This window comes from Cervus elaphus, chromosome 26 (genome assembly GCF_910594005.1).
Source record: "Cervus elaphus chromosome 26, mCerEla1.1, whole genome shotgun sequence".
Lineage (NCBI taxonomy): Eukaryota > Metazoa > Chordata > Mammalia > Artiodactyla > Cervidae > Cervus > Cervus elaphus.
The window spans coordinates 41,757,621-41,901,799 of NC_057840.1; the positions used below are offsets into that span (position 1 = coordinate 41,757,621).

At 45.6% G+C, this 144,179-nt stretch overlaps 1 protein-coding gene and 1 long non-coding RNA gene across 2 annotated transcripts; both read left to right on the forward strand.

The window, feature by feature from the left end:
- Window positions 1-1,520: 1,520 nt before the first annotated feature.
- On the forward strand, window positions 1,521-113,553 carry FNDC1 (fibronectin type III domain containing 1). Its single transcript, XM_043888618.1, has 23 exons — window positions 1,521-1,821; window positions 30,106-30,300; window positions 32,615-32,701; window positions 33,128-33,196; window positions 51,797-52,003; window positions 57,730-57,828; window positions 59,428-59,548; window positions 63,127-63,314; window positions 64,050-64,157; window positions 67,352-67,540; window positions 69,058-71,682; window positions 74,168-74,268; window positions 76,213-76,324; window positions 77,222-77,638; window positions 85,810-85,878; window positions 87,828-87,977; window positions 90,168-90,398; window positions 96,655-96,763; window positions 102,709-102,788; window positions 105,622-105,651; window positions 106,645-106,806; window positions 110,572-110,694; window positions 112,758-113,553. The coding sequence occupies exons 1-23, from the start codon at window positions 1,710-1,712 to the stop codon at window positions 112,871-112,873; spliced, it is 5,700 nt and encodes a 1,899-aa protein (XP_043744553.1). The 5' UTR covers window positions 1,521-1,709; the 3' UTR covers window positions 112,874-113,553.
- LOC122684504 lies at window positions 77,645-82,459 on the forward strand. Its single transcript, XR_006338068.1, has 2 exons — window positions 77,645-78,976; window positions 82,055-82,459. It is a non-coding gene; the product is annotated as an uncharacterized LOC122684504 (long non-coding RNA).
- Window positions 113,554-144,179: the final 30,626 nt, after the last annotated feature.

Sequence of the window (144,179 nt, forward strand, 5' to 3'; positions counted from 1 at the left end):
AAATAAAAATCTTTATTCTCATACTCCTGCAGATGGGGGCAGGTACTGGTCAGGACTCATAGGTTATGTGGGATAGAAACCCCACTCCAACTTAGCCAAAGGAAAATTTGTCTCCCGGAAGCAACCTTCAGGAAGTGCAGGGCAGAGGTTGGAGCCCAGGACTTGCCCACCTGTGCAATTCTTTCTCCCTAATTGGTTCTCCTCCATCTGGGCATCTTTGAGGAAGGGCATATTTCAGCCTACCTCAGACTTTTTCACCAGGTCCAATGAGAAAAGTCCTGACTTTGACTGACCTGGCTTGGGCCACCCGCGATCCTTGGACCAACTGCGGTGGGAAAGAAGGAGGTTAAGAGGGGATCCCCACTGGAGCCCCTTGGAGTACAGCAAGGGGTTATGTTCCCGAAATAAAAGCAGAGAGGAGGGACTTGCTGGGGAGACAAATACCAAGGCTCCATGAAACAGTGGGGAAACATTTCAAAACAAGGGAGTAATTAAACATCAAAATGATTGCAAATTACAAGAGCTCTGGGAGCTCACAGACCTTGCAGAATAAAGGAAGAACGAATCCTCACTGGGACCCAGGGGAAAGTTTTCCGGAAAGGCAAACCCTAGGATTCTGCCTTTGCTGGGTGCTCACCAGGGCAAGAGGTACCTGCCAGGGCTTAACGGCGTGGATGCGCTTCCTTTCAGAAAAGAGACGCTGCGTTTCACTTTTTCATCAGTCTAGCATTCGTCTGACAACCTTTCCCTCCCTGCAGAAGGACACAGGTCTGGGGACCATCACAGTGGAGAGCTACCTCGACCTCAGGTTGTGAGCTGCAGCCCCACCGGGACGGCCAGGAGGCTGCTGGCGACCCTGGCACCTGCGCGCAGGGCGCGGAGCGGCCGGTTGCAGGCGTCCGGGTCACCTCCAGGGGCGCTGCCAGTCCGCTTCCAGGCGGGGAGCTGACCACAGACAGACAGGTGGAAATCGGGATGGGGAACCCTAAGCCGTGTTATCATCACAGAGATCCCAGCAAGCGAGAATAGGCCAGCGCTCCGCCTCTCCGCGCGTTTACAGAACGCTTCCTTTGAACCCAGTTCACCGGTCCGCACAAGACAGCCGGGGGCATTGGTGTCCAAGGACACGAACACCCCCTCTCTGATGCGGGGTGTGGGGAAAGCGGGGGTGAGCCGCAGGGGCGACCGCCGCGTGCTGATCGAGGTGAAGGAGCCTGGCCAGGGTCCCCAGCGGGGACGCCAGAGGTCTTTATTTAAGGTGACAGAGGCACACCCGGGCTTGGCGACGACTGGACGTGATGGGCCCTTTCCTGAACCAGTAAACCAGAGGAGGTTAGACACCCGGGGCGCCCCGCAATCCCTGCGTTTTCAGACCCACCCAGCGGTTTTCCGCCGCTCTCGAGCACCCGGAGCCCCGGCCCCGCGCCCCGCCCGCCTCGGGCCGCCACCCCCGCCGCCCTCGCGCCGGCAGGGGGAGCCCGCGCGCGGCTAAAAGGCGCGGCCGGCGGCCGGCGGCCTCAGTGCGGAGCGCGGCGGCCGGGGCGCGGGGTCGGGAGCTCTCGGCGCGGGGCCAGGGGCGCGCGGGCGCGGCGCAGAGCGCTCAGACGCACACCGACGGCGGGGACCCGACGGCAGCCCCTCGGCGCTCCCGGACTCTAGCCCAGTGCCCGCCCGCCCGGCCCAGTTGGCCGCGCACCCCGGGGCTCGCGATGGCCCCCGAGGTCGGGGCGTCCCCGCGCGCGCGGCGCCCGCTGCCCTGGGCGGCGCTGCTGCTCCTGGCCGCGCTGTTGCCCGTCATCTCCCCGGCGGGGGCTGCTCCAGGTACGCGCAGTCCCGGGCTCGGCCGCCGGGCTCTTGGCGCCCCTCTGTCCACTTTCCGTGCGTCCCTTGACCGCCTGTCGTTCCGGGCACCGCCGCCCTCCGTGCTCTGTACTGGCTGCATGTCGGGTCCCTAACCTGCGCGTCCTCATCGCGGAGGGGCGACTGGGGACGAGGGGTCCGGGTATTCGGTGCCTCGCGCGCGGGAGGCGAGCGCAGGGATAAGGTTAGCCGCAGGGGACCTCAGCTTCCTCGTTTCAACTTTGCCGTCGAATGCCCGGAATCGGACATCCCAGGAGCATTCAAGCAAAGAATAGCTGGGGGGCGCGGGAGGAAAAGAAAAGCGACCTGTCGGCGCTGAGGTGGGAGTGGGGGCGATGCTTTCCTTCGCCCAGAATTTTCCCTCCGGGGCATCCTTCTTTTCCTCCTGTTCACCTGCCCCCGAGGCAAGGATGCCTGGTGTGTGGTGGACGGTTCCCCGGAAACCAGAGGGAGGCGGACAGGCAGGATACGTCCACGAACGCGGGGACAGCCGTGAGCCGCCGCGGGGCGGCCGGGTACCTCGGGGCCCAAGGGTAAGCCGCGCTCTTAGGGTGCATCTCAGTGGGAACTTTAGACCTGGGAGAGGACTTCTGTCTTGAGAGGAGAGAGAGGGAAATCGGGAGTCGGTTCGGTAGGACCTCACCCTTCCCCTAAGGCCGAGGCTGGGCACGGGGTGGATGCATTCTTCGGAGGCTGAAATGTGAGCAACTGCTTTTCCGAAAATGCCAGCGCGCCGTGTTCACATTTCTCGTAGGTTTCCCGCAGAGAGAGACAAGGTTTTTCGTCCCCAAGCCGTTGGTGGCCTTCGTTTCCACCTCCTGTGCAGGCATTTCCACACGACACCGCGTGGCTTTTATTTATGTCATCGGTTTGTAGGAATCCAAGAAATGGACATTTTTGTTGATACTGTTCACTCCCAGCTGGGTTATAAAAAATTCAGATGCGATTCCAAGGAGGGCTACTTGCTTTGTGAGACTATTTCGTGTCTTGATTGCCCTCTTAACTACAAGTGAAAGGGGGAAAGGGCCACTCTGTCTGGTGACTCTTTTTGGTGGGTGCCTCATATGTAACGCTTGCTTCAGGATTATGCCAAGTGCTGAGATGCCAGAATGCCACTTGTTCATAAAAGGCAGTTCCAGCTGTGGGTTTTTTCCTCTCTGTTAGTTACTTCTAGGAAAGCATTGTCTGAATATTTTTTTTTTTATAGTATTTTATCAACAATAAGGCTATTTTAAAGCCTTTCGACTCCCCCACCTACAACCCATGGCTTTTGTTTCCCCCTCTAAATTAAAATTCTCTGAATGTTGAAAGAGTTTTTGTATCAGAAAACCGACTGAAACTGGAGCCGGTGCCATGCTGGCATTTTACAGCCTTGGACCTGCTGGACTGCACTGACACCTGCTTGATGGGTTACGTTTGAGTGGGTCTGAAGTCGGGGTGGCTTGTGATTGCTCCCGGGACCCAGCTGTGTTCTCTGCGGCTTCTCCCCTCGCCTTCTGCTCCGTAAATCACTGAGCTGTGGAATGTTGGAGCTGGAACGCTTGTTGGCACTTCCCTTTACTGTGTTGACGTGGGATTTGCAGGAAAATGATGACCAGACTAGAGCAGACAAAGGAGGACAAGCGTATTTTGAAATGCATATCCACTGATTTAAATGATAGAAGGAAAGGAACAGATGTAACCTGCCCAGAGCTCCCCGTGCTGGGGAAGAAATCGGGGTCACAAAATGTATTTCATCTGCTTCTCCGGAAGGCTTCCTCTCTGTCTTGCTGTAATAGCTACAGTCACTGCCCCAGACTTGTACTCTGGGTGTTATAGCAGGGCTGTGAGCACACTGCTTCCTCTCTGGCTCAACTGATGTACGGGCTTAGCAAGCTTCTTGAGTCAGAGCCTCTCCTAGTCCCCAGACCTGTGGGACCAGAATCCCTGCAACGAAATCCCCCAGAGACAGATTCCTAGTGGTGGACCCACCACAGCTCAGAGGAACTTTCTTTAAAGCAGAGATGATTTGCAAGGCATGCTGAAGACCTAAATAAACCCTTCATCTTGATGGCCAAATAAAATGTAAAACGAGATAAGCATGTGATGCCTTTCACCCCCTCCGCCCTCTCTACAATAAAATACAACCCAACCATTAAAATTATGATTACACTTGTCAGTCTGATAAGATAGTTTTCTAGAAACCATATGAGAGGACACACACACTGTCATATATTTATAATGGTTATCTTAGGGTGGTTAGGGGTGATTTATTTTTCTTTAAAGCTTGAAAACTCTTTCAGGGAATCCTCAAGGTCAAAGCGATTTTCAAAGTAATACTAAGATACTATTTGCCTTTTTCACAGTGTTGGTATCTGTGGAGACAGTACAAAAGTTTAGTGGGAAAACTGGTGGTGCTTTAGGGTGAATCTTGGCATTGGTGCCCTCATGAACTCAGGGTCATTGCATCTTTCAGACTTAGAAAGAAAGGGTATGCTAGTTTCAGTGAAGAATGTCCTTGGTGCAAGAGTAAAAATGATAGATTTTACCAAATCTCTACCCTTGTATGCATGTCTTCTTTTTTTTTTTTTTTTTTTTGCATGTCTTTTTAATATGCTGTGTGAAGAAATGGGAAAGGCATGATTAGTACTTCTGACAGCCCACATTCATCAGTGAAGTGGAAGTGTTAATTGCTCAGTTATGTCTGACTCTTTCTGACCCCATGGACTGTAGCCCTCCAGGCTCCTCTGCCCACAGGGTTTTCCAGGCAAGAATACTGGAGTGAGTTGCCATTCTCTTCTCCAGGGGATCTTCCTGACCAGGGATCAAACCCGGATCTCCTGCACTGCAGGCAGATTCTTTACCATCTGAGCTACCAGGGAATTTCATTGGTAATTGTGCAGGAAAGCAGTTGCGTGATAGTGTGAGGTGTGAGCTGAACTAGCTGCTTTTTTTCCCACGTAACACCACCTTAACTAGAAAGAATGGCTGCGAACAAGCCAGTTAGTTTGACTTGGGTATTTGGCAGACATCTCAAAAAAATGAACAAAGGTGGGCTGCTGTTTCTGGTAAAATAACTGCTCGTATATCTTGCCAGTGAGAAAATTTGAGCTGTCAAGTGAAAATTAGAATTTTGCCAAGTCACCACCAACATCCTAAGCTTGACAGTGTCCCACTATTTAGGCAATTTTCTAACAAGATAGGTGGTGATGTAAATGATTTTGGAATACTGTGTTATAAAGTGTATCAATGTTTAGATGCTCTGCACAGCCAAGTGAACTGGTAAATCCAGGTGACTGATGCACAGAGTTACGAAAACTTGCCTGGCTAAAAGATCCATCGAAGTTCAAAATAGCCCAGTGGATTTTTAATGTTAACAAAATGTGAGAAATTCTTTATATGGTTTCAGATTGTACACTGCAACTAACCTTTAAGGAACTACTACTTGATGAGTTTTGGTGTAGTATCAAAGACTTTCCAAAATTATCTGTAAGGCTATTGAAATACTTTTCCAATATCTGTATGAGGCCTGATGTTTTTGGGGGACTCCAGCGAAAACAATATACTGCAATAGGTTGCAATTGGATAGGAGATCCCACTGTCTTCCATGAAAGAGATCTGCCAACATGCCAAAAATGCCATTCTTCTCATTATTTCTTTTTGTTTTGGAAAACAGTTTATTATAAAATCCAGTTTGTTATGATAGCTTGTAATGGTTTACATTGCTATTTCAACATGAATTAGTAGGTATGTAGATTAACCTCTTCCAAGATTTAATTTCTAGTAAGTAGACATAAACATAACCTCGGTGAGATCCTCATTAATTTAAGCATAGAAAGGAATCTGAGAACAGGAAGTTTGATGACAACTGGTGTATAGAAAGGAAGTAGGTTCAAATCAAGGTCTGTGGATTTGTCTTCACGCTGTTGCTGTTCACCTCTCTGTGACCTCAGGCCAGTTAGTCAATCCCCATTAGACCAAGTAAATGGAAAGATTCCTTCTGCCCCTAGAAGCCCTCAAAGTCTCTCCTGTGACCCAGGCTCCATGTAGCTCATAGAGTTTCCCTCCTCCTTCTGTCCTCTGAAAGGATGGGGTGAGCTCCCCCTTTCTTTTTATCTTGTGCATTGGACCCCCTCCCCTCAGATGAAAAAACTGTTTGTTTTTTGTCAACTGAGCACAGAATTCATTAGTAGTGTTTAGAGGCTGTGATAGAATTGCAGAGCAATAACTTGTGTCCCTGGAAAGTTATCACTGGTCAGTTCCAGGGTACCATCTTACCAAGACCGTTCCTGGCTCTGTTTAAGACCTAAGGGCCCGTTCCCTGAAAAGTGGCCTGGTTGGGGATGAGGAGTGGAGGGGTGTATTAGTTTCCTTTTGCTGTTGTAACAAGTTACCACAAACTTAGTGGCTTTAAATAACACACATTTGTTATAATTCTGGAGGTTAGAAGTCTGAAATGGGCCTCACTGGGCTAAAATCAAGGGTCGTGTTCCTTCTCGGTGCTTGTGGGAAAATGCATTTCTCATCCTTTCCAGCTTCTAGAAGTGCTGAGATCCTCAGCGGTGGCCTCTCCAGCAATGACCTCACTCTACTTCGATCCATGCATCACTTTCTCTAAACTTCAATCTCCCTCTTTCGCTTATAGGGACCCATGTGATTACATTGGATGGTCCTTAACTTAATCACATGTGCAAAGTTGATTTTCTGTGTGAGGTCACCCATTCACAGGTTCTGGGGATTAGAACATGCACATTTTTGAGGGGGGCATTATTCTGCTACTGCATGGGGTGACAGTGGGGGGAGGTTATTAGATGCACCAATTTCAGGAAAGTCTACAGGACTTTGCTGATAAGAAGCAGATCCTTTTCATTGGTCCCTTTGGAATTTAGGAGTTTCTTGAGTTACAATAAAACTTCTTATCAGAAGCTTTCATTTCAGTTAGAAAATATGGGGGTGAGTATTTAAATATATAAAGATAAAGGAGAGAAAAGAATCTATATATATATGTAATCAGATGTTTAGCCATAGAATATTTATGTTAGGATACACCTGAAATTGAAAACTTGGCTGCCTTTGGGGAGGACTGGGTAACTGGGGGGTGGGGATGGATATTTCATTATTTTAGTAGACAACGTCAGAGCATTTAGAATCAGGGAGATGCTGGTTAAACAGATGGCAAACATCCTTTTTTCCTTCTAAGACATTATACTTGTCTTTTCCTTTTTAAAAATCTTTTATTTCTTATATATATATTTTATTATATATATATATTTACCCTTGTCTTAGTTACAAAGAAGATGGATTTAATTTGGGGGAATTGTGTTACTATTATCATCTTATTAAGGAAAGTTCTCCAGTATGGATCAAATGGTTAAAATTTAGAAATTTTTAATAAGGAATTTTTGTGGCCCTGAGTATTAGGTGACGTCATATGGAAGACATTTTTTTCTCTCAGTTTCTTCCCTCTTCGGCTCCCGGCCTGGCGCGCGGCAGTGTTTGCGGCCCACGGCCCTTAGAGGGCGTTCCGGACCTCCAGCCGCGCGACGCTGCCCGCGGGCCCCTCGCGTTGCGTCCCCAGTGGTTGGGGGGCTTTATAGAAAACACGTTCAGTTACCTGCCTTGGTTTTCCCTTAGTGTTTTGCCTTTTTCTTTTTCTTTTTTCCATTTCTGCTACTCACTGGAGCTTCCCTCAGATATTAAGCTAGGAAGGACACATCACTCATTGTGATGCCTGCAAGTTAGCAATTTTCACCCGACCGCTGGTGAGAAAGAACTTGAAGCCTACACCTAAAGCTGAGGTCAGCAGCCCTTTTTAGCTGCTGGGGTACCCCTGGAATCTGCAGGTTCCAGCCAGAGCTGCAGCAGCTGGAGGATGGGTGAGGACCGGGGACCCCAAGGGGTGGTGCCTGCCTTCTGGGTGCTGGAAGTCAGTTTTGGGTGAGTTTTAGTGAAACGGTCTCTCTCAATATCCAGCCCCCGCCACGCTCTGTGGATTCTTTTTGTATCCAGGGAGACAGATGCAAATCCTAAGATGGGTTTAATAAGTGCACCGAAATAACTCAGTTCAGTTCAGTTCAGTCGCTCAGTCATATCCAACTCTTTGCGATCCCATGGACTGCTGCACGCCAGGCCTCCCTGTCCGTCACCAATTCCTGGAGCTTGCTCATACTCATGTCCATGGAGTCAGTGATGCCATCCAACCATCTCATCCTCTGTCATCCCCTTCTCCTGCCCTCAATCTTTCCTAGTATCAGGATCTTTTCAAATGACTCAGCTCTTTGCATCAGGTGGCCAAAGCATTGGAGCTTCAGCTTCAGCATCAGTCCTTCCAATGAATATTCAGGACTGATCTCCTTTAGGATGGACTGGTTGGATCTCCTTGCTGTCCAAGGGACTCTGAAGAGTCTTCTCCAACACCACAGTTCAAAATCATCAATTCTTCGGCCCTCAGCTTTCTTTATCATCCAACTCTCACATCCATACATGACTACTGGAAAAACTGTAACTTTCACTAGATGGACCTTTGCTGCAGGCAAAGTAATGCCTCTGCTTTTTAAGATGCATTTCAGGGTTAGAAGGCTGTTTTACGCGGCCAGATGGTTGGTCCAAGCCAGCAGACGTGGGTCGCAGATGCACCTGTGTGGCTTGTGGGAAAGGGGTGGACAGTGGGTCCCTGCGCCCCCAGGCAGTGGCTGGAACCAGTTAGCATCATGTTAAGCAATCTGAGCAGCTGTGTAACCATGGCTCCTAATTTGAGATGACTCCATGTTTGTCCACCCATGCAGTCCCACCAACAGTCACTGCAGCTGGGCAGGGCCAAAGAGGCCGGAGAGCTGAGGGGGCACGTGTGGTTTCGTGGGAGCTCAGAGGAACAACCCCAGCCCAGGCCAGGTCAGGCGAGGGCGGCCGGGGTGCGTGGGCCCCGCGAGCTGCCATCTGAACCAGGCCAGGGTGCCTCTTAACACCAAGGAGTCCTCTGGGGCAACAGAGGGGAAAGTGGCCAGCACCATCTCCTGAGGCCAGTACCACCTTATCCTCGTAGAGTTTTATGAAAATAAAATCCTCTGCCGAGAAGGCTCAGCCTGTCCGCACTGGTGATGGCCTGGCTGTGTGACTGTCGCCGGAGGCTTCCACCTAGCACGTGGAGAGTGGAGGCCAGCCTGTCCCACTGAAGCTGGGACGGGGGTGGGTGGGTGCAGGGTGGGAGTGTGGAGGTGAAGAGGGTGGGGGGGCTTATTGTGCTAGCTGTGGGTCAGTTTAAAGAGAGCTTTAAGGGATTGTTGCCCTAGACAGGAATGTCAGGGCTGAATGGACTGTACCCGGTGGGTGGTCGATTTAGGGGGTGACTGTCAGTTCAGAGATTGCATGTTCACACCTAATGACTTTCCATCGTTATCTATCTGTAAGTGCTACTCTTGTTCCATCATATGTTCCATCTGCAGCATGTTTTAAAGGGAAATAACTTATTATTCTTAATAAATCTTATGAAGTCCATGTTTTTCTCACAATCTGCTTCTTGTTCACTCATGGTGTATAATTAAAACAAGCTGTGAGTTTCATCTATATTTCATAAACTCATATCTTACATGCAATCCATGCTTCATGCTTCATCCATTCTGTTTGTTTTTCTTGTGCTTTATGGCAGATTACAATAGGGCTTTGGACGACGTTATAGGTGTAAAAGATTCTTTTTTTTTTTAATGGTTTTTAGAAGTTTTTGTTTTCAGGGAGTTGTAGATTCCCTTTGCAATTGTAAGAAGTAATGCAGAGAGCCAGTGTCCGTCTCCCGGTTTCTCCCCCAGGTAACATCTTGCAGGGCCGCAGCGCACTGCCCTGGGTGGGCAGCTGACGTTGGTGCCACGCGTCAACTTTATCCAGGTTCACCAGCGTCATGTGCTTGTGTGTGTGTGTGTGTGTGTGTAATTTCATCGCACGTGTAGCCTGTGCGACCATCACAGTGGAGAGACTGAACGTTCCATCAGAAAGACCCCTCCCACTCCCCTTCGGCAGCCACGCCCATCTCCCTTCTTCCCCTCCTTCTTGGCAACCACCAATCCATTCTCCATCTTTGTAATTCTGTCGTTTCAAGAATGTCATATCAGGGACTTTCCTGGCCGTCCAGTGATGAAGGCTCCACGCTTCCACTGCAGGGAGTTCCGGAGGGGGTCTAATCCCTTGTTGGGGAACTAAGATCTCTAACTGTGTGCATACTGTGTGGCATGACCAAAAAAAAAAGTCACATCATATCAATGGACTCGTATATGTAATCTTTTGAGATTGGCAAAAGTCTCTTTTTAAAAAGTGTATGTGTTAGCCCATTCTGCTTGAGATCACAGCAGTTAGTTTGCCCGTATTTTCCGTGTGTGTTAGATATTCTGGTGAGGAATCTGGCAGGGAAGTACCACGCCCACCCTGGTCCAGCCATCGTATGGGGATTACTGCAGTAACCGTCTCAATGGTCCCCCTGCTCCTGCCCTCTCCCCCTACACTTTGTTTTCAAACCCCCAGCACAGTGGTTCTCATGATGCATGAAGTCACATAACATTCTGTCTCTCTCAGATAAAAAACCAATTCCGAGCAAGTTTTCGAGGCGCTACACATAATCATCTTCCACACCAGGCCCTCCCTCCCCTTCAGCGTCCATCCCCGGGCCTCCTTGCTGGTTCCTTGTGTCGTAGGCACCTCCCGGCCCCAGGGCCTTTGCACTTGCAGTTCCATTGTTCTGAACAACTGTCCATAAACACATATGGGATAGCCCTCATCGTGTTCGGGTTCTTTATTGGATGTCATCTTCTCATGAGAGTTCACTCCCCACCATTTAACAGTGTAATCTTACCCCTACCCTGCACTGCTTCTTCTCCCAGCTTTATTTTTCTCCACAACCTCCGTCTCTACCTGAGAGTGTGTCTGTTTCACGTGTGTGGTGGTAATTGCCTGTCTTCCTCCTCTGGAACCAGAGCTCCGTGATCATATGATGTTAGGTCAGTTTTGTTCACCAAAGTCTCCCCATTGCCTGGAATGCTGTCTGGAAATAGGGGGTGCTTAGTGAATATTCACTGAATGATCGATGTGCTTTCTCTGGTGTTAATTACATATGACATTTGTTGTTTGTTTTTCAGTCGCTAAGTCATGTCCGACTCTTTGAGACCCCATGGGCTGCAGCACATTAGGCTTCCCTGTCCTTCACCATCTCCCAGAGCTTGCTGAAACTCATATCCATTAAGTTGGTGATGCCATCAAACCATCTCATCCTCTGTCATCCCCTTCTCCTCTTGCCTTCAATCTTTCCCAGCATCATGGTCTTTTACATGGTAGGTATACTCATTTCCTAGTCCTTCCAGTGAATATTCAGGATTGATTTCCTTTAGGATTGACTGGTTTGATCTCCTTGCCATCTAAGGGACTCTCAAGAGTCTTCTCCAGCACCACAGTTCAAAAGCATCAGTTCTTCGGTGCTCAGCCTTCTTTATAGCCCAACTCTCACATCCGTACATGACTACTGGGAAAACCATAGCTTTGACTCTATGGCCCTTTGTCAGCAAAGTGATATCTCTGCTTTTTAGTATGCTGTCTAGATTGGTCATAGCTTTTCTTCCAAGGAGCAAGCGTCTTTGAATTCCATGGCTGCAGTCACCATCCACAGTGATTTTGGAGTCCAAGTAAATCAAGTCTGTCCTGCTTCTACTTGTTGTGTGTGTTGACCTGGCGCCAGCTGGGTGTGTGGGGTTGGTGGGTGTGGGGCAGGTGCCTGTGCCCCTCTTGCCCGAACCGGTGGAGTCAGAGGTGGGTTTGGAGGCGTGTTGGAAGTCCCACCCGTGGTGAGAGTGAAGAACTTTATTTACATGGTTATTGTTGTTTAGTCACTAAGTGGTGCCCAGTTCTTTTCGACCTCATGGACTGCAGCACGCCAGGCTTCCCTGTCCTTCACCATTTCCCAGAGCTTGCTCAAACTCATGTCCATTGAGTTGGTGATGCCATCCAACCATCTCAGCCTCTGTCGTCCCCTTTCCCTCCTGCCTTCAATCTTTCCCAGCATCAGGGTCTTTTACATGGTAGGATACACTCATTTCCTAGGGCTGCCAAGACAGAAGGCCACAATCTGAGTGGCCCTTTAAACAAGAGAAATTTATTCTTCCATAGCTCTGGAGACTGGAAATCTGAAATCTGCAGGACAAGGCTATATTCTCCCTGAAGACTCTAGGGAAGAATGCTTCCTTTTCTTAGCTTCAGGAGGTTTCCAGAATCCTTGGTGTTTCTTGGTTTGTGGACACATCAGTCCATCTGTCTCTCTTGTCACATGGCATTCTCCCTGTGTGTCGTCTTACGAGGATATCGGTTGTATGGAATCAAGGCCAACCGTAGTCAAGCATGATTTCATCTTAATGTGATTACATTTGCAAAAACCTGTTTCTAAATCCCATCCACAGGTCCTGGGTGTTAGGACCCAACATATCTTTCTGGAGAACACAGTTCAACCCACGGCATGTGGTATGCCTACATACCAACACGATTCCTTTTCAGTAGGTGAAAGAATTCACGCAGCCTCCAGCACTGGCCTGGAGTTGAGATGTGGGCAGACGTGAGTGACTGTGTTGGATTGTGTGCTGAACTGTCAACCCAGAGCTTCAAACACCTACACACACTCAGTGAGCTGCATTCATAGATCCAGCCTGGCTACAGCCTTCATTCATAAAGTAAGTGATTAAATAGTTAACTCAGGGAAGTCCCCTGAGAAGGAAATGGCAACCCACTCCAGTATTTTTACCTGGAGAATTCCATGGACAGAGGAGCCTGGTGGGCTACAGTCCATGGGGTCTCAAAGAATTGGACATAACTGAGCGACTTTCACTCCCTCACTCAGGTCTTCCATGGGCAAGGAACTCTGCTAGGCTCAAAGACACAGGCTATAAACACTTATTTTTTTTTTTTTGATACATCAACATACACTTTTATTAAATATATATTTGTTATACATAGAATATATTTTTATAATTAATATATAACATATATAATAATATATAGTATTTTCATTTGTGTGTGCTCAGTCGTGTCCAACTCTTTGTCACCCTATGGGCTGTAGCCCACCAGGCTCCTCTGCCCACAGGATTCTCCAGCAAGCATAACGGAGTGGGTTGCCATTTCCTTCTCCATATAAACACTTATTAAAGGAGCTGGAATTGATGTAATAATAAACAATGGCATCAAATGTGATCAGAAGCAACATAAGATCATCTAGTACTTTCTAACAACTTTCACCTCCCAGAGAGTGTTAAGTTCTGAATGTTTTTACACTGATGTACCTAGAATTGTAAGATTGACAAGTGAGTGAAGTCACTCAGTTGTGTCTGACTCTTTGAGACCCCATGTACTATAGCCTACCAGGCTCCTCTGTCCATGGGATTTCCCAGGCAAGGGTACTGGAGTGGGTTGCCATTTCCTTTTCCAGGGGATCTTCCCAACCCAGGGATCGAACCCAGGTCTCCCGCATTGCTGGCAGACGCTTTACCATCTGAGCCAGCAGGGAAGGTTGACAAGGAGAACCACCAAATTTGTCCAAGGACTTGGCCTGGTGGGTGCACTTCGAAGCTGATGCAGTCTGCGTTATGTTCCTGTTTAGTAAAAGTTGGGATGTGTGACTGTCTTTCTTTTATCTAGGTTGTGTTCCCTAGTGGAGATGTCTAGGTGGCAGCCTGGCTTTCCCAGAGTGTCTGACTCGCTGACACTCTTTGTGTCATGGAAAGCTGCCACGTTTTCTTTCTGCTGTAACCACCCCCTGGCCCTGCTGCTTTTAATACCATTTTCTGTTCACTTCCCTGGTGGCTCAGCTGGTAAAGAATCCGCCTGCAATGCAGGAGACCTGGGTTCGATCCCTGGGTTGGGAAGATCCCTTAAGAAGGGAAAGGCTACCCACTGCAGTGTTCTAGCCTGGAGAATTCCATGGATTGTATAGTCCATGGGATCGCAAAGAGTTGGACATGACTGAGCGACTTTCACATCACTACCCTACCCAACAATTTCTTTCGACTATTTTCTAATAGACTGGGAAGGTTGAAGCATTTGCTTATGTTGAATAACTCTCAGAATCCACAAACATACCTACAGATATTGATGCAAACCACAGTGAAAGGGAAGAGAAAAGAGGGATGGAGAATGTGATGCTCCCTGCCTGAGACCTGGGCTGATCCTGTTTTACAGTTGTCATGACGACACTTTGATTCTAACACCCAGGAAGGAAGACCTCTGGGAGATGAGACACGGCTATTGTCTGAGCATGTTGTGTGTGTCTCTTGTGTCTTTGAGATCCCGTGAGAGGTCTCTGGGATGAGTTCCACAGGGTCCACTGATGCTTTGAAGTAGTAATGAGTTTTTGTTGCAGGGAACAACTCAGTAACATTCTGAGGGATAAAGGGCAGACTGGATTAGAGTTTTAAGAGATTCAGTTCAGTTCAGTTGCTTAGTCGAGTCCGACTCTTTGTGACCCCATGGACTGCAGCACGCCAGGCCTCCCTGTCCATCACCAGCTCCCGGAGTTTACTCAAACTCAATGTCCATTGAGTCGGTGATGCCATCCAACCATCTCATCCTCTGTCATCTCCTTCTCCTCCCACCTTCAACCTTTCCCAGCATCAGGGTCTTTTCAAATGAGTCAGTTCTTTGCATCAGGTGGCCAAACACTTTAAGAGATTAAGTCCAAACATTTAAGAGATTAATGTTCTTTTAGAATTCAAGTTGTGGAAAGCAGTGGCCAGTTCTCCACTCATGGGAGCACTGAGGCCATACTTTGTTCTCCGGTCATCCCTAACCTTCTGACTCTTGATAATGTATGTTGTTAGTTGCACTCAATATATCCGATGTTTCACGTCAGACGCCCTTGTTCCTCTTCTCAGATGCCAACAGGGTGTTGCCTTCAGAAGAATGAACACCTCTGCATTTTGTGTATATCTTTGATTGCTTATCTTGTATCCCAGGGCAGGGCCTTGCTTAGTAATCCCATCACCCAATTGACACATTCATAGATGCCCACCCTGAAGGTTGGCTCAGTGGTAAAGAATCTACCTGCCAGTGCAGGAGACGTGGGTTTGATCCCTGGGTCAGGACGTTCCCCTGGAGGAAGAAACGGCAACCCGCTCCAGTATTCTTGCCTGGAGAATCCCATGGTCCATAAGGTCACAAAGAGTCAGACATGGCTGAGCGACTGAGCATGCACGCATGTTTGAAGGTGGAGGAACCTGTTGGGGTTTGACTGGGGAGAACCATCTAGTCATGGGAAGGACTGAAGGCTATTTTAGACACATCGCTGATAGGCAGACTGAATAGGGGAAATGGGATTAGATGACCCAACTTTCCTCTCAACTCTCAAAATTTAAAAATTTCAAATAAGTACATTCTGTGAATTAATTCCCAAGAATGAGGAAGGTGAAAATCCAAAGCCCATTCATGCTTTGTGAGGAGGGAGCACTGGCCCAGAGTCCAGGTACTGGGAATCCGGCCGGGTCATTTTCTTTTGGGTTGAAATTGGTGACATCAATTCTGTGGCTCTTCTTCCTGTATCTCATATTTGTTGAGTGCTTTATGATTTTCCTTCAGATTTTATTCTCACATCAATCCTTTGAGGGTAGCTGTAACAAAGGAAGAAATTAAGTTTAATATTTGCAGAGTGAAACTTCAGTGGCGTATTTGCTTGGTTTGGGGCTTTGAATAGGGAATATATATGTTGTGCTCAATCATGTCTGACTCTTTGCAACCCCATGGCCTGTAGCCTACCAGGCTCCTCTGTCTATGAACTTTTCCAGGCAAGAATACTAGAGTAGGTTGCCATTTCCTACTGCAGGGGATCTTCTCAACCCAGGGATTGAACCCACATCTCTTGCATCTCCTGCATTGGCAGGTGGATTCTTTACCACTGGCACCACCTGGAAAGCACTTGAATAGGGTGGACATGTCCTAATTACAGGTGGAGAAAAACGGGCTCTTCTCTGTCTTTACTTGACACTGATGGATATTCTCTTCTTCTTGAAAATCTCTCTACCCTTGTCTGCCACGATGCAACCTGAATCCTAGTTCTCCATTTCATCACTAATATTTCAGATTTAAAACAACTTTGAGTCGTCCTTTAGACACCAGTGTTCTTCGGGTTCCATCAGAGATGCTAAGTAGACGGTTGAATAACCCTGTGCTCAGAGGAAAAGCCATTCGGGAACTATCATCACATGAGTGGGGTTTTCATTCCTGGGACTGGATGTGCTAACTTGGAGAAGGCCCCGGAAGTGCACGCGAGAAGAGAGTGGTTCAGAGTGGGGCTTGGAAGCACTTGAATGTTTGAGTCCTGGCGAAGGGGGAGGAGCTGAGAAAGGAGACCAGCAATGGGGAAGAGAAATCAGAAAGCAGGGTGCCCCGGAAGGCGGAAGATTGTGGGGTTGGAGGACAGGAGAGGGGCTTTCAGGAGGAGCATCATTCATGTGGCTGGAAGTAGGGTAAGTCCAGGACCAGGAACGAGGATTCGGCAGCGTGAGGTCCTCCTGACACTGACAAGATGCTCATTCAGTGCAATGAGCTCCCGTGTCCCCGTGAATTCAGCTTCCACTGATGACTCTCAGTCTCATACCTTTGGCTCTGATTTCTCTCCAGGCCTCCACTTATTCCTTGCAGCTATAGTCAGGGCTGAGAGGCAACCTGCCGTAGCAGGAAGAGCATGGTCTGTGGTTTCAGATACGCCTGGCTGTGACCACTGTCACCTCGTAGCTGTGTGCCCTCGGCAAGTCACTCAGCTCTCTCAGACTCAGTTCTTTCGTTTTTGTTTTTGGTGGTGCTGGGTCTTTGTTGTGGCGTGGTGGGCTTTCTCTAGCTGCATCATGTGGGCTTTCCAGTTGGCTCAGTGGGGAAGAATCCACCTGCCAAGCAGGAGACATGGGCGTGACCCCTGAGTCAGGAAGATCCCCTGGGGGAGGAAATGACAGTCCACTCCAGGGTTCTTGCCTGGGAGATGCCATGGACAGAGGATCCTGGTGGGTTCCAGTCCACAGGGTTGCAAAGACTCTGACATGACTTAAGCGACGTAGCCTGCGTGTACGAACTCTTTTTAACCACCTGTGGGTCCCTAGTGCATAGCTCAGAATCTGACACGTCGTAGGTACACAATAAATATCTGTTGCAGAAGTAAATGAAATGACTGGACTTAGTTGGCATGTAACACGTGTTCATTTCCTTTCTTCTCCTTTACTGCTCACTCTCGTTTTCCCTTTTCACAAGTGGTCCCATTGCAGTACTTGAATTTTTTGCTTATCAGGTGTGTTGTGAATGTTTTCATGTCCACTGCTAGTTTATTTGCCTCTAAACCCATTCATAACCAGTAAGCTATTATCTGAAATATTAAAAGATTTTAAGTATGAAAATATATTTTAAAAAGTGATTATCCCCAGCCATCTGGGTTGTCACTAGATCCGTGTGGCTGGCTTCTGGTTCTGTCTGTCTCAGTCACCCTGTTTTATACCTTCCTCTCCATAGTATTTTCTTGGCCTCTCTTCCAAGGATATTTTTTAGGGAGCTCTGAGTAAGATGAGTGGTGATTTTAGCGACAGTAATGCCCAAGTATTTAACATAGTTAGACAATGACTTTCACATTTTGGGACAAGGAATGAATTTTCAAGGAGTTTTTTTTGGCTGGTGTGTCAAGCAGTTTGTAGTAGGCTGAATTTAAGCTGGACCAGCAAACAATGATTATTCTTTAAGAAACTATTTCTCAGCCGCGAACTGAATTTGAAGAATGTGCAAAATATCCCACAAAAACTTGAAAAGTACTGGTTTCTGGGTTTCTGCTGCTGGTCAAAAGCAGGCAGGAGTCCTGTATTCCCTTCTCTTAGGCATTTTCTTTTCAGGGTCCTTTGCTTTCTTCTGGTTGTCATAAATAAGCGTATCTATGGAATTCCTCCAATTTCATTTCCCTAAACCATTCTGGGGGCTTCCCTGGTGGCTCAGCGGTAAAGAATCCACCAGCAATGCAGAGGACACTGGTTCCAGATGCCAGTTCGATCCCTGGGTCAGGAAGATCCCCTAGAGAAGGAAATGACAACCCACTCCAGTATTCTTGCCTGGGAAATCCCATGGTCAGAAGAGCCTAGTGGGCTATGGTCCACAGGGTCACAAAGAGTTGGATACAACTGAGCAACTAAACTTTTACTTTCATTACACATACGGTGTCGTCCCTGTAAGGGGACATGACTAAGCAACTAAACCACCACCATCAAACCATTCTGGAAAGCTGGTGGTTTCGATGGGGAAAAGTTCTTGTTTTTGTCTTGAAACAGTAGCTTTTGCTTACATTGCTTCCTGAATAAAATGGCCAAGGGCTGTAAAACCTTAACTACTAATGATCAAGTTCTGCCAGCTCTGCTGGTTCAGTTCACTCTAACTTCTGGCTGCCTCAGTGTCCTTACTCAAGTCCATGGCATACTGACAAATAAAGCATTGACATTGTCAAAATCAAATTCCTGGAGTGGATCCCTTAAAAACAACAAACAGGAAGAAATAAAAGTTAAAACAAAGCAACTTTCATTTAGAAATTAAGAGAAGAAAATGACTTGTTTTTATGGACCCAGATAGGATGTTATCAAGCAGCAATGAATCAGGCTGCTAATAACACGATATCTGGTGAGCAGTGGCTGAACAGGTTAAGGAATCGTTTATTTACTCATCAATAAACTCAGGGGCAGAGAGGCTCACAGGGACCCAATATTTTCACTCTGCCACTGCAGGCCAGGTCGTCATTCTCAGACTTGTCACTTGATTGATGCTACAAGATGACTGCTGCATCTCCAGGTATCGTATTGACATCCCAAGGCGGGATTAATGGAGGAAGAAATAGAAGGCAAAAGCACAAGACAGCAGATCTTGACCCCCCCCCCCCTTTTTTAATGCTTTTCTGGAAGTGGCAACAGTAACTTCCTCTTAAATGTCATTGGCTTGTATTGACCACGTGGCCATCCCTCACTCAAGGGAAGCTGAAGGGTCATGAATATTTTGTATCCTCGCCTCTGCTGTAGAAGAGGGTAAGAGAGGAAGAAGCAGCTGGGCATGGCTCTTTGGTACCCAACCCACAATGTCTGTGCAGCAGTTTCTGATTTCAGTGCAGACTGCTAAACTGTTCTTAATTAGCTGGGAAACTTGGCTTGCCTGGGACTAGTGAAAAATTCAACTTAAAACATCTCAGAAAACATCTTGCGGGCAAAGGCAAATTCATCTTAAGAGTGCCCTTTGGGCTTGAGAATTGGACTTTAGCTTTGCCACTTGCTGTTTGTCATGAAGCAGAATTCTTTGCTGCTTCACTTTTTTGTGTTTTTCTGCTCTGTTGATATTCCCCAAGATGGTAGTGGGGCGGGGGTGGGGGGGAGAAAGAAAGAAGATAATGGAGGGGAATAAAATTAGGTTAAACTAGATTAGCAAAATATTCTGGCTTTCTCTCTTTACCCCAGTTTTCCTCCAAATACAAACAACCGAGAATCCAGAACATTCTAAGCAAACTTTGTCCACTTGGAGCTGTTAACCGTTGAGGTGATGAGAGAGTGCTTGAATGACAGCCCTTGTTTACCAGCATCAGAGGACTGTGGCTGCATCGAGGGTGCAAGTGGCCTTGGGTGGGAGGTTGGGGGACCAAGGAGAAAGCCCTGCCCATGTGACATCGGACTCTTCTCCTGAGAAGTCCTCAAGTGCCCGCAGGAGTGCCTGGCAGCCTCGAGCACAACCAGCTTGCATTCAGCCCCCAAGGGGAATAGTTTCCCAAAGCCGAGTATGAGGATCAGCTCTGTCCATGACACGAGGCCTCCTGAAGCTGGTCCAGCGTGGAGGACGTTTGCATAGGGACGGATGCCCTGTGGCGCTCACAGTCCAGAGGGGATGGAAAAGGACACAGACAAACTCGTGCTTAAGGATCAGCCAGTGACTGGAGTTTTGAGATTTGGAGGCTTCACTGTTTAGCTTCTTTGAGCTGATGGAGAAAAAATGTGATTCACAATTGTATGCAGTGACCATCTTGTGCCCGTATAAGCACAGTGGGATGTATGCATGCGAGTTTAGCCTTTTCATCTGAGTAAAATGATGCATTGTTGTTATCAAAATACTAGAAAATGCCCAAAGGGGCCGGGGTCTCAGATTTAGCAGAGGCCACGGGTGAGATGAGTAACAGGACGCGGCTAGCCCCTCTGGTCATTGGGAAACCCGGCCAGGGGCTTCACACACACACGAGAGTTGTCTGGGTCATTTGGAATCTCCTAGCTTCTCTGTCTACACCCTCACCAGGTAACTATGACGGGACATAGTTGCCATATTTGAGGGCATGGGGTGGAATCCAGTAAGTCACCGTGACTGGGAGAAGTCGACTGGCTTTTGAAGACCCGTGAACCGAGGTTAAAGTCCGGAGATCCTCGGACACCCTTGATTTTCCCAAGGGACTCGGGACATCTGCTTGCCTCGGTGTTTCTCTCTGCAGGAGGCCGGCATTGTGTGGTTCCCGAGGTGGGGTCAGAGGTTCTGTTGGCAGAGCTCTTTTAGCTCGCTGGAGTGTTTTTAAGTTTAAAGACTCCAATGATCTAGAGTTTGGTTTCACTTTTTATTGCAGCTCTCCCTCAAGAGCCATGCCAACTGTGGGGGACACTTTAATGGAACCCCATGCCTAGCGTGAAATGTCAGAAGAGGAGCCAGGCCATTATTTTAATACCCAGACTCTGTCTACCCAGCCCCAGCTTTCCAGGTGGAAAGCTCAATCAACCATCTGTCAATTTTGCTAGCATTGGTTTTACTTCCTACAGTTGCAAAACACCATGTACACCCCTATTCCTTTCTTTTTTTGAAGGGAAGGTTCATAACTATTTGGCAAATAGAATTCCAACATTCATTTGAAAAATTATTTAAAACTCAGTCATTTCGGTGTTTTGCCCACCCATTGCCAACCATCTGGATATTTCTGCATTTCTGGATGGATATTCCTGTGCTATTTGGGATCTTATGGATAATTGTTGGATTTTTCCAATCTTCCTCAGAATCATAGTCAGACTTGTAGATCATGTTGCTTCTTCCCCCAAACTACACTGCACTTCAGTACATCATAACCTTTCTTGGCATATCGATGGGATTTTTGGTCAAACATTCGTGGTTACACTGAGATTTGTGTTTTCTTCATTTCAGAGTCTGGGAACTATTTGGCGGTTTCCAGTGGAAAGTCAGAATTGAATTTCAAACAAAGAAGCAGTAGGGAGACTTACATAAACATGAAGGTTTTTGTGCATTAAAGAGCAATCCTTGGTATACTTAAGAAATAATTTTACCATTTTGGGGTTTTTAGGGACCGGTTTATTTCACAAGCTCTTAACATTCCTTTGGGGGTTTTCTCCGTAAAAAGGGTTGTCCCCTCCTACTCCGCGGCCTCCCCTGCCGGACTGGGTGGGCTGCAGGGAGCTCTTAGCTGAGAATGGCAGCCATTCCTGGCTGGTGTTTGCCTTCATGTCTTTGGGCGTGTCTCCACTGGCAGCCTTTTGTGACTAAATGTACTGGCTGCCGGGGTAGCTTCAGAAAGTTATTTTTGACTTCCATAGAAGATTTTGATTAATAGGCTCTTAATCCGTTAGGTTCTGACTGCAAGTGGCGAAAGCCCAACTTGAACTAATTTAAATCCCAGAATCCACTGGCTCATGAAACTGCACATTGGGAAGGGCAGTGGCTGAGCTGGTCTGACGGAGCCCTAGACTCTTTCTCCATCCCTGGTCTCTTCTCCGCGGGACAATAAAACTGGTCACCCACAATTCCAACCAGAGGCTAAGGCAGTGGCCAGGGTCCGGCTCCAATGAGAACGATTCCTGTGAAGACTTCAGGGCTGGCTGGGGTCACAGGGACAGAGGTCTGTTACCAGAAGAATTGGGGAAGGCTTCACTGGGTAGAAAAAATAATGTGTCCATCACACAGTGCATTTTGGGTTCCCTGCTGTGCAGAGATTTTTTTTTTTTTTTTTTTTTAGGGTTTTGGGACTCTATAGAAATATAGTCTCTCTAGGGAGGTTTTGGATTCAATTATTTTTACTCCAAGGAATCCTGAATCGCTGTCTGTATGTGCTTAGTCACTAAGCTGTGTCCGACTCTTTGCGACCCCATGGTGTGGCCCACCAGGCTCCTCTGTCCATGGGATTTCCCAGGCCAGAACACTGGAGTGGGTAGCCATTTCCTTCTCCAGGGGATCTTCCGGACCGAGGGATCGAACCTGCATCTTCTGTGTCTCCTGCACTGTAGGCAGATTCTTTACCCACTGAGCTACCTAAATGCCACCAACTCCAGTGAAAGATGGCAGAGATGGCAGCTGAGAGAACCCTGACCCCCTCTGGGCATTTGAATGAATCTCTTCGGGCTGAGGCTAAACAGGATGAGAAGCAAGGGAGGAGAGCAGTGTGGACTTCAACTCTTTCCATCTCATTTAAGCCATGAGGCTGAGAAGCCTTCACTCTTGGACTTTACACTTTCCCCAGGCCTTTTATGATAGAAGGTACTTACATTGAGACTTGGTATTATATCTTCAGAGTATCTCCGTGCTGTTCTTTCATCTCATTGCTTAAATCCTGTGGGCTGTTTTGGATCCCATGAGCTTGGACAAAATTTGAGATTGAAATAGAAAAGGCCAGAAGTGGATTCCCAGGCTAGAGGTCAACTTGGCTTTGGAGTTGATTGAAGAATGAGGCTTCCTCTTTTCAGAGCTTTTGGCGGGGGGCCTGGGGGGGGCTCCCCACCTACGACCCCAGGAGGGTACATGGTGGGACAGTGATTAGTACTGGGGGAGGCTCTGAATGAGGGGGAAGTGGCCTGGACCCTAACTCTGAAAAGGCAGCCACAGTTGACCTCACACTGATGGTCGTGACCAGGAGGGTGAGGGGACAAGCCCCTGGGGATGCTCGGGAACTTCCACTGTCCTCTCCCCACGCTCCTCATCCTGTGCTCGCTCTCCTGCTGAACAGGAGCTGATTGGAGGCGTGAGTGGTGACAGCCCAGCCTCAACGCCTCTGCTTTCTCCACGCGGAGGCATTGATGGATTAGCAGAGACAGGCACATTGGTCTCCTCTTGGAGTTCATCTTGCAGAAAGGATGCTTCCACTTTCCACTCCTGCTTGCCCGTGGTGGGGTTGTGGGGGTGCTCTGGGTGGAGGCCAGGCTTGCTGCTCTCACCACCCCCACTGTGAGGCAGTGATCGTGAGCTGATCTACTCTGCAGGCTCAGCTGTGTCCACCTGAGGGTTTAGAGCTAGAGAGGGAAGGGGTACAGAAAGCTCCACAGTGGTCACGCTCTAGATCCACCTTCTCCAGGGCAACGTCATCAGTAATAAACCCGAGAATTTGATTTTCTGACTCCTGGCTTCCCTGGTGGCTCAGTGGTAAAGAATCCACCTGCCAATGTGGGAGACATGGATTTGTACCCAGGGGTTGGGAAGATCCCCTGGAGAAGGAAATGGCAACCCACTCCAGTATTCTTGCCTGGGAAATCTCATGAACAGAAGAGCCTGGTGGGCTATGGTCCATGGGGTTACAAAGAGTCAGATGCTACTTAATAACTAAACAACAACACCTACTTTCTTAAACTGATTGAGCTTAGATGTTCATAAGGACTGCTTTTGTCCCTCAGGCTTCAAATCCAGGGAAAACTCCTGCATACATTTAATCAGATGAGATAAAAATTATGTGTGACTTGTTATTTATCAGCTCAGGAGTAACATATAGGTCCTTTTTCATTACTGTCCAATCATTGCTATTTTCATCATTGTCCATTGTGGCTATTTAACATAATCTATAACTTGTGTAGTACATATTGTGAGTTTTGAGAACCAAATAGATTTTTCAGATTTGGTTTTCAAGTCAAATCAAACTGCTATTGTCTGAGTCATTTTTCTCAGTAAGTATTACTGCCTCAGAACATACTGGGTTCTACCTATTCAACATTTTACCAGTTGGATTTTCCACCTCGGCTGTGGGGTATAGCCTCATTGTTGATGATGATTCTGTGAGTGGCAGCTCCATCCAGTGCTGTCACATAAATGAAAGAATTTGAACATGTTTGTCAGCTACTGTTTTGTTGATAGATGGCGGGTTGGCTGTAAATCCAGCTTAAAGTGTTCATTTTTTCCTCTGATGTTTGTTGAACTCTGTGCATCAACACTTTGGTGTAGCAGATTTGGCTAAAGTCCATCCAGTTGGGAGGCTATGATGCAGCTGATACAGAGGAAGCATGCAGGTGGGTCAGTGGGGGCTTCACAACTTCTCCCTCGCATCTGCCATCTGTCTACCCCTTCCTTTCTCCTTTTCCTTGTCTGAAGAATGCAAACAAGTTACCTGTATGATATTTTTTTTAAGGCAAAACAAACAAACAAAAACAACACTTTGGATCCACAAAGATTCACTTACTATTCTGAATCATAGTCTTAAGCATTTCTCCATGAATGGTGCCTTTTTGGGATCATTCTTACCCTTGATTCATTGTATTAATGGATTCTGAGCTTTTCTTCTCTTAATCTGAGAAATTGCCCTTGGTAGAGAGCTCTCTTTCTAGAAGCATATTTATTTCCAGCCCTTGTGGATAGGCCTGTACCCTGAAGGATGGGTGGTGTGTCTGCACCAAGAATCTTGAATGTGTTCAGTTTGGAATTCACACACACCTCTCAAATTGGCAGTGGGGACTTGGTCTGGGATGGTTATGAGCAGAGGAAGCCTAGGGAACACCTTACACTCCCCTCCCCAGATCCACTTGGGTCTTCTCTACTTCCTTGGAGCCCAGGCCAGTTTTTTCACAACCACTGGTTCCCTTGGGGGAGAGAGGGACTTTTGGAGGTGGGAGATGAGCCCTTGAACAGATCTGTACCGTAAGCCTTTAGGGGCTGGGTTAGTCCTGGTTCTTCTCCAGATTTTAGCCTTCATCTTGACCTAGAGCTCTTTCAGATGGACCCAGACTCCCATGGGAGTCTCAGAATTGAAATAGGACATTGGGAAGTTGTCAGGGTCAGCAAATAAATGGTTGCTCCCGGAGTTAAGGTAGAGGTCATCAACTGGCGGCCAATGGACTGAGTCTGGCCAGCTGGTGTGTGTGTGTATGTGTTTGTGTGGTTGTGTGGGTGTATATGACTTCTTCATATAGTTTTTTTTTTAACACTTAAATGGAGTATAAAATGGAGAAAAATGGAGAAATATATAAAATGGAGAAATTTCACACAAAATCTAGGATTTCTAGCTTCTTAGAAAAACCTCCAGAATATTGGACAATCTGGGTCCTGAATTCCTTTTTGTCAGCAGGTGCCAGAAACTAAATTGTGCCTTCGTATAGCGTGTACATTCCTTCATATGTCTCCATTTATTTGCTCCATCTTCCTGGTCCTCGGGGGGACTCTTGGCTGACCTCATCAGTCCAACCTTAGCGTCTTTTCATCAATCCATCAGTCATTTACGTGAGTACTGAGTGTGTGGTCAGTATCTGATGCCCAGATATGTGCCAGAGTGGGGAGGTGGGGATGGCGCCCTGTCCACTGTGATAAATGAGCCCTGTACATGGGCGGGCCAAGCTGGCCACGGGTACCTAGCTCTGCACTCAGCCTTCTTGAGGGCTTTTGTCAGCCCTGGAGGATCCCTTGAAGCTGTTCTGTGGACTCTCCAAGGATTGACATGGAGGAGCTCTTGGAATCTTGGAACCATCCTTGAACAGATGTGGATCCATACTGTGGCCCTTCAACTGAATTGGCCTCCAGGGCCCTCTTGAATGAGAGCAGGAGTTTGGAGCCGAGACCAAAGTGAAAACTCCGGGTGCCAACTGTCCCTTATTTTTCATTCTCAAACAGATCAACAGGGGCCTCAGGAGAGCCATAGCACTGAAATGTCTAGCTTGGCAATGACCAGGTATCTGAAATGTCATCAAAATACCATTTTGCCACTCAGTACCTGGTAAAATATTCTTGACTCTGGATGGGGTTTACTGGTATGAACTGTGGAATGAGTCTGCGGTGGTATGCGATTGTTTGAGTCATAGCAGACACTGCTGGCTGCTGCTTCTGTCTTGAGCACCTTACCATCTGTCTCCCTTCAAAGACAGCCTTGACGGGGGGGAGATGGGGAAGGACAGGGACAGGAAATTCTTTGTACTTAATCTAAAATCCTGGCGGCTACAGCTTGAACTCACTTCCACATTTTGCCTTCTACGGAGATGAGAAAACAGCTTGTCACGGCCCTCATGTGTTGAGTACGCTTTGTGAGGTCACCTCCCAACGTCCCCTGTATCAAGCCATGTAATTCCTATCATGTTGACTTTGGGCTTGTCCTTTTTCTCTTTGGAGAAGCAGTTCATGGGATGTGTAAGCTTTAAAGAGTATACCCTCATTACCTTAATCAGATGAGGATTCTGAAAACTGTTCCAAGAGGGTTCTGTGCTTCATTTATCTAGCAGTGAGGATGGTCTATGAGCACTTACAAATAAGTAAGAAATCACTGTCATGTCTCAACTTTATGCTGCTAGAATGGTACTCCTGAAACACAGAACCCAGAATGCAGTCTGCAGACCCTGAAACCCGCTTTACACTTCCTACGTTTCATTTAAGGAATGAAGTCATGAGACCTACCAAATGATGATCAGGGATAGAAAACATCGCCATGTTTCTAGTCCCAAGAATAAGTCTTCTGTCGAGTACCCAGGTTCATGCACGTTGATCTGCACCTGCCTAGAGCCGTTCTTCCTTAATTAGAGGCTGGTTTGATGGATTCCTGCAGAGCTAAGGCACGTAGTGAGGAGTGGACCTGGAGCGACCACAGATTTCCTTTCACCCGTCCTTCCTGTTCTTTTCCTCCAAACTTTTCTGAGTGAGGCAGGGTGCTGTTGACTAGGTAGTGTCAGCAATGACATCAATTTTAAAGGTCAAAGTTGATGAGAATCCAGGGAATGATAATGCCCCTTAATTAAGTCACTGTTGTATTGTGTGTAATTGGCCTGATTCGTGTGTGTTGGGGGTGGTGTCGGGGAGGGGTTTTGGCCCAAGGTGTTTGGAGAACCTTAAATTCAGGACTGATTTTATAAGGCCGTTGACCCTAAGGGGTGATTTCAGGATCCCCTAAAGGCCTTTGTGTTTTAGAAACGACCTTCATTAGGTAACTCTCTAAGACCTAAAATGTCACTACTAGAAAGCTGTTACTTTGGCCCAAGGGCTTCCCTGGTGGTTCAGATGGTAAAGAATCTGCCTGCAATGCGGGAGACCAGGGTTCAACCCCTGGGTCAGGAAGATCCCTTAGAGAAGGAAATGGCAACCCTCTCCAGTCTTCTTGCCTGGAGAATTCCATGGACAGAGGAGCCTGGTGGGCTACAGTGCCTGGGGTCGCAAAGCGTCAGACACGACTGAGTGACTAACACTTCTACTTCCTTACTTTGGCCCAAGATTTTGTTATGCAAATGTCAGTATCATTCACTTACTCCGTTCCTTCCAGGGGGAGGCGCCAACTAGGACAGACAGCAGGAGGTGAACTGACTGTGGGTGAGGGCAGAGTGCCCCTCTGAGGGGGAAATGGTATGAGAAGGTGGGGTCGGTGGTGGAGGAAAGGGTAAACCCAGCTGGAGCTCTCGCGATTGGTTTTAGGATACTAGTGGCTTCCTAAATCAATTTTTCATGGGTGTGGTCATGGATTGTTTATGAGCAGGGACAGAGTCCAGGGATCTGTGAGCTGTGGGAAGAGCCGGGCATTGCAGTTGGACACAGCAGGGTTTGCATTTGGTCCTACCCCTGTCCAGCCGTGTGACCCTGGACAGTTCTCCTAACCTCTCTGTTCCAGGCCTTGCTTGCTGTCTTCATCTGCCGTGTGGAGGGAGCAAAGAGCACCTCCTGGGTTGTGTGTGTTAACAGCATCTTACGCAGTGTGAGTTTCAGGCAGAGGGTGGTGGGTGGTAGGCACTCAATAAGCCTCCTTTTCTTGTCCATTTCCCACTCCCATTTTTATACTTTAGAGTTGGTTTACACCAGGTGGCTTTTTTTTTTTTTTTTGGTGTAAAAATGCTGACAGTTACTGTGTTGAGATACATTGATGGTGCTTGATCACTGGCAGGAGGAGAACAAGCAAAGTCTTGCGAGGACATTGGAAACTGATGGGGTAAGCGGAACGCAGTGATGTGCATTCAGTTTTGATGACCCAGGGGGATTTGCCTCTTGTTCTTTACTTTCTTCATCTTACTGGAGCTCCTTGAGGTTCTCAATGTCCCCTTTACCCTTGGCGGATGCACCATTTGACTGCAATTCTCATGTGACTTAGAAATGATTCCATGCTGTGTCCAAGGACAGAGATGAGGCAGAGCAGGAAAGAACAGTGAGTGTATTTATGGATTGTTCCTTTTGGATGTCAGTAATGAACTGGAATCATCTTCAGACCGAGGTCATTGTGTATGGATTGAATCACTCGGGTACAGTGGAAAACATGATCATATTAGGGCCTCACAAATCTCACATTAGAGACTATCTGTCCAGGATCAAACTTTCCTAAAGGAAGGTTTGGAACTGAACTGTAAAGAAAAGCATTGTTCATGTATTCATTCATTTGTTTTCTTCCTTAGGAGAGTCACCCAACCATTTCGAGGTGTTGGAGTCCTTACTTTGTTTCCACGGTGTTTTGGTCAGGGTGAAGAACAGGATTCTTGGGAGTGATTTCTGCTATGGCAGGAAATGGGGACTGCCGCTAGAGAAGGTCAAACCCATGGCAGAGAACGGGGGGAGGTTTTCAAAGTGAAGCCTTGGAAGAAATAAAGGAAACTGAGGAAAGGGAACTCCTGTCCTCCAGCCAAGAAAATCCTGCAGATTTCCTTGTAGGCGAGGAAGGGTTCATGAGAATTAAGGCAGAGTCGCCATGATTGCTAATTTTAAATATCCAGACGCTACCAAGTGGGCTGTTTTTACTGTCTCCTCAATTCAGAATTTCCCTGATGGCACTAGGCTTTTTGTCCTTGATTTCTCCCGTCTCACGTTTACAGGCCCCTCACCTCTGATGTTGGGGAAGAAATGCTTCCTGGGCTTTGCTCTATGCCTGTCCTCTGACATTGTGTTTTTGTCTCCAACGTGGACACTCTTTCTCTGGTGCCTCAAAAATTATGATATTCATACTCTATTTTTTCATTCCTTGACTTTCTTTAGTGGGATCCCAGGAGTTCTCTCCTTTTCTTATCATTTTCCTCCTAACGCAGCAGGGTAATTTTGGGAAGAATAAGGGATGTATGTTAGAATCAGCTATACTTATTTTGTTCAGAATCTTCATTAGTGTTAAAAATCACATACTAACCAATCTATGTGTTGTCATGAAACATTCCCCTTTCCCTCATTTCTATGAGAGTCTAAATTCATTTTTCTAAGTGTTCTGAAGTTTAAATGTTTCTGGGTTTTTTGGGTTACCTTTTTTTGCCAGCTGAGAATGCCTTGCATTGGTGAATAATCAGTTTCAGATCCAGGTTTGCCCCTACGTTGACTGTTGTGTGACTATTTAGCATCTATTTATATCACGTTGCATTGTGATGTCAGTTATATTATGAGCTGAGAGATTGTGTTTGACAAAACATTATGTTTCATTTTGGTTAGTTTGGAAAACCAAGAACACTATTTTGGAACTTCATCAATGAAGATAAAAATGTTGTGCTTCTTGATAATTTTTCTGTCTTCTTCTGGGACAAAATATGGAAACATTTAAATTAGTGACCTGCAGCTAAAACCAGAGGTTTGCCTCTTTCAAGATGTCGATCTTGATTTGTTTTCTTTGTGGAAATGACCGATTCTCTTACCACCCCCTTTAGATACAGTGGATATTCTTCCTGATCATGAGAGTTTTATGTTGTTCTTCTTAGGGTGGTTTTAAAGATTGCCCAGCTGTACCATGCCAAATCCTGAGAATTTATTAAATATATGAATGCTTCTGGAGAATATGTCAGATTACTATTTTGTTAATCTTGTCTTAGCAAGGCAATACAATCAAGCTGGGGAATGCCTAGAGTTTATTTTGATTTGTTTCACTTTTGGTTTAAATTTACCACTCACAGTTCTCTGAAATGCATAAGAGGTTGTGGGTTTGGTATGTTTGTTTTTCTGTCACACTATAATGATGTCCAAACATGATGGTACTTGAAGTCTTTAGGATCAGACAGATGGAAAGTCATTTGCTCTTTCACTAACCATGTCAGAGAACATTGGAAAAAATTCGTTTTCCCAGTTTGCCCTTCCTGTAAGTTGATAGTTGCGCTGTTTGCATAGCTGACCACCCACTGAAGCCAAGGCACGTGAAACTGCTGTCCACTAAAATGGGCCTGAAAGTCACGTGGGACCCACCCAAAGATGCTACCAGTAGATCCGTGGAGCATTACAACATTGCCTATGGGAAGTCACTGAAAAGTCTTAAGTACATCAAGGTGAATGCGGAGACGCACTCCTTCCTTATTGAGGATGTGGGTAAGTGACACTCTGTCTTGTTCCCGGTCGGAACTAACTGTCCACCTCCATTCTCCTTCCATTCTCAGGCTGACTATTTGGGAGACAAAAATGGCACCCACTGGTTCTTTGGTTCTTGGGTAGCCAAGGTGAAGAGCCTGTTAAACAACAGCCTTCATCTTGCTCATGAGCTTCCCATCCTGCATTTGAATTCCTGGATCTTTCTCCAAATTGATGTAGGAAACAATTCTTAGTTTCTGGATGTGCTTTTGGAATATATTGATTCTTTTTTAGCTCATAGAAACTTGACTATTGGATAACTTTGTAGTCTGACCTTGAGATTTCTAATTTATAAACCAGTTTATAATTAGGGATTAGTTAAACAATGTGTCCCTGTAGGGGTGTACTGTGTGTCTTCCTTTGCCACATCTGACTCAGATGTGGCATTAACATTTCTCCCCGTTAAATTTGCTTCTGGAAGTTTGGAGTATTTAACATTTTGCCAAATATATTGTATCAGTGCAGGTGTAGGTAGTTTTGAACTTAAGCTTTAAGCTACCTCCAGTGGATCCTCTGTATTCCCCTTTCTCAGTCCCTCTGGCCTGAGACCCCATATATTTTACAGTCATCCCGTGGTCCAACCTTAAGACGGATCCTACAGAAGTCACAGAAGTCAGCACCTGTGATAACCAGGTGCCCCTGGCCACGTTAGCCTTCTGCTGCCCTCCCTCGGTGGATCAAAACCAGCTCGTGGCTCCTTAGTTTCCTCGTCCAGAACACTTAGTCCTTCTCCACCTCCTGCCTTGTGCTATTAGGCTTTCTGGGAGCAGAGCAGAAGGTACACAGAAGGGAGACACAGGGGGACAGATTCCTGTCTTCATGGCTCCAGCTAAACGTACATTTCTCTGAATCTCCTCCATATCACCAGGGCCCCAGAGTCTGACCATGATGTTAAGTGGAGATCTTATCCCACAAAGGCATGAGCAGGGTCCCAGTTTCTTGCCCAACCCTTGGGTTGCTAGGTTGACTGCAGAGAAGAAGAACATGCAAAAAGAAAGCCCTAGAACTCCAAGAGTATCCCCACCCCTCCCCTGCACCCCGCCCCCGGCAACTACCTGATGAAAATCAGAAGTTTTCTGAAGCAAAACAGAGACACTTGGATGAAATTTATTTGAAATACGAATAAGCTCAGAATGAAGAAAGTGTGGGCGATGCCTGGTTTTGCTTTTTGTCCAAACCTACAGCATTTCCCAGTTGGTCCAGCAGGTCGTGCCAAACCTTAAATGCCATCAAGTCCCACCGTGGTCAGACAGAAGGCAGACCAGTCCTGAGCCCAGTAGGGGTCCCAGATGTGTCACTGGTCCTGGACCGCTGGCTTGAGAACTGAAGTTTTGTGAAAGGAATGTTCCTCACTGGGAGAAATGCAATGATCATTATTGCCTTTGACAGAACTCTTACCTCTCCAGCCCTTTATCCCCTCAAATGCCCACAAACTTTCATCTCTTAAAGGAATTGGCACCTTTGCTTATCTTTCACATGATAATAATTCATTTTGAGGAAAACCAGCACTACCAGAGTTCTGCTTTTCAAAACTGTAGGTTCAGGGTACCCTTGCTTTGTAATATGGTGTCTGGGTTTTCTTTTGTGTCCCAGCAATTTCAGGATATCAGCTAGAGACCTTCATTATGTAACCTTGATCCCTAGATGCATATCAAAAAGTGTAGTCCAGTTATTTCAGGCGTAGCATTTCCAAGGTCTCAGGAAATGTTTTTTCTAAATCTTTTGACTGTTTTGTTGAAATAGTCAAAGAAAACCTGCACACATAGTAAGGGAAATATTTTATTGTGAAAAGAAGAAAATTTCATGAGGTTCTACTTATTGCAGTGTAGATTTCCCATGTGCTAAATTTCATGAGTTACACTGAAATGTTCTTACAATTTTTTTGGAGGTTGCCATTGGGAAATAGTCTTTGTCGTTACTAACACTATAGGTTAAAACATTATTTAGTGGACAGTGTGTGTCTGTTTCCTACATTGATTTCATGTTAAAAAAAACTCAAAAGCTATTTTTCTTGACTGCTCATGAATCCAGGTTTATTACACATGTCATATGCTTTGTACTAAATAAATTTTGTGTTCTTTTGGTCAAGTGTGCTTCAATTGCCTGAGACCAATGTTAGTGATTTTGATTAAAGAAAAGAGAGAAGGCTATAGTTGGATTGACCTCTTAATTTGGTTTTTTATATTTGGTTATAACTGGTATGAGGAAGACAGTGACTTAAACTGTCATTCTTGGAGATTTGAAACGGTGGCTTGACATGAACCGTGTGTTTCAGAACCGGGGGTAGTGTACTTTGTCCTGGTTACTGCAGAAAACAGCAATGGAGTGAGCCGTCCCGTTTACAGAGCGGAGAGCCTGCCTGGTAAGTCTTACCTTAGAATTGGAGGCCGTATTTTTGTGACTTAGATTGGGAAAGTCTTTGCTTCTTCAGGTCAATGCAAATTTAGAAATCATTAAGGAGTTCCCGAACAAGAACTTTTAAGACTTGTATAGCAAGCCGAAAGACTGCAAATTAGGAGAGATTTATCCCTTCTTCTAAAGTACTTTTGATATAGGTTACTAGCGTTTTGTCTTAAGTTTGGGGGTACTCACTACAGTTAACCATGTATAAAAGACTGAAAATATGTGTTGTCCGTACAGTTTAGGGGTCAGGTCACTTGTATGGCCTGAGCGGATCTTTTGGCAGACTGTTGAGAAGATCATTGAAATGTACATTGAGGGATGAGTGAAGTGTGGAAAATCCAGCAGTCCTCCTTTCTAACGATCAAGTTGCATTTTCCTAATTTAGGAGGTGAATGGATCAAGATTGATGGTTTTCCCATTAAGGGTCCAGGACCATTTAATGAAACCGTCACAGGTACTACTTGCTCATTCGGTTCATGTCCTCACTGAAGCACCATCTCGAAAGAGGGCTGTGCTTCTGTCACACACATGTGCTCACAAATCTTCATTCAGTTCCCATCGCTAAACTAACACACACGCCGCACAGTTTTGGTCGATCTGCACTGCACTGGGTGGACCAGACTGCAGCCAGTATTGCTCATTCCTCACCGCTGTTTCATGTTCTGGTGTGGGGGTATGTCCTTGTCTACATCCAGGGGTACTGTTGCTCTGTTAACAGGCAAATATGGTGGTTGAGATGGCAGTCCTGGCCCGATGAGGATATTTACAGCTCTTCTATGTGTGGATGCAGAAACGAATGGAGCCCACCAAACAGTGGCTTTATTGGCTAATATGCTGCATCCAGGCTTTCTCTCTTTTCTGATGCACGGGGTACTTTGTGATACGTTCGATAACCTGCCTCCCATCTCTGCTCCATATTTGTATTCATGTGTGTTTTATCATTTGGATGCGGATGTTGTCTGACCATATCGTTTGACTTGTTGAGAGAAGTGTTGACATTTCTTGTTGTGTCGCTTGAATATGTTTAATTAATGGTTAAACAGTAATGCAAAATGAAAGCAGTTATTTCAGAGTGTGGTTGAGTAAATATCCTAAAGGCAATGTGGCAAGGTGTGGTGTTTTTAAATACACCAATCTGGTATTATTATTGAGAGGAAGGTGAGTATGTCGAAACCAGTGACCATAATCTGCCTCTCAGGTCAGATTTGATGGGTGTAGGCAGTTTTCAAAGACCGTTTTATAAAAATAGGGAATGGAAGAACAAAACAGCCTGAAAAGGAAACTGGATTTTGGGAAGGGTGATGTGTTCTTGTTCAAAATGTGGGACTTGATGTAATGGACCTGTCTTATAGGTGATTGGTGATGAGGGCAAGAGGTAGGCATGGGTTAGGAGCCATGCTGAAGAGTCAGAGTTGAAGTAGGAAGAGTGATGAGAGGCTGAGAATTAGGAGAGACAACAGTAAGGCCAAGGGTCAAGCTTTGGAAGACATGAACAGTGAGAGAGTCCAGAAGGTAGTACACCTAGAAAATGTGCAACATAGGAAAGGTGTTTATTTTGGAGGTTGTCTACTCCTACAGACCCACATGTAAACATTCACAGGCACATATACACCTTTTACTGACAGATATACTGTGCCTTTGAACCTTAAACTTTGTCTTTTAAATAACCATTTTATTTTTAATCATCTTCCTGATAAAGCTTTTGAATGGCAGTTTTAGAATGGGTAATATTTATTCTTAAGTAGTTCGTTTCTTATGCCATCTTTAATAGAAACAGGCTTGTGTGTGTGTGTCCTTCCTGAGTAAGCATGTGGTATAGAAACCCTGGGAATTGAGAATAATTATAATATATAACACTGTATTTGTCATACATGGTGTTAAGAAAGATCCTGGAAGAAATTTTTTAGTGTATGATGTAAAGCAGAGCTTTAATAAAATGCATATCCAGAATGAATAAACTTAGCTCCAGAAAAAAAAAGACATTTCATTGTTAATGAAAATAATAAAAATAATTTATGAGAAATTATCAATAAGTGACCAACATTGCATCTGTACCTTTTGAAATAAGGCCTGGTAAATGGCTATGCTATTGAGGAATGGTTAATATATGATAATCCCATTAAACAAAAGAAGCACTATTTTTGATTTGCATGTCAAACATGGTAGAATGAACAATGTCTTGCACTTATATGTAATACTTTTTTCCCCCAAACGCATGTACTAGTCTATTTTGATGTAATAAAATACACAGTCTTTAAATGCAAAAAAAACCCCAAAAACAAGCAAACAAAAAAAACTGCCCCCAAAACCCAACAACAATAAAGGAAGGGATTTGTCCTAGAAACACAGATACTAGCATCTGCACCTGGTGTGACGTCCCAAGGGTTAGCTCTCATTCTTTGATCCATAATACCTCACTTTCTTCCAGTGTTTATTTGAAACCAGAGGAAAATCCATTCTTTTATTCTGCTGGAAACCATGGCTTCTGTTCAGATTTCAGAAGGCCTCTTTGCTGGTTGGAAATCTATCTTGACCTCATTGTCTTTACTTAAAAATAGAACTTTAATTATGTAATTAATTCATTCAGTGCCTGTGGTTTTCCAGGCACAATTCTGGGTGCTAAAGATACAACAGTGAATAAGATTGACAAGGGTTTGCCTTAAGACTATATTCTAGTGGGAAAGAAAGACAGTAATTGTTGTTGTTCCGTTGCTAAGTCGTGTTTGACTCTTCGCCACCCCATGGACTGCAGCACGCTAGGCTCCTCTGTCCTTCACTATCTCCCAGAGTTTGCTCAGATTCATGTCCATTGAGTTAGTGATGTTATCTAGCCATCTCATCCTCTGCTGCCCCCTTCTCCTTTTACCTTCAGTCTTTCTCAACATCAGAGTCTTTTCCAAGTATTTGGCTCTTTGCGTCAGGTGGCCAGAGTATTGGAGCTTCAGCTTTAGCTTCGGTCCTTCTGATGAATATTAAGGGTTAATTTCCTTTAGGATGGACTGGTTTGATCTCCTTGCTGTCCAGGGGACTCTCAAAAGTCTCCAGCACCACAACTCAAAAGCATCAGTTCTTCAGTGCTTAAGTTTTCTTTATGGTCCAACTCTCACATCTGTACATGACTACTGGAAAAATCACAGCTTTCACTATATGAATCTTTTTTTGGCAAAGTGATGTCGATGGCTCGGCTTTTTAACATGCTGTCATAGCTTTCCTTCCAAGGAGCAAGCGTCTTTTAATAAATGAATGGCTGCCTTCATTGTCCAGAGTGATTCTGGAGCCCAAGAAAAGAAAATCTGTCACTGCTTCTATTTTTCCCCCATCTATTTTCCATGAAGTGATGGGACTGGATGCCATGATCTTAGTTTTTTGAATGTTGAGTTTCAAGCCAGCTTTTTGACTCTCTTCTTTCACCCTCATCAAGAGGCTCTTTTTTTCCTTTTACTTTCTGCCATTAGAGTAGGAAAGAAAGACAATAAGCAATGTAAGCAGAGAGTCAGGCGTATAATCCGTATGAGTTTGATAGAGATGCCGTAACAAAATATCAGAGACTGGTTATCTTAAACAATAGATATTTATTTCCTCACAGTTCTAGCAGCTCGAAGTCCAAGATGACGGTGTCAGCAGGTTTGATTTCTCCCCAGGTCTTTTTCTTCGGCTTGTCTTTCCTCTGTGGCCGTGAATCCTTGGCTTCTCTGTGTCCAGATTTCTGCTTCTTCTAAGGACACCAGTCAGATGGGATTAGGGCCACCTTTGAAGCTTCATTTTAACTTAGTCACCTCGTAAGGCCCAGGCTCCAAACGCAGTCCCATTCTGAGGTAATTTGGCTTAGATCCTAAACGTAAAAATCTGAGAGGGGAGGGATACAAAGTTTAGCCTGTAACATGATCATAAATTCCTTGAAACATGAGCAGCACTGTATACAGAACGAGATGGCGGCACCAGGCTGAGACCCTATGGGACTGTCTGGGACGCCACACGAGGGGGATGAAGATGTGTGGTGAGTCCTGGAGGCGGGCAGGACCTGAGTGATTTTCAGATGGTCACTCATACAAATGTGGATGCTCTTATAGGACTAAGCAAAAATGCAACTCTAGGGCAGAAGTTTTGGCTTCCTCTTTGGTCGCTCATCACATATCTTTTTGTTAGAAAGTGGTCTTGGCATTTAAATGTAAAATCTCTCCTGTTGAGCTGTAAACCCATATCCCTTTATTTTGTCCTTGGGGAAAAGATGTCACAAGTCCCTTCACGTATTGGAATCCTACTATTCAGCTTTTCTGAAGACTTTTCTGAAGTCGTTTTAGCTTTTCTTCTGTGACTGGATCTGGGGGATCTGCTCTGTGCAGAGCCAGGCACTGGGGGTCAGGATGAGAACCCTGGTCCATCTCTGCTTCCAACCAGACCATGGGCTCAGAGGGCAGTTCATGGGCTTTCACCAAGCTGTTCATCTGGGAAATTTTAGCTCTCAATAGGCTCATAAGTATTTTTAGTAATGTTGTGGGTTTCTAAAAATCGAATCCTTTGTGCTTTCCTTAAGCGATGGAGCCCAAACGAGACACAGAACTGAAATAAAAGTTTGATTTATAGTTCATATTTTCTTTCCATTCTATTTTAGTTCATGAAACTTACTAATTTTTTTTTGACAGTTAAATTACAGCTCAGACTCATGTTTAGCGAAGAGTTCACAATTGGCCATTAAAAAAATTATTTATTTCTGGGTGTCCTGGGTCTTCTGCTGTGTGGGCTATTCCCTAGTTGTGGTGTGCGCCTGAATCCAAACAGCTTGAAGGCACGTGGTTCATTATGTGCATCTCCACACTTGCGTCCTGGACTGCACAACTTCGGTGCTGACAATCCATTTGACAGTCTCCACTCCTGTCCCCTAGGATGGAGCTGCTCCCCTCCAAAACTTAGAATCATGAAATTTCCCATCATCTCACTTCTTCAATGCCCTCAAGTCATTAGATTGTCCAGGCTTCGGGTCTGTAGACACTTCCCGTTGCCAGATTCCAGAAACTGTCTCCTGGCTCATTTCTGGCTTATTTTATCTTGGTTCCAGCATTTCACCACACTCATGTCAGCATGACCATGCCAGCCGCCCCCTATCCCCGGCTCTCTGGTTTTCCCTCCTGTGTGCTAATTGCTGAGCCTGCGGGAGAAATCAGAACTAAGCTCATCCACATTGTGACAGCTTCCTATAGCTGGTTTTCTAAGTTCTTCTGCACCCTAGGTTCTGCTTGGAGATTATTCTGTTTGTCCTTTCTCAGTTTCCTTTCTTTCTCTCCAAGACTTGGCCACTTTATTCAAGTTCCTTCCTCCACCTGCCTTCCTCTTACTTCCAGCACCTGCTGGAAAGACCGTGCTTCCTGTCTCCCTGGGAAATAAAGGTCTTCGGGGGTGACATCTCTTGTCTCCCTTCCCTTGACTTCTAAGCCTTCATGGCTTCCTTCCCTTCTCCTGGCTCTGAGGAAAGGTTGCTGTTACCGCTTCTCCCTCAGGCTGACTTCATATACAGAAAGCTTCTTTGCGAGCACGGTTAGGACCCAAGGGCTATTCTGGATTCATCTTTGGAGCCCTCCCCTCCGCTATCCGTCTAGTCAAGGCTATGGTTTTTCCAGTAGTCATGTATGGGTGTGAGAGTTAGACTATAAAGAAAGCTGGGTGCTGAAGAATTGATGCTTTTGAACTGTGGTGTTGGAGAAGACTCTTGAGAGTCCCTTGGACTGCAAGGAGATCCAACCAGTCCATCCTAAAGGAAATCAGTCCTGGGTGTTCATTGGAAGGACTGATGTTGAAGCTGAAACTCCAATACTTTGGCCACCTGATGTGAAGAGCTGACTCATTTGAAAAGACCCTGATACTGGGAAAGATTAAGGGCAGGAGGAGAAGGGGACAACAGAGGATGAGATGGTTGGATGGCATCGCTGACTCAATGGGCATGAGTTTGGGTGGACTCCGGGAGTTGGTGATGGACAGGGAGGCCTGGCGTGCTGTGGTTCACGGGGTTGCAAAGAGTTGGACACGACTGAGCGACTGAACTGAACTGAACTGAACTGAACCTCTGCTGTAGGACCTGGCTCAAAAGCTAATTTGGGCAGGTGTCAAATTATTTGACAGTGAAACTATGAGACCTGAAAACTGAAGCTTGGCATCTTTCACTTCTTCCTTGGCACTCCTTTCATAGAACATATCTGTGGATGTACCAGGAAGGCTGTCCAAGCATGTGTTTTGGTCTTTTCTATCAGTAGTTCATAAAAATGAGCACCCATCTTCAGGTGCCTTTTCCCTAGTTTGTTTATGTAGATGTGACTGTTGTAGAATTTAAAAACTCTAATCCCACTGTCTTGAGATTGCCTCCTCCCCTAAACTCTTGGCTTAAGAGCATAATGAATCCATCCAACTATAACCATCTCCACCACTCACTGTTATGCCCCAGAGTCAAGCTCAATCAACAGTGAGACCCTTCAGACGTCTCAGCCATACAATGATGGGGCTCCCCAAGAAGGCTCCAGGCTCCTTTCTAAGAACCCTCTCAGGTTCTAAACTTCCTTCTAAGGTTCTAGGGTTCCTTTCAGGATTGACATTTCATGAATTGATGACACTAAGGCCCTCTGAATGAGTGATCCTAAGCTTGGCAAGCCATTGGGAACCATTGCTGAGACATGGCTGTTTGCCTTGGTCTCCACCCTACTTAGAATGTTTTAGGCCAGCAAATCCCAAACTCATCTTGGCCAAGGAAGAAACACTGAATTAGATTCTGCCTGTTGACGTTGTGAGTGAATACATAGAGGTGCACAGGATAAAGAATCGTCTCCAGTGATATACTGGATGTGCTGCTTTCCTTCTCTGGGTGCAAATGGCAGGCTTTCTGCCAAATGAGCCAAGGAGACACCATGTTAACTCACTTAAACCGACCCGTGTCGGTGTGACTGGGTAAGAGGAGCCACTGCAAACCCCATCCTGCATCGCTTCTGCCCTGGGGACACTGCCCTGTAATCTGGAGCAGGATCCCGGCTGCCGAGGGCTGGACTTGAGCTTTAAGTGTTTCCCGCTCCAAAGTTTTAAAATTAATTGTGAATCAAAGACCGTCCTCTTTTCATATACTAGTTTCAATTTAAAAAGTCTCTGGCCCACAGGGGATTAATAATGTCTGTGACATTATTTTTCTCAGTAGCTCTCTCAATGCAATTATTAGATTTTTTACAGTATGCAGTTTGGAGGGCAGACCTGGTTTCTGGCTCCTGACCTGGGTGGGGGTGAGCTCCTCGAGGGCAGGGCAACAATGGTTTACTCATCTTTGTATCTCCAGAGCCTGGGCCAAGCACAAAGTAGGCGCTCAAGGAATGTTTACTGGGTGAAATGCACTTAGAGGCTGCTTCTGCCCCATACCCGTGCCCAGGAAGTTGAACTGTGTGTCAGGAGCTCAGGCACCTCCATCTCGTTCAGCCACCGACTGTGGGGGTGGCCCCAGCAGGCTGCTTGGCCACCCCAGAGTGGTGTTGTCACTGGTCAGTGGCCCTGGCTCTTGCCCACTGTTTCTTTGGAGGGGCCTGGGTGAAGGATGGCATTGAATGCATTTGGAGACCGGAGTTCCTCAGGGCTGGTTGCTCTGTGGAGTCACAGTCAGGCCTACCTGCCATGAGGTCACCTCCCTCCACGTTGAGATCTTTATCCCTCCGTGGCTCAGATCTCTTTATCTGGGTGCTGGTTTCCAAGCCGCTTCTCACATTAGAATGTGGTTCAGTTTAGTTCAGTTCAGTCGCTCAGTCGTGTCTGACTCTTTGTGACCCCATGAACCGCAGCCCGCCAGGCCTCCCTGTCCATCACCAACTCCCGGAGTCCACCCAAACTCGTGTCCATTGAGTCGGTGATGCCATCCAACCATCTCATCCTGTCGTCCCCTTCTCCTCCTGCCCTCAATCTTTCCCAGTATCAGGGTCTTTTCAAATGAGTCAGCTCTTCGCATCAGGTGGCCAAAGTATTGGAGTTTCAGCTTCAACATCAGTCCTTCCAATGAACACCCAGGACTGATCTCCTTTAGGATGGACTGGTTGGATCTCCTTGCAGTCCAAGGGACTCTCAAGAGTCTTCTCCAACACCACAGTTCAAAAGCATCAGTTCTTCGTGTGGTTAGAATGTGGTTAGACTTCACCAACCTCAGAGTCCATTCTTTCATCCTAAAAAGAAGGCAAGAGAGGCTTGCATGCAGATGTTCTTGGGCGGGACTCCTGAGTTCCAGCCCAGACAAGAATGCCATGGGAAGGACTTAGCATGGGCCAGCTGCCTGGAGGAGGCAGAAGTGGTGGGCAGCCTTCTCGGACACCAAGGCTGAAACCCACATTTTGCGGTGTTTCATCTCCCTGTCTACACTGATGAATGAGAATATATGCGCATAGCTTTTCTTTTCAGTGAATCCTTAAGATGCAGATGGTGGGGAATGAGGCCCTTCCCTCCAATGGATGGGCGCTTGTTTCAGAGGTTGAGAAGTGGCTGCTTTGACGGGGTGGGCAGGGGCTGTGGATGGCTGGGAAGATGAACTTGTGTGTGGGCCTTGAGTGCCATGTCGGCCACCCTTGCCCCTGCCTCCTGGGGGAACCTGCAATAGTTAACAAACCCAGCGTCCCCGGTGGGGCCAACATCTTGGGGGCTTGGTGCCATTTTCTGAGTATCTGTCACTGGCTTTTCTTTTGGTGTCTGAGTGCAGAGGAGGGCAAGGTGGAGCAGCGGGTGATGCCCCTGAAGAGAGATGCAGCTTCTTATAAAGGATCCTTGGGCGTGTAGATGTCATTCTCGAAAGAAACCACTTTCTTTGCTCAGTTGTCAACCTATTCATATATTGTAACTGGACCTTTCATTTGCAGGTGACATGTTGGATAGCACTAAAAACTGAGCTAACCAATAGCGGTTTACTTTCATTTCTAGAAGACAACTGTGTTGCTGACTCTTTGGCTCCCAAATGAAACAAATGCAGAAGAGCTGTAGACAAAACAAACCAAACTGCAAAAACCTGGGAAAAGTTTTCCTTAGGAATCTAACACCCCCTTTCTCTTAGCTTACCTTGACCAGGAGGCTGTCTCTGTGTCCACAGTGAGGTGAGGAAACGCCAGAGGTCCCCATTTCAGTCGTTGAGGAGCTCAGAAAAGGAGACTCGCTTCCTTTGCTTTCTGGGTTCCTCTGAGGCCCTCAGGAAGTGCAGCTGAAAACTGAAGCACCAGCAGATGGCTCCAGATCAGATGCTCCAATGATGTGCGTTTTCATCCTTCACGGAGCAACCTTTACAGCCGGTCCCCTGCAGGATTCCCCCCTCTTGCCTTCCACGCTGACTCAATGTGGGTTGGGCCGGGGGTGGGGAGCGAGGGAGCTGGGCCCAGGCCAGGGCTCACCCGTGGTGCAGGTGGCTGAGGGCCTCGGCAACTGATATCACTGTTCCAGGCTTATTGGTGAGCCACTGCCCTGAGTAGGACGCAGGGACCTTCGCCAGCTCTGCCTGTGCGGCAGCGGAGAGGCTGCTGACCTAACACACAGAGAGTCCCCTCAAAGGTCTTATGATCTGTGAGACTGAGGGATGTGTCCATGCAGACGGTTGTAGGACTGCTGAATTCCTGTGTAGACTTTGCCCGCATTGTTCATGTCCTGCTGGCCACCGTCTTGGGGTGACTCGGCCTCTGCCGCCTCGGTCCTGTGCAGAGACATTGGTGGTGTAGTCTTCACTGATGTTCATAGCACTGCTGGGATCATAGCACCTTTGGGTTTGCCTGGTGGCTCAGATGGTAAAGAATCCGCCTGTAACACAGGAGACCCGGGTTCAATCCCTGGGTCAGGAAGATCCCCTGGAGATGGGCATGGCAACCCACTCCAGTATCCTTGCCTAGAGAATCCCCATGGACAAAGGAACCTGGCGGACTACAGTCCATGGGGTCGCAAAGAGTCAGACGTGACTGAGCGACTTTCACTCACCGGGATCAAGGTCAGTAACTGATTGACCTTTTTGGATGACATCCTGGAGCTGCTGGTAGACTGGTCATTCTTTGAGGCTTCTCAAACTGGGTCCTCAGAACTTGCGAGAACATAGCACTGCCAGGAGAGCATGATGGGAAGTATTTTCTTGGCAGAGACACCAGGCAGGTCCAACGGGAAGTGTTTTCTTGGTGGCCGGTCATTTAAAATGTTATTTTTGACTTTGAAAACAAACCAAAATATTATAGAGTAGTCTATAAAATTCAAATGCAATTTTGAGATGAAACCGAAATTGTGGATCAGTTACCAATGCTCCAGGCTTGTGGGGGCCGCGTTTGTTTTCTTTGCTGTTACATGAACCTTGGTGAAGAGCGTGAGGGGCTCTGTTCAGCGTAAAGTGATCCAGCGCTTTTGTGAAAACAGACAGCCAAGTCAAACAAGATGGTTGGAGTGGAGTGGTCCCAGGGTGGCTGGAGCATCTGCTTTGTTTCTGAGATGGTCCTGCCGGAGTTTTGAGGACCACGTTTGCGGCTCAGATGCTGGCAGCCCTCTGCCAGCCTGTGGGGTTGGCCTCTGACTACACTGTCCCTGGGTTCCCTGTGGCTTCCTCATCTGGTGACAGCCAGGATGTCCCCACGTGATCCTAGGAAGCAGGGAAGAGGAATCCGTGAAGAACTGGGCAGGGGGCGGCAGAAACCTTAAACTGATGGCAGTGAGGTTTGTTTGCTTTAAAAGTTAGCTTTACATGCTTCATAAAGGGCTTCCACAGTCCTAACATTACTAACATCATTAGTAATTGGCATTGATTCACTTGGGGGCAATCAAGGTTCTTTGTTTTTCTTTCAAGATCTTCTCTTTTCTCCCAGTCCCTGAAACAGCAGCAAGAATGGACTGACTCCGGTTGATGGCTTAGGGGCACTGTGCTAGTGTCTCTGAAGGACGCTGAGATATGTGCCTATGACTCTAATTCTCCCCTTGGTGTCCACACTGCTTCCCCGGCAGGCAGCCAGGCCCTTGGAGACTGAAACATGGGTAAATGTAAGGGGAACGGTGTGATAAATGGCTTCTGATGGGATGAATGGACCCACATTACCTGGAGGGCAGCGAGGCCCTTGGGAACATCTTCTGAATGTAGGGATGCTTGTGACATGACAGTCCTAGGTAGACGGCGATGCCTGGCTCTGCAGACCAGTCCTTCCCCAGAGGGGCCCCCAGAGGGATGCTCTCCCAGAGGGCCCTGTGTGTATGCCACAGTGTGGCTATGGGTGACACCAACTATGCAACCACTGTGAGCTTCTAAATAGGGGTGGAGAGAACCAGGGATGCAGCCCCTGGTTCCAATGCCAGCTGAGTGCCTGATGCTATCTGGCTGGGAGATTCTCCCTTACTCTCTCGGAGCCTCACTTCTGTTGTCTGTAAATGGGGTGTTTATTGGGTTATCGTGAGGATGCTTGTCCAGTGCCTTACCTGGCAGGGATCCAGTAGATGGTGAAGGTTGGTGATGCTCTGACAGACACTGTTCTGAAGTGAAGGCATAAGATTTCCTGTGGCCTTCTCGGGCTTCCCTGGTGGCTCAGATGGTAGAGAATCTGCCTGCCATGTGAGAGACCCAGGTTCGATCCCTGGGTCGGGAAGATCCCCTGGAGAAGGAAATGGCAACTCGCTCCAGTATTCTTCCCTGGAGAATCCTGTGGCCAGAGGAGGCTGGTGGGCTACACAGTCCATAGGGTTGCAAAGAGTCAGACATGACTGAGTGTTTAACACTCTCTTGTTAAATAGCTGGGTTTGTTCAAATAAACCACAGTTGAGTGCATCGTTAAACGTACCGAGGGCCTTGATTGGAGAGGAGAGTGGGGCATTAAAGGGAGACTTTAGAGTAAGTGTTGCACATGTGGTTTTGGGGGAGAGGAGCTCTGGGAGCCTTTCAGAGGTGTTGCAGGGGGACTGAGTGTCAGAATTCACCCAGGAAGAAGGAGCCAGTGGCAGACCAAGGCTGTCAGGCGTCGCCAACCTGCCCGCACTCTGGCCTCGGCTGGCATGGGGGGGGGGAGGGCACCCAGACTCAGCATGGGGGCAGCAGGGCATGTGTCTGGTTCCTCTGGTTGAGACAGCTGCGGTCACCCCCCTGCACCCCAGTGCATCTTCCCTCCCCGCTCCTGCCCCCTCACCTCTTCCTAATCAGGCTCTTTCATTGCAAGCCCACACAAGCTCCGGAATCTCACTGTCCCGGATACAGGTGGGAGGGGCTGTGTTTCCACAAGCTCCACCCCTCCCCCCAAAGGTGTTCTGAAGTACAGTGCATTGTGAGGACCGTGGTCCAGCCTCGTGGGCTGGATTCCCGCCTGCCCTCAGACCAGCGTCCCTGGTGGCCTTGAGGTCTGATGCCTGGGAAGGGTGGGGAGGCTGCCTGGGGCCGAGGCTGGGCGAGGGGAAGGGCGATTCTTACTGCCCCCGGGCTGAGGATGAGGGCTGTCTGCGTGAAGCTTGGAGGCCAGCGCAGTGGGTGTCAGGTGGGTCAGTGGGACAAACCACTTGCTCTCCAAAGCTCTAGACTGAGGGATCCCTCACGTCCTCCTGGAAACAAGAATGTCCTGCTAGTTGAAACCGGGCCAGGGAAAGCGGTCACCAGACAGCTGGGGCCACGGACTTTCATGCCAATGAAGAGGAGGGGCCGGCTCAGAGTGGTGTGTGGTTGTGAGATGCTGATGAGGACGAGGAATACTGCTTTCTGCTTATGGTGCAAAAAAACCCACCTGGGTGTCGACAGCCTCGTATGTGAGCAGGCTTTCAGGGCACAGTCTCTGGCAATATGCCCACTTCTTTTCCACCTGTCTGGTTCTTTGAAAGTGAAAGTCACTCAGTTGTGTTCACCTCTTTGCAACCCCGTGGACTATATAGTCCACGGGATTCTCCAGGCCAGAATACTGGAGTGGGTAGCCTTTCTCTTCTCCAGGGGATCTTCCCAACCCAGGGACCGAACCCAGGTCTCCCACATTGCAGGTGGATTTTTTACCAGGTTCTTTGACACACATTTTTTTTTTCCTTAGTGCCCACAGAAAACTCTGTGATGCAACCACAGCTCACCTTCTGAAAGGAGCCACCCGCCCACCATGAATCTGATAAAAGAGGGTTTTTATCATGACCAATCACAAACACAACGAGCACTTAATGTGTCCTTGATAGATGCCAGGACAGTGTCAATTACAAAACCCAGTAAGCTAGACACTACCTGGCCGAGGAGGAAGCTGAAGTTCGAAAGGCAGTGAGACGTAGACTCAGATTCAGACCCTGGCTTTCGAGCCCGTGGAAGCCCAACTCAGAAGCTACACGTTTACCTGGCGCTGAATTGTAAATGGGCAAAGAAAGCATCACGTTGAATTTTGGATTTTTTTTGTGTGTGGAAAGAACAGATTTTTTGGACTCTCTACAATTTCACAATACTTGCCAATTTGCATAGCTGGTGACACACCTCAGGGGTGATGTTCTAATCCTGCCTGGCTTTCAGATGTTTGTTGTAGTTTACCTGGGAATCATTTCACCTCACTGACCTGCTTAGTAGACGGTGTGTGATTAATCGCTGTAGGTCTTCTGAGATCAGTTCATTCTGAGCAACATCAACCTGGTTGAATGGTCTTCAGAGCAACGGAGGGACTGTGTCCTGCCAGGTTCAAAATATACTTAGCACTGGTGGATGTGAACATCATTCCTCTTGGCAATGGTGACTTCCTGTTTTCAGGAGAAAAGGTTTACAGGGATTTGTTAGAAAATTTTCAGAAGGCTTCTGTGAGGCTGTCACACACAGCTTAGAGAAAACACTTAGAAAATCTCATTGCAAGTGAACTTGAACCATGTGAACAAATTTTCTTCATGTGCACATAGATTAAAAGAAGGCTCCCAGATGATCTAGAAAAGATCTATAAAAGCTAATTGACAGGGTATTTCATTCAGAACATTAAAGAAAGGAACTTTTCAAAGTACTTGAAAAAATTGGGGTTGGCTTTAGGGCTGTGTACAGCAGAAGGACATTGTCACCTCACTCTGGTTTCTAGAGTCGGTGGCCTTCTCTGGTTGCTAAGGGCAACCTGCTGAGTAGCTTCTCTGGTTCCTTAGCTATGCTGTCTGATCCACTGAAGAAAACGTATACGTGCTGGCCGGGTCCCTTTCTGTTCACCTGGAGCTATCCCAACATTGTTCATCGCCTATACCCCAACACAAAATTGTTGTTGTTCAGCTGCTAAGTTGGGTCCAACTCTTTATGACCCCATGGACTGCAGCATGCTAGGCTCCCCTACCCTTCATCTCCCAGAGCTTGCTCAAAATCATGTCCGTTGAGTCTGTGATGCCATCCAGCCATCTCATCCTCTGTCGTCCCCTTCTCCTCCCGCCTTCAGTCTTTCCCAGCATCGGGGTCTTCTCCAATGACTCAGTTCTTCGCATCAGGTGGCCAAAGTATTAGAGTTTCAGCCTCAGCATCAGTCCCTCCAATGAATATTTAGGGTTGATTTCCTTTAGGATGGACTGGTTTGATCTCCTTGCTATCCACGGAGTTAAACAAACAAAACATACCTGCGAATGTGAGGCCTACTGTGCAAGGCATTATGCTCACACTTGGAAGGGGGCCTGTCCAGCTTAGAACCCATGTTTCACGTTTATTAGCAGAAGAGATTGGGTGGCTGGTGAGATGGCTTGAGTGGACGGGGTCTCGGTGGACGAGCGGGGAGACTGGCATCAGGGCGGCTGCATTCAGCTCGCTGCTTGCTGGTTAGCCATGTGGCCTTGGGTCAGGTGCTTCACCTCTTGATCCTCAGTTTTCTTGTGGGGATTATGACTTCTGGCCTCCTCGCCTGGGAGATGTTGGAAGGACAGTTAAAATGAACCACGAGAGAGTGTGTAACCAAGTGTGAGGTTCTGTGTAGAAGAGGCAGTGTGGTTGGTCCAAAGGGCTGGTCTCAGCCCTGTTGCCAAAGCTTGCCAGCAGGCCTGGCTTTGTTCTGGAACTCTGGTGTGGAGGGTTGGACGGCAGCCCGGAGCCTGTGGGGGGAGCCCATGCGGTCCGAGGGGGCCACGGCTGTCCCTGCCACTGGGCAGTGTGGCTGAGATTTAGTGGGCCTGGCCTGGGTCAGGATCTCAGGCCAAACCCTGTGCCGACTGGGACGGAGCCCCTTGTTCTTGGAACCTCCCCCTTCCTCTTCCTCAGGGACCCCGGCACTTCAGGACATCCCAGTGGTCTTTTTCCTTCTTTCTGCTTGTTCAAAATTTTGCTCTTGAGTGTCAGGAGTTATTTGTTCTAGAGCATAGGCCCCCCGCATTCCCCAAATGAAGAAGACGTGTTAGTCACTCTTTGTGACCCCATGGACTGTAGCCCGCCAGGCTCCTTTGTCCATGGAATTCCCCAGGTAAGAATCCTGGAGTGGGTAGCCATTCCCTTTTCCAGTGGATCTTCTCGACCCAGGGATTGAACCTGGGTCTCCTTCACTGTCGGTGGATACTTCACCGTCTGAGCCACCAGGAAAGCCCCAAGGCCCCGGGGCGAGGCCTGCTCTCCACCAATGCTAGTTCCGCTGTAAAGTAGATGGCTGGGCGGGCCTCAGGGCGGGGGCCGGGCCACAGAGCTCGGAACACCACCTCTGCCCAGTGATTTACTTCTTAGCTGAATCTTGTTAGACCCGTGCATGTGTTTTCGGTCAACTTACCCGTGTTGCTGGAGATCATCCCAGAAGTCCCAGGCTGATGGGCGGGCCTCTGCAGTGGCAGGGAGAGTGGCTGTGTCACCCGGGGCTTTAGGACAAGAGAGCTGAGGGCAGCCCATCACCGATGGACACATCGGTGACTGCACCATGGACACCCACCGCATTTCCTGCTGCCCCGGGGAGGTAGACTGTGGCCACCGTGGGGGTTGAGGGGAGCCTGCCAGTCCCGCTGGGAAGAAGAGCAGTGCAGACGGCCTGTGGCAGCTTGAGCAGGCGTCATTTCTCACGTCCGCATCACTGAGGGTCCCTTGAGGAGGTATGAGCTTTTCTTAAGAGTAAAATGAATACCGTGTATTACCGGCAGACCAACCTAGATAGCATATTAAAAAGCAGAGACATTACTTTGCCAACAAAGGTCCGTCTGGTCAAGGCTATGGTTTTTCCAGTGGTCATGTATGGATGTGAGAATTGGACTGTGAAGAAAGCTGAGTGCCGAAAAATTGATGCTTTTGAACTGTGGTGTTGGAGAAGACTCTTGAGAGCCCCTTGGACTGCAAGGAGATCCAACCAGTCCATCCTAAAGGAGATCAGTCCTGGGTGTTCATTGGAAGGACTGAGGCTGAAGCTGAAACTCCAATACTTTGGCCACCTCATGCGAAGAGTTGACTCGTTGGAAAAGACCCTGATGCTGGGAGGGATTGGGGGCAGGAGGAGAAGGGGACGACAGAGGATGAGATGGCTGGATGGCATCACCGACTCGATGGGCATGAGTTTGAGTAAACTCCGGGAGTTTGTGATGGACAGGGAGGCCTGGCGTGCTGCGATTCATGGGGTCGCAAAGAGTCGGACACGACTGAGCGACTGAACTGAACTGATTGGCAGACATAATTTTTAAATAATTTATTTTCAATTGAAGGATAATTGCTTTACAGTATTGGTTTGATTTGTGCCATACATCAACATGAATTAGCCCTAGGTTTATATATGTCCCTCCCTCTAGAACCTCCCTCCCACCTGCCGCCCATTCCCACCCCCTAGGTTGTCTCAGAGCCCCAGTTTGAGTTTGCTGAGTCATAGCAAATTCCCATTGGCTGTCTATTTTACATATGGTAGTGTATATGCATCCATGCTACTCTCTCTATACGTCTTACCTTCTCCTTCCTCCCTGCCACCCTCTTCATAAGTCAGTTCTCTAGGCAGACATCATTTTCACATTATAGACTTCTAAAAAAAAAAAGCCCTGTTGCCTGCCCAAAGCTGGACACTCTGGAACCAAACACCAGCCTCAGGGGCTTCACCTGGGAGAGGCTGTGGGCTCACTCCTCAGAGGGGCTTCTGCTAAAACAGTGTGTTGTAGGTGGTGATAGTTCATATTGGAGGCACACAGAGTAAAACGTGACTCAGAAGATGTAAAGAGAAAGAAGCCAAGTTTTGTGCTTCCTTTAAAATTTCCTCTCTCGACTTCTGTTCCCCTGCCTATGGCTCATGTCAAGTTTCTTTCATAACTTTGCATAAAGCTGAAAATGACGCAAACACTATTCCTGAAAAGTTAAACTTGGTTGTGTATTTTGTTCTGATGCATGTCATCCAAAAACGTGCTGACTTCAAAAACCAAACCAAAGTTTCATCAAGACTAAGCATGCCACCCCTTGTCCAGATTTTCCGTCTCGTAAGTCGTTTTTGCCAGATATTTTCACTACCGGCTTTTGAAAAATGATTCCTACCCTAGTCCCACGAGGACAAGGTCTGTTCAGCAGTGACACAGGCTTATGAAGAAAATCCACAGTCACCCACAGATAATGCAGGTGCTTAACGAGACTCGGCAGTCTGGATCTTTCTAGAAACATTGAGCGTCCTATTCTTAGGAGTATGAAGGAAGAGGTCCCCACTGGGACTCATAAGAAAAATCAACTCATAGGATTAATGTAAGAACTCATTCAATGAATCAGTACTGTGCTGTTAATGAATTGGACTATTCGTACTAAACATTTAGACAATTTTTTTCTTTTCAATTATAGAGATGAGCATATTTGTCATTTCCATATTGCTTGGTGGTCCCTAATTTTTATAGAGGCTAGATTCTTGAAGTAGAGAGCCCCACCTCTGAACTTGGAATAACACTGAGTTCAGTTTAGTAGAACCCCTGCGAAAGTGGTTACACTTGCGTCACCAGGGTGCAAGACAAAATTTTATATAGTTAGTTGACTGTGCTATTGGATTAAAAACAAAAAAATCTCAATAATCACTATTTTGTGTATTGGGGAAAATATTTGTTGAACCGTAATATGATGTTCTCTTAGCAGCCTTTAGGAATGAGGGTGCCCAGTGACTGATTAGGTAGCTCCAGCTAATATACAAAAGGATATTCCTTTTGGTTCGAAGACACAGTCAGGTCTTGGCATAGTCATCTCCAATGGCTAGTATTGTGCTGTTGAAACTGACACTAACTCATGACATTTTGTTTTGTTTTAGTTAGTGTTAAAATATTCACTTAGGTGGGAATTTTCCAGTCTGATAAAATTAGAATTGGTGATGGGGGTGATGTACATAGTGGAGGAAGGATGCCTGGGAAACATACCTGGCTGACATAGCCAGAGAGACACTCACTGGGTCACTGGGTCCCCTGAAAGGGCTAGAAAGTGGCCCGCTGTCAGAAACAGGCAGTGTAGTCATCACGTAGTCTGTAGCCCTTGTTCCCAAACATATCGTCAGCTCTTAATCCACGTAAAAGCAAAACTTCGAACACTAAGTATTGGCCTTGCTTTGAGATTGTTAACAATGAGAGTGACTCCTGAGACTTATCAGCTTAGTAAGAGTCCTGGAAATGGACTGACTTATCAGGAAGGCAACAGTAGATGTGGGGCGTAGCAGCAGGGTTTGCCTGAAGGGCCACGACTTGGACACGCTGGAGAAATTAAGATCAAAACCAGAACGCAGGATCGAGCTCTTAGCGAGTCACCATAAAGACAAGGAAAGCCCAGTCCTTTTTTCAAACTTATAGTGGAAAAGCTTCCAGGGGGACAGTTAAAAATAGCATGAAAGTGTGTTTGCTATATTTTACGCTGACCCTTTGCTTTCACCAGGGGATAGAGAGTTTTTGGCTTTAAGGGGGCGAGAGGAAATAAATGAAAAGGAACATTGTAAAGCATCCAGGATTGCTGGCTGGCAGTCTCACACATGGTATGTTTTCACTTTAAATCCTTGAGACCTCTCAGCCTCCTGTGAGGGGTGGACACTGAGTGTCGATACCCTTGGGGGAAGAATGTTCTTACTAGAACTGGTTACCCAAAGTGGGTGTTTTAAGCCCAGCTGCTAATTGTTGTGGCTCCACCTTTGGGCACGCTTTTCCCTCCTCTGTTGGGAGCTCCGGGGTTTGCTGTTTAATGGTCTTGTGTCGTGTCCTCTTTAAGAAAAGGACGTGCCCAACAAGCCCTTGCGGGTCCGAGTCCGCTCATCTGACGACCGGCTGTCCGTGGCGTGGAAGGCACCGCGCCTGTCTGGAGCCAAGAGTCCACGCCGATCCCGGGGCTTCCTTCTGGGCTACGGAGAAAGTGGCCGGAAGATGAATTACGTGCCACTGACGAGAGATGAGCGAACGCATGAAATCAAAAAGCTAGGTGAGTTTCATGTTCATTGTCGTTCGATGTCTTAATGATCTTGGCGATCATTTTTAGATTTTGAAGCTCCGTTGAACAGAACGTGGTCTTTCGGCTAGGATGTTCATTTTCCAGGTGTTACAGTTTTTCAGAAATTCACTGTTTGTTCTGTCCTCCCTCCATGCCTCCATCCTTTTTACCTTCCATTAGTGGTGGGACAAGGCCGCCCAACAAGTGCCCATCAGCGGCTTCCCAACTGGGGTTGTGCTGATGCCATAATGTGGGTCAGTTTTCTGGATGTGCGGGGGGTCGGGGGCGGTTGGTGGTGGTGAGCCTAATGCTTTTCCCATCTTGGCTCTGATTTCATCGTTTAGCTTTTTTAAAATATAATTTCATTTGTTTATTTTTGACTGTGCTGGGTCATCATCGCTGTGTGGGCTTTTCTCTAGTTGTGGCGAGCGGGGGCTCCTCTCTCGTTGCAGTGCACGGGCTTCTCCTTGCAGCGTCTTCTCTTGTTGCGGAGCATGGGCTCTAGGGTGTGTGGGCTTCAGTAGTTGTGGCGTGTGGACTCTAGAGCTCAGACTTAATAGTTGTGGCCTACGGGCTTAGTTGCTCTGAGGCCTGTGGGATCTTCCTAGAGATCAGGGATCAAACCCATGTCTCCTGCATTGGCAGGCAGATTCTTTACCACCCAGTCGCCAGGGAAGTCCCATCGTTTAGCTTTTTAAGCTTCATTGTAGATCCTGGGGCACTGGACCTTGGGTCCCATCGAGATGAAGTGTGGTGGCAGCTGATGGAGTCTGTGGACCACACCTGCTCCTCTTCCTCTTTGCAAACTCTCACTGGGTGAAGGAGGCATCGAAGCATCGGCCGTGGAGGCTGAAGGAACATTTGCCGGGAGAGGTTATGAGCTTGGTTGCTTGGTTCGAGGCCTGCTTGCCTTGCTCATCAACAGGCCTGGAGAGTGGACACGGGCCATGCTCCGAGGTGGGGCAGCGATGATCCCTTGGTCCTGGCATCCCTTGGGGGTGGACACCCTGCAGCACTCCTAGAACACTGGTGCTTTCCTGCCTTCCTTTACGCCCCCCTATCTACATGACGAATTTGGCAGGAGGCACTGGGTAAGCGTGGCTGGGTCCTTCCTTCCGCGTCCTGTAGGGGAAGCCGAGTTGCAGAGCACACAGTCTGTTCCTCTTCTCTGTGCCCGAGTCATGGGGGGCCCAGGGTTGCTGGAGACATGAGGTCCGTCTGCCTCTGGGGTTTGGTATCAGAAAGTGCACCTGCCCCAAGCTCTCCAGCTTGGAGTGTCCCAGCAAGAGGTACTGTGGCCCCCCCCTGCTTAGTCTTGTTCCCTTCCTAACTGAATCAGTGCTCAGGCGAGGAAGAGGATGTGATTTTACTGGGTCCTGCTGAGACTCCAGGGGAGTACTGGGGTCTCATCATGACGCAGTTGTGGCCCAGCTCCCAGCACACGCAATGAGGGGCCGGAGACTGACCAAGGCAGGTTTGAGCTGCTGGAGGCGCTGAGCGGGAGGCCGGGCTGGATTTCCTCCCCGAAAGATCCTCGGAAGTTACCTTACTGCTCCGCTCAGACACCTGCTATTGGAAAAGTCAGTTGGGCATTCCTAGGGCAGGATCGGCCTGGCATCCTACGGGCTTTACTGGGTCTCCACGTGATGGCACAGGCAGCCATGAGCCGGGCATGGCATCGAAGCCTCAAACTAGATGCCAGGCTTTTTCCAGCATCTGTCTGCTCCAAAGCCACATGAAACCACTAGGGATTACGGGAGAGACTGGAGAAATCTGAGTGGTCCATGTTTTGTGAAGGCTGGCTTCAGTATTAGCAGCAAGACCCAGAGCTAGAGGCTTGACACCTCATTCATTCATCCATCCATTCCGGGGCCTACCCCCAGCCCTGAGTGGTTGTGCTGTGCTGGTTACGTGGCGGTTTCGGGGAGTCAGGCCAAATTCTTCCCAGAACATCAGCATAAGAGCCGAGTCCCCATCTTTGCGTTTCTGACACTGCAGGGGAGCACTGTGCCAGTGGAGAGTTTTCACTGCCCGGAGTTCTTTCCTAGACACCACACATTCAAGTGTCCTCTGGTGTCCACGAGTTTTTCATCTGACTGGTTCTGTTCACTTTTTGTATCCTTAGTAGTGAAGCCCTGGCTCGCCTGAGCATAGCAGAAGGATGTTTTTTTTTTTTTTTGCTTCCTGAACTTGAGCAAATGTTGGCACTGAGGTGAGGGGTAGGCCCCAATCCCAGCCTGAACAGACAGCTCAGGACTCCACCCGCTAGTTTTGGAATGTTCACCAAATAAAAAGTGTTGGATTTGCCATCGTGAAGATCTACATGACCACATAGGAGGAGGTCTCACTGGACACTAGCTCACCCTGTCCGGGAGGATGGGGCAATGTGAATTCCCGGGGACGTTGGAGTGGCCTGCTGTGTTCGAGGACGCCGGTCTCCTTATTTTATCCTGTGCAGGATTTTAATTCCACTGGTAACGGAGATACCACGGAAAGCGTGGTACTGCAGGGAATGGCCAAACCTTAAGGAAACTTGGAGAAAAATGGGCCTGTGGTCCCGTCAGCAGAAACCCTGCCCTTGGAGTCATTCATCAAACACATCTTCTTGGGCATCTTCTAAGTCAGGCAGCATCCTGGCATGGCCTCCCCGCAGTCCTCTACGGGGCAGATGGTACCCAGAGTGCGTAGAGATCACTGTTGTGAAAGCGGCTGCAGGGGACAGAGAAGTGTCGGGGGCAGGCGGCTCTCTGGCCTCCGGGAGGCGCCACCGATGTTGAATCTTGTCGTCAGAGGAGCCCCCTGGGGGTGGTGGGAATACGGAGCGGGAGGAGGTAGGCAGCCCAGAGGAGGTGGGAGCCGGACAGTAAAGAGGAACGAGCCTTTGGAGTCCTTCAGGATGTCTCCACTGACCTTCAGGAGTCAGTTTCTGCCACGTCACACTGAGGTCAGGAAGTGAGGGGAGTCGGTGGGACCTGGGGTCCCAGGGGTCCCTTGGATGGTGATGCTGCGCTCATTTTGGAAATTTTGTTGCTACTCTATTCAATGATAAAGGAGCATGGGAAGAAGTGTGCTTGTATACCACTGGGTCTTTATGATATTTCTATTAAAAAGGGTGAACTGCGGCATGACCAGCTGTCAGGTGCTTTCTCAGCCCAGGGTCAGTGTCCCGTGGGCTCTGGGCTCTCTGCCCCTTCTCAACTATGTTAGTAAGAGCCCAGGGCTTGTCTGAGACCAGCCTAGCATTTGGGCCATGTCCTTGGGGTCATCTCACCCCACTGAGCTGGCTCCTCATCCATGAAAAGGAGACGATGAGAGTAGCTTCCTCCTGGGGCTTTGTCGGGACTAAGTGAGGAACTGAGATAAAATGCTTAACCCACACAGAGACTAGACCCAGCACACACGAGCCAGTGTTAGAGTTTACTGCAGTGCCGCCTGTTTCCTGGAGATCATCTCAGGCCACACTGACCTGGAGAGCACAGCAAATCAAGAATCTGGGCATTCAGCAAATCAAGAACTTTAACAATTATATTGCAGACATGCAGAAGAGTCCGTCGTGGGAAACTGGTCTTTTCTTGGTGGTTCCTGATAAATGATGAGCCACCACTTTCCACATTTAGTTCTTTATACACATTCCTGGATTGTGAAATTGAGCAGTAAAATTTTTCTTTTTTGACGTTTGGTGTGCTTGTCAGTAGTGCCAAGAGATTAACAGATCTGAAGGGACTCCAATGTTGAGACATTTAACGTTCTGGGAATCCAAGTGTTACAAACTTGATCCTTCCTTTTTGTAAAACATAACATTTCAGAATTTTCTGAGAGAATAAGATGTGAGAGCCTCAGCCTCATAATGTACTCTGGTTGCAGTGTGAGTCTCATCTGCCCTATGTATGCACGACTCAATGGACATGAGTTTGAGTAAAGTCTGGGAGTTGGTGATGGACAGGGAGGCCAGGTGTGCTGCAGTCCATGGGGTCGCAAAGAGTCGGACACGACTGAGCGGCTGAACTGAACTGAATTGATGTACGTATAGATACATAGAGACCGCGCAGCTTGTCACCTGTTACTCCTTCGCTGAAATGCGATTAGTCTACAGAAGTTTACATAAACAGGGCTCTCTGTGTGAGTCTTTTTTTGAACATGGGTCTCCTTTTATGTTTACTGTTTGTAAAAACAAGAGGTTTATTCTGCCATTGCCACACGGACGTTTGCCATTCCGGCAGGCAGGCCACCAGTGTTATGCATTTTCTTTAGGATCTTAGGGAAACCTTTCTGGGCTTCCCAGGTGGCTCAGATGGTAAAGAATCAGCCTGCAATGAAGGAGACACCAGTTTGTTCCCTGGGTTGGGAAGATCCCCTGGAGAAGGGAACGGCAACCCACTCCAGTGTTCTTGCCTGGAGAATCCCGTGGACAGAGGAGCCTGGTGGGCTGCAGTCCATGGGGTCACAAAGAGTCAGACACGACTGGGTGACGGAGCACACACGCATGCCGTCTTATTAACGTGCGGACATATTACCTGATGGTATAATTATCCACATTAGTAATATGCCAGAATTGAAGTGAAAGTGAAGGCGCTCAGTTATGTCCGACTCTTTGCGACCCCATGGACTGTAGCCCACCAGCTCCTCCGTCCATGGAATTTTCCAGGCAAGAGTACTGCAGTGGGTTGCCATTTCCTTCTCCAGGTGTAGTATGTCAAGTGGCCTCATTTTTATTCTTGAACTGATCAAGGCTGCTATAGGAAACAAGGATGATAGAACCTGGAGTTGGGTATTAGCAACTTTGGATTTAGGGAAGATTACGAGTCCTTCTTACCCACTCCAGTGTTCTTGCCTGGAGAATCCCATGGACGGAGGAGCCTGGTGGGCTGCCATCTATGGGGTCGCACAGAGTCAGACTGAAGCGACTTAGCAGCAGCAGCAGCATGAGTCCTTCTTAGGGGTGTGACTTCGGGCAAGTCAGTCCATTTTTGTGGTTTTATGTCCTCATTTGTAAAGTAAGAAAGTTCAAACTGGAAGATAGCCAGAGTTTTACCTGGGTCTCAGACTCAGTGATTCCATAGTACTTGAGAACTGTAGGCTTTAGTTCTTGCAGTTTATTTCCAAATAATGTCTTCAAGTTTAGATTAAATTGGATATTAGTGGGCCCAATGCACAAGTTGGGGGGGTGGGAGTGGGGGTGAACGAGAGAGAACAATCTAGAAATAAAGGATGAGTTTAGACTCCTCTGTTTGCTCTTAGCTCACCTTCAGAGACACTGTTCTGAGGATTTCAGTTCAAAGGGCACAGCGTCCCACTTGGGCTGAGACGTCCCACGCGGTGTACTTGCTACTCTCTATCTCTCTCCTCTCTATTTGATGACAAATAAAAACAGAGACATCCCCTCCTCTCTGTTTGGAGGTAAAAAGATATTTAGGGAATTACACGGGAAAATGTATTATCCTTTTCTTCTTTTAAACATTGTTCATCTTTCTTTGATGCAATAGAAACCCACTTTTTCAGGAGTTGCAAAAGTTTCAGGAAGTGGTAAAAACCACTTCCACGTTTCCTGGCAAAAATCGTGTTCTTTTTGAGTTTAGTTCCTACGGTGCTCGGTCTCATCTGTAGTTGCCCTGAATAAGTTAGAATGTCAATAAGATGAGAAGGGAAGGAGGTAAGGGGAGGGGACACCGACAAGCGAACCAGTGGCAGAACCTCATCCCTTGCTTGTTGGTCTGCAGCCTCCGAGTCGGTGTACGTGGTCTCTCTGCAGTCCATGAACTCCCGGGGGCAGAGTCAGCCAGTCTACAGGGCTGCCCTAACGAAGCGGAAGATTTCAGGTATGTCTCCAGGGATGCATCTGGTAAAGCCATGGTCTAGGGCCTGGTTGTTTTCCAAATGGTGCTGGCCGGGTGATGACGTACATGGATTTTATTGGGTATAAGAGGAAGCAGGGGGGCAGACTTGGTCACATTTTGGAGGAATGTGTGTTTCTTTTCTACTCAGAGGCTAGAGTGTTCCTGTGATACAATCTATCCCTCTGTATATTTGAATGGCTTCAGATTTGTCATGAGAGCCCCAAGCATTTATTCCATTTACAGGCACTGTCTGATTCATGCATAAATTGCCCTTGGTGATAGACTGGGAACAAAGAGAGAGAGAAGGGTAGGTGTGGATGGGGCAGCACACAAGATATGCCCTCACACTTTATTTCGGCTAAAACTGCCTAAAAATAGCATTGAGAAGAGTGAGGAAAAATGTAAAACTGGCTTGCTGATAGCCCGATCATTGGTCACTTACTTAGGGATAGTTTTTTCCACATCTGTTCACAGATGTTTTTTATATCAGTAACAGATTACACATACCTGATCACATGCCTTAATTTAAAGAGGCAACCTATGACATAATGATGTTCATGAATTCACAATTTATTTAAATAATATATTTATATGGTATACTCTTATATTGATAGTTACTGTAATTGTACATTGTATAACAAAAGTCACACATGTATGATATTTCACATTTTAAAAATTCTTATGGCATAATGATCTTCGTGAATTCACAATTGATTTAAATAATATATTTATATGGTGTACTCTTATATTGATAATTACTGTAATTATACATTGTATAAGAAAAGTGACACATGTATGATGTTTCACTTTTTAAAAATTCTTTAATTGCTGCTCTAGAAGAAGTCCCTGTATCACTTTTCTAAAGGCTACATAGTTCAGCTTCCCCTACTTGTAGTAAAAGCCACAACCTTTTGAAACATGATCCCTGAAAGTTGAAAAGACAAAACAAATGAAAAAATTGCAAAACTCCAAGAGACTCAGAAAAGCAAAACTGAAGACGTCTTGTGAGTCTCAATGTTACAGATTGCACATAAACTTTGTGACTTTAATGTAGTCCATTGGAAACTTGCAAACTGAATTCTCTTTTCTGTCTGAATATAATATTTAATCTGCTTTGGAATCATATATTCTAAATTATGAGGACACTGAACTCAATGTGATTTGTGCAGTTGTTGAGCTAGACTTTTTTATTTCATGCCATAATCACCCAGGAAATGCTCTGAATTGAACTTTTCTTCCCCAAACTTTTTCTTCCTGTAAAAATAGTATAATTTCCCAGAAACTCAGTGTATACTGAGAAAGCTCTGAGTGATCTGGACTAACTCTGACCAAGGCAAAGCATCTCCTTTTGCACGACTGTCCTTACGTTGATTGCGTTAGGCAGCTTAGAATGTGTTTAAGAAGAGGAAGAATGGAGATTTTTGGTTTTCTGCATTGACCAATCAAATAATTGCTTGACTTCCTATTCATTTATCTACATCAAGCATAAGCAATTTAAAAACTAGGCTCTGGGGACCAGCGGGACTCAGGGCAGAGCCTATTGTAGGGACAGCCTTTCCACATGCCCCATTGTTATTGCAGAAGAGGAGGATGAACTGGACGTACCTGAAGACATCAACGTCCGGGTTATGTCGTCCCAGTCTGTGCTGGTAGCCTGGGTGGATCCTGTTTTGGAAAAACAGAAGAAAGTTGTTGCATCAAGGTACTTTTCCTTCTTTCTTTCTCTGTATTTTCTCTTATTTTCTGTATGAGAGACATGGTTTTTCTGGCCCTGAAGAGATATGTATTTATTTTAACGACTGTATTTTCAGACATACGTGAATGCCAACCTCTTTTGTAGCTGACGGGTAGACTGTTCTGGGACAATCTAGCTGATTCCGTGGGTGGTACACATTGCCCACAGATCAGATGTGTTAAGACACACAGCAGGCCCTCACATCTCATCTGTTCATAGTCTGATCTTGTGTCTGGGATTTTCCTAGATTCTGTTTCATTCTTTGCCCCCAGTTTTGCTTTGTCTCTTGAATGTTCTGTTCATGCACAGAGGATGTGGGTCCATCTTAGGAAGAAGAGCCTTACTGTCTTCACGGTATCTGGGGATAGTGGCATCAGGAAGGGTCTTGTGTAGAGTGGTAGGCGTGTGTCTGATGCCTTGCGCACAGTGACTCCTCTTTAGATGGTCTTCAAGCGCTGCCTGGCTTTCTGTCCTATGTAACAAAATGTGCTTTATTTTGTCTTAACCCATGATGTTATGCTCTTCTGGTTTTTATAGTCATTTGCAATAGTAATGGAGGAAAAACCAATCATGAGGTTAAAATAATTTTTGTGTTAAAAAGGTCACTGTTATTGTTCAGTCCTTAAGTCAGGTCCAACTCTTTGTGACCCCACAGACTGCAGCATGCCAAACTTCCCTGTCTATCACCATCTCCTGGAGCTTGCTCACACTCGTGTCCATTGAGTCAGTGATTCCATCCAACCACCTCATCCTCTGTCGACCCCTTCTCCTCCTGCCTTCAGTCTTTCCCAGCTTCAGGGTCTTTTCTAATGAATCGGCTCTTCTCATTAGGTGGCCAAAGTATTTGGAGTTTCAGCTTCAGCATCAGTCCTCCCAATGAATATTCAGGGTTAATTTCCATTAGGATTGACTGTTTTGATCTCCTTGCTGTCCAAGGGACTCTCAGAAGTCTTCTCTAGCACCACTGTTCAAAAGCATCAATTCTTCAGCACTCAGCCTTCTTTATGGCCCAACTCTCACATCCCTACAGGACTACCAGAAAAACCATAGCTGTGACTATACGGACCTTTGTCAGCAAAGTGGCCACTGGTGAATGCCATTTCTAGTTAGTGGTAGACCAACAGTCATAAAAATGTGCATTAAATGACTAGCACACATCCAAGAAAAAGTACACAGTCAAGAGAAAGCCAAAGACTTGGTGGTCTAGTCATTATATATTATTTTTTTAACCTATTTGCAACCAGGAAAAGTGAATATACTTTAGAAAATGAATGGAATATAATGCTGAGTAAATATATATATATGGTATATAGATGTTATTCTACATTTTATATATATATTATATATTATTTGTACTAGCTAGAGCTTCTGTCACTGCTAGTAAAAAAAGACATCTGCTTCTTGTCAGAGACCTCAGAAGATGCATAGTGGTTCTCTCCCAAGCCATAGGGCCTCTCCCAGCAGGAAATGTTCCTGATCAACACGGATTTTGATTTCCAACATCCTGATGAAAAACAAAAGAAGACTTGAGTTTTCTTGGTAGAACTCTTACTGCTAATTGGTGAGCTGTGTCTGCAACTGAGGGCTTCCCTGGTAGCTCAACTGGTAAAGAATCTGCCTGCAATGCGGGAGACCTGGGTTCAATCCCTGGGTTGGGAAGATCCCCCGGAGGAAAAGGCTGCCCACTCTAGTATTCTGGCCTGGAGAATTCCATGGACTGTATAGTCCATGGGGTCGCAAAGAGTCAGACACAATAGTCTTATCCTAACTAATGAAATATCATAACGAGTAGCACACCGTTTAGGCATCAAATGCCGTCTACTCTAAGGTGGTCACAAAGAAAACTTCTGAGAAAAGCGACTCAATGGACATGAATTTGAGCAAGCTCCAGGAGACAGTGAAGGACAGGGAAGCCTGGTGGTCTGCAGTCCACGGGGTTGCAAAGTGTCCGACACGACTGAGCGACTGAACAATAATAAATGGTGTTTGTAACTTGTAACGTCGAGTGTTGAGGGTGTCTTCTGCCTCGGACTGACAGATATGACTGTGTTGGGTCACATGTACTCCTCTGCCTGATAATCACACAGCAGAGTTCCTTGTGTAAGCTGCTCTCTCCTGCTCTGTTTGTGGTGCACTTTTATTCCATCTCACGGTAATAAGTCTACTCAGAACCACAGGCTGCCTTTCCTTACAGAACTCAAAGAAAACATGCCTGCTTTAGTACCTAGTGAGTCTTGTCTTTCTTTTCTGGAGAGCCAAGGTGCTTTGGGCTGGATCTGGTTCTTAATATTGCCCATTCCACACCAGGTACACACACACACCCCTGCCACATACACACACATGCACCCCCCACATACACACACACACCACACACACACATGACACACACACAGATACCATGTACACACACACACCACATACACACATACTACACACACACACACCACATACACACACACCACACAGAGACACATGTGTACACACACACATCACACACACACACACACCCCATGTACACACACACACACCATGTACACACATACTACATACACACAGATACCATGTACACACACACACCATGTACACACACACACCACACAGAGACACACATGTACACACACATCATGTACACACATACTACACACACACACATACACCACGTACACACACACCACACACACAGATACCATGTACACACACACACCCACATACATACACATCATGTACACACACACCACATACACAGATACCATGTATACACACACACACCATGTACACACACACACCAGAGACACACATGTACACACACACATCACATACAGACACACATACCACACACACACCATGTACACACACCATGTACACACACCACATACACAGATACCATGTACACACACACATCACATACACACACACCACACAGAGACACACATGTACACACACACACCCCACGTACATACACACACCCCACGTACATACACACTATGTACACACACCACACACACACACAGATACCATGTACACACACACACACCATGTACACACATACCACATACACACACCACACAGAGACACATGTGTACACACACACACACAACACACACACCATGTACACACACACCCACTCGTACACACCCCCCACACCCCACACATATGTACACACACACACATATACACCAACACACACATACATCACGTACACACACACACCCCCATCCCCCCCACACCCCTAATAAGGCACTTGCCTCATAAAAAGAGTCCCCCCTTATTCCTCCCTTTTAATCTCTGCTTGATCTTTTGAGCAATAAAATGTTTCGGTCTTGAAAAGACACTAAACTGTCTTTCTTGGGCTACTTTAGACACATCTCCTTGGAACTTACTTTTGAACTAATAACAAAACCACAAGTTTAGAACTTCCTCTTCTTGATTTCACCACTTACCTCCAGAAGGCATCACTTGTGGGGAAGGGAAAACACCAAGGACGCCAGTGTCCACCTGCAGAGCGCCGGTCAGCTGGGTGTGTGGTGCTTTGCATTTTCTTACAGACAGTACACCGTGCGCTACCGAGAAAAGGGGGAGTTGGCGAGATGGGATTACAAGCAGGTCTCCAACAGACGCGTGCTGGTTGAGAACCTGATTCCAGACACCATGTATGAATTTGCAGTCCGCATTTCCCAGGGTGAACGAGACGGCAGGTGGAGTACATCTGTCTTCCAGAGAACACCGGAGTCTGGTCTGTATTCAGAATGGCTTTGGACTTGCAACTTGGGAATTACCCCTAAAAGGAGATTTAAAGACACTTCAGGGAGCCATAGTGATAATGGCCAGGAGAGGCATTTTTCAAAGTAGCATTACCCCTAAATCTTGTGAGAAGCTTCCTTGGGTCCACGCTTTAGCCTTTACTGGCTATTTTCCTGAGCATGTTTTTCTGACATGTGGAGTGCATTAGAACCACGTGGAACCTTCATAAATTCCCGCTGTCTGTGTGAACGCCCCTGTGTGACAAACACACGGTTCCAGAGTATTGGAGAGACTTCCTTTCTTAAGACTCAAGTTGTGCTTGATTCTGGGGGAGAAATTTGTTCTATATTCAAGGCCACAAATATTTTCTTTTAAACTGTGTCTTTAAAAACTTTGTCCAGAAAAAAAAAAAACCCAAAATTTTATCCAGAGGAAGTTGGAACTGGATTGTACTCTTCTTTGTATATTTCAGTATTCGGCAACGAGAGAAATTCTGAATTCCTAAAAGCATTTCCCGATGTGTGTCTAACTCCTCACTCTATGAGTTGGTAAAGCTGACATAAACTGCTAAATACACAAAGAGCAAGTGGAGAATTTTCTCTCATGTATAATAAAAATGAACACAGTAGCTCTGCAATGAAACATGTGTATGTAGGGACCATGTGTCATTTACTTTTAGAACACCCATAAGGGCCTTTTTAAACCTTGGATTTTTGTCCTTTCATAGCTCCTATGACAGCTCCTGAAAATTTAAACGTCTGGCCAGTCAATGGCAAGCCTACAACTGTCACTGTAGCCTGGGATGCTCTGCCTGAGACCGAGGGGAAAGTGAAAGGTAGGAACCTCATGACTGAGAGTATAAGGCCCACATGGGTGTGAAATACCCAAAGGGAACTGTGTGCGTTGACTCTGATAAACACTGGGTCTAATCGCAGGCTTGGCGACTGCAAAAGCAACAGGGAGGTAACCTAAGGATTTGGAATGCCAACCCAGTGGACAAGGATGTTTCAGCAGGGTTTTCACTGTCAGTCAGATCGGGGTCATCATGCAGATGATTTTCCATCGCCCCCTGTATGCAGGGATTCTGATGCTACTATCAAGAGGGCTGTTGTTAATTGTATGGATGTGACATCATAACCTTTAACCAAACAAAGTGACACCTTGTTTTTCATTCTATGGATCTTTTCATTGTGCCAGTTAAGATTATGGCAGGTCAGGCTGAGCAGGAACCCCATGGGGTGATAAATGTCTTGAATGGGCTACAAATATTTGTTGTTATTGTTCAGTCACTCAGTGGTGTCTGACTCTTTGCAGCCCCATGGACTGCAGCACGCCAGGCTTCCCCGTCCTTCACCATCTCCTGGAGTTTGCTCAAATTCATATCCATTGAGTCTGTGATGCCATCCAACCACCTCCTCCTCAGTTGCCCCTTTCTCCTTGAAAATTAAAATGTGATATAGATTTTTTTCCCTATTTGTCAACATTTTGAACAATTGCATTTTGGATTTGAAGAAAAAAATGACCTTAAAACAGGAAAAAAAATACTGTAGATTAAAAAAAATGAAAATAGAGTAAAATAGTCACAACTAGATAAATTTTAAAATAGTCTGTTGAGAACATTAAACAAAAGCACAAATGATTTCTTTTTAATGTCCAAACATTCAGAAACCTGTCGGAAATCTACTTGGAGACATTTAAAAGAGCGGTATTAAGAATCAGGCTTCCCAGGTGACTCGGCAATAAAGAACCTGCCTGCCAATGCAGCAGATGTGTGTTCAGTCCCTGGGTCAGGAAGATCCTCTGAAGAAGGAAGTGGCACCCCACTCTAGTATTCTTGCCTGGGAAATCCCATGGACAGAGAAGCCTGGTGGACTACAGTCCATGGGGTCACAAAGAGTCAGACATGACTTTGCAATTAAATGACAATTGAGGGTTAGGGTCCGGCTATACAAATGTACTCTAAGGGTACTTTTTATTGTCGCTTGATTTTGGAAGAAAACTTTAATATGCAAAGTTTGTGTAAGCTGAAGGAAATTCAGCAAATTATCACTGATCTCCTTTGAGAATTTCTTAATTAAAGAAAATGGATGGTTCTCTTTTGTATTCAACCGTACTTTTGCTAATCTATAAGGATATCTTTTCATGAGACAGTAAAAATTACAGAAGGTAGAAGAAAGTGTTTTTTAAAATGCAATGCTTTCTTTCTGGGTTTTTAAATAATATATTGTACTATTCTTGCTCATTTTTTTTGTTGGAATACATCAGAAACAAATGAAGAAATAGTTGGCCCGTTTTAATCATTTCTTTTATGACAATTTGAACATTGGCTTCTGTATTATTATCATGATGCTGAAAAGACTTCTGAAACCTGAATAAAAACATATTTTAGCTGACTACTATTTTTAGTTATTAAAAAAAGTCAACAATTGTTCCTTGGTGACCTTATTACCAAGCTACTTACTTTTTTCCCCCATTCCCACATCTTACTTTACATTTATAGCTCTTTGGCAAAAGAAACTCCCTGGTAGTCAATTAAATATTGCCAGAAGTAGTAATAGCTACTGAGTTTTTATGTCCAAAAGAACTCATGTACCTCACTAACCTAAAGGTATAGTGGTGGAATTGTAAATTCACAATTATCCTGGGGCATTTTTTTACATCTGAGAAAAAGAAAACATAATAAAAGAATATACTTTGACATAGTCAAATTTTTTCCAGATGAATTGAATCCATAAAAACAATCTGAATTACAGAATTTTCTAGACAGTGGGTTTTTTAAATTCTTACTTTTGACCACTACAAATGACTAGTTAGTTCATTTTCAACAAGAAAAGAATGCTGGTTTATTTATTTATTTATTTTTTTCAGACAAATGCTGAAAAGGATTTTTGGATGAAAGTTTTTTAACTAATGTACTTTTTAAAGATTAGAGCTTAGGGTAAAAGGAAAGACCATCCATGCTTCCCTAAGAAGTATGATGGTTACATGGTTATTTTGTAATTCATTTTTTCCCCCCGTTGGTTAGCTCCTACTCACATTAACTCAGTAAGTTATAAATCTTGAATTACTGGCAGGAAAATATTCATCACAGTTTTTAGTTGAGAATGAAAAGTATGCCTCAAAACCTTGTTGTTGTTCAGTTGCTAAGTTGTGTCTGATTCTTTGCGACCCCATGGACTGCAGCACGCCAGGCTTCCCTGTCTTTCACTATCTCCCTGAGTTTGCTCAAACTCATGTCCATTGAGTCAGTGATGCCATTCAACCATGGTACTGAAGCCTTGGAATGGATGACTTCAAAACATGGCTTCCTTATGTTGCAGTATTTCCACATAAGTGCAGAGATATATTAGTTTTTTGGACTGAATTTGCTGTGATTTTCAAAGCCCAAGGCATAATATGTTTGTAGATATAGGGAAACATTAAACACCACCTAAGTACTATGTCTGACTCAGCAACTTGTCCTTACAGTTTTAAAAACTGAAAAATCCTTTCCTGAATATATTAAGAACTTTCCTAATTCCTACAAAAGTGAAATTATATTTCAAATATGGAATTTATCTGGCTTAATGTACAAATACAAACAGCCCTGATTCATAAAATGGAACTCTTAGAGGTGTCAGCAGCTATTCAGAATCAGTTCCTAGACGTTGTCTTTCTTTTTCCCCACCCTGATTTCTTCTATTCTAGCTATATTCTGTCCTGGTAAATTAGTAAATAAACACAATGAGGAAAAAACCCAAACAGTGTAAATATTTTTGGTACGTTGTATGAAGACTGGCCTCCTGGGGTCCATATGCTGAGTTTGCAGTAAATGGAAAATTGCCAGCTGATTGACGGTCTGGGGGCCCGATTGAGTCGCCGGTTCACCTCCTACTGTGTCTTTATGCTCCAGCTGCTGACTTGGCATGCATAGCTAGAGTATTAATTTTAGTAATGCGCATTCTAATTCATCCTGCCCGTACAGTCTGTCTGCTGGACACAGGACTGTTTTCAGTTTCCTCCTTCCAACCGTCTGCCAAATCATTTCAGAGTACATTCTTTCATACGCCCCGGCTCTCAAACCATTTGGAGCGAAGTCCCTCACCTACTCTGGAGAGACGACGTCTGCCCGGGTAGAAGGTCTGCAGCCTGGGGAACGATACCTTTTCAAAATCCGGGCCGCCAATAGGAGAGGACTGGGGCCTCATTCCAAAGCCTTCATTGTTGCTCTGCCACCAAGTAAGCATGATGTGTTTGTGACTCTCTTTCTCTCTCTCTTCATTCCTAATTCTGGTGTGTTATTCTGAATCATGCTCATGGGTTTAGAACCGCTCTGGTGATGAATTGTGAGGTTAAAGTGCCATTCTGACATCTAAAATATTTCTGTGGTCCCTTCAGAAACTGGTCTCCCCAAACCCTAAAATGATATTGATTGCTAATGACATTAATGATTATTATGATATTAATTACATATTATGTGATTAATGTATTCATCCATGATTAATCTTATATCATTGTGTAATTTGGGGTTTATGATGACAGGGGAAGAACATTTTACAGGCATAATGGGACATTTTTAGTTGGTCCCATTTCAGTGAATAAATAGCACATAAAATTTTTATAGTTTGTATTCCATGGTTTTGGAGTGCAGCGGTACCCAGAAGAATTTCAGTTATCTTGTTTATCTGTTCAGTATCAAAACCCAGCAGGTCAATAAAGTCCAAAACTGGAGTGGGCTGTATTTTCCTTCCTGCTTCTCTGAGTTTGCAACAGATGTTGGTAGCTTTCTCCTTCATTATATGCTGTGAGGATCCAGTCTACTGCAGTTCTAGCTTCAAAAAGCTGAAATAAATGAAGTTTGCTCTCTCTGGATCCCCCAGTGCTATAATAAATCCTTCTCCCCTGACAGCATCCTTTCTTTGATTCAACCCTGCTCTCCAGAAAGAGTAAATTGTAGGGTACACATAATATAATGTTTTGCCTATCCCAAGGGTCTTTTTATTTTAGGCTTTATTGTGGGATTACAAATGTATCCATCATTAAAGGGATTTTAAGCCATAAAAAAGCAAGTAAGGACATGTTATGAGGAATAGAGAAGTCTTTGTAATGCCTCAAAAATGACAAATGTGTAACTCACTCCACTTATTTGCAAATTACACACAACACATCTTTAAGTACAGATTGCTGAACATTCTGTGCCAGGCTTATGTGTATTTCTTGCCTACACTGTAAGGAACAGCTATACTGCATTTGTAATATCTTGACAGTTATATTAAGAAAATTCTATATAAGATTTTGTACTAATGAACTCAATGGATTACTTCAAAGCACTCATTTCAGAATTCCTTCAAATAAGCTGTGGCATAGCCCGATTCAATTTATAGAAACTCAGCACACATATTCTCTAGGACTACACTGCTTAAAGCAAAATGGAACTTTAAAAGTTATCAGGGCTTCCCTCCTGGCTCAGACTGTAAAGAATCTTCCTGCAATATGGGACACCTGGGTTTGATCCCTAGGTTGGGAAGATCCCCTGGAAAAGAGCAGGGCAATATAAGGACTATATTGCTTAAAGCAAACTAGAACTTTAAAGGAGATTGCTATAATTGAGAAAATAATGTCCAGTGTCTAAAGGAGGAGAAGTCATCAGTTTTATTACTAGTGTTCGGCACCTCCATACTGCCATCTTAGTCATTTTTCATTGTCCATCTTTCAAATTGTTTCTTTGACAGCAAATTCTTTAAAATCTGTTACAGCCGCTACCAGTGAGTCTGACGTTCAACAGAAAACAGACACGGAAGATCAGCACAAACCTGAAAAGCCTGCGCCTTCCTCATCTCCTAAAGCGCCAGCTCCCTCAAAACATACTCACTTGCCTGTTTCTCCCCAAGGGAGAAATGTCAAGAGCCCGCTTCTCGACTTGAAGAACAAAATATTGGCTAACGGTGGACTGCTCAGAAAAGCCCAGCTTCCCCCCAGGAAGAGCGGAGATTCGGGTCTTCAGTCCACAGAAATCACCGACGAAGAGGAGCCGGATTCCCGCGGGGACCCACCAACCTCGCCCCCGGAGACCCAAGGCCAGAAGTCCCAGCACAGGCCACCAAGTAGACCTGTCCACCCGGTCCTTGCCGCTGGGAGGACTCCAGTGAGGGCCCGCGCGCCCGTGCTGCCGCGAAAGGAAGGCGTGGACCAGCGCGGCTCCTCGCCCACCTCCCACCCTCGTCCGGGGGCGCCCCCTTCCGCATCTTCTGCTGCCTCCCGTGCACCCCCCGAGAGCAGCGCTCACCGCCTTTCAGGGGGACCCTCCACCAGCCGGCCTTCCAGCTCTACTGATAATGACTCAGTGGGTCTAGAGGAGGAGGAAACCCCTGCGCGCTCCCCGCACCCCAAGGACGCCCTGTCGGAACACCTGCCGGGCAAGAGCGCGGCGCACGCTCGGCCCGCCCTGTCGTCCGGCCGCCACCCGGCCTGGAGCGCCCTGCGCGACCGAAGCGCGGCGCACCATGGCACGAGACCAGCCCTGCCCGCCCGGAGGGCGCCCCACTCCGAGGATAGGGAGGAAGGTTCCAGGGCCTCAGCCCCACCCTCGAGACTTTCTCCATCTCCTGGGGGGTCATCTCGGCTCCTGATCACCGAACCACAGCCCGGGTCTCCGCTCTCCCGGGGCTGGAAGGCGGGTCAGGACGTGCCGGCCGCCAGGTCCAACGCGCCGTCAGGGTCCACCCGGCCGTCCGCGGCCTCCTCCCGTCCCTCCTCGAGGACACAGGCCTCTGAAGGAGCAGGTGACTCCGATGGCGATGGTGAGAGTGATGCGGAAGAGGGAGGGAGGCCGGCTGCAGCCACTGCCCCAACGTTTAGGTCCCGGCTGCCCGCAGGCCCGCCAGTCTCTGGACACTTGAGTTCGCTCAGAAACAGGCCCTTCGCTGCCCACGGCAGATATCCACACAGGTTTGGCAACGGCCGGGGACCCCGGTTTCACCCCTCCAGCTCCCCTCCATCCACCGCGTCCCCCCGGGTTCACCCCTGGGTGGATTCTCACCCAGCTTCTGACCATCGGCGCGGCCCCGCAGGCCAAGAAGACAGCGAAGAGGAGGCGGAAGACGAAAAGCCACTTCCTGCCACCGTGGTGAACGACCACGTGTCTTCCTCCTCCAGGCAGCCTGCCTCCCCGGGCGGGGACCATCTGAGAAGAGGCCCCCAGAGAGGGGCGAGCCTGCAGCGGAAGGAGCCCCTCCCAGAGAACCCCAAATCCGCGGGCACTTGGGCCGGGGTGCCCCCTCAGGCCAAACCTCTGTCCTCTAAGGCTCAGGATACGCAGGAGGGCGGGTCTTCCAAAATGCAGCTGGGTGGCCGGCCACCTGTGCCACGGTTCCCGCACCACCCGGGGCCCACAAGGATGGGTGCTGGGTCCGCTGCTCTGGAAAAGTCGCCGGTCCCGGCGTCCCAGCCACAGCCCCACGGCCCACGGAGCAAGGAAGTGGGGCGTCCGCCTTTCAGACCCCAGCCTGTGTTCCCCTCCGAGGCCGGCCGGCTGCGCCCCACGTCGCAGGAAAGCGCCTCCTTCTCAGACTCTTACTCGTCCAGAGGCGGACAGTCCTCCCGCGCGGCGTCTCCCCAGAATCTGGACGACGACAGCGCAGAAGCGGAGACCGGGGGCGTCCGGGCGCCCGCGTACTCGGCAGGTGCCAAGGATGCCACCCCGTCCCTTCCCAAGCACCGCCAGGTGGAGGCTCAGGCAGGAAGCGCGGGCGATGGTCACCTCCGCAGGCCCGCAGGCAGGCCCGGCAGCCTGCATCCCCACGCCCGCACCAGGGTCCCGGGCAGAGCAGGGCCCCAGTGGGCGGGGAGGAAGGACGGGGCGTCCCAGGCCTCGCCAATCAAAAAGGAGACGCTGCCGTCCAAATCGCAGCAGTCGGTGTCAGCCGAGGAGGAGAATGAAGACGTGATGTTCTTTAAGGGAGGAAAGGACAAGGATCCGCAGTCTTCCTCTGCTCCGAAGTGGCCCTCCTCCTTCAGCCCCAGGGGCGGCAAACACGTGGACGGGACCCTCGCTAAGGGGGAGACGGAGCCAGCCATCGTGCTGGCGCCCCCCAGGGTAGGCTCCCCGCAGGAGGAGAACGCCACCCCGGTGAAGCGGCCTCTTTCTCCACCTCCTGGCAGCTCCCCGAGAGCCTCGCACCTTCCGCCCAGACACCCGGCTCGCAGCCCCGCCGCCACCCCGAGTCCCACGGTGGGCACCCCCCCACTGCCGCAGGTCACCACGCGCGCGCCCGCCCCGTCCGCCCCCACCACCCCGATGCTCTCCTTGCGCCAGCGGATGATGAACTCCAGGTTCCGGAACCCGTTCTCACGCGCGCCGGTGAGACCCCCTTCGAGACCAGGTGAGTTGTTTTTACCTGAACGTTGTCTTGACGGTTTTCAGCAGGGTTCATAGCAATTCCCGAGAACCTTTTTATCTTACGGAGCGTCTGCTCTGTCTAAGCGTTGGGTTAGGAGCTTTTTGAAATGTAAACGCGATCTCATCCTGGTAGCCATCTCCTGGATTTGCATTGCTTCTCCGGGTCTTCAGATGAGGAAGCCTGGGTTTAGGGGTCTGAGTGGCTTGCTGGAGGTCAGACAGCTAGGAGGTGGCTGAGCGGCCGTTCCAATCCCAACACTGACTCCACAATCCACTGGTAGGTGTGTGTGTGCGTGCTCAGTCGTGTCCAACTCTTTGCCACCTGGTGGACCGTGGCCCGTCAGGCTCCTCTGTCCATGGGATTCTCCAGGCAAGAATCCTGGAGTGGGGTGACATTGCTATCCCATCGTGCTTCTTTGAGTTCCTTAAGCTGTAAATCTGTGAATGTGTGTCATAGCCATGATGCCACACTCAGGTTCCTATGTTTGAGGTTGTTCTTGTGCCAGGGGGTATTAAGGAATCCACAGGAAGGATTAGTTCCTGTGGAGGGTGGAACTTGTTCTGGTTATTCTGCATATAAACCTCTCAGCTAAAAATATCTTGGGACAAACTCAAATTATCTTGGGTGAGGATTGCTCAGATGTTGCAATCACTGAAGGTTGTTTAAAACCTCCAGAAAAGACTGTGAAAGAGGATGGTCGCCCAGAGGAGTAACATGTTGATGTGTGACTTAGGTTTTGGGCAGCATATAGACAGCTGTGAGCTGGAGTCTATGTGGACCCCAGAGCAGGAGCTAAGGTATTTACCTAAAATCTGCATTCGGTTAAGTGGTGCCTTGCACTCCCCTTGCATGGATTTGGGGCATAATAGAATATTCTTGATTAAATGTATTAGTAGTTGTTAATCCATGCAATATACTGTTAATTTAGCTCAATGTAAAGCCCTAGAACAGTGCCCTGACTAGGAGGTCAGTTTTCCATTAAAACAGACTGTTTTATGCAAACCTTTTTGAACTGTGGTGTTGGAGAAGACTCTTGAGAGTCCCTTGGACTGCAGGGAGATCCAACCAGTCCATCCTAAAGGAGATCAGTCTTGGGTGTTCATTGGAAGGACTGATGCTGAAGCTGAAACTCCAATACTTTGGCCACCTCATGCGAAGAGTTGACTCATTGGAAAAGACCCTGATGCTGGGAGGGATTGGGGGCAGGAAGAGAAGGGGACAACAGAGGATGAGATGGCTGGATGGCCTCACTGACTCAATGGACTTGAGTTTGAGTAAACTCTGGGAGTTGGTGATGGCCAGGGAGGCCTGGCGTGCTGCAATTCATGGGGTCACAAAGAGTCAGACACGACTGAGCGACTGAACTGAACACCCCAATAATAGATGTAAAAGTCACATTCCCTTGTACATAGTAAAAAAGTCAATAGATTCTTAATTTTCATTAACTACTTGAGCGAGAGAAATGTCTCTGACCTGCAAATAGCTGTCGGGAAGCCCAGGCACTTTATCCGGTGGGCCAAGCTAGAGCAGATGCTTCCAGCGGAGGCCTCAACCAAACTGCAGGTGATCAGAAAGGGCAGGAGGTGAAGAGACAGGGCAGGTGCAAGCAACAGTTGGATAGCAACTAAAGGGCCTGCTACCTCCTCTCTGAGCAAATCCTTCTGCGGCCCCACTGAAGTCAGCAAGCTTTGAGTCAGGACTGTGTTTGTACTCGGCGATGGATGGTCTAGACCAGAATCAGCGAGAGACAGTGGTTGTGTTTAGTGTAATCTGCGGAGGAGAGCAGCATGGTATCTCACAGATGTCAGAGAGAATTTTCCCTGTCCTTCCAACTCTCCCTCCCTCCACCTTCCAGCTGGCTAAAATAAAGCTACAACTGCTGCTGCTGCTGCTAAGTCTCTTCAGTCGTGTCCAACTCTGTGTGACCCCATAGACGGCAGCCCACCAGGCTCCCTTGTCCCTGGGATTCTCCAGGCAAGAACACTGGAGTGGGTTGCCATTTCCTTCTCCAATGCATGAAAGTGAAAAGTCAAAGTGAAGTCGCTCAGTCATGTCTGACTCTTCGAGACCGCATGGACTGCAGCCTACCAGGCTCCTCCGTCCATGGGATTTTCCAGGCAAGAGTACTGGAGTGGGTTGCCATTGCCTTCTCCGAAGCTACAACTACTACGGTCTTAAACTTTACCTGGAAATTTTACTTAGACCAAACACTCTCATTCCCCTAATAGTGTAGAAAACTGTGACTGTACCGTACTCTTCACGGACATTCTTATTTGTCACGTAGAAGTCACAATTTCAGTCTATCATTAGCTAATATATTTGAGCTATTGGTTCAACATTCTGTTTAGTGTTTCTGTTTGAAATGATATGTTACTACTTACAGGGTGGTATGAAACCAACTTTCCAGGAGTGTTGAATTTACCAGGTTCTGTATTTTTTGTTTGTTTGTTTGTTTGGGACCTTGTAGGTTATAATGGAAGACCAAATGGAGAAGGGAGAGTCCTTCCTGGTAGTAACGGAAAACCAAGCGGACAAAGAATTATCAATGGCCCTCAAGGAACAAAGTGGGTAGGGGAAACTTCTTTACACATACCTGTTGTTTTCATGCTGTTTGGGAAGAGAAAAATGGTGGGCGTTGTGTAATAAAAAATGAAGCAGTCTTTTTTTCTCTAGTTTTAACCACTTGTATGTCAGTATACTTAAAGTGTATTGTTTCTTCCAGTGCTCGGAAAAGGCTTTGGCTCTCCTGAGAACTACTTTGCTTTCTTCTCATAGCTAATTAGGTCAGGCATGGGCATTTGTTCCCATTCTTCTTGACTGTTTAAGAAGGTCACACAAATGTTTAGGCCAACTAGTCAGACAAAACCTGAGGCACAGCCTCTCCAATGAATTTCTGTTTTCCCACTTCTGTTAGCTTTATTTTATTTTTTTTTTACGGTTCAATTAAACAGAATACATATTTTCTGTAAATTATCTCAAATCCTTTGTAAAAGGAAGCAGGATAAAAACAACTGAACCAAAACAAAAATCTCCAAATCAAATAGGCAGTTTTTATCAGATCACCTTCTAAACCTTCCAACAATTCTTGTTTGACTGAAATAAAAAATAAGTATTAGTACTTTATGTATGCTTAAGCTAAATGACTTTAACTTCCTGGGGTTAAGGTAAATGTTTAGGAGTTTTTGGTGGGTTGAGGGTGATGGACAGAACACTTAGAATGTTCAGAGATTTAAAATATTTTTTTCAAAGAATCAAAAAGATTATTCACAGTGGAATTCCCAGTCAAATTTTCTCATTTATAGCAGTAAGATTTAGGAAAACATATTGATGAACTTCAAAGAATTTTCAGTCACAGGTGGCCTCAAGATACATTTTATCATTTCTCAAAGGAACAGAAATTTATAGAAAGAAGAATACATAATAGAAGCAAAGTGTCATTGTAAACAATTTTGAATTGAAACCGTATGGAGTAGATTTCAAAAGTAGGGTTTATTTATGTAAGTTTTATTTTAATTACTGAGATAGTACCCAGCAAGTGGCCTGCTTGCAGGGGTTCCTCCAGTGACTTGACTGTTCAGAGTCATGGTTTTCAAACACTGATGGGCATCAGAACCCCTGGGGGCTTGTCAATATGATTTGGTTCGGGCCAGGTAATTCTCATATCTGGCAAGTTTCCAGGTGAGGTTGGGGAAGCCAGGTAATTCTTATATCTGGCAAGTTTCCAGGTGAGGTTGGGGAAGCTGGCTCAGGACTATATTCTGAGAACCATTAGTGCGCCACATGAGTTGTTTCTTAACAGAGATAATAATGCCTTTTGTCCAAGTTGTATAATTCCTTAGAACATGACATTTTTTCATGTGTGCTATATTAGGTTAATTACAAATTAAACTGGTTTTGATATAACAACTTTGATTTTTAACACACAGCAAAATGGAAACCCGTCGTGTTCATGGCAAGAATATAAGCAATTCGGAAATGTATAAAAAGATAATAAGCACCCCAAATCACTTCTCAGAAATAACCACTATTAACAGTTTGGGACATATCTGTCCAGAATTTTCTCTCTACACTTTTAAGCTTATATATACAAGTGAATATACTTCATTTTGCAAAATAATCAGTCCTTTAATCTGCATCAGGATATCTCATGATAAATTCAGAATTTCCAAATCCTTTTCACTGGCTGCACAGTATTTCACTGTATGGATGGGCCATGATTTATTTAATCTTTTTCCTCCATTGATGAACACCTAGGTCATTTCCTGCTTTTGACATACAACATACTCAATGGTAAAAGTATTTTGAACATCTTTTGAATATTTGAGAAAACTTGAAACAATTTATGTTATATGGACAAGCAATTATGAAATATGACTGTACTTTATTCCTATTATACCTTATTAATGATGCTGGCAAAAATAATGTTTCCTATTCCTCTATATTCATGTAGTTGGATTAATGTGAACGTTTTGAAATGTTCAATACATCGTTTAATCTGTGTCATGGATTTAGGTCGTGGATCTTGATCGTGGGTTAGTATTGAATGCAGAAGGAAGGTACCTACAAGATTCACAAGGAAATCCTCTTCGGATTAAACTAGGAGGAGATGGTCGAACCATTGTGGGTAAGTGAGAATGGTTCTCAGGGAACAAAAGTGCCCTGAGTCATCTGCAGAGTAACAACTTCTCTCTTCCTCCTCCTCCTCCTCATTTTTAATGGGGGTCCTTGGTCCAGTTACATTAACCATATGGAAAGGAGGTGCCTCGGAAGGGGTGGAGCTTAGCTTCTTCCCTGATCCAGCTGTCTTCCTACAGACTCCACCCTCTAGAGGAGGTGGCTCTTGACTTCATTCTTGGGATTGGGCAGTCCAGAGCAGACTTCAGCAACACCACTTCTAAAGTCAAACCCTGCCTGCTGCCTGTTTTTGTATAGCCTATGAGCTCAGAATAGCTTTTATGTTTTTAAATGATTGCCAAAAAAATCATGGAATAATATTTGTGACATGTGAAGATTATATTACATTCATATTTCACTCTCCATACAAAAAGTGTTCTTGGAACACAGAAACATGCATTTCTTGGTGTACTGTCTATGTCTTTTGCTCTGCAGTGGCAGAGTTGAATAGTGGCAACACAAAGCTTAAAATATTTACTCTCTGGCTCTTTGCAGAATAACTTTGCTACCACTGGTCCAAAGTAACACTTTAGTCTGCAGTGGTAGGAATAAGGATGGGGAAAGAATCACTTTCCTTCCTAGAAACTTAGAGTTATTGCAGGTAATGGGGCATAATAATGAGGTATTTATATTCTTTTATAAGCTAGTATAGAGTAACAGACAATATAAAAAGCCCAGAAGTTTCTGGATAGTAGCAGGTACTGTGACTTCAGCTGGTATCCTTTTCATTATTTCTTTGCCTTTTATTGATTAAAATATAAGACATTGAGAAGATACTTTCCACTTGCTTTTTACTTCCCCAGATTGTTTCACCTGGCTGCATAGCTTTTATTTGATTTCGTTTCAGATCTGGGAGGGACTCCCGTGGTGAGCCCAGACGGCCTCCCGCTCTTTGGACAGGGGCGCCATGCCAAACCCTTGGCCAGTGCCCAGGATAAGCCCATTTTGAGTCTTGGAGGCAAGCCCCTGGTGGGCTTGGAGGTCATCAGAACAACCACCCGTGCCCCCATCACAACCACGAGACCTACCACCACGACCCGTCGGCCCACCACGACCCGTCGGCCAACCACGACCCCTCGGCCAACCACGACCACCACTCGCCCAACGACCACCCGAACCACGACCCAGACAACCACCACCACCACCACCCCGGAGCCTACAACCCCCGTCCCCACCTGTCCCCCCGGGACCCTGGAACGGCATGACGAAGATGGCAACCTCATAATGGGCTCACGTGGGGTTCCGGAGTGCTACCCTGAGGAAGGTAACCATCTTCGTTCTGTTGATAACTCACGTGGTAGAGTGGCATTTCAGAGGGGGGTTGCAGAGCCTACTGGATGCAGTGAGTGAGGCATACAACTTCAGATCTAAGTGGGCTTCCTCTGTTTTATCTGGCAACCCTTGTCCCCACCGAGTCAAAAATTTGAAACATGAGACATTGTTGGTTTGGACCAGCGTTTCCCAAAGTGTATTCCACTGGATATTTGTAGATCGTGCGTGCATGCCAAGTTGCCTCAGTCATGTCCGACTCTTTGTGACCCTGTGGTCTGTAGCTGCCGGGCTCCTCTGTCCACGGGATTCCCCAGGCAAGAATACTGGAGTGGGTTGCCATTTCCACTAGTAGATTAGTACTTGTTATAATAATAATTTAGAGAAAAGGTTCTGTGATCAGCTATGTGATTCAGACAAAGTTAAAGGAATTTCTGACTGTTGGACTCACCACTGAATAGTCTCATTGTGAATTTCCAAGAATAGTAGTATTTCCCAAGCATGTTTGAACAGCAATCCCTCAGACGGTAAAGAATCTGCCTGCAGTGCAGGAGACCTGGGTTTGATCCCTGGGTCAGGAAGATCCCCTGGAGAAGGAAATGGCAATCCACTCCAGTATTCTTGCCTGGAGAATTCCATGGACAGAGGAGCCTGGTGGGCTATAGTCCGTGGGACTGCGAAGAGTCAGACATGACTGAACGACTAACACTTTCACTTCTTTCCCTTTGAAAAATGCTTATGCTTACATGACTTGGCTCTCACAGGAGCGGGACTGTCCACTGGCTACGACTGAGCCCTTTCCCGATCTGGGACACCCAGTCCCAGCTGTCCCGTGTCCCTGCTGGGTCTTCTTACTGAGAACACCCCTCCACTGCTCCCCTAATGAACAGAACCTGGGGACACTTTGGGCCAAATCACGGTGGAGCCAAGATGCTATCATCTTTTCTACTTGTCCTTGTTCGCGCTGCTTACGGGGAGGTCATCTGTATTTGCCTCAGGCTCCAGAAGGCAAATTCATCTCCTTCCCCTCAGGCTGAAATGAATTGCCCTGCAGGCTGTAAAGCTTCTGTCTTTTTAAGCTAATGCAGAGTGAAGACCCTTCATTTCAGGAATCACACGCGTTCCCTGAATTTGTAGCCCACCATCATTCAAACCTAACCAATCTGAACGTGAATGCTGTCTCCAAGTTGAGAATTCTGCTTGAAGTTAGTCTTTCCATGAAAAAGTTCCAAATGAACAGGAACACCTGATGTATCTGAAAAATTCACACCAAAGAACAGGAACATACTGAAGAGGACGATCGGGAAGAAAATTCTCACACTGCCAATTACAAGTGAGTACAAATTTGAATTTACCTTTGGGTTTCTGGTATGAAAGTATCTTGTACTTTCCTTGGCTTCTTCAGCATACATTGGTGTGGCTATTATTTAATTGAAGTATGTTCTTTACTAATAGGTTATAAACAGAAGAGTTGCTGTTTGGATTTGCTTCTAATTACTACTACTACTATTATTATTAATATTTTAAATTTTCTTTTGCTTTTATGTAGGTCTTTTCATTTCTTTTCATGTTCTTTTCATTTACTTTGTAATTTTGGACTTTTAGTTGCCATTAAAGTCAGATTCTTGATATTTTTGTTTCTTCTTTTCTTTGCAAATCATGATAGAGATGTATATTTTTTTACTTTACTCCTGTGCATTTGTCTGATAGCCTAGCCTAAGCCAAATTAGTGTCTAAGGTTAGTAATAGTTTCCCTCTAGATAGCATTTTGAAAATAAGGACAAAGTCTTGGAAAAAGTTAAATCTGGGGAGAGCACTATATCTTAATTACATGTCCATAATTTATTATTTAAAAATGCTTCACTACGGCTCACCTTCCTTTTTCATTTCTGCTGTTCCACTAACAATTTCATTAAATATTTTCTTCCTAATATTATTTCTAATCATAGTTGTTTCTATTTATGAAAAACATCTTTAATAATAGCTTTCTTGACATAAAAGTCACATGCCAGAAAGTTCACCCTTTTAAAGTGTACAGAGTTTAGCGTATTCATAGAGTTGTGCAACTTTCACCGTTACCAAGCCCCAGAATATTCTCATCACCCCGTGAACAAACCTTACACTCATTAGTAGTCGCTCCCTGTTCCTGCTCCTCCCAGCTCCGGGCACCGCTCATCTCCTTTCTCTCTCTCTATTTGTCTGTTCTGGACATTTTGTGTAAATGGAATCCCGTGTGAAATGTGTCCTTTTGTGTCTGGCTTCTTTCACTTAGCATAGTTTGTTTTCAAGTTATCTGTACTTCATTCCTTTTATTGCTGACTAATACTCCATTGTGTGGAAAGACCACATTTTATCCATTTAGTCTGCTATGAATAATGCTGCTGTGAACATTTTTGGACACCTTTTTTTTTTAAATGTCTGTTTTGAAGTCTCTTGTGTAGAGTTGTTTTGCTGGTTGGTAACTGTGTTTGACTTGTCTCCCTACTACTTTTTAAAGAATTTTAGTGGGAGGATAATTGCTTTACAATGTGGTATTGGTTTCTGCCATACAACAGTGTGGATCATACATACATCCTCTCCCTTTTGAACCCCCCCCCCCCACCTCCCGCCCCGTCCTGCCTTGCTGGGTTGTCACAGAGTACCAAGTGGAGCTCTCTGTATAACATAGCAGCTTCCCACGAGCTATCTGTTTTGCATATGACAGTGTATGTTTCCATGCTACTCTCTCAATTCATCCCACCCTCCCCTTCCCCTACTGTGTCTGTAAGTCTGTTCTCTATGTCTTTGTCTCTATTTCTGTTCTGCAGATAGGTTCATCGGTACCATTTTTCTAGATCTCATATATATGTGTTAATATACGATATTTGCTTTATGTTTAACTTTTCGAGGAAGCGCTAAACCGTTGTCCACAGCAGCTGCACTATTTTCATTCCCCGCCAGAAATGTATGAGGCATCCAGCTTCTCTCCATCTTCACCAGCACTTGTTATTATCTGTTTTTTTCATTCTAGCCATTGTAGCTTGGATTCCTTGTACTACACTATTTAATAGGAGGGACTTGAACGTCCATGGGTTTTGGTATTCGCAGGGGCTTCTGGGCCAATTCCCCATGTGCACCGAGGGACCACTGTAGTTCAGTCCACAATGTACACTCACAGGTGCTGGGATTCCGTGTGTACAAACGTGTGCCTTTTACCAAGTGCATTTTGGCCATGGCACTTTGCAGCCTAGTCACCCGAAATTGTTGTAAGGATGCTGACTTAGACCCTCTGCCGTGATCACTGTGAGAATACCTGCCCTTCTGAGACTCCCCTCCTCAGCCCCCAGCTAGGCAACCATTTGTCATTACCTTCCGTTGGCAAAGTCCTAACATTTTGTTTCTAGACCTCCAATTTTTTTTTGGACTTTTATTTTATATTGCAGTAGAGCCAGTTAACAATGTTGTGGTAATTTCAGGCGATCAGTGAAGGGACTCAGCAACACATGTACATGTATCCATACTCCCCCAAAACCCCCTCCCATGCAGGCTGGCACATAACGTTGAGCTGTACAGTAAGTCCTTGCTGGTTATCCGTTGTATTAATAACTATAGCAGTGTGTACATGACCATCCCAAACTCCCTGACTATCCCTTCCCTTCCCACCCCCACCCCCCGCCCCCCGGCAACCATGAGTTCATTTGCCTTTGAATCATTTGTAAGTTCATCTGTATCATTTCTTTTTAGATCCCACATATAAAGGATGTCATACAATGTTTTTCCTTCTCTGTCTGACTTACTTCACTGGATATGACACTTTCCAGGTTTAGTGATGTTGCTGCAAACTGCAGGATTTCATTCTTTTTAATGCCTGAGTAATATTCTGCTATATATATATATGTACCACATCTTTTTTATCCATTCCTCTGTTGATGAGCATTTAGGTTTCTAGCCTCCAATTTTAAAAATCATCTTTTCAAATATCTTAGTCTTGGCTCTCCTGGTTTTATAGTCCCGTCTTTTCCTTGAAAACGCTGCTTTAACAGTGTTCTGGGAATAACCTTGTGTCATTAAATTATTCAGTAATTTAAGCATTTTTTTCTAGATACCATAGTTACACATATTCCGTATGCATAGATGCATATTATATGTTTGTTTCCAGTGTATTGACACCTTTTCTCTCTTTACACACACACACACACACACACACACACACACACACGATTTTTTGCTTGCTGTGACTCCTCTATTAAGTAGTAAAATCCTTGCAGTAGAGACAGCATCCTCTGTTTCATCTCAGATCCCTGTGGTACCCAGTTATGCATCTTTGGATATCTAAACCATACCCTGAGCCATAGGCATGCTCCGTTTTCTAACGGAGAAGTTAGAAAGTCTTTTGAGAAGTCTTTTTTTACCGGTGATCCTTTTTTTTCAGGTTCCATTTTGACAGCGGATCTGATGGTATCGTGTGTATTTGGAAATGTTATACGCCAGCTGAACATCTTCAACAATTTGTAACATGACCTTGGGGCATGTTTTAGAAGAGCATCAGTCATTATGGAAAACAGTTCCCTCCTGTCACAGCTCACTCGCAAGACAGAAAATACAAAGAGAATAACTGAAAGTTCACTTGAGCTGGACCAACCAAATAATCTGCAAATATCCTTGGGTTTCACATGACTGTAATTTACCTTCTCTCCAAACTTTTAATGAGAAATCTACTTTAACAGTTTTTTTTTTTTTTTTAAATCTCTGGAACTAAGACCCAAACATTTTGCACTCTATTTTTTTTTTTTTTAATTTCATGACTGTTTGGATAAAGCTACTCGAAAAATATACATATATAAACTGTACCACATGGTTGGTGGCTGGCTGCTACTTTTATTTGAAGAGGTGGAAGCTTTTGACATCGATTTTGGTTTGGCTTAAAAACATTCAGTTATATGTAGCTCCAGATAGTCCAAATTGGCATTCAGGTGGGGCAAATTCTGAGGGTCAGCTTTTCAAAAAAAAAAAGTAAATCTGTTTCATTACATCTGGAAGTTTCTTTGACTTGGAATCAAGATGGTGCTATTTTAGAAAAATTATCTCTGACTTTATTTGGTTTTAAAACAAAAAAAAGGAGCACTGAATCACTCAATAAGATGTTTACTTTTGCCAGAAGACTCAACAGTCACTCGTCTCAAGAAGTGATCCAGGTTCGCAGGTGAAAGGCATGGTTTCTGTGGTCTGGTGCTGGACCGGAGTGCTTCAGCTCCTTAAGGAATTGTACTTAGTATCAGGAATCCATAGAGGAGGCCCTAGACTTGCCCTCTTTCTCATTCACTCTGGACTGCAAAAGTTGTACAATTTATTCATTTTGACCTGACCAAAAATAATAATGAAATGAAATGAATCTGAGCTGATAATAAGCCACAAGAGGACTATATTCTTGAAAGTTAATAGACAAGGGAAAGAAAATGGTGTCATGGAAAACAACAGCAAGATAACCCCAAATGCTAGGTGGTGTGAACTTGAAAACTCTGATTTAAACCAGCCCAGAAGTAATTCCTCTTGGATCCAGGCATATTGACATTGGAATGAACTGGAAAAAAAAAAATCTTGTCTAATCGTTTTTCTCAAAATGCCCATCCTGAAGGGTGAATCTTTTACCACCTCTCTTTGATGACATTTGCTGGCCACGTCGGAACACACCCAGCATCACCACCTCCATGGTGAGGAGGCCCATACATCTCATGGGCCTCAGGTGTCTACAGGGCTTTTCACTACGATCCAGAGGGGCCAGACAGGCGAGGCGAGGTCGCCACTGTCCTCCGCTGCTGGAGCTGTTCTGGCAGCATGACATTCATGAAGTGATTTGAAGTAGGCTCAAAAAAGCCTAATAGAAGTATTCTATTTGGAATATTTCAGGGGAATGATCAGTTATTTCCTAACCATAAACAAAATTAAAAATTGGTGCTTGTAATTTTTTAGTGAAGGGGGTTTATATACTTTTCTAGTTCTATTCCCCCTTCATTATGCTGCAGAATGATGATTCTAATAAAGTGCCTGAAGGTTTACAAGCAAAAGACGGGTTCGTCCAACTTTTAAACAGTGGAGGCAGGTTGATGAAGTATAAAGTCTGGAACCGAGGCCTGGCAGTTCAGTTCTGTTTTAGCTCTTTGTCCTTTACTAGCTGTGTGACTCCAGGCGTGTTATAAATCCTTGGTGTCCTTGGCTGAGAAGTGGGTATAATCAACCCCACGTATCTGGAGATTTATGTGAGGATTAACTCAAACAATATATAACTGACAGTGCCGATGCCCCAAAGGCATGTGATACATCCTACATCCTGCTTCCTGTCTCCTCACTCACCCTCTCTGCCTCTTAAGTGTGCCTTGGATTGAGAGTTCTGTATAATTTGCTGTGGCTTCAGGTCAAAGGAAGTGAAGGAATTCTTCTGAACCTTTTTTTTTTTTAATTAGGAAATCTTTTGCCTCAATATTTCACCAACTGCAGAGAAAGGATCTCCTTTTTTAGCTGCATCTGTCTCCCCCAAGCAGAGAAGTCATGTATGGATTTCCTCCCATCTTCCCAAAACAGCTTCTGCTTAAAGCAGTACCCAGCTCGTGGAGGCAAAAAACTGTTTTTTTGCTTCAATCACTCACTTGTTTGAACCAAGTTTTCATCCATGCTCTTAATCACTTTTGTTGTTATTTTTAGTCACTAAGTCGTGTCTGACTCTTTCGCGACCCCTATGGCCTCTAAGATCTTCCCTAGTAGCTCAGCTAGTAAAGAATCCACCGGAATGCAGGAGATCCAGGTTCGATTCCTGGGTCAGGAAGATCTGCTGGAGAAGGGATAGGCTAACCACTCCAGTATTCCTGGGCTTCCCTGATGGTTCAGCTGGTAATCCGCTCGCAATGCGGGAGACCTGGGTTCGATCCCTGGGTCGGGAAGATCCCCTGGAGAAGGGAAAGGCTACCCATTTCAATATTCTGGCCTGGAAAATTCCATACACTGTATAGTACATGGGGTCGCAAAGAGTCGGACACGACTGAGCAAGTTTCACTTCTCTTCATGGACTGTAACCCTCCAGGCTCCTCTCTCTGTGGTATTTCTCAGGCAAGAATACTGGAGTGAGATGCTATTTCTTTCTTCAGGGGATCTTCCTGACTCAGGGATCAAACCACGTCTCCTGCATCCCCTGAACTGCAGGTGGATTCTTTACTGCTGAGCCACCTGGGAAACCATTAATAATAATAATTTGAGCAATGGTTCTTATAATTAGGGCTTCCTGGTGGATAAAAAAAAATCAGATATAAAAGACTACAGATTGCAAAAAAAAGTCTACAGGTTGCATGTATAGGATAATTCTGTAGTCATAGCAGATCTAGTGGCTTTATAAATAAAACCCAACTTGTTTGTAAAGAGATGTTTATAATCACTGGAATATTATTTCCACACTTCATAGGCAAGTTAAGAAGTTCTAATCATTACAGATTTAGCTCCTGAGTCACTGAGAGGGGATGGAAGCTTAGAGGGAGCAGCGAAGCCAGAATAGAACAGAGGAGAGGCAGGAGGGCACCTGGATCATGTGAGCGGCAAGACCAGGGGATGGAGAGAATGAGTGAAAAATCAAAGTGAGTCGCTCAGTTGTGTCCTGTTCTTTGCGAGCCCATGGACTTGCAGCTCTTCAGGCTCCTCTGTCCATAGACTTCTCCAGGCGAGAATACTGGAGTGGGTAGCCATTCCATTCTGCAGGGGATCTTCCCCACTCTGGGACGAACCTGGGTCTCCCACCTTGCCGGCAGAGTCTCTGCAGTCTGAGCCACGAAAGGCCATGAACAGTGGAGTTCCCTGCCGTCGGAGAACGTCTATTCTCTGGCCTGCCCCCCTCCCCCGCTCCCTCCCTCCCTCCCTCTTCGCGCCCCCACCCCACCCCCAAGTCCGGAAGAGCGCCCTCTGCTGGAGGGTCGGGAGCGCAGGGAGGAGTCTTTTCCAGTGCACCCCCTGAGCACAAAGCAGAGAATCTCGGTTCCACCTCCGCGTTCTGAGGCTCTTCCTCCTGAAGAAGCTGAGGCTGCCCTGGCAGGGGAGGCTTATCCTCCTGGAAGCCAGCAGCACGGGGCTGGATCGCCGTGCCCCTGGCGCCATGCTGAGAAGAGAGCCCGGGGCATTTGCTGACTGCCCTTGCCTTCTCCTTCCTAGATGAGTTCTCGGGGCTGGAGACGGACACGGCAGAGCCTACAGAAGAGGCGTACGTCATCTATGATGAAGGTATGAGCGAGTCCAAGCACATCGCTGGGGGTACTTTTCTGATGAGAGAGGCTGATGTTCCTTACCAAGTGCGTGCACAGTCGCTCAGTCTTGTCTGGCTCTGCGACCCCATGGATTGTTAGCCCACCAGGCTCCTCTGTCCCTGGAATTCTCCAGACAAGCACACCGGAGTGGGTTGCCATTCCCTTCTCCCGGGGATCTTCTCCACCCAGGGACTGAACCCGGGTCTCCTGTGACTTCCGGCTTGGCAGGCGGACTCATCAGTACTGAGCAACCTGGGGAGCCCTGGGAAGGCGCGGTGGGCTAAGTGGATGGTCTCAATTTCTGTTTCCCTCGGAACTTGCTGCTGGAGGGCACCGCTTCGAGAAGGGTGGTGGTACTTCCCTTCCAAGTTACCTCCCCTCGCCTCATACAAATTTGATCCAGAGGAAATTTATGTGCTTGACACACAGATGTAGCCGCCAGACAAGACCCCGGGGCCCCCTTCTCTCCTTCCCAAACCTTCTCCTCCTTCTTTTGGAAATTCTGGAGTTACTTCAGTCTGAGCCCCCCTCCCCCGCCCATCCACATTAGTGAAAACGACTTAGTTTAACCCAGTTCCAGCTTCCCTTCTTGGCTCTTCTCACTCTCATTCTTTCCTGTCCTTTTCTAATTACATTAAAAAAGCAATGCGGTAGATGTGCTGATTTTTTTAAAAAATCAGAATTTTTCAAGTGAAGGTGAAGTTTCTAAGATGAAGAAGAGGCTTGCTTTGCATGGCGTCTGGTCACTCCATTCACTGGTCACTCCAATCACTGCTGTGATTATACTTACCTCCCTGTGGTTGTTCTTGTGTTTTGTAAATTGCCTCCGAAATGGAAGGAAATTCCCGTAGAAAGCTTGTCCCCTTCGCAGCCTTTGACACTTGGGGTGTCAGCCTCACTAATGTGCTCAGTCTGCTGGCTGCTGGTTGTAGATTCAAGGTTCTTCAGTCACAAATGTGGGAATAACGTCACCTCTGATGCAGTCACGATCTTCAATGTAGTGGTTTAATCCCCCAGTTTAAAAAAAAAAAAAATCAGACTTGAAAGAAAAACAGCAGATGTGAGAAAGCAAAGGAAGTTTTCTTAGCACCTTTGGAAATAAGACTCTATGATTTGGAGCTGTTGAAAAGGGAGCAGAATTTTCTTTTCTTTTTTGTTAATGGATTAGTTCTCTCAATAGGATTAGTCCCACCTCCCCCTCAGAAAATAACCCGTACGCAGGTGACAAATTTTTTTAAAAATCAGATTTCTTTTCTTGTGTGACTCTTATGGCTTTAAAAGGGAAAACTGTTTAGGCAGAGAATGGTTATGGACCAGTAACAGGAGCATGCTAACCTGGGTAAGTTCTAAGGTTCTGTCCAGCTTTGATTCCAAACATCTCATTTTTCTTGTTATGTATGTTTCTTTTTTTACTTTTTTCCTTCCTTTCTTCTACCTGCAGCTGCTTTTTCCTAAGGACTGAAAAATGGCGGGGCGGGGGGCAGTATTGTTTTGTTAGCAACAAATTCTGTTCAGGCATAGCGTTTATTCTAGAGTCTGCTGCTGCTACTAAGTCGCTTCAGCCCTGTCCGACTCTGTGCGACCCCATTGACGGCAGCCCACCAGGCTCCCCCGTCCCTGGGACTCTCCAGGCAAGAACACTGGAGTGGGTTGCCATTTCCTTCTCCAATGCATGCATGCATGCTAAGTCGCGTCAGTCGCGTCCGACTCTGTGCGACCCCATGGACGGCAGCCCACCAGGCTCCTCCGTTCACGGAATTCTCCAGGCAAGAGTACCGGAGTGGGGTGCCATTTCCTTCTCCAATTCTAGAATCTGTTTGTGTGCATATACACTTTAGTGTCATGTTCAATCTTAAGGTATCTTTTGATGGCACATGGCGCCCTTTTCTGGACGTGCCCAGTTACAAAACCATCGTATCATTTCAGATTACGAAGTTGAGACCTCGGCGCCACCGCCCACCACCCAGCCGCCGACAACCACCACCACCACCACGCCCGCCGTCATCCCGCCTGAAGGCTCCATCAGTTCCTACCCCGAAGAAGAATTTGATCTGGCTGGGAAGAAACGTTTTGTCGGTAAGTAGAAGTTCCTTAATCAGAGAAGCATGAGTTTGTAGCTCTCATCCTTTGAAGAAGAGCAGAACGCGTCTCTCGGCTTGGCGGTGGCAGCTCGTTTGGAGCAGAGGTTTTTCCCAGGGTGAGGTTTCCACTTGGGCGTGTCAGTGCGTCAGTCCTGTTTAGATGCTTTCTGAACGTGAACTTGCTCTCTGCAGAAGTCAGGGGAGCAGGCTCGCAGGAGAACATTTGGTATCTGATGGAGCAGAGTTTAGAGAGGCTGCCTTGTGTAGATGAAGAGTAAGAGACACTTAATAATCATCAAGTCCCGGAAATATAAGTATTTTTGTTATAGCCAACTTTTCTGAGATGAGACTTTTACTAGGCCTTGCCTGCACATTGGTTTTGTTTGTTTGTTTTATTGTTTTACTTATTTATTTAGGCTGCTTTGGGTCTTAGTGGTGGCATATGGGATCTAGTTCCCCGACCAGGTATCAAACCCAGGTCCCCTGCTTTGGGAGCATGGCGTCTTAGCCACTGGACTGCCAGGGAAGCCCCTGCGTGTTGTTTGTTAACTTCGTCCTAAAAGATGAGCAGATTGATGAATTGAGCTACTAATATATCTTACAGTCTCAAAGAGCTGAAGCTGTTTTCTTGAGGTTATTTCCTATAGTTTTCATTAGCCTCAAGAACTTGTGATCTAGAAATTGACCGTATTCCTCTTTCTCAGTTATTAAAACAGTTTCAGGAAGAAATTCTATGTCACTAAACTGTATTTCATTCCCTTTTGGAGCCTTCTTTTCCCATGCCCTTAATGAACTTTGCTAACAAGGCAGATTAACATATCACTAAGTGGAAAAAAAATAATTTATTACTGAGTGGAGACAGGCAACAGCTTAAACTAATATCACACTTTTCTGTTTCCAAAGCAAATGTTCTGCCATCAGCAAAGAACAACTCTTGCCAGCCAAGATGTAGTATTGAGTGTCTGAACTACTCGTACTTGAAGAACAAGAATCTTAATTGGAAGGAGGATTCCTGAGGCCAGTGGTAATGCTGGCCCCTGGCATGCCGCGGCCTGGCTGAATTCACCGAATGTTCTGACTTTTCTCTCTGTGGTTCCATGACAGAAATTGAAATGCTTTCAGTGCTATTATTAGCTGTTCCGAAGACCTCTTCAAAGACTGAAAGGCTTACTATTGTCTGGCTGTTTTCATATGCCTATAACTTTATAAAGCACAGTAGACAGCTTCCCCAAACTTCCTGATCAAATCCATGCACAAGCTCGAAACGCCTAATTTTGTACGGATTATTGGAAAACAGAGGACCGTAAAAATAGCTTTCAGTTCTAACAGCCACTGGGAATGAGAGGCTGTACGAAGAGAGGCAATGGGATGTTTAGCAAGTTCTAGGAACTGTTACTTGGGAGCGCTTGGGGGTATTGAAGGTATAAAGCCCCAAATCCAATCCCTTGGCTTTTCTAAGTTCTAGTGCATATATAATAAGAAGTCTTGTGGGCTCCTTCTCAGCACCGGTAGGCTCAGCTGGAGCGTGGGTTATCAGTTCTTATCCTGCCTTAATCCTGGGGCCCTTGTATCTGCTGAGACCATGTGTGTGGGAAAAGCTTGAAGCTATCCATAAATGCGAGTCGCTGTTATCGTTCTGAACGGTAATGTTGTAGAAGGTTGTTCAGGCCTGGCCTATGCAGACATTCCAGGGGGTCATGTGAGTCCCCTGATGTCCCAGGGGAGGCCAGCCAGGACTGAGGCTAAGGTTGTACATCTTGGCTGGTGTATGTTTTTTTTTTTTTCCTGGTCCCAAGACAGTCTAGATAATGAAATGTGTTGAGAGAACTCCAAATTGGATTCAATTGTACCTTTCCAAGTTTGAGGACATAGGAATGGCAAATGCCGCAGACTTCTATTAGACATTAAATTATAGTTTGGAGAGGTTTCAAAACCACTATGAGGGCATCGATGTTGATGGGGCAATGGGATCTTTTGAAACCACCAGATTGAAAGATATAATAAATACGTGGATCCTTTCGGGAGAGCTATGGATGAGCACTTGTGTTTGGCCTCAGAGCTGATGACTCTAGATGTTTAGCAGAAACAGACTGAATGTTGGGTCTACTCCATGGATCAGGCATCGTGTTCCTGCCCTCAGAGAAAGCCTTCAGCAACCCAACTGGGTATCTTTGTTCTCTTCCAGCTCCTTACGTGACATACCTAAATAAAGACCCGTCTGCCCCATGCTCTCTGACTGATGCTCTGGATCACTTCCAAGTGGACAGCCTGGATGAAATCATTCCAAATGACCTGAAGAAAAGTGACACGCCTCCTCAGCATGTCCCCCGCAACATCACTGTGGTCGCGGTGGAAGGCTGCCACTCATTTGTCATTGTGGACTGGGACAAAGCTGCCCCAGGAGATATGATAACAGGTGAGTCCCAGGCAGGTGCTCAGAGTTCCTGTCGATCTGCAGGTGGGAAATACAGACAATAAGGGATGAATGGATGATGGATGAGTGGATGGATGGAAGATGGATGGATGGGTAGATGGATGAAAAATGGATGGATGGATGGATAAATGAGTGGATTGAGTAAATGAATGATGGATGGATGCAAGGATGGATGGATGGAAAATGAATGGATGGATAGATTTGTGAAATGGATGATGGATGGATGCAAGGATGGATGGGTGGATGGGTAGATGGATGAAAAATGGATGGATGGATGGATAAATGAGTGGATTGAGTAAATGAATGATGGATGGATGCAAGGATGGATGGATGGAAAATGAATGGATGGATAGATTCGTGAAATGGATGATGGATGGATGCAAGGATGGATGGATGGGTGGGTAGATGGATGAAAAATGGATGGATGGATGATTGATGGATAAATAAATGAATTTGAGAAATGAATGATGGGTGGATGCAAGGATGGATGGATGGATGGATGGATAAATAAATGAATGGATTGGAGAAATGAGTGATGGGTGGATGCCGGGATGGGTGGATTGGTCAGATAGCTAGATGGAGAGATGCATGAATGAATTGGATGGGCGAATGCAGATATTCTCTTTTAAAAGGATGAAATAGAGGCAGTAAGGGGAGCCTTGTAGGGCAGTATGAGGAGCACTGGATGGAAGTCAGAAGTCCTGAATCTTAGTCCCAGATGGGTTTTGTATGACTTGGAGCTACTACTTCATTCTCCCTGGACCTTGGTCTCCTCCGATACAAACTATCATTAGGTCTCTTACCCTGTAATCCTGCAAGTAGCCAGGGAGTCTGCGGAGCCACTTGTCAGATGAGTTCCTGCAGCATGGGTAATGAGAGCACTCCTACTGTGCGCTGCCCGGGATTATGATCAACCCTGGGGTCGTGACTCAGGCTCTTTCTGGGTCAGCTCGGTGCTTCCAAATCAGTCTTGGCCCTCCTGAATTCCTTAGGTGGGAACTGGATGTGATGGAGAAAATGCCCAGGGATCTTGAGCCTCCAAGATCTTGGTCTATGAGATGTTCATGAGTTCATTCAACTCTGCCAAAGACATACTTGAGGATAAATTTGTTGAGATGAGTTCTTATGGAAAAGAGTTAATGTTTTCTTTGGATAGACACCCATCTTTTGCAAATGATTCCTTTTGGGTCAGTGAGTTATATAAGAAGAAGGAATGTGTGTGTGTGTGTGTCTCAGGACTGGGGATGGTGGGATAAGTCGGAATTTGACATAGTATGTGACTACCACGCTAGTGGCCTTCATTGAATTTGAAATTTCTAATGCTTTTGCTTTAAGTCCCCAGTATGATCTCTTAAAACGAGAAAAAAATACCCAAGCACAGCCAGAGAGCTATTTTTTTTTTTAATGAAGTTTGCACAGCAGCCCAAAAGTCAGGGTAAAGGACACAGGACAGAATGCCTGGGTATTGTGCCAGGCAGGATGGTAAGGCCATGGAGAGCCAGAGTGCAGATCAAGGGGTCTGAGTCTTGGTGTAACTATACTTGCTGGTCCCCCAATCTACAAGTTGCTTGGGCCGCTGGGGCCAGCTTCTGTGGTCCAGCGTGTTCCTAATAGAAAGCAAATAAATCAATGGAAGGAAGAAAGCTTGTAGTCAAAACAACCAGAAAATCCTTTTATGAACTGAATATGATTTTATGAATGGCAATTTTGAAAAGCAAGCAAGCAAGCATACAGGGAAAAAAGAAATCATGGAAAACCTTATCTTAAGCTACTTAGCTTTTGATCTCTTGCATAACAGATGTTACTTAACATAAATATACCCCTGTGCCCTGAGCCACGGGGCTTCTGAGAAACAGAAGGATGGATACAGGATGAAAGGACCGGCAACCTTAGACATGCCCCCTGGGCTGGAGCGTGAGGAGCCTTCGGAGAACTGTAAATGTCGCGGGACTTAACTCCGACGCAGTTCCTGTATCATCCCATAGAGGGCGCGCTTCTGAAACACACCCTCCTGTTAACCTTTCATCGCCGGCCTCCCGAAGCTCCCCAGAGACTGGGGTCATCTCATCGCCACATACCCCCGTCATCGAATCCCAAACCAAGCCCCAGGGCCCTAATCACGAGTACTCATGCCACGAGCATAAATAATAAGGCTGAGGTGTTACTGGGTTTCAGGTCCCAATAGAAAGTTATGCCAACTCCAGCCAAGCTGCTTATTGTGGAGTATTTCAGTGCACGACAGCCCTGTGATATGCAGAAGAAGCATGTTAGACCCTAGAAGTTAAAAGAGAAAAGCATGGGAGCGCTTCATCAGTTAATGAATCAGGCACCAGCTCTTTTAGCTGTAGACCAATGAGGCGAAGTGGATACCCAGATGCCTCCTAGACCCAAAGGGAAGATCACACTTCTGGGCAAAGCAGGGCGTTTGGGTCCTGGTAGCTGTGTGAGGTGTAGAGCGCTTTGCTGATTTCCACCAGCAATTCTTTTCTTTCACACGCAGTTGAGTCAGCGTGTAACCAGACGTTGGCCAAACGACACGAAACTCCTGCAAGGTAAATAGGTCCAAGATCCGTTGCCTACCCTGATCAGTCCTAATGAATGAAGCTGTCTCTTCATCAGCAGTGACTCCATGGGAAATCACCTTTGTGGTGGTCTCTGAATCTTTTCAGGACTGGTTTTGATAAGAACAGAGAATGCAGGAGATACATGTGCTCAGCAAACACGTTATAAAAATCTAGACACAAGGATGAGCAGGGAAACCTGAGTAGTATATGGGATGAAGCACAGCATTCTAATGGATACGAGGTCAAAGAGGATGAGCTGGGCTGATCCATTGAAGCCAGGGCTCCTTGGGCACATCCGCCCCCGGCTGGACCATTGTTGGGTACGGCGTCACTATCAGCTCATGTGGCTTGACATCACCATCTTCAGAGGAGGAGGGTACCCTATGGAGAGAGCAGCAACACTTCCCAGGTCCTATGAAATAATTGTTGAAAAAAGAGAAGGAATTTCTCTGAAAAGGCTTCAGAGCCCAGGGCCCCTATTTCTGCTCCCCGAATGCTGGGGAGGAGCTATGTGACTCTAATCCATTCTTCCCATCACCAGAATAGCCCTTGCGGAAGTGATCGGTGAGAACAGGTTGCTGAATAAAGCCATGTGCCTCTTCGATGCCTTTGATTTTCTTCATCTTCTCCTCCTTGACCTGTGATCTGATTCTCTCAGCCCAAGTTTTCCTCACAGGCTCATCCTCTTTGACCCGACATTAAAGATTGGAATTGCTTAAGGCATGGTCCTAAGTCGCTTTTCTTCTTCAGTTCAGTTCAGTTCAGTTGCTCAGTCATGTCCAACTCTTTGCAACCCCATGGACTGCAGCATGCCAGCCTCTCTGTCCATCACCAACTCCTGGAGCTTACTCAAACTCATGTCCATCGTGTCGGTGATGCCATCCAACTATCATCCTCTGTCATCCCCTTCTCCTCCCACCTTCAGTCTTTCCCAGCATTAGGGTCTTTTCAAATGAGTCAGTTCTTCCCATCATGTGGCCAAAGTATTGGAGTGTCAGCTTCAGCATCAGTCCTTCAGTCCAGTCCAGCTAGACAGTAGCCTCCTGCTCACCACAGCTAGAGAAAGCCTGAGTGCAGCAATGAGGACCCTGGAGAGAGAAAACATAGAGTAAGAAGAAAAGCTTCAGCTTCAGCTGAGGATTTTACCCACACACGTGTCTTTTTAAAATGTATATATATTTACAAGCATTTAAATTTTTTTATTTGTTTACTTTTGGCTGCGCTGGGTCTTCATTGCTGCACTCAGGCTTTCTCTAGCTGTGGTGAGCGGGGGGCTGCTGTCTGGTTGCTGTGTGTGGGCTTCCCATCGCAGCGGCTCGCTGCCGAGCAGAGGATGTGGGGCACACGGGCTTCAGCAGCTGCGGCCCGAGGGCTCTAGAGTACAGGCTTGGTAGTTGTGGTGCCTGGGCCTCGTTGCCCCTCCGAATTGTGGGGTCTTCCCGGACCAGGCATTGAATCTGTGTCCCCTGCAATGGCAGACAGGGTCCTGACCGCTGGACCACCACGGAAGTCCCGATGCACGTGGTTTCAGTGCCTCTTGGCGGTGAGTCATTGGTTTGTAGGTCAGGACGCAGCCTGCTCGCCTCTGAGCCTCAAACTGAAAAATCACGTCCACTTGACATTATCATCCGTCATGTCTCCAAAGCTTCTCAGATTCCGCATATCCAGAATCAGACTCATGATCCAGACACACACCTGCTCATCTGGGTTTTCTGACTCACTCTCCGTCCATTCTTGCAGCCCTGAAGCTTTGGAGTCATCTTCCAATCTCCTTTATTTCCCCTCCGTATTCAGTTCATCACTCAATCCCGTCACCATTACCTTTCAGATTTCTCCTGCACGCATCCATTGCTCTCCATTAACCACCTCGGTACCTGAGCTGTTGTGACCACTCACCTGGATATTGTCACACTGTCCTGCTAGACCACCCCGTCCATATACCACACCTGTCTGGTCCTCTGCTCGGCACCAGAGAGATACACAGAAGACAGTCTTCTTGTGTCGCCCCTTGAATGTCTTCCTTTTCTTCTGGAATGAAAAGCAAAAGCCTTCATAACCAAAGGGCCTTGCATTTTTGTTGTTGTTGTTCGATGCTTTTTTAGCTTCGTTTCATGTTGCCCTTCCCCTCCCCTGCCACTCTGAGGCCCTCCTGCCTTCTGGTTTCTCCCTCACCCGCATCTTTGCCCAGGTGTTCCCTCCACCTGGAGTTCTCCCTGCCTCCCACCATGCATCTTAACTGCTTCCTATCCTTTAGTTCGGAGAAGGCAATGACACCCCACTCCAGTTCTCTTGCCTGGAAAATCCCATGGACGGAGGAGCCTGGTAGGCTGTAGTCCACGGGGTCGCACAGAGTCAGACACGACTGAGCGACTTCAGTTTCACTTTTCACTTTCATGCATTGGAGAAGGAAATGGCAACCCACTCCAGTGTTCTTGCCTGGAGAATCCCAGGGACGGAGGACCCTGATGGGCTGCCGTCTATGGGGTCGCACAGAGTCGGACATGACTGAAGCGACTTAGCAGCAGCAGCAGCTTCCTTTAGTTATCATCAGCCCGATTTCGTGGTCCTGGAAAAGCTCTCTGTGCCCAGCTCTCCCCACCCCCCACGCCCCAACACACAGCCCTCATCAGGATGTATAAACAAGCAGTATAATCCTATTTGTCTGTCTGCCTTGCTGCTCCTGGAGTTTTCAGTAAAACGAATGATCATTTAATCTCTAGCACGTAGTATGCAGTAGCACTGCCTTGCAGGAGGCACACAATGAATATTGGTTGAATGAATATACAGTAAGCACACAATAAATATTTGTTGAATTAACAAATATGAACTTGGACCAGATATTTGACCTCTAAGACTCAGTTTCCTCCTGTGTCAGAATGGAGACAGACAGAGAAACTTAAGGTCAGGAGAATTTATCAAAGTAAAACCTGATCCAAAGTATTTGGCATAACGTTTGGCACAGAGAAAGTACTTGACAAATATTTCCTTCCCCCGTAAGAGACCAGCATAAAGGATGTGTGATGCTGCGACAGGAACGTCACTCAGCTGCCCGGGGTGGCCTGGCAGGCGGGGCAGGTGTCAGGGTCCAGAGTCCCCCTGCTGAGCTCCATTAACAGCAGAGAAGGCAGAGCTGCCTGGCTGTTGTCACTGGACGTCATGGTCGAGGGCAGGCAGAGAGCTTCAACAACTACAAACCACAGGAGCGTCTATAACAAGAGGTGGAGAGACCTATCGAGTTTGGGATCTTTCAGCCACAAGACAGAGCACTCACCATCACAGATGGTGAAGGACAATTGTATATACCTCTACCAGGAACTTCTTAAACACTTGTGTGGAGGTCACTGCTCTTTCCTTTTGCTGTGCATTCATGGTTAGATGTGGTTAGTTCTGAGGAGATGAGGAAGCCCGGGACTGTGGGAGATCAGGAGAAGGAAGAAAAGCAGGGAACCGGCTAGTCGTCAGGAAGTGTCTCTGCCCGTTACCTGCATCTGGTATCACCAGTGGGCACCAGCGTTCTACCCGCTCCCGATCCGATACACTGCTTGCTCCCCTCCTAGACTTCTCCCACAGAGCTGCCCCCACCCCACGGCTCCTTCCACCCTCCCCTGAGTTACGCCTCTTGGGTGATGTGCTTCCTTGACGCTCATTGGGTTCCGCCTCCTTTCCTCCTGTAGGTTACTTGGTTTACAGTGCATCCTATGAAGACTTCATCAGGAACAAGTGGTCCACCCAGGCTTCATCAGTAACTCACCTGCCCATTGAGAACCTGAAGCCCAACACAAGGTATGATGTGTCCATCATTTATACACAGGAAATGAGACCTGTGTGCGTGGTCACGGATATCCTTAGGCTGAAAAGGAAAGGACTGACTAAAAGTGTTCTTACGGTTTCTTTTGAATTCTCAGCTGTTTCTCGTAGACTGTAAGTGAATGCTTACCACGTGTCATGTTCTTTTCTTCGGAGAAAGGACTATCTGCTTTGTGATTGTTAGGTGATTGTGTTTATATTTTGTTCCCTGTTTTCCAGAGACCGAAACTGCCTACAGTTGGGAAAGGAAAGATTGTCCTGTGTGTTGAAAGGGAATCCATCTATTTGCAGTCACCAACATGGTGTCTTTATGCAGCACAAGCTTTGTATATGACATTAGCAGAGCAGCAATTGAGAAGCATTTTGTATTGAAGTATAGTTGATTTACAATGTTTGTTAATTTCTGCTGTACCAAAAAGTGATTCAGTGATTCACACACACACACACACGTATACGTACATACACACATTCTTTTTCTTTTTTTTTTAATTAATTTATTTATTTTTTTACTGGGTTTTGTCATACATTGACATGAATCAGCAATAGATTTACACGTATTCCCCATCTCGATCCCCCCTCCCACCTCCCTCTCCACCCGATTCCTCTGGGTCTTCCCAGTGCACCAGGTTCGAGCACTTGTCTCATGCATCCCACCTGGGCTGGTGACCTGTTTCACCATAGATAATATACATGCTGTTCTTTCGCAACATCCCACCCTCACCTTCTCCCACCTTCTCTTCGATTGTGCTTTATCACAGGATATTGAATATAGTCCTTTTGCTCTACAGTAGGACTTTCTTGTTTATTCACTCTATATGTAATAGTTTGCACCTGCTAACTACAGCCTCCCAATCCATGCCTGCCCCACGCTTGTTGACCACAGGTCTGTTCTCTGAGTCTGAGAGTCTGTTTTTATTTCGTAGCTAGGTTCATTTGTGTCATATTTTAATTTCCGTGTATAAGTGATATCATGTGGTGTTTATCTTTCTCTTTCTGGCTTACTTCACTTAGTATGATAATTTTTAGTGCCATCCATGTTGCTCCAGATGGCATTGTTTCATTCTTTTTTTATGGCTGAGTAATGTTCCCAGTATTCCATTGTATGTGTGTACCATGTCTTCTTTATCTGTTCCTCTGTTGGTGGATATTTAGGTTGTCTCCATGTCTTTGCTATTATAAATAGTGCTATGAACATAAAGCTACATTATATGCCCAGGAGTGGGATTGCTAGATCTATTTCTACCAGCAGTGTGGGAGGGTTCCCTTTTCTCCACACCCTTTCCAGCATTTGTTATTTGTAGACTTTTTGGTGATGGCCGTTCTGACTGGTATGAGGGGGTACCTTGTTGTAGTTTTGATTTGCATTTCTCTAATAGCTAGTGATCTTGAGCATCTTTTCATGTGCCTGTTGGCCTTGGGTATTTCTTTTGTGGATAAATGTCTATTTAGGTTCTTTGCCCATTTTTCAGCTGGGTTGTTTGTTTTGTTGTTGTTGTTGAGTTGTATGAACTGGCTAAACATTTTAATAGCTGGTACTCAAGCTCTATGATGTAGAAGTTCAGATCCTTCAAGAAAGATGTATTTTACATGTTAATATCAGTTATAAGATGCATGGCTTCCTACATGGAGAAGTGGGTTGCCAGCCAGAGGGTCATCTGGGAATGAGTTTTTAGCCCTCAGTGTGAATGGTGCAGAACTTGTCTCAAGGGTACAAACAGTGTGTGTGTGCGTTTCCTATTTTATATTCTCTGGTCTTGCTGGTAACAGCCATCAGGAAAGCTTCCATCCTTGGTGGGTGAACGTGGGCAGAACACCAAGGACACAGTGGTCGCGTGGTGTGCTTGTAAACTGGCTGTCTGGGGGAAAAAAAGTAAAAACTGCTTTATAGTATTTGCCAGTTTCAAGCTGGCCTGGGCCTGCAGAATTGCTGATATTTAACGATCAGCTCTCTGAAGCCTGTAGTGTGGCTCCAGCACACCATGTCAGGTCCAGCCACCGTATTTCCACAGCAAAGTGTTCCGAATGATGTGACTTGGGCCCGAGGTCTCCCTTTTTTTTTTTTTTTTTTTTTATACAGTCAGAGGAACACAGGAGATTGGAACAAAATGCTCTCCTTAAACAGAAATGTTGAACCTTAAGCAGAACTGTTGAAAGGGATAGAAACTGGACAATAGCCTTGGGCACCAAGAGACTTCTGAACTAGTGGAGAACTTTGCTCAGGGCCTGTTAATGCCCTGGGCTCACTTGAACTGAGCTTTCATAAACTATTACAAATTTCAGGATTCAGCAAATAAAAAAATTAGGAAATTGAGAAAGCCCTTTTCTTAGCTCTTCCCTGATAGTAATGAAAAGTTGACTCATTAAAGCAAGAACAAAACTAAAGAAAACAAAGTCAGCATCCCATTTTTTTTTTAAATTGTGTTCAGAGTGAATGTTTTTACAGCACAGCCTCAGGAGCAGCTGAAAGAGGCCTTAGAGAAATTTGGCCTCCTGGCTACTTGTAAATCCCGGACCCCTGCTGTCCCTTGCCCCCACAGCCCAGTTTTCTTGTGACAACTTTTGGTACCAAACTGATGTTGAGTTTTGAGTACTGTCAGGGGATGGTTATGTGGGATGGTTTATTCATTCTTCCAATAGGCATGAATGAGTGTCCACGGCTCACTCAGTGAGAGCTTCCTGAGTGCTCAGGGCCAGGCCCCGGGCTCCAAAGAGGGAAGAGCCGGAGGGGTCGGGGAGGGGCCTACAACACACCATGGCCCCTCATGGCGCTCACAGTCTGACAGAGACCGACGGTTTATAAACATGTAGATATGGCCTTTCCCCGACCAGCATCCTGAGGAAGCAGTACTCTGTGCTGTGAGTGTGTAATAGGGTTTTTTTTCCCCTGAGCTTGGGGGTAAGGAAGGGGCATTCAGCTGAGGAAGATACGCAGCATTTGACCTGGAGAAGGTAAGCGAGTTGTCAGGTTGCTTGAGGCAGGAAGGGTGTTGGGAAGTTGGTGCTTTTGAGCAAGAGCAGGAGGCCGATGTGGTCGGGGGGATGGAAGAGAGAGGGGGCTGGCGGCTGGACCAGCCGGTCACAGATGGGCCCCAGGGTCCCCTGAGGCTTGTGTCCTGTGTCCACCCACCCTGGGGGCCCTGGGAGATGGACTGGGAGTGGCAGCGGCCACACTGGCTTCTCCCCAAGCGTGGCCTTCCGGTCTGTCATTCTTTGGAGGGAGAGTGCTTGCTGGCTTCCTCCTACGAGGATTTCCCTCAGACCCCTCCATGCCTGCGTGCTAAGTCGCTTCAGTTGCATCCAACTCTTTGTGACCCCAGGGAGTGTAGCCCTCCAGGTAACTCTGTCCATGGGATTCTCCTGGCAAGATTACTGGAGTGGGTTGCCACGCCCTCCTCCAGAGGATCTTCCCAACCCAGGGATCAAACCCACGTCTCTTGTGTCTCCTGCATTGGCAGGCAGTTTCTTTACCCCTAGCGCCACCCGGGAAGCCTAAAGTATAAAGATCTGTCACCATGGAACCTATTCAAAAGAAGGTGCCAGTAGCTTGTATAAGAAGGCAAGGCATGGGATGCTCTTGTTACTTAGGTGACACAGAGACACTTCAGGGTATGGAATATATATTTTAGTCTGTAGAAAAAAATTAAATGTGGTTTTTGAAAATTTTACTTTTTTTATAATTCCGTATTGTTTTTCAGCTTAGCATATTTAAGCTTACTTTGACATAGTAGGTGGAGTTCAAATGGAAATAAATCTTTAGAATTGGGCCACATGGGCTCTGTGGAGGAATGGAGTCATTCCATGGACAGGAGGGTCGATTTGGAGAATACTTAGGTTTCAGTGTAAAATAGAGTGGATACAACTAAGAAACTGGAGTAGGCTCTTCCAGCCAATGGATCACCCCTCTGCCGTCTCCTCTTCCACACAGGGTGCTCCCCTCTGCCGAGCTGGGGAAGTGGTACCAGGTTGCTTCCAGGGATGGCCTGAGAAACATGCAGCAGAAATAAATGTCTCTGGTAGCCTCTGAATATCAGTATCACACCCTAGGTTTCGATTTCCTATTTTTTTTTTTTTAAGGAAAAGGCGTCTGTAAAGTTTGACTGTTATCGTTGATGTAGGCCAAACCCCCTGTTTGAACTGCCAGCGGAGTTTGCCTTAAATAACTCCACGCCCGCTGAGTTAGAAGTATGCACAATTGAGAACACACAAAGTGCTGAGAGAATTGAGATTTGGGAACTCATATGTTCTTAATTGTGCATATCTTTTTTTTTTTAACGAAATTTTTTTTTGTTTGTTTAATGAAATTTTAAAAAGGATTCTGTCCTAAATGAGATGTGAATATACTTTCTTGAAAAGCTTAAGAGAAGACTTGATTTTATCAAATGGACTTTTTCTTTGCTGCCTGTTCAATCAAACCCAAAGTCAAATACCTCTGCGTTAACTGTGAGGCCAGAGGCTCCCCTGGGGACCTCAGCTCAGATGCTCAGCAGGCTCGGCGCCAGGGCAGAGGTGCAACAGACATGCGCCTTTGCTCTCTGGGAGTAAATAGTTTTCCTTTTAAAACTTTAGTGCATCTTAATTAGTGCATGTGATCTGTATGTCTGACTTAAACATAGGGTCTTGTAATATTGAAGTGTAGCTCCTATTGCCCCGAAGCCAAGGCCCCTTCTGAACTCTCTGAGGTGGTAGACACACTCCCCTGCCCAATTTTTTTTTTAACCCTCTTTCTTTACCTGGAACCAGTTAGGGACTGTATGTAATAGTTGCTCAGTCATGTCTGACTCTTTGCAACCCCATGGACTGTAGCCTGCCAGGCTCCTCTGTCCATGGGATTCTCCAGGCAAGAACACTGGAGTAGGTTGTCATTTCCTTCTCCAGGGGATCTTCCCAACTCAGAGATCGAACCCAGGTCTCCCGCATTGCAGGCAGATTATCATCTGAGCCACCAGGGAAGCCCCAGTTAAGGACTAAGAGGGCACAGATAATACCTAGGATTCCAGGGGGGAGGACAACATAAAGATTAACCTTAGGTAGAGTAGGTCTCAACTGTGTTGGCTTCCAGTATTTTCTCATCACTGCTTTTGGTCCTGTAGCTCACGAGAGTCCAAAGTAAGATGCTCTTGGACTCCCGACCGAACTGGCTGATCTCCTTGTGGGTGAACAGGCTGATTCAGACCATGTGCTTTTTCTAGCACATTCTCTGTTCCAAGACAAAGATTACTCCCCAGCAGAGCCTCTGCAGGCCTTTTCCACTTCCCCTTCCTGGACTTGCTTCTCTTTCCTTGAGGCACAGAAGCTGGAGACTTGGTGATTTTAAGGCTCCAGAGCCAAGCGTAGCACTTGTCCTGCGCCCAGAACATTGCTGTCACGTTAGTTCCCCCGAGGAGGCCAGCCTCTGGACTGGCTCAGCCTCTCCCTGCCAACAGCAGGTTGCATCATCATCAATCCGTCAGACATCCTGCTTTTATACACGAAGTCCAGGGATGAGACTTAGGCTAGAACTGGAATTCTGCTCGGTAAGCATTTCTCCCTGCTCCAGCTTCTCCCTCTTGCTGGTGGAACTCAAGATGAGACAAAAGCGGCCATACCATCCAACGGCAGGCCTGCAGGGCGTGGCCTGCATGGGGCAGCCGAACCCTTGATGCTCTAAATAACACACACAGTCCAAGTGACCTGTTTGCCTAGTACGCCCTTCCGTTCCTAGTGGGAACATGTCTATGCTGTTCATTATACTGTCCTGAAAAGTTATTTGAAAATGAGAAAGTTTAGAAATAACATGAAGAAATAGCGACGGTGTATGCATTTGTGAAAAGATAAGACTCAAACCCTAGAACAGAGTGAGTGCTCAGTAGTTTGGCTGTTTGTCTCATTACACAAAAATTAAGCAAGGTTCTTTTTCAAAATATGTTTTCTTTGGATTTCAGGTATTATTTTAGAGTTCAAGCCAAAAATCCTCACGGCTATGGACCTGTCAGCTCTTCAGTCTCATTTGTTACAGAATCAGGTATGGATGACTTCATGTTCTTTTTTTTTTTCATTTTCTTAAAAACAAATAATCTGAAATCAGGCCTATAATAGAAAACTGAAGAAGTAAAACTTCTGTTTAGTTAGTTCTTATTGGATGTCACTTTATAAGATAAACATGATTTTCTTTCTGCGAAGTTAAAACTTGGATAATAAAAGTAGTCTTCACTGGAACTGCTTGAAAAGTGAAAAGAGCAAATTCCAATGAAAAGGGAAGAAAATCTAGTTTTTAGCCATGTGGGAAAGATAACTTTGAATCCATCTAGTTGCAGAGGTAATTTCTTTATTGTTATTGCAAGCAGCCGAAGTGCACACATGTCATGTGATCTGAGGGGCAGTTGCTTCTTTCAATCAGTCAGATCTCTAGGACGCTTCCTTTCCTAGGAGACAAAGATATCTCTACTTAATATGGAGGGTTTAATTAAAATGCTATCCATCTTGCAAGCAGTGTCACTCAGATGTCCCTACTTTGTGTTGCTGGTGTGCAGAGCTCTCAGAACCTTCAGTGAAGTGTTCCACTGTCATGGTCTGAGGCAGTACACACAGTGTCCCGTGGTCATGGTCTGAGGCAGTACACACAGTGTTGGGTGGTGATAGTCTGAGGCAATACACACAGTGTTGGGTGGTCATGGTCTGAGGCAATATACACAGTGTTGGGTGGTGATGGTCTGAGGAGTACACACAGTGTTGGGTGGTGATGGTCTGAGGGCAGTATACACAGTGTCCCATGGTGGGTGGTCATGGTTTGAGGCAGTACACACAGTGTTGGGTGGTCATGGTCTGAGGAGTACACACAGTGTCAGGTGGTGATGGTCTGAGGAGGTACACACAGTGTCCTGTGGTGGGTGGTCATGGTCTGAGGCAGTATACACAGTGTTGGGTGGTCATGGTCTGAGGCAGTACACACAGTGTCCCGTGGTGGGTGGTCATGGTGTGAGGCAGTACACACAGTGTTGGGTGGTGATGGTCTGAGGCAGTACACACAGTGTCCCATGGTGGGTGGTGATGGTCTGAGGCAGTACACACAGTGTTGGGTGGTCATGGTCTGAGGAGTACACACAGTGTCAGGTGGTGATGGTCTGAGGAGGTACACACAGTGTCCCGTGGTGGGTGGTCATGGTCTGAGGCAGTATACACAGTGTTGGGTGGTCATGGTCTGAGGCAGTACACACATTGTCCCGTGGTGGGTGGTCACGGTGTGAGGCAGTACACACAGTGTTGGGTGGTGATGGTGTGAGGCAGTACACACAGTGTTGGGTGGTGATGGTCTGAGGCCATACACACAGTGTCCCGTGGTCATGGTCTGAGGCAGTACACACAGTGTCCTGTGGTGGGTGGTCATGGTCTGAGGCAGTGCACACAGTGTTGGGTGGTCATGGTCTGAGGCAATATACACAGTGTTGGGTGGTGATGGTCTGAGGAGTACACACAGTGTTGGGTGGTGATGGTCTGAGGCAGTATACACAGTGTCCCATGGTGGGTGGTCATGGTCTGAGGCAGTACACACAGTGTCCCATGGTGGGTGGTCATGGTCTGAGGAAGTACACACAGTGTTGGGTGGTGATGGTCTGAGGAGGTACACACAGTGTCGCATGGTGGGTGGTGATGGTGTGAGGCAGTACACACAGTGTTGGGTGGTGATGGTCTGAGACAGTACACACAGTGTCCCGTGGTGGGTGGTCATGGTCTGAGGCAGTACATACAGTGTTGGGTGGTCATGGTCTGAGGCAGTACACACAGTGTCGGGTGGTGATGGTCTGAGGTAGTACACACAGTGTCCCGTGGTGGGTGGTCATGGTGTGAGGCAGTACACACAGTGTCGGGTGGTCATGGTCTGAGGCAGTACACACAGTGTCCCATGGTGGGTGGTGATGGCCTGAGGTAGTACACACAGTGTCCCGTGGTGGGTGGTCATGGTGTGAGGCAGTACACAGTGTTGGGTGGTCATGGTCTGAGGCAGTATACACAGTGTTGGGTGGTGATGGTCTGAGGAGGTACACACAGTGTCCCATGGTGGGTGGTGATGGTCTGAGGCAGTACACACAGTGTCGGGTGGTCATGGTCTGAGACAGTACACACAACTGGTTCATGATGGCAGTTCCTGGGTTGGCAGCCTCTCTGTACAGGAAGCCAGGTGGGAGAGTTGGTGCCCATGGTCCCAAGACAAAGACCTACAGGAGCCCAGCAGTGTCAGCTCCACACTAATGTGGCTCTTCCATTCGGTTAGATCATTCCATACCTGTAGCTTGATCCCAGAACATTTGCTGTTGGAAGATATTTTTAAATGCAGTGATTTAAATCTACTAAATCAAAATATATGGAAAAAGTCTTTTTTGAGAATATGCTTTATACTGGACCTGTTGGCAAAGGACTTCAAAATTGGTGTTTTTACCTGTTTCATCTAAGAAGTGTGTTTCTCCTTAGAAATTAAGAAAGAGTACAAGGAAACCTTTATCAGTGGTTAATTTGCTACCATAATGTATCTATGTTCATGGCTGCATTTCCCAAAAATAACATGGTCTTTTGGCAACTATCGGAATTAACATGATAAAGGTCTATAGAAAAAACCCCAAATAATTCAAATCTAAATAGTTATCAAGAAAATGAGGGCTGAAATTAGAGAGTAGAAAGATATAAATGTAACTTCTGAGTCTGTGATATAAAACTTTTAAAGTCTTGGTATATGCCAAATGAATTTTACACTTTCTTTATCTAATGCAGCTTGGTTAGCCCTTTCATTTACAAAAAATTTCCATAGTTATGTGGCTCCATGACATAATAGTGAAGTCAGCTGTTTCTTTTTCATTCTGCAGATAATCCTCTTCTTGTCGTGAGGCCACCAGGTAAGTTTCTCTTCTGGATAATCTTGACATTCTAATAACCAAGTTGGATATTGAACATGAGATTGTTAGGGTTACTCACAAGTAGACATGCCAAATCATTTTTGTATTGTCATAATTTTCTGACAACTTCTGTGGTTTCTTTGCACCGGCTCTCCTAATCTAGGGAAGAGAACGGTCTGGAAATTGTTAAATAGGGCCCGAGTAGACCATAGCTGGGCTTCCCTGGTAGCTCAGCTGGTAAAGAATCCACCTGCAATGCAGGAGACCCGGGTTTGATTCCTGGGTTGGGAAGGTCCCCTGGAGAAGGGCATGGCTACCCACTCCAGTATTCTTGCCCGGAGAATACCCATGGACAGAGGAGCCTGGCAGGCTACAATCCATGGGGTCACAAAGAGTCGGACATGACTGAGCAACTAAGTACAGCACAGCACAGACAATAGCTATAAAACCATTGTGGGCGGCCAGCAACCTATGAAGTGGTAACTATTTTCCTAACTTCCTTGAATATTTTAAATTGCTGAAAAGATAGCAAAATGGATTAAGAGTACAAAAAAGTTTATACTTTGTTTTTCAAATAAACATAGAAAAACCTATTGCCTAAGTTCAGGACAGGTCTTAGGAGTGACAGGAACAGTAGGCACCTGTGCTCAGGGGCTTTGAGGTGGGGAGGTAGGATGGTGTGACCCCCAAGGTCAAACTTGTCATCATAGCTTATACTCCTTGAAGCTGAAAGGTTTTTTCTTACTCTGAGAATCCTTTATGGAAATGCAAATAGTTCAAATATCTTCAGGTGTGAGGAACTCCTGAGCTGTACTTCAGTACAAAGAAAGAAGAGAAGAAAGAGCGCACCCATCGGGAGATGGGAAAACTGCTCAGAAAAGCCCTGCAAGGAAGGCAAGGCCCAGTGAATAAGCCGACATGTCTGGTACTTTATACAAGGGTATAAACACAGTGAAGCGCCATGACTTGGAAGATGTGCTTTTTGTTGTCCAGGTGGTGAGCCCATCTGGATCCCCTTTGCCTTCAAACACGACCCTAGCTACACGGACTGCCACGGCCGACAGTATGTGAAGCGGACTTGGTACAGGAAGTTTGTGGGAGTTGTTCTTTGCAATTCGCTGCGGTATAAGATCTACCTCAGTGACAACCTGAAAGGTAGGTCTTTGGGGATGGCGTGCTATGAGAAGGTATGAAAAGTTTCTGGTTGATCAGATACTAACTTGACATAGCAGGTGCACCAGGATGCATTTGAGGTGTGGACTGGTCATATCTCAGTCTGGCTCAAATGCAAACCAGTTTTGCAGGCTCTATGCTAGAGTGACCTGTTTTCACATTGGTACCCAGGAATATATGTATATATCTTAAATCTACTACTTTTTAGGAATGAAGTCCAGAATACTATTAGAAAATCAAAGGCCATTTTTCTTTGTTGTTGATTCTATAACAGTAGCATGCATGTAAGCTGGAATTATTGAGGACAAGTCCACACTATGGTCTTTGCCTCTGGCACAGCTTTACAGAGAAAAAATGTAGATGGTGAAACATAGATGAGCTGCACTCTTTATTCTGTGTCCAAACAAAAATTCCATTGTTTTCATCATGGTAGGGGATTCAAACAGAGAATAACATATATACTTTGAGCTACTAACATTTCAAAATGCCATTTCTACCCAGCTGGCTTTGACTCACCCACCTACACATAGTTGTTTTATATTGCAAAATTCACACAACTTTTAATCTTTTAGCATAACATTAAAAAAAACACTTTCCTGCAGCTGGTTTATATTTCATCATATGTCGGTTATTTTGTTCCTTTATTTCTTGCTAGTGATCATCATTTCTCGATAATGTCAAAATCTCCCCAACCATCCCCCACTCCAGCAATTTCTCAGTGTTTACGCCTCTCCCGACAACCAGTGTCTGTTTCTCTCTGCTTTTTTCCCCCTCTCCCACACTGCGTTTTTCCTCCTCTGCTTCAGAATTCCTGGGAGAGGTTACACAGGCATGTCTGGTATCGCAGGGTTGAGAGAAACAACCCGGCCCTACTGTGCAGCCCTGGTTCAGGACCAAGGACAGCAGACAGCACCTCCTGCCACAGACACGCCCTACTTCTAGTTACATATGAAAATAGGTCCCACCATTTTTACACATATTCATGCTTTTCATAATGGTTTCATAAAATATTCTCTGACTATCAGAGCTTCCACCTTTTTTTTTTAAACCAAAGAGTAGAAAGGTCTCTCATTTATTGGCTGAAAATGCCTATAATATTAGTAGTTTCCATTTAAGGAACACTTGCTAAGTATGTAGCATACATGATCTCAATAAATCCTTACAATGCTTTGAAATCAGTGCCATTGTCACCATCTTTCAAACATGGAAAGTATGACACGCAGTGTAAGTAATGCGCCCTCTTCAGTTCAGTCACTTGGTCGTGTCCGACTCTTTGCAACCCCATGGACCGCAGCACACCAGGCCTCCCTGTCCATCACCAACCCCCAGAGCTTGCTGAAACTCATGTCCATTGAATTGGTGATGCCATCCAACCATCTTATTTTCTGTCATTCTCTTCTCCTCCTACCATAAATCTTTCCCAGCATCAGGATCTTTTCCAATGAGTCAGTTCTTCGAATCATGTGGCCAAAGTATTGGAGTTTCAGCTTCAGCATCAGTCCTTCCAATGACTAGTCAGGACTGGTTTCCTTTAGGATTGACTAATTTTATCTCCTTGCTGTCCAAGGGACTCTCAAGAGTCTTCTCCGACACCACAGTTAAAAGCATCAATTCTTCAGTGCTCAGCTTTCTTTATAGTCCAGCTCTCCCATCCATACATGACTACTGGAAAAACCATAGTCTTGACTAGACAGACTTTGTTGGCAAAGTCAAGTCTCTGCTTTTTAATGTGCTGTCTAGGTTGGTCATAACTTTTCTTCCAAGGAGTAAGCGTCTTTTAATTTCATGGCTGCAGTCACCATCTGCAGTGATTTTGGAGCCCAAGAAAGTACTGTTTCCCCATCTATTTGCCATGAAGTGATGGGACAAGATGCCATGATCTTAGTTTTCTGAATGTTGAGTTTTAAGTCAGCTTTTTCACTCCCCTCTTTTACTTTCATCAAGAGGCTCCTTAGTCCTCTTTGCTTTCTGCCATAAGGGTGGTGTCATCTGCATATCTGAAGTTATTGATATTTCTCCTAATCTTGATTCCAGCCTGTGCTTCATCCAGCCTGGCATTTCACATGATGTACTCTGCATATAAGTTAAATAAACAGGGTGGCAATATACAGCCTTGATGCACTCCTTTCCCAATTTGGAACCAGTCCGTTGTTCCATGTCCAGTTCTAACTGTTGCTTTTTGACCTGCATACAGATTTCTCAGGAGGCAGGTACGGTGATCTGGTATTCCCATCTCTTTAAGAATTTTCCAGTTTGTCATGATCTACACAATCCAAGGCTTTGGCATAGTCAATGAAGCAGAAGTAGATGTTTTTCTGGAATTCTCTTGCTTTTTCTATGATTCAGTGGATGTTGGCAATTTGATCTCTGGTTCCTCTGCCTTTTCTAAATGCAGCTTGAACATCTGGAATTTCTTGGTTCATGCACTGTTGAAGCCTCGCTTGGAGAATTATTAAGTATTTTGGAGAATTATTTTGCTAGCATTTGAGATGAGTGCAATTGTGTGGTAGTTTGAACATTCTTTGGCATTGCTTTTCTTTGGGATTGGAATGAAAACTGACCTTTTCCAGTCCTGTGGCCACTGCTGAGTTTTCCAAATTTGTTGGCATATTGCATGCAGTACTTTAACAGCATCATCTTTTAGTATTTGAAATAGCTCAGCTGGAATTCCATCACCTCCACTAGCTTTGTTTGTAGCGATGCTTCCTAAGGCCCACTTGACTTTGCACTCCACGATGTCTGGTTCTAGGTGAGTGATCACACCATCATGGTTATCTGGATAATTAAGGTATTTTTTTGTATAGCTCTTCCATGTGTTCTTGCCACCTTTTCTTAGTATCTTCTGCCTCTGTTAGGTTCATACCATTTCTGTCCTTTTCTGTGCCCATCTTTGCATGAAATGTTCCCTTGGTATCTCTAATTTTCTTGAAGAGAACTCTTGTCTTTCCCATTCTATTGTTTTCCTCTATTTCTTTGCATTGATCACCAAGGAAGGCTTTCTTATCTCTCTTTGCTGTTCTTTGGAATTATGCACTCTGATGGGTATATGTTTCCTTTTCTCCCTTGCCTTTAGCTTCTTTTATTTTCTCAGATATTTGTAAGGCCTCCTCAGACAGCCATTTTGCCTTTTTGCATTTCTGTTTCTTGGGGATGGTTTTGATCACTGCCTCCTGTACAATGTCATAAACCTCTGTCCATAGTTCTTCAGGCATTCTATCAGATCTAATCCCTTGAATCCATTTGTCACTTGCACTGTATGATCCTAAGGGGTTTGAGTTCAGTCATGCCTGAATGGTCTAGTGGTTTTCCCTACTTTCTTCAATTAAGTCTGAATTTGGCAATAAAGAGTTCATGATCTGAGCCACAGTAGCTCCCAGTCTTGTTTTTGCTGACTGTATAGAGCTTCTCCACCTTTGACTGCAAAGAATATAATCAATCTAATTTTGGTGTTGACCATCTGGTGATGTTCATGTATAGAGTCTTCTCTTGTGTTGTTGGAAGAAGATGTTTGCTATGACCAGTGCATTCTCTTGGCAAAACTGCTGTTAGTCTTTGCCCTGTTTCATTTTGTACTCCAAGGCCAAATGTGCCTGTTAGTTATCTCTTGACTTCCTACTTTTGCATTCCAGTCCCCTATGATGAAAATGACATCTTTTTTTGGTGTTGATTCTTCAAGTTTGTGCAAATTCCTAAATCAGCTGTAGCATTTTTGGGCCAGTCACTGACTCATCAAATTCCTTTTTGCAGATACATTCTACAGCATTGGGGACAGTTGGGGAAGAGGCGAAGACCACTGTCAATTTGTGGATTCACACCTTGATGGAAGAACAGGGCCTCAGTCCTACATAGAAGCACTCCCTAACATTCAAGGTAATGTGAACAAAGGCCTGATCTATTACACTGGGGGTAGGGTGGGGAGGAGGGCTAACCTAAGGAGAAAATTCACGCTATCTCTGCCTTTGGTTTACCATTTGAAGATGGATGTTAGCAGCATTTTTGATCATAAAAATAAGGAATCAACAAAGTACTCCTACCATGTGCTGTATTTGGAGTGAGCCTTGGAGAACTGGCTCAGACAGTAAAGCATCTGCCTGTAATGCAGGAGACCTAGGTTCAATCCCTGGGTTGGGAAGATCCCCTGGAGAAGGGAATGGCAACCCACTCCAGTATTCTTGCCTGGAGAATTCCGTGGACAGAAGAGCCTGGTGGACTACAGTCCATGGGGTCATAAAGAGTTGGACACAGATGAGTGACTAACACTTTCCCTTTCACTTCGGAGAGGTAGGGATACAGAGGAATACAAGACCTTATCCCTACTTTCAGGAAACAGTCAGAATTGGAAAGAGAGGATAAATATATGAAAGGTAACTAGAGCAAACACCTTAAAGTGCAAACAATGGCAAGTTGTGTCACATGACTGTCCCATTATCAGGTTTATCAGGTAATTGTGCAGATTATAGTCAGTCTCTGAGTTCAAGAGAGGCAAGCCACTTGAGGCTGCCAGGGGAAGTTTTCAGAAGAGGCAGAGTCTGGGCTGAGTCATAAAAATTCATGCAAAGATTAGAGAGTCTTCCAGGTGGAGAATGGCATGAACAAGAGTACAGAGAAAGAAAAAATAAATGCAAACCAACCAGGATATGTCTCAGGAGATTGTGTATCAATTACTTCATGATGGCATTGTAAGAGGAAATAAGTATATTTATCTCAAAGTTAACAATTTGTAATACATTATTAACTCCAATAAAACAAGTATATTAGGCGGGGTTCTCCAGAGAATCAGAACCAACAGCAGAAAGATAGAGACAGAGAGACAGAGAGAAGTAGAGAATGAGATTTATTTTAAGGAATTGGCTCATATGGTTGTGGAAACTGGCAAGTCCAAAATCTACAGGGTAGCCCAACAAGGCTGCTGGAGACCTAGGGCAAAGCTGATGCTGCAGTTCGAGTCTGAAGGCAGAATACCTCCGTCCTCGGGGAAACTCAGTCTTTTTCTACTACAGCCTTCAACTGATTGGCTGAGGCCCACCCACATTATGGAGGCTTCATTGCTTGCATGCTCAATCGCTCAGTCATGTCTGACTCTGCAACCCCATGGACTGTAGCCTGCCAGGCTTCTCAGTTCATGGAATTCTCCAGGCAAGAATACTGGAGTGGGTTGCCATTCCCTCCTCCAGAGGATCTTCTCTTCCAGGGCCTGAACTCACATCTCCTGTGGCTCCTGCATTACAGGTGGATTCTTTACCACTGAGCCACCAGGGAAGCCCATGGAGGCTTTGTTACATAGCTACAGTTGATGAAAGCATTGACCATGAGTGACTGAACTCAATCTCTACTCCTCTCTCCTCCCTGAGGTTGGGGGTGGGACGGAAGCCCCCACCCCATATTCCCACGATTGGTCCTCTGGCGACCAGCCCTTACCCTCAGGTGCTTTCCAGAAGCCACTTCATTAACATAAGCCCACGTGTGGTTGAAGAGGTTTATTATGAAATAATCATTTCCCAGACACCTTTATTGCTCTTCAGTTCAGTTCAGTTCAGCTGCTAAGTCGTGTCCGACTCTTTGCAACCCCATGAACCACAGCACGCCAGGCCTCCCTGTCCATCACCAACTCCTGGAGTTTACCCAGACTCATGTCCATTGAGTCGGTGATGCCGTCCAACCATCTCATCCTCTGTTGTCCCCTTCTCCTCCTGCCTTCAATCTTTCCTAACATCAGGGTCTTTTCAAATGAGTCAGCTCTTCGCATCAGGTGGCCAAAACATTTGAGTTTCAGCTTCAACATCAGAGTTATTGCTCTTACCACTCAGGAAATTCCAAGGGTTTGGGGAGCCTTGTGCCAGGAGTGGGGATGAAAACCAAATATCCATTTTCTATTATAAATCACAGTGTCACAGATGCATTTTCTTTCTCTCTCTCTCTTTTTAACCTTCCAGGCTACTATCGCCAGTACCGCCAGGAGCCAGTCAGCTTTGGCAACATAGGTTTTGGAACCCCCTACTACTATGTGGGCTGGTACGAGTGTGGGGTCTCCATCCCGGGGAAGTGGTAACCGCAGGAAGATCATGCTGGAAGCTCACCCTGCCGACCCCCTCGTTACCTTGAGTGAGGGCCTGCCAGCAGGAAAAGAGGCAGTGTCCAAGCCCCACTGCTGTCCCCGGCATCAGCAAGGCCACACAGTGGACACTGGACACTTCAGGCATCTTCAATCTGGAGCTCAGTCCTACGTCTCGGCCTGGACCACACACCGGCTTCAATGTTGCCGTTAACTTTGCGTCTCTACAGGTTTTACTTATAGCAGCACGTCCCAGAGATGGCACAGACACTCAGCTACAGGGATGCACGGTGTGATTTTCAACCTTTTTAGGCTCAAAGTTCAGATGCTTCAGTATCTCCAGGGATCAGTATCAACATGCTCAGCTCCCTTCATGGAACACCACCCGCTTTCTTTTTTCTCACTGGACTCCTCTCAAAGTAGCTAAATTTAAGCTTTGGATCCCTCTCTATGCAGTAGAACTGAATTATTAAAAACGCCACTGAAGGAAATGTAGCCTACTTAAGATTTACTCTGTGGACTTACCCACTGCTAGACCAAATGTATCAAATCTTACTTGTAAATTCTCAATTTTGAGATATATATATATATATATGTATATATGCATATACATATCTACACTCATCTGCAAGGACATTGATTAAAATTGCTAAATTTGTACTTGTTCACTCCATAAATGTGTGTGGGACTTTTTGGAGCAGAGGTGCTGTTTGTGAACATCTTTTTAGAAGGCTTCAGAGAATATGTATTCTGTATAACATGGCAAGAATGGAAAGGTGTGGGTTCTTTCCATGAATGCTGCCAAGCCCGGGAAATGACTGGGATGTAGTGATGCTATGAGCCAGTAGCAAACTGAGTGATTTCCACCTTCCACACCCATGTGAAAAATGAACCGGAGGGCTCTGTGAGGACAGATCTAGTGTGTTTCCAGATTAAGATTTTAGGTCCCAAATAATTTTAAAATCCAGTTTAAAAAGACTCCTTTCCCCTTTCCTGCTGAGCCCAGTGTCTCGTCCTCAAAATATCTTACCCTCCTCGACTGCAGAACAAGAGGGTTTAAGTAGAGACATTTTGTTCTAATTCTTCTTAAAATATGGTGTTCTTGGCGAGTGCATGTTACCTCTGTGTCCTCGGGCAGCTCTGGGGAATGAAGGGTTTGTCTTCTCTTAAGTTTCAAGGTGAAAGACAGCAGGGGTGTGGGAGGGACCTCCCTGGTGACCCAGTGGTTGAGAACCTGCCTTCCAAGTCAGAGGTGTGGGTTCAGTCCCTGGTCTGGGAACGAAGATCCTCATGCTGAGGTGCAGCTAAGCCCACACGCTGCAACTAGAAAAAGCCCGCCTGCTGCTAGGAAGACCCAGTGCAGCCAAAACAATTTTAAACAGAAACAAGAATCCATAGTGGGAACAAGCCAGAGGCAGACACAGTTCTGGGGCCCAGGGGCTGGACCACTGTGTAAACGATGTAAGGGTGGAAACTGGTTTGCTACTGGAATCAGTTATTTTCAGTGCCAGCGCCAGGTGGAAGTGAAGCCTGGTGTGTCTGGTAGGTGTGAAGGTAAAAAGCACAAGGAAACAAGTCACTGCGGGTCTTTGTGATGGGGTAGCAGGAGCGGACGTTTTCAGCAACACCCACAATCCCCTCCTGCAGTAAACAACAGTAGAGAAAATGCAGGCATTCTGATGGCTAGGAAAACACTAGGATAGAAATCTTCTGGGTTTCTGAGGCTCTTGTACATAAAAGTGGAATTATGAAAAAGGGAATGTCTTTAAAAACACCTATTTTTTCACACTAACCTTCAAGCATGCTTCACAATGCCAAGCCAAAGATAAGACCTTGAAAGATAAGTGAATTTTCCCTATACACCCATCTTCTTCATTATGGGGCCTCCTGAAGAAGAGATGGGGGATCAAGGGCCCAATATAGAGATGCAGGCACCTCTCCCCTGTGACTCACTATTTCATACACTAAACCGTCTTCCTGGTCAGCCTCACCCCAAAGGGCTTTATACTTGTTTCATACACGAAAGAACACATTTCCCACAGAAGGATTTACACTTACTTCACTGAAAAACAAAGATTTCAGTGGCATTCACTCATGCAATTATTTTTTGAGCTCCTCCTGGAATCTCTGACTGTATTTCAATCTAAAAATCTGAACTTTTATTACAAAGAGATGTTTCAATTTTTTATGGAAATTACTACAGAGGCCAGATTATAGCTCAGCCAAAACAAAAACACTGAATCTATGTGAAGGTGATAGTGTTTCCAATATTCCCTCCAAATTAGGTTATGCAACAGTTCAAACACATCCACAGAGGTTACATGAAGTTTCTAGAGCTGTGAGGTCCGGGAGGACATGTTTTAGGAGCTCTACTGGCAGCAAGATGCCAAGAAGGGCATTCAAGATTGTAGAGGGTCTGGAAACCATTCTGTGTCAAGTTAGGATAAAATGAATGGGACTGTTCTCCTAAAGACTTTGTCTACTTCCAAGGCTTTAAGGAAGAAAAGGGTTTGCCAGCTCTGGAGGTCAGAGTAGACACAAGTCGGAATTAAAGGAAAAGGAAAATTGGCTCAAGGATTTTTAGAATTCTAGAGGAATTTAAGAAGAGTTTAATTACCAAATGAGCCTTGTTGGAAAATACTGAGATGTTCATCACTGAAAGAGCTGAAATATAGCTGGAGATGTCTACACTTTTGATTTGAAGCCCTCAGCCTGTTCTTAATTTGGCCTGTGAGCTCACAATGGTTTTTCTGTGCATTTAAAGGGTTGCAAACAAAACAAACAGACCAAGCAAAAACACTGTATATGCAACAGTGACCATCTGTGGTTCTAAAGTGAAAAGGGAAAGTATGAGTCTCTCAATTGTGTCTGACTTTGCGACCCCATGGACTGTAGCCCGCCAGGATCCTCTCTCCATGGAATTTCTCAGGCAAGAATACTGGAGTGGGTTGCCATTCCCTTCTCCAGGGGATCTTTCCAACACAGGAATCAAACCCGGGTCTCCCTCATTGCAGGCAGATTCTTTACCATCTGAACCACTGGAATTATTTAAGGTGATTCTTAAGCCTTGAATATTTACCCTATAAGACAAAGACTGTATAACTGTGGATTAGAGTTCTCTTGAGGTTTAAAGGCAATTTTAGCAAAGTACAAATTTAAAAACTTACTACTTGACAGATGTTTGCTGGCTCTTCTCTAACTTGAGTAATATTTATTATCTATCAAATCTGAACTCTGCATTGCACAGTTGAACTGGGTCCCCAGCTTCCCATTGGTTAAGTCCTCTGTTTTGTGCTCTCAGGAAATACTATGGATCTAGAGGACTTCATGCATGTTTAATATAACCATCTGGTTGAAACATAATTTCCAGATTTTACCAAATGAGTTTTGATTTATTTTTTTCCTTTTTGACTTTTTCAGGTCACATTATCTTGGTCAGTCCAGGAGGATGGGGTATTTGAGATTGTGATGATTAATGGCATTAAAATGCATTTGCTTCTCTGCACAGAACACAGGTCTTAGTCACTACGTATAATTAAAACGATTCTACCCATAGAATTAGCCCACATTTTCTGCAACATCTTCAGGCCTTAAAATCATCTCCTTAGGATGTAACTATTTTGCAGTTGGAGATAAGAAGTGAGTTTAAAAAGTACAACATGAAAACACAATGACACTTGTCATGAATGGTGAGCTGGTTTAAAATCTTAGTTGTAAGACTGAAAATGAAAGTAGTGTTAGTTGCTCTGCATGTCTGACCCTGAAACCCCATACACTGTAGCCCACCACGCTCCTCTGTCCGTGGAATTCTTCAGGCAAGAATACTGGAGTGGGTGGCCATTTCCTTCTCCAGGGGATCTTCCTAACCCAGATCAAACCCGGGTCTCCCGCATTGTAGGCAGATTCTTAACTGAGCCACCAGGGATCAATGTAAAAATTTTAAAAATCATAATGAGAGCTAAGCCTGTAAGGATAAGGATTTACGATAAAGGTGAAATAAAATTAATATGGAAGAGGAGGCTGATAAACTTTACACATTAAAAAAAATTCTTGGTCCCAATTGGGAAAGCAATTCTCTCCCATGGAGAGGTTGCTTGTTGGCCAAGAATAGAAATGCCCTGATCGTTAAGAAAAGGGTTTACCTGAGGTTGGTCTGTGCGTTCCCAGGACAGGAAATAACGGCCCACCTCCAGCACTTGCAGTAGGTGCTTCCGGGTCACGGAGGTGAGCGCGCCGTTGCTCTTGCCTCCCTTTCTAGGAGCAGAATGGACACTTCCAGGCTACCAACTGTTGGTTTCCCCTCCCAGCTCCCTGTGGTTTTCCACACGGTTTATCAGACCATCCCCACGGTCCCCACACAACACTCCATGTCACCACTCACCTCCATCCACTTCCCCTGCTATTTCAGGAGACCCTGCCTCATCTCACTAAGCGGATGGGGCCGCCGCAGGACGGCAGATCGCCACATGCGCATGCGTCTGTGCCCACTCCGCCATCTTCACACGAAACCCTCAGGTCCAGGACCGCACTCTGAGCTTCCGTAACTGCAGTGTCTCCCTTTTGGAAAACCAAACCCCAACGTTCAGATGTGCTCTAGCCTTCCTCATATTAATTTTTTAAAATTTAAATTAAAAAAATTTCCTATCACCCATGTCACGACGCACCCATGCACACACGCACACGCACACGAGTCCCCCTTCAGCTACTCCCCCCACACTGGCTTTGAGCTGAGTTCCTGAATGAATCAACCCATCCCCTCTCGCTCCTCATTCGGGAGCATTTCTCACATGGCCACACTCTGGCTTCTTGGGCGCAGCTCCCCCAGGCCCGGGTCTCTCCCGGTGGCCATATCCAGTGAATGTCGGTCAGGTTATTTCTGTTGTCACCTTGTGGCAGCACTTGACAGTCTGTCCTGCTTGTCTTCTCCTGCCTGCATCTTCCCTCCCAGCTCCAAATGGCGGCTGGACCTCCCTGTTCCTCGTATAAGGACAGACCTGAAGGCAACTTTCTTGCCTGGCTTTGCCCGAGAGGGAAGGGGAAGAGGGGAGGTGAGTGCTCTGGGGTCTTGGTGGAGCAGAGGGAACTGAGGTAAGAGCAGTGCAGGCGGTGTTCCCCCACCCTGGGGGAGGGAGCTAGTCGGGGTTCCATGAGGAGCAGGGCAGCAGACCACTTCCTGCCTCCTGGGGGCTGTGGTGGAGTGAGGATGACTATGGGGAGCCGATGAAGTTGAAACACAGCGAGGTGAGGTTTCCAGCCCATCCTATCTGAGCCCGTCCCACCCCACAGGGTGGGGAGCAAGAGGGTGTTTGCCTTCTGGGGCCGCAGAGGCCTGGGCAGTGGACACTGTGATAATCACACTTCTCATTTCACTCAGCAGATCTCAACTGAATCCAAAATACTCCCAAGACGTCCTTCTAGACCCTCTTCTGGGCTGCAGGGTGACCCAAATACACATGATCCCTTCCCTGGTGGAGACAGTGTCCTAGAGGAACAGATGGGAAACGCAAGGGCCAGCAACCAGCGGCAGGCTTGTGGAAATGAATGGAATAAATAGAGCAGATGGTTGTGTCATGGGCAAGTAGGGACCTAAAGCAGCTCCTCAATGGCCGGAGAGAAGTGGGGTGGGTCTGGGAGTAGCACCAAGAACACTTGAGACCAAAGGGTTTCTACTTTGGCACATGGGCTCTCAGATTTGACTCCTAAAGGCAATAATAAAATACCACTCATTTTCTGATCTTTGATCTCAGTAGAACTGATGTAGTTGGTTCTTTATGTTGTTAAAATTTTGACACCTTGAAGGAGGGATTCTTGATCCTGTCCCACCCAAGGGACCACTGACCCAAATCCAAGTCTACCCATCTGACTGATCACCCATCTTTAAGCTCCAGATGTCAATAGGGGAGACAACAGCCACAGTTCTGTCACCCAGAATCACCCAGCCAGGCCTCATCTCTCCTCCCAAGAGTGGCTGGCTACTGACTTTATGTTTGGGTGGCAAAAGAGTCCTTTTGCAGTTTTCCCAGAATAGCTGAAATCTCCCCTCCAACAGAAAAATTAATTGGTGACTATCTTTTCTACAACTTTGCCACAGCGATTTCCACTACTCCCTCAATTATAAGTTTCATGAAGGCAGAGGCTAAGCAGGACCCTATGGGAATTTCCCAGAACAGACATCCCCCACCCCACCCCCATGTCCTCTGCCTTTTGTCTGTAGAAAAATTTTAGTCAAAGAATAAATTTAATCAGGGAAGTGATAAAAATGCAGAAAGGGAAGCAGTCAAACAAAAATAATAGTTTAGCCATTAAACAAAGTCAAAGACCTTTTAGTTCCTCCTCAAGGGTTATAGATAATATTCTGAGTGATATCCTATGAGCTATTTTCCAATGCTGAAACTCCTACCATGTGGGAGAAGTTAACCACATGCTGCCCACAAGCATGTAGATAACCACAGACTGACTGGAATCAGAGGGTTGATGATGTTGACTCCCAATTAAGTTATTACCAGCCAATCAGAAACACACCCACAAGCTGATCACACACCCAACAGCCCCCCGCTCTCACCTTGTCTTTAAAGGCCTTCAGGGAGTTTGGGTCTTTTGAACATGAGCTGCCTGGAGTCCTTGTTTGGTGCCTGTAATAAATAATTCACTTTCTTTCAGCACAACTCAGTGTCAGTAGGTGGCTTTGCTGTGCATGACCAAGCAGACTCAGTTTGGTTTGTAACAAGGCCACATCTGTTATTTCACCTACTGTTACCTCCTGCCATCTTACCCAGAGCCTGGCCCATGGCAGGTGTTCAATAAATGACTCCAAGGCAAGAGTGAATGAGTAAATGAACAACTGAATTCACACTCTGCTGCTCTCCTCCGAGTGCACTTTGTGGTGTCCTACTTGGTTCAGTCTGCTGGCCCTGTTCACTTTATTCCAGAGACTTTGAGGTCAGGGTCATTTTCTCAAGGAAGTCCCATTGGCATGGAGAAATTCATCCAGTTCTGACAATGTCTTATGTTAGCTTATTTCCAGTTCTATGACAATGTTTTTGGCTTTTGCGATTTTTTTTTCCATTCAGAAATTGGAGACGAGATTGCCGGTTCATTGTAACTTAGAGCCTAGAATGTAAAAGTTTGGTAACTCAAGGTTACTATGTTTATTTTCTTTCTGTCTGATTGCAAGAGAACATGTAGTTGGGGCCAAGAAAAAAAAAAAAAGCTGAGCATGAGAGGAAAAGCTCATGCAAAGAGCAGCCCCAAGATGTATTCTCCTTCCCCAGTCTTCTAGAAGGCTAGTTGATACAAGGTAGCCTGGGAGCAGTGTCTCAGGCCAGGAAAGGGGTGGTGAGAAAGATTTTCAAGTTGGTCTCTGTGTTGATTGATGTCTTGCCTTCCTGCTCCTCTCTGGCCTGTCTTTCATGGCTTTGTAGTCCACTTGTACCGAGGCCAGGACCCATCAGAGAACCTACAATTTACACTTTCATGCACTCTCTCTTTCTGAGAATAAATAGCAGCTTTGTGAGGAAGCAAAGTTGGTTACCCTGTCCAAGTCTTATTGGACAAGAATGGTGCTGGAACTAGAGGGAGATGAAAGAGACAGTTGAGATGCATCCCTTAGATTATTCCTTTAGGGAGTTAGTTGATAGGTAGGTAGGTATGTAGGTAGAAAGATAGTTAGCTAGCTAGCTAGATAGATAAGGGAGAATAAAACTGCAAAGATTTTTAACAGTGATACCAAGAGAGAGCTTCTCACGTGGCTCAGACAGTAAAGCGTCTTCCTGCAATGGGAGACCCAGGTTCCAACTCTGGGTCGGGAAGATCCCCTGGAGAAGGAAAGGACAACCCACTCCAGTACTCTTGCCTGGAAAATCCCATGGACGGAGGAGTCTGGTAGGCTACAGTCCTTGGGGTCGCAGAGTCAGACACGACTGAGTGACTTCACTTTCACTTTCACTGAGAGGCCTGGAGAACAAGAGAGATGCCAGAAGAGCCATGCTGGTCTACAGGTATCACATCCTTCTGTTTGGCCCAGATATTCACTCTCAATCAGAAACCTTGGTTTCTGCTCCACAATTCTTCTCTGTCCTTACAGTCTGCAACCTTTGCCCCATTTCTTCAAAGATGATACAGCCATCTTAGCAGCAGATATAGACCTTATACACAGCTCATAAAGTAAGCAACATTTATTATTTATTAACTTGTAAAAGACCCTGAGATGATGGATCAACATCCCACCAGTAAACAGATGTCACCTTCGAAATATGATAATTAAAGGAGGTTTAGGGCTTCCCTGGTGGCTCAGATGGTAAGGAACCCTCCTGGCAATGCAGGAGACATAAGAGATACAGTTTCGATCCCTGGGTCAGGAAGATCCCTTGGAGAAGGGAATGGCAACCCACTACAGTATTCTTGCCTGGAAAATCCCATGGTCCAAGGAGCCTGGCAGGCTACAGTCCATGGGGTCGCAAAGAGTCAGACATGAATGAACAACTAACATTTTGACTTTTCAAAGGAGGTTTAAGAAAGGAACTGTTGATGTAGGTGCAGGTGGGGACCACAGGGAACACTGCATCAGTGGGCTGTTACCATCCTGAACTTGGAGGACCAGAGGGAGGACTGGTTAGCAGAATCCAGGAGAGTCTGGCAGACAAGTCCAGCTTTCAAGAAGTGATGACCTCCCTCAAGGGACAAAGCAACCCTGCAGGGAGGGAGCCCGAGCTTCCTCCTGCTCACTCTTCTCTCTCCCTTAATCTTTCCCCTTTCTCCCACTTTCCCTCCTGTTTCCTGCCAGGGTCCCCATTACCCAAACCCTGCCAGAAGCCAGTTGGCAAAGAGGCTGGTTGATGAAGGTGAAACAAGTCAGCTCTTGCTGCGGAGAGCAGGCTGAAGAAAGGAAGAAGGCAGATATGCAGACACAAGTTAGAAGCATCTACCCGCTCTGAGAAGTGATAATGCTCTTTCACAATTGTTTGTTACTTTTAGTACATTATGACATCATCAGCAAAAATTAGTTAAGGATGATTTTTAGAGCGTTCATTAAATAGAAAGGACCTTCATACTACTCCCTTCTCTTCCTGGAGCTGGTAGAGACTTTCAAGGACATCTCGTTTAAACTATTACATAGTTAAGGAAATGGAGACCCAGAAAGCTGAACTCCTCTGCCAAATTCACACACTGAGGTACAGGCCCATCTCTTCCACCAGCAGGAATGGCAGGAGTGACCATGTGGTCACCAGTCCTATTTCCCTGGTCATGACAGACATTGCTGGTCGATCAAGGCGGAAGGAGCTTCATCTCTGTCAACACTGACTTCTCAACAGTGCTGTCAGTTGAGTAGAACCAGTAGTCAAGTTCAAACCTGCTTGCCGTCTCCACACTACATGGTCTCATCCCTGTAAATGTCTCTTATGTTGGCTCAGTGGTAGAGAATCCACCTCAATGCAGGAGATCCGGGTTTGATCCCTGGGTGGGGAAGATCCCCTAGAGAAGGAAATGCTACCACTCCGGTATTCTTGCCTGAAGAATTCCAAGAACAGAGGAGCCTGTTGGGCTACAGTCCATGGGATCGCAAAGGGTTGGATACGACTGAGTGAGTAACACTATCACTTTTCACTTTTGCTGTGCTACACCGCTTGTAGGATCTTAGCTCCCCAACAAGGGATCGAACCCATGCCCCGTGCCATGGAAGCATGGAGTCCTAACCACTGGACCACCAGGGAATTCCCAATGTCTCTTAGTTTTGACTGCTCACAAAAAACCCTGAACTTTCAGGGCCCCATACTTTGTAGTCAGAACAGAGGAGAAATGATACTTTGAATTACGTCAGTGTTTTCCACCCCGGTTTTTGCTTCAGTTGATGAATTTGGCTTCATTCAGCACCAGGTTCTCATTTAGTTCAATTTATCAGGGATTTGTGTGAAGCCTTTGTTCGGCACTTAGCACCCTGCTGGCTGCTCTTGAGGGCCGAGTGGGAGAAGCTGGGTTTGTTATCCTCAAAGGTTTAGTCAAGTTCAGGGAAAGCACGTTCTTGCCTCTCCCTTATGTGAAGGTGACCCTGCGGGTACCCATCCCAGCTGCCTCTTGTGACTCCCAGACTCATGAGTGCCCCGCCTTCTCATCCTCTCCCTGGGGACACGCGCACCCTTCACAACCTCCCACTTGGTCCTACGCAGGCAAGGCTTCCAGGACACTCACCACCCTTTCAGGACCTCAATGAGCCCCACCTCCTACCATCTCCTTGGAAAGTTTGGAAATTCATGGATTTGCCTCAGGATGAAAAAGGGGGGAGGTATTTCAGAGATGGTTCCAAAAGCTCTGTACGGGAGCTGGTCCCAGGCAAGTAGGCTGAGATTCCTCCGGCAATGGACCTGTGTGGCCAGCTTCTCCCTAAATGCCCACCCTGGCCCATGACCTCAGGGGCACTCAGCTGCAGGCCCAGGGCCAGGTCAGGAGACTGGATGCCCCTACCTGTGCCCTCAGCGCATGGGGATGGTTAGAAACAACGTCAGGCTTCCTTGACCGTTTGTATTTATTCATGCTTTAATTCAACAAACTTTCCATGACAACATGTGCCAGTGAGTGTGAATGAATAACATGTAGAGTCCATGGCCATCTCAGAGTTCACACTTCACCCTAAAACACAGCTGGAAGAGCTGGGCATTTTAAAAAGCTTGGGGAAGTTACACGTAAGTCATGGATGTTTTATGTTTGCTTCTCTGGGTGCTGTAATCTGTGCTGTGCTATGTCCGTGTGAAGCCCAGCTGCTTCGAGACGTGCTAAATTGTGCTTCCAGCATTTCTGGGCTGCCTCATTGTATAGGAAATATTTATTTGGTGACCACTGCTCTGTTCTGTTTTTGATGCTGAATCAGAAAATGTAGTCTCTCCTTTGGGAATGTTCTGGTTAATGAAAAACAAATGGTGGCCTGAGAGGTACAAAGCTTGTTGACTGGTCCAGAAGAGTTTCTTGGTAGAAAGTCAGGGCTTTGTCCGTAGTCAGGGTATCTCTGGGTTAATTTGTAATGATTGAGTTGGAAAATAGCTTGTAATCTGCTTCATGGGTCAAATACAAGGTGAATATCATTAGTACATCCATCCATACATCTGTAATAGCCAATTGTAATAAATCCTTACTAAGTTCCAGAGACCTTTCCAAGTACAGATTCAGACTTTGTTTTCATTTTTAAACCATTTTATTGAGCTATGATTAACATACCAAAACTGTATATAGTTAATATATAAAACTTGAGGTGTTTGGAGATGAATCTACCCTTGTGAAATCATCACCATGATCTATGCCACAAACTTATGTGTCATCTTGAAAAGTTTCATCCCACATTCTTTATTATTATTTTTGTGTGTGATAAGAGCACAGTGTAAGATCTACCCTCTTTGCAAATTTCTAAGTCTATGATAGCCACTATGCTGTGTAGTGGATCTCTATGACTTATTCAGCTTGCATAACTGAAACTTTGTACCCTTCGATTGATTTCCCTGGGGGCTCAGATGGTAAAGGGTCTGCATGCAATGCAGGACACCTGGGTTTGATCCCTGGGTCAGGAAGATCCCCTGCAGAGGGAATGGCTACCCACTCCAGTATTCTTGCCTGGAGAATCCCATGAACAAAGGAGCCTGGAGAGCTGCAGTCTATAGGGTCACAAAGAGTCTGAAGTGACTTAGCATGCATGCACTCATCCTTTGACTATTACCACTTCATTTTCTCCTCTCCAGTCCCTGGCAGTCACCATTCTATTCTCTGCTTCCGTGAGGTTCACTATTTTAGGTTCCTCATGTAAGTGCAAGTATTAAAATTTGTCTTTTGAGACTAGTTTATTTCACATAGCATAATGCCCTCTGGGTTCAACCATGTCATCACAAATGGCAGGATTTCCTTTCTTGAGGCTGAATAATATTCCTGTGTGAGTAGGTATGTGCGTATGTATAATGTGTTTTTATTCACTTAAACTGTTTTCTGTACAGTAAAATTAACTCTTTTTAGCAAACATCTCTATGAATCTTCATGAATTCATAGTAATGTAATCACTGATATAGTTAAATTCCATCACCCCCCAAATTCCTTTCCCCCCACCCCTAGTTCTGTCACCAACTGACCTGTTTTCTGTCTCTATAATTTTGCCTTATCCAGAAGGTCATGTGAAAGTGACTGTGTGGGTTTTTGAGTTTGCCTTCACTCTGAACGAGCATACCACCTTTGAGACCCGCGGGTGGTGTTGCACACATCACGAGCTCATTCCTTTTGCTTCCTGAGTACTGTTTCTGCCTGTAAAGGTTTGGCAGTGTGATTATACATTTACCAGAGGGAAGAACATTGAAGTATTGTCTGATGCGTGGTGATTATGAATAAAGCTGCTATAAATGTTCATGGACAGGACATTGTGTGAACGTAAGCTTTTATTTCTCCAGGAGTGGACTTTCTTAGATATGCTAAGTGTATCAGTATCAGTTCAGTCGCTCAGTTGTTTCCGACTCTTTGTGACCCCATGGACTGCAGCACGACAGGCCTCCCTGTCCTTCACCAGCTCCCAGAGCCTACTCAAACTCATGTCCATCAAGTCTGTGATGCCATCCAACCATCTCATCCTCTGTCATCCCCTTCTCCTCCTGCCTACAGTCTTTCTCAGCATCAGGGTCTTTTCCAATGACTCAGTTCTTTGCATCAGGTGGCCAAAGTATTGGAACTTCAGCTTCAGCATCAGTCCTTCTACGAAATATTCAGGACTGATTTCCTTTAGGATGGGCTGGTTTAATCTCCTTGCAGTCCAAGGGACTCTCAAGAGTTTTCTCTGACACCACAGTTCACAAGCATCCAATTCTTCACCACTCAGCTTTCTTTATGGTCCAACTCTCACATCCATACATGACTACTGGAAAAATCATAGCTTTGACTAGATGGATCTTTGTCGGCAATGTAATGTCTCTGCTTTTTAATATGCTGTCTAGGTTGGTCATAGCTTTTCTTCCAAGGAGCAAGTGTCTTTTAATTTCATGGCTGCAGTCACCATCTGCAGTGATTTTGGAGCCCAAGAAAATAAAGTCTGTCATTGTTTTCCCATCTACTTGCCATGAAGTGATGGGACTGGATGCCATGATCTTTGTTTTTTGAATGTTGGGATTTAAGCCAGCTTTTTCATTCTCCTGCTAAGTGTACATGTGTTTAACTCTGTGAGAAACTGTCAAACTGTTTTCCAAAGTGGAGTACCAGTTGAAGTCTTATCAGCATGTGTGAGAGTTTCAGTTCTACATCTTTGTCAGCATCTGGATTTGTTCACTAAAACATTTAGCCATTATATCAAGTGTGGAGTCATATCTCATTGTGGTTTTAATTTGCATTTCTCTAATGGCTTCCTTGGTAGCTCAGATGGTAAAGAGTCTGCCTGCTATGCAGGAGATGCAGGTTCAATTCCTGGGTTGGGAAGGAAATGGCAACCCACTTCAGTATTCTTGCCTGGAGAACTCCATGGACAGAGGAGCCTGGCTGGCTACAGTCCAGGTGGTCGCAAAGAGTTGAACGCAACTGAACGACTTTCACTTTTCAATGACTGATGTTGTTGACTATCTCTTTATGTTCTTGTTTGCCATTCAGATATAGTAGAAGTGAGTGTCTTTTAAATATATTTTGTCCACATCTTTTAATAGAGTTTACTTATTTTTGAGTTATAAAATGTTTTATATAGTCTGGAAATGAGTGTTTTGTCAGATACATGATTAACATGTATTTTATTTCAGCGTGTGGCTTGACTTTTTCTGTTTTTCTTTTTTTTTTTTTAATTAATTTATTTATTCTAATTCGAGGCTAATTACTTTACAATATTGTAGTGGTTTTTGCCGTACATAGAGATGAATCAGCCATGGGTGTACATGTGGCCCCATCCTGAACCCCCCTCCCACCTCCCTCCCCATCCCATCCCTCAGGGTCATCCCAGTGCACCAGCCCTGAGCACCCTGTCTCATGCATTGAAATTGGACTGGTGATCTGTTTCACATATGATAATGTACATGTATCAATGCTATTCTCTCAAATCATCCCACCCTCGCCTTCTCCCACAGAGTCCAAAAGTCTGTTTATCTCTGTGTTTGCTGTCTCACATATAGGGTTATCATTACCACCTTTCTAAATTCCATATATATGTGTTAGTATGCTGTATTGGTGCTTTTCTTTCTGACTTACTTCATTCTGTATAGTAGGCTCCAGTTTCATCTACCTCATTAGAACTGATTCAAATGCATTCTTTTAAATAGCTGAGTAATATTCCATTGTGTATGTGTACCACAGCTTTCTTATCCATTCATCTGCCGATGGATATCTAGGTGGCTTCCATGTCCTAGCTATCGTAAACAGTGCTGCAGTGAACATTGGAATACATGTGTCTCTTTCAATTCTGGTTTCCTCAGTGTGTATGCCCAGCAGTGGGATTGCTGGGTCGTATGGCAGTTCTATTCCCATTTTTTAAAGGAATCTCCACACTGTTCTCCATAGCGGCTGTACTAGTTTGCATTCCCACCAACAGTGTAAGAGGGTTCCCGTTTCTCCACACCCTTTCCAGCATTTATTGCTTGTAGACTTTTTGATAGCAGCCATTCTGACCGGCGTGAGATGGTATCTCATTGTGGTTTTGATTTGCATTTCTCTGATCATGAGTGATGTTGAGCATCTTTTCATGTGTTTGTTAGCCATCTGTATGTCTTCTTTGGAGAAATGTCTGTTTAGTTCTTTGGCCCAATTTTTTGATTGGGTCATTTATTTTTCTAGTATTGAGCTGCATGAACTGCTTGTATATTTTTGAGATTAATTCTTTGTCAGTTGCTTCATTTGCTATTGTTTTCTCCCATTCTGAAGGCTGTTTTTTCACTTTGCTTGTAGTTTCCTTCATTGTGCAAAAGCTTTTAAGTTTAATTGGGTCCCATTTGTTTATTTTTGCTTTTATTTCCATTACTCTGGGAGGTGGGTCATAGAGGATCCTGCTGTGATTTATGTTGGAGAGTGTTTTACCTATGTTTTCCTCTAGGAGTGTTATAGTTTCTGGTCTTATATTTAGACCTTTAATCCATTTTGAGTTTATTTTTGAGTATGGTGTTAGAAAGTGTTCTAGTTCGTATTTTCTTAACAGTGTTTTCTTTATAGCAGATGTTTTAAATTTTGCTGAAGTTCAACTTATGAAGTCTTTTCTTTTATGAACTGTGATTTTAGTGAAATAGTTAAGAAATTATGAAGATTTCCTCCTACGATTTCTTCTAGAAGTTTTAGCTCTTATTCGTAGGTCTATAATCCATTTTGAGTTAATTATTGTGTAAAATATGAGGCATAAGTTGAAGCTCTTTTCCTCTGCCTATGCAGATATGTTCCAATGCTATTTATTGAAAAAGTTAATCTTTCTCCATTCAGTTGCCTTTGTTGAAAATCAATTGATCATGTACATGTGTGTCTATTTATGGACTCTATGTTCTGTTTCACTGGTTTATTTTTACATCAATAACACTGTCTTTTTTTGTAGCTTTGTAATAATTCTTGAAATTAGATAATGTGAGTTATCCAACTTTGCTCTTCTTTTGAAAAATTATTTTGGCTATTCAAATGCCTTTACCTTTCCACAGAAATTTTAGAATCAGCTTGTCAATTTCTACAAAAAATTTTATTGTGGGATTTTGATTGGCATTACACTGAATCTATGATGTGAAAAGAATTAATATCTTAACAATGTTGAGGCCCCAAACCCATGAATCTTTATTTATATAGATCTTACTTGATTTCTAGCATCAGTGCTTTTAATTTCCAGTATACAAACCTTGTATACTGGGCAGGGTCTCTGGCTGCAGCAGACCCAGGACACATGGCATGTCACATAAACCCTCTTGGAGGAGGTTGCCATTAGCCCCACTATAGAGCCAATGAGCAGAACAATCCACAAAATGCAGAACAATTATACCAAAGAAGTTCTCACACTGTTAAGAAAGTTCTAGGACCCACAACAGATTTCTCAACCTGGGGATCTGGCAAGGGACTGAGAACCCCCAGGGAATTTGACTTTGGAGGCCAGTGGGATTTGATTACACAGTTCCACAGGACTGGGGAAACAGACTCTTGGAGGGCACAGACAAAACCTTGTATGCACCAAGACCCAGGAGAAAGGAGCAGTGTCCCCACAAGAGACTGAGCCAGACTTGTCTGTGAGTGTCCAGGAGTCTCTGGTGGAGGTGTACGTATACAGTGGCCTGCTGTGGGGTCAGAGGCACTGAATACAACAGTGCATTCATTAGTCTTTTTGAAAGAGGTCACTATTACCACCGTTACCCAGTATAGTCTGGCCTCAGCCCAAACAGCAGGGAAGGAACACAGCCCTGCCCATCAACAGAAAATTGGATTAAAGATTTACTGAGCATGGCCCTGCCCATCAGAACAAGACCTAGATTCCCCTACAGTCAGTCTCTCCCATCAGGAGCTTCCACAAGATTCTTATCTTTATCCATCAGAGGGCAGACAGAATGAAAACTGCCATCAAAGAAAACTAACCAAACTGATCATATGGACCACAGCCTTGTCTAATTCAATGAAACTATGAACCATGCCATGTAGGGCCACCCATGTAGGATGGGTCATGGAGACTTCTGACAAAATGTGGTCCACTGGAGAAGTGGATGGTAAACCACTTCAGTATTCTTGCCTTGAGAACCCCATGAATACTATGAAAAGGCAAAAAGATATGACACTGAAAGATGAACTCACCAGGTCAGTAGGTGCCCAATATGCCACTGGAGAAGAGTGGAGAAATAATTCTAGAAAGAATGAAGTGATAGAACCAAAGTGAAAATAACACCCAGTTGTGGATGTGACTGGTGATGGAAGTAAAGTCTGATGAAGTAAAGAATAATAATGCATAGGAAACTGGAGTGTTAGATTCATGAATCAAGGTAAATTGGAAGTGGTAAAACAAGAGATGGCAAGGGTGAACATGGAAATTTTAGGAATCAGTGAACTAAAATGGACTGGAATGGGCGAATTTAGTTCAGATGACCATTATATCTACTACTGTGGGCAAGAATCCCTTAGAAGAAATGGAGTAGCCCTCATAGTCAACAAAAGAGTCCAAAATGCAGTACTTGGATGCAATCTCAAAAATGACAAAATGACTTCTGTTCGTTTCCAAGGCAAACCACTCAATATCACGGCAATCCAAGTCTATGCCCCAACCACTAACACTGAAGAGGCTGAAGATGAATTGTTTGATGATGACCTATAAGACCTTCTAGAACTAACACCAAAAAAAGATGTCCTTTTCATCATGGTGGCTGGAATGCAAAAGTAGGAAGTCAAGAGATACCTGGAGTAACAGGCAAGTTGACCTTGGAGTCCAAAATGAAGCAGGGCAAAGGCTAACAGAGTTTTGCCAAGAGAACGCACTGGTCATAGCAAACACCCTCTTCCAACAACACAAGAGATGACTTTATAGGACATCACCAGATGATCAATACTGAAATCAGATTGATTATATTCTTTGCAGTCGAAGGTGGAGAAGCTCTATACAGTCAGCAAAAACAAGACCAGGAGCTGACTGTGGCCCAGATCATGAACTTCTTATTGCCAAATTCAGACTTAAATCGAAGAAGGCAGGGAAAACCACTAGACTCTTCAGATATGACTTAAATTAAATCCATTAGATTATACAGTGGAAATGACAAATAGATTCAAGGGATTAGATCTGATAGACAGAGTGCCTGAAGAACTATGGGCAGAGGTTTGTGACATTGTACAGGAGGCAGTGATCAAGACTATCCTCAAGAAACAAAAATGCAAAAAGGCAAAATGGTTGTCTGAGGAGGCCTTACAAATAGCTGTATAAAGAAGAGAAATGAAAGGAAAAGGAGAAAAGGAACGATATACCCATCTGAATTCAGAATTCCAAAGAATAGCAAGGAGTGATAAGAAAGCCTTCCTCAGTGAGCAGTGCAAAGAAATAGAGGAAAACAATAGAATGGGAAAGCCTAGAGATCTCTTCATGAAAATTAGAGATACCAAGGGAATATTTCATGCAAAAATGAGCTCAACAAAGGACAGAAATGGTATGGACCTAACAGAAGCAGAAGATATTAAGAAGAGGTGGCAAGAATAAGCAGAAGAACTGTACAGAAAATATATTCATGACCCAGATAATCACAATGGTGTGATCACTCACCTAGAGCCAGACATCCTAGAATACAAAGTCAACTGGGCCTTAGGAAGTGAAAATTGCTCAGTCATGTCTGACTCTTTGTGACCCCATGGACTATACAGTCCATGGAATTCTCCAGGCCAGAATACTAGAGTTGGTAGCCTTTCCCTTCTCCAGGGGATCTTCCCAACCCAGGGATTGTACCCAGGTCTCCTTCATTGCAGGTGGATTCTTTACCCGCTGAGCCACAGGCGAAGCCCTGGCCTTAGGAAGCATCACTACAAACAAAGCTAGTGGAGGTGATGGAATTCCAACTGAGCTATTTCAAATATTAAACAATGATGCTATTAAAGTGCTCACTCAATATGCCAGCAGTGGCCATAGGACTGGAAAAGATCATTTTCATTCCAATCCCAAAGAAAGGCAATGCCAAAGAATGTTCAAACTACTGCATAATTGCACTCATCTCACACACTAGCTAAGTAATGCTCAAAATCCTCCAAACGAGGCTCCAACCATATGTGAACCAAGGACTTCCAGATGTTCAAGCTGGATTTAGAAAAGATAAAAGGAACCAGATATCAAATTGCCAACATCCTTTGGATCATAGACAAAGCAAGAGAGTTCCAGAAAAACATCTACTTCTGTTTTATTGACTACACCAAAGCCTTTGACTGTGTGGATCACAGCAGACTGGAAAATTCTTATAGAGATGGGAATACCAGACCACCATACCTGCCTCCTGAGATACCTGTATGCAGGTCAAGAAGCAACAGTCAGAATCAGACATGGAACAATGGACTGCTTCCAAATTGGTAAAAGGAATACATCAAGGCTGTATATTGTCACCCTGCTTACTTAACTTCTGTGCAGAGTACATCATGTGAAATGCTGGTTTGGATGAATCTCAAGCTGGAGTCAAGATTGCCGGGAGAAATATCAACAACCTTAGACATGCAGATGGCACCACCATAAAGACAGAAAGCAAAGAGGAATTAAAAAGCCTCTTGATGAAAGTGAAAGAGGAGAGTGAAAAAGCTGGCTTAAAACCCAACATTCCAGAAACTAAGATCATGGCATCTGGTCCCATCACTCCATGGCAAATAGATGGGGAAACAATGCAAACAGTGGGAGACTTGATTTTTGGGGGCTCCAAAATCACTGCAGATGGTGACAGCAGCCATGAAATTAAAAGACACGTGCTCCTTGGAAGAAAAACCATGACCAACCTAGACAGCATATTAAAAAGCAGAGACATTCAGTTCAGTTCAGTTCAGTCGCTCAGTCATGTCCGACTCTTTGCGACCCCATGAATCGCAGCACGCCAGGCCTCCCTGTCCATCACAAACTCCCGGAGTTTACTCAAACTCATGCCCATCAAGTCGGTGATGCCATCCAGCCATCTCATCCTCTGTCTTCCCCTTCTCCTCCCGCCCCCAATCCCTCGCAGCATCAGGGTCTTTTCCAACAAGTCAACTCTTCGCATGAGGTGGCCAAAGTACTGGAGTTTCAGCTTCAGCATCAGTCCTTCCAATGAACACCCAGGACTGATCTCCTTTAGGATGGACTGGTTGGATCTCCTTGCAGTCCAAGGGACTCTCAAGAGTCTTCTCCAACGCCACAGTTCAAAAGCATCAATTTTTCGGCACTCAGCTTTCTTCACAGTCCAACTCTCACATCCATACATGACCACTGGAAAAACCATAGCCTTGACCAGATGGACCTTTGTTGGCAAAGTAATGTCTCTGCCTTTTAATATGCTATCCAAGTTGGTCATAACTTTCCTTCCAAGGAGTAAGTGTCTTTTATTTTCATGGCTGCAGTCACCATCTGCAGTGATTTTGGAGCCCAAAAAAATAAAGTCTGACACTGTTTCCACTGTTTCCCCATCTATTTCCCATGAGGTAATGGGACCAGATGCCATGATCTTAGTTTTCTGAATGTTAAGCTTTAAGCCAACTTTTTCACTCTCCTCTTTCACTTTCATCAAGAGGATTTTTAGTTCCTCTTCAATCTCTGCCATAAGGGTGGTGTCATCTGCATATCTGAGGTTATTGATATTTCCCCCAGCAATCTTGATTCCAGCTTGTGCTTCTTCCAGCCCAGCGTTTCTCATGATGTACTCTGCATATAAGTTAAATAAGCAGGGTGACAATATACAGCCTTGACATACTCCTTTTCCTATTTGGAACCAGTCTGTTGCTCCATGTCCAGTTCTAACTGTTGCTTTCTGACCTGCATACAGGTTTCTCAAGAGGCAGGTCAGGTGGTCTGGTATTCCCATCTCTTGAAGAATTTTCCACAGTTTATTGTGATCCACACAGTCGAAGGCTTTGGCATAGTCAATAAAGCAGAAATAGATGTTTTTCTGGAACTTTCTTGCTTTTTCAATGATCCAGCAGATATTGGCAATTTGATCTCTGGTTCCTCTGCCTTTTCTAAAACCAGCTTGAACATCTGGAAGTTCTCGGTTCACCTATTGCTGAAGCCTGGCTTGGAGAATTTTGAGCATCACTTTACTAGCATGTGAGATGAGTGCAATAGATTGTGCAATAGTTTGAGCATTCTTTGGGATTGCCTTTCTTAGGGATTGGAATGAAAACTGACCTTTTCCAGTCCTGTGGCCACTGCTAAGTTTTCCAAATTTGCTGGCATATTGAGTGCAGCACTTTCACAGCATCATCTTTCAGGATTTGAAATAGCTCAACTGGAATTCCATTACATCCACTAGCTTTGTTCGTAGTGATGCCTTCTAAGGCCCACTTGACTTCACATTCCAGGATGTCTGGCTCTAGGTGAGTGATCACACCATTGTGATTATCTGGGTCGTGAAGATGTTTTTTGTACAGTTCTGTGTATTCTTGCCACTTCTTCTTAATATCTTCTGCTTCTGTTAGGGCCATACCATTTCTGTCCTTTATTGAGCCCATTTTTGCGTGAAATGTTCCCTTGGTATCTCTAATTTTCATGAAGAGATCTCTAGGCTTTCCCATTCTGTTGTTTTCCTCTATTTCTTTGCATTGATCACTGAGGAAGGCTTTCTTATCTCTCCTGGCTATTCTTTTGAACTCTGCATTCAAATGGGAATATCTTTCCTTTTCTCCTTTGCTTTTTGCTTCTCTTCATTTCACAGCTATTTGTAAGGCCTCCTCAGACAACCATTTTGCCTTTTTGCATTTCTTTTCCATGGGGATGGTCTTGATCCCTGTCTCCTGAGACATTACTTTGCCAACAAAGGTCCATCTAGTCAAAGCTAAGGTTTTTCCAGTAGTCACGTATGGATGTGAGAGTTGGACCATGAAGAAAGCAGGGTGCTGAAAAATTGATGCTTTGAACTGTGGTGTGAACTGTGGTGTTGGAGAAGACTCTTGAGAGTCCCTTGGAGTGCAAGGAGATCAAACCAGCCCATCTTAAAGGAAATCAGTCCTGAATATTCCATGGAAGTACTGATGCTGAAGCTGAAGCTGCAATACTTTGGCCACCAGATTCGAAGAACTGAGTCATTGGAAAAGACCCCGAAGCTGGAAAGATTGAAGGCAGGAAGAGAAGGAGATGACAGAGGTTGAGATGGTTGGATGGCATCACAGATTCAGTGGACATGAATTTGAGCAAGCTTGTGGAGTTGGTGAAGGACATGGGGTCATAAATTGTCAGACAAGACTGAGTGACTGAACTGAACTGAACTGCTATAATTACCACATGTAACAGTGTATAGGCTGCAAACTGCACAAGAATGTGGAAGATCTATTTAAAAATATATTTAAGAACTCAGTCTCTGCTTTTTATTAGTTTCCTCATATTCTGAATAATCAAAACCTGCTGTCAGATTTGAAATATAATTGAACTGTTAACTTTCACTTGCAGAAAAAGAGGGAAAGTACTTTGTGCCCCAAACTGAGGGACAGAAGTAACAGCCAAGCTTCTGGATCTGTAAGAGGCCATTTGGCAGGACCTACAAGGACTGATAATGCAGACCCAATAGGCAGAGGGAGCTCTCAGCACACACCTGCTTGAGCTAACAGCACTGAGCTAACATGTCCCCTGTCTCTTCCCACCCACCCAAAGGCTTGGTGCAAAGTACATCCCACAGAACTTAGCACAACCTCAGAGAGGGGAGGGGCATCCAGTGACCAGAGATTAATTTTCTGCCATCCAATGGGATCAGGGCAGGGAGGCTCAGAAACAAAGGTGCAGGTTTGGCCACATAGTGGACTGAGATTTGTAACTTCTAGGCACGAATAAGATTTCTTCCTGAAGACAGTCTGTACTTGAAATCCATACAGAAGACCAGCCAAGCAAATTTCCATGCTTGCAAGTAAATGTAAGCCATCAAGACTCAGCCTGTCACTGATCGGGCAGAAGACTGCCCAGGGAGGTGCTTTAGCATGTCGGCTCCACTGCAGGGAGGAGGGGACCCGGGCTTCCCTGTTGGCACTTTGACACCTTGCCCTCCACGGCTTTCCCTCCTCCTCCATGGTCTCCCTGCCTCTGCCCTTTGGTGATGACCCTCTTCAGATGCATCCAAAAAGGCCAGACTGCCTCCAAGGTCATCCCTAGACGCACCTGTCTTCTCACACCCTGCCATTGGCTGCCTGTCTGTGTCCCCTAGGACATGGAGGCTGAAGCCCCAATCCCAGAATGGTGATGGCAGGAGGTGGGGCCTCTGGGAGGTGATTCGGTCCTGAAGGTGGAGCCCTTATAGGAAGGGACACCATAGAGCTTGCTCTCTCTCTCTCTCTCCCCCTGCCATGCGAGGACCCCTCCGGAAGACTGCCATCTTCGCGGCAGGAAGGGAACCCAAACATCTGGCCTCCTGATCTGGTACGCCCAAGTCCAGAAATGGGAGACATAAAGTCTGTCATTTAGGCAGCCCAACCTGTGTTATCTGTGACTCAGACACTTTCCACTCTTAATTCCAGCTTTGCGCTGAGCATGGGACGCGGTTGAGAGCTGAGCGTAAAGGCCCTTGGGAAGGACGGTTAACTCAGAAACAACATGGCGGAAAGACAGCGTCCAGTCTCGAGATATTGGCAGTTTCTATGGACTTGGTTCCCTTCGGTGACCTAATTCATTCCTGTTTCCGACCGTTTCTTTAGAAACATTCACAAATCAATTTCCCATGATCTCCATTATCTACGGCCCCATTTTTCATGGCTACTGATAACTCGGCAGCCAAAGACAGCACAGTTACAGAATACATTTAATTGTATTGAGATTTAATTTTGTTCCAAGACTCCTGGTGGCTCAGATGGTAAAGAATCTGCCTGCAATGCGGAAGACCCAGATTCGATCCCTGAGTTGGGAAGATGCCCTAGAGAAGGGATGGCTACCCACTCCAGCATTCTTGTGTGGAGAATCCCATGGACAAAGGAGCCTGACAGGCTACAGTCTGTGGGGTCACAAAGAGTCTGACAAGACTGAGTGAGTAATTACTCACTCATGCTTTGATACCCGACAGATAAAAAAATAGGAAACCCTGAGTCAGTTTAAATTAACTTGTTGAGAGAGATTCTCAAATGAAATCTAGAATATTTTTAAATATCGCTGAAAATATTTTTGGCCTCTGAGTAGAGGTATGTTCCCCACTGAGTATTTCTTTTGATGGTCTTTTGTAGATAAACCATTTAATTCAATTGGTTCAATTTGGTTTTATTCAGTTCAACTCAGCTCAAGTCCATCACACAGTCATATTTATTAGCTCCTAGATTTACATAAAGCAATTCACTAGGCATCTCAGTCACGGTCCCTAAATTTGAAAATTCATCATCTAATTGGGAAAAGAACAACTCCAAGATAATTTGTAAGCCAAAGCATAGTAATCAGAGGAGGCCAGGCATGACGAAGATGAAGCAGGGATACCACACTTTCCTCCATGTCCATGGCAGACAGTACAAATCATTGCTGCATTATCTCTGTGGCCAGTGATGATCTCAAGATATTTCTCAGTCAGGCATTATCAACTGATGCATATTGGTATGTAAACTAAGCCTCTTATCTCTCCCTGGAATAAATTATATAAACGCTCAGTTGAGTTCCAAATTGGAGAATTTCATTTGGGTTTGTGCCTGAAAGCTTTTTGCTTATGAAAATAAAGTAGCTTGGATTTGTTGTTTGAGAATGAATTAAAAAAACATGAGCTTTTACTGAATTTGTCCCCGTCAGTTCGCAGCATGACTTTATACAGTATTGCAAAGAAACATTTGAGAGATTAATCAGAGAGTTTTGAAATCTGAAACCAAGATGGAAATTTCAAAATTCTGCAAAATATATTGAGACATAGAAGAAGAAGTTTCCACTGTACTTTACCACTATTCAATTATGTGATCTTCGGGAATTCTCAACCTTTCAGTACATTTGAGCTTCATGATTGAGTCGGGAAGTATAACTTTTTTTTGCCCACACTCGGTCTTCACTGCTGTGCTGAGTTTTTCTCTAGTTTTGACAAGTGGGAGTCACAGTGCACTGGCTTCTCACGTGACCTCTCTCATTGCGGGTCACCAGCTCTAGTTACATAGGCTCAGTAGAGGTGCAACTAAGCCCGTGGCACAATGGCTTAGTTATTCCACAGCACGTGGGATCTTCCCGGACCAGGGAAGGGAAGATGTCCCCTGCATTGGCAGGCAGATTCTTAACCACCAGACCACCAGAGAAGTCCAGTATAATGTTTCTACAGCAGCTTTGCCAAAATGATCTGGATTCAGCATCCCAGGAGGCACAGTGGTAAAAAATCCTCCTGCCGATGCAGGAGGCACAAGAGATGTGGGCTCAATCCCTGGGTCAGGAAGATCCCCTGGAGAAGGTTTCTGCAACCCACTCCAGTATTCTTGCCTGGAAAATTCCATGGATAGGCGAGCCAGGCAGGATATAGTCCATGGGGTTGCAAGAGTCAGGCTGGACTGAGCCCACCACAGGCAATATAAGTAAGAGATACAACCAGAAATGTAACATTTCTGGTTGAAGCTGAGGCATCAAGACTGGTCCTTGACCTCTGTTATCTCCTCTTCAGCCTCCACCTCAAACTTCTGGAAGCCCCTTGAAATAGCGCAAAGAACCTTAGTGATGTGAGGAACACATTTTGAAGATTCCTAGACAAGAGATTCTTTAGATACTCTTCCAGTTCTATATATGTCGATGAGTGTAAATCAGCTAGAACTGATTGAGTACAATTGGGATGGTGTTGATAAAAGTAACAAACTCTGGAAATCACTTATACCAAGGGAAAATCTGAGAAGATGGAGCAGATGGTCAATCTTTTGAGCAGTTTAGGGTCACTCATCACTCATAATGTCCTGTTTGGGAATTTCTGTGCAAGCCATCTAATTGTTTTCCTATGACTTTGTTCCCTCCTTCACAGTGGCCACGTGAGACCACCTCTGTGTATGAAAAATGAGAGAGATGAATAAACTTTTTGTGGACTTGGAGGCCAGACTTTCAACTTCAGTCTATTTTTAGTATTTTGACATTTTCTCCTTGACATAAGTTCAACAACACATTAAAAAATCTTTCCAAAAGCTGCATTTATCCTAAATACAGACTCATTGGATCCTGCATGACACTGAGACATCATGGTCAGAATTAGAGCCTCTGAAACTTACCATTTGGCTATCACTTCTTTAAAGCTGTTATATGTAAGAGTGGAGCTCCCCTGGTGGCTTAGTGGTAAAGAATCCACCTGCCAATGCAGCAGACTTGGGGTCAATCTCTGGGTGGAGAAGATCCCCTGGAGAAGGAAATGGCAACCCACTCCAGTATTCTTGCCTGGAAAATTCCACAAACAGAGGAGACCATGAGGTTGCAAAGAGTGGAACTCAACTTAGTGACTAAACAACAGTGACAACAATACATAAGAGTTAAATAAAAGTTATAAATGAGAAGCAGAATCTTTATTCTCTGCTGGTAGCAGAACAGGTATATGTTGCTTTGTCTCCTGCATTCTGGGGTCTAGAGTTTCTTAGACTTAAACTGAAGAAAGGAGGGATAACCACTAGACCATTCAGGTATGACCTAAATCAAATCCCTTATGACTATACAGTGGAAGTGAGAAATAGATTTAAGGGACTAGATCTGATAGACAGCCTGATGAACTGTGGATGGAGGTTTGTGACATTGTACAGGAGACAGGGATCAAGACCATTCCCATGGAAAAGAAATGCAAAAGGCAAAACGGTTGTCTGAGGAGGCCTTACAAATAGCTGTGAAATGAAGAGAAGCAAAAAGCAAAGGAGAAAAGGAAAGATATTCCCATTTGAATGCAGAGTTCCAAAGAAGAGCCAGAAGAGATAAGAAAGCCTTCCTCAGCGATCAATGCAAAGAAATAGAGGAAAACAACAGAATGGGAAAGCCTACAGATCTCTTCATGAAAATTAGAGATACCAAGGGAACATTTCACGCAAAAATGGGCTCAATAAAGGACAGAAATGGTATGGACCTAACAGAAGCAGAAGATATTAAGAAGAGGTGGCAAGAATACACAGAAGAACTGTACAAAAAAGGTCTTCATGACCCAGATAATCACAATGGTGTGATCACTCACCTAGAGCCAGAATGTGAAGCCTCATTCCTGGAATGTGAAGTCAAGTGGGCCTTAGAAGGCACCACTACGAACAAAGCTAGTGGATGTGATGGAATTCCAGTTGAGCGATTTCAAATCCTGAAAGATGATGCTGTGAAAGTGCTGCACTCAATATGCCAGAAAATTTGGAAAACTCAGCAGTGGCCACAGAACTGGAAAAGGTCAGTTTTCATTCCAATCCCTAAGAAAGGCAATCCCAAAGAATGCTCAAACTATCGCACAATTGCACTCATCTCACACGCTAGTAAAGTAATGCTCAAAATTCTCCAAGCCAGGCTTCAGCAATAGGTGAACCGAGAACTTCCAGATGTTCAAGCTGGTTTTAGAAAAGGCAGAGGAACCAGAGATCAAATTGCCAATATCTGCTGGATCATTGAAAAAGCAAGAGAGTTCCAGAAAAACATCTATTTCTGCTTTATTGACTACGCCAAAGCCTTCGACTGTGTGGATCACAATAAACTGTGGAAAATTCTTCAAGAGATGGGAATACCAGACCACCTGACCTGCCTCTTGAGAAACCTGTATGCAGGTCAGAAAGCAACAGTTAGAACTGGACATGGAGCAACAGACTGGTTCCAAATAGGAAAAGGAGTATGTCAAGGCTGTATATTGTCACCCTGCTTATTTAACTTATATGCAGAGTACACCATGAGAAACGCTGGGCTGTAAGAAGCACAAGCTGGAATCAAGATTGCCGGAGGAAATATCAATAACCTCAGATATGCAGATGACACCACCCTTATGGCAGAAAGTGAAGAGGAACTAAAAACTTTCATCACTCTTGATGAAAGTGAAAGAGGAGAGTGAAAAAGTTGGCTTAAAGCTCAACATTCAGAAAACTAAGATCATGGCATCTGGTCCCATCACTTCATGGCAAATAGATGGGGAAACAGTGGAAACAGTGTCAGACTTTAATTTTTTGGGCTCCAAAATCACTGCAGATGGTGACTGCAACCATGAAATTAAAAGACGCTTACTCCTTGGAAGGAAAGTTATGACCAACCTGGATAGCATATTAAAAAGCAGAGACATTACTTTGCCAACAAAGGTCCATCTGGTCAAGGCTATGGTTTTTCCAGTGGTCATGTATGGATGTGAGAGTTGGACTGTGAAGAAAGCTGAGTGCTGAAAAATTGATGCTTTTGAACTGTGGCGTTGGAGAAGACTCTTGAGAGTCCCTTGGACTGCAAGGAGATCCAACCAGTCCATCCTAAAGGAGATCAGTCCTGGGTGTTCATTGGAAGGACTGATGCTGAAACTGAAACTCCAATGTTTTGGCCACCTCATGTGAAGAGTTGACTCATTGGAAAAGACCCTGATGCTGGGAGGGATTGGGGGCGGGAGCAGAAGGGGACGACAGAGGATGAGATGGCTGGATGGCATCACCGACTTGATGGGCATGAGTTTGAGTAAACTCTGGGAGTTGGTGATGCACAGTGAGGCCTGGCGTGCTGCGATTCATGGGGTCGCAAAGAGTCGGACATGACTGAGCAACTGAACTGAACTGAACTGATGGCTGGGGGGGTGGGTGGGTGGGGGTTACGGGCAGATTTTACAGCTTAGTTACATGAGACCATTCATGGATTCAGTGCTGCTGGTGGATTTGAAGTTGGGAATCACACAAGGAAAAAAAAAGACAAATTAAATCATTTAACAGAATCCTGTCATATGACCCAGCAATACCACTTCTGGGCATACACACTGAGGAAACCAGATCTGAAAGAGACACATGCACCCCAATGTTCATCGCAGCACTGTTTATAATAGCCAGGACATGGAAACAACCTAGATGCCCATCAGCAGACGAATGGATAAGGAAGCTGTGGTACATATACACCATGGAATATTACTCAGCCATTAAAAAGAATTCATTTGAATCAGTTCTAATGAGATGGATGAAACTGGAGCCCATTATACAGAGTGAAGTAAGCCAGAAAGATAAAGAACATTACAGCATACTAACACATATATATGGAATTTAGAAAGTTGGTAATGGTAACCCTATATGCAAAAAGAGACACAGATGTACAGAACAGACTTTTGGACTCTGTGGAAGAAGGCAAGGGTGGGATGTTTCTAGAGAACAGCATTGAAACATGTATATTATCTAGGGTGAAACAGATCACCAGCCCAGGTTGGATGCATGAGACAAGTGCTCAGGCCTGGTGCACTGGGAAGACCCAGAGGGATCGGGTAGAGAGGGAGGTGGGAGGGGAGATCGGGATGGGGAATACATGTAAATCCATGGCTGATTCATGTCAGTGTATGACAAAACCCACTACAATATTGTAAAGTAATTAGCCTCCAACTAATAAAAATAAATGGAAAAAAATAAATCATTTAACACAATCCTGCTTTTTGATTGCTCACATGTAAATATGATGTTGCTGTGCAACATCTCTCTGGGGATAAACTTTCGCAACAAATTTTCCAAACTCTAGGATTCTGAAGAAACTCGATCTCTCATAGGGGACCCAGGGCCTCACACAGACACAAGTGAATAGCAAAAAGGACATACAGAGAAATAAGGTTGGGGAACACTGAACAGGACTGGAAACTGGTGTCACTCCTTGAGCCGGAGGTGAAGGGCATCAGCTTTTTTTTTTTTTTAAATAGGAATTAAAAAAGGGGGAAGAGTGGAAGAGAGTCAGAATGTGTTAGGAAGAGGCGGTTAGAGCCGAAGATTGCATCTCATTGATTCTCACCAGCATTTCCTTCCTCTGGTTTCCTTATCCATCTGCTTACAGCTCTCCGGGCACACGTGTCACCTTCTCAATGGAAAGAACCTTAGGTGGGCGTGGCCTTCCCGCCTGTCAGGGCTGCGCAGTCTCAGTTGTGCTCTTAGGAAATATACCTTCGCTTCCGGGAAAAGAAAAGAAAGTGAACGTGGTAGTCGCTCAGTTGTGTCCGACTTCTCGTGACTCCATGACTGTAGTCCACTAGGCTCCTCTGTCCATGGAATTCTCCAGGCAAGAATACTGGAGTGGGTTGCCATTTCTTTCTCCAGGGGATCTTCCCCTCCCAGGGATTGAACCTGGATCTCTGGCATTGCAGGCAGACTCTTTAGGGACTGGGCCACCAGGGAAGCTTAAACCTCTGGATTTGAATTTCTGGAGGTGGCTCCTAGAAATAAATAGGTTTTTAAAGAAAATTTTCAGCATCACTTCCTCGGGGAAGCCTTCCCCTACTTTATTATAGTATCGGCTGCAGTGCTGACTGTATGTTTATTTGAAGGATTATGTATTATTTTCTGTCTTCCCCACTCAATTCAAGCTCTACAAGAGGAGAGACTCACTCACCATGGAAAGCTGTGTCTTAGCACAGCACCAGGCACATCATGGCTACTCAATCTGTTGAATGAACAAATAAATGAATAGGTAATTAAATGAAAGAGTGAATGGAGAGTTAGAGGAACAGATAGATGCGCAGCTGGGTTTCTGAAATACTATTGGGGGTCAAAGTCCTTTCACAGGTGAGATTTTCTGATCTCTGCTAACATTAATCTCCTTATTACGGGATACATGTTGTTATGATTATTAGGGGGAGGAAGAAAGAGAACTAGAAGTGGAATTTGCAAGGTGGACAGAAATATAAACTACATAAACTTTTATTAAAGTTTACTTCTCTGAGTTGTGTTGTTCAGTCACTAAGTCATATCCTACTCTTTGCGACCCCATGGACTGCACGCCAGGCTTCCCTGTCCTTCACTAGCTCCTGGAGTTTGCTCAAATTCTTGTCCATTGAGTCAATGATGCTAACTAACCATCTCATCCTGTGTCACCCCCTTCTCCTCCTGCCTTTGATCTTTCCCAGCATCAGGGTCTTTTCCAATGAGTTGGCTCTTTGCATCAGGTGGCCAAAGTAGAAGTGGCAACCCATTCCAGTGTTCTTGCCTGGAAAATCCAATGGACAGAGGAGCCTGGCAGACTACAGTCCAAGCAGCCTCAAAGAGTTGGACCCAGCTGAGCAACTAAGTACAGTAAACAGTAACTCCTCTAAGTAGGAACCATTTTGTCATGTTTCTAGTTCAGTGGGGCCAACATATGTCCTGGGGAGACTGATCTTGCCCAAGCTTTGAGCCGAACTCACCGTCTTTCTTACATCATCCTTTGTCTGAAGGAAACCCACTTTTGATTATTTATTACATACTGAATTCAGTCATGAACAATGTTCGCACACTAAAGCCATCAGAGACTAAAAATAACATGTGATTTTACATGGTTGAATGGAACTGGTTATTTTTCCACTGAGTTTCTCTAGTGTGGTACACACAGAACCAGGATGAGTGAGTAAGGTCTTGCAGGGTTTATACAGTTTTCAAATAACCTAATCACAGGGCCCCAAAAATGGTAAAGCCAGTCACTCCAGGACATGGGCTAACTCAACATGTGTGACTGAGATGAGAAGAAACAGGTCTTGGTTCAGGTTGACAACAAGCGAGGGGCTCATCCTTTCCAGAACTCAGGGTAGGTGAGTGGTCTGGAGGTTGAGAGCCAGGCCTTGCTTCAGAAATCAGAAGCAAGCTCAAGGAACTAACATCTTGACACCTAAAACAGGGTCCAGAAGGCAGGATCACC

Coding starts and splice junctions, on each gene's coding strand:
- FNDC1 (XM_043888618.1), top strand. CDS start 1,710: ATGGCCCCCGAGGTCGGGGCGTCCCCGCGCGCGCGGCGCCCGCTGCCC. Junction 57,829..59,427: donor AACGAAGCGGAAGATTTCAG/GTATGTCTCCAG, acceptor TTGTTATTGCAG/AAGAGGAGGATGAACTGGAC. Junction 102,789..105,621: donor CTCATTTGTTACAGAATCAG/GTATGGATGACT, acceptor TTCATTCTGCAG/ATAATCCTCTTCTTGTCGTG.